General features: G+C 42.7%; 3 protein-coding genes and 1 long non-coding RNA gene across 13 annotated transcripts; 2 read left to right on the top strand and 2 right to left on the bottom strand.

Annotated features, from left to right (window-relative positions):
* Positions 1 to 14,503: 14,503 nt before the first annotated feature.
* On the bottom strand, positions 14,504 to 36,560 carry GCNT4 (glucosaminyl (N-acetyl) transferase 4). 2 transcript variants are annotated; one of them, XM_077347401.1, is made up of 3 exons: positions 36,401 to 36,560; positions 30,555 to 30,762; positions 14,504 to 17,576 (listed from the first exon to the last, which is right to left on the bottom strand). In XM_077347401.1, exon 3 carries the CDS (start codon positions 17,573 to 17,575, stop codon positions 16,169 to 16,171), a length of 1,407 nt encoding a protein of 468 aa, XP_077203516.1. In that variant the 5' UTR covers position 17,576; positions 30,555 to 30,762; positions 36,401 to 36,560; the 3' UTR covers positions 14,504 to 16,168. The 2 variants fall into 2 exon arrangements, with proteins under 2 accessions (XP_077203516.1, XP_077203517.1); XM_077347402.1 differs by lacking the exon at positions 36,401 to 36,560 and adding an exon at positions 36,007 to 36,310.
* Positions 36,561 to 36,836: 276 nt separating this feature from the next.
* Positions 36,837 to 39,567, top strand: LOC143842350 (uncharacterized). Of its 2 annotated transcripts, none has more exons than XR_013233072.1 (2): positions 36,837 to 36,980; positions 37,713 to 39,567. It is a non-coding gene; the product is annotated as an uncharacterized LOC143842350 (long non-coding RNA). The 2 variants fall into 2 exon arrangements; XR_013233071.1 differs by lacking the exon at positions 36,837 to 36,980 and adding an exon at positions 37,098 to 37,238.
* A 12,181-nt stretch (positions 39,568 to 51,748) lies between these two features.
* ANKRD31 (ankyrin repeat domain 31) lies at positions 51,749 to 102,988 on the bottom strand. Of its 5 annotated transcripts, none has more exons than XM_077347395.1 (22): positions 102,762 to 102,988; positions 98,356 to 98,432; positions 97,442 to 97,524; positions 96,084 to 96,127; positions 94,271 to 94,365; positions 92,793 to 92,836; positions 89,289 to 89,855; positions 88,639 to 88,907; positions 88,040 to 88,170; positions 85,918 to 86,100; positions 84,092 to 84,234; positions 73,925 to 74,069; positions 71,887 to 72,075; positions 69,533 to 69,675; positions 69,055 to 69,214; positions 66,488 to 66,600; positions 64,662 to 64,749; positions 59,875 to 59,971; positions 56,805 to 57,789; positions 54,392 to 54,532; positions 53,355 to 53,439; positions 51,749 to 52,327 (listed from the first exon to the last, which is right to left on the bottom strand). In XM_077347395.1, the coding sequence occupies exons 1-22, from the start codon at positions 102,854 to 102,856 to the stop codon at positions 52,179 to 52,181; spliced, it is 4,026 nt and encodes a 1,341-aa protein (XP_077203510.1). In that variant the 5' UTR covers positions 102,857 to 102,988; the 3' UTR covers positions 51,749 to 52,178. The 5 variants fall into 5 exon arrangements, with proteins under 5 accessions (XP_077203510.1, XP_077203512.1, XP_077203511.1 ...); XM_077347397.1 differs by lacking the exon at positions 102,762 to 102,988 and adding an exon at positions 102,634 to 102,741; XM_077347396.1 differs by lacking the exon at positions 102,762 to 102,988 and adding an exon at positions 102,530 to 102,678.
* Positions 102,989 to 107,752: 4,764 nt separating this feature from the next.
* On the top strand, positions 107,753 to 139,141 carry HMGCR (3-hydroxy-3-methylglutaryl-CoA reductase). 4 transcript variants are annotated; one of them, XM_077347394.1, is made up of 21 exons: positions 107,788 to 107,910; positions 109,197 to 109,283; positions 112,845 to 113,037; positions 114,482 to 114,593; positions 115,570 to 115,657; positions 117,019 to 117,103; positions 125,168 to 125,273; positions 126,983 to 127,089; positions 128,138 to 128,254; positions 128,780 to 128,931; positions 129,997 to 130,241; positions 130,350 to 130,516; positions 131,099 to 131,293; positions 132,337 to 132,495; positions 132,604 to 132,761; positions 132,883 to 132,988; positions 134,108 to 134,278; positions 135,158 to 135,298; positions 135,386 to 135,544; positions 136,971 to 137,125; positions 137,239 to 139,141. In XM_077347394.1, exons 3-21 carry the CDS (start codon positions 112,873 to 112,875, stop codon positions 137,291 to 137,293), a joined length of 2,643 nt encoding a protein of 880 aa, XP_077203509.1. In that variant the 5' UTR covers positions 107,788 to 107,910; positions 109,197 to 109,283; positions 112,845 to 112,872; the 3' UTR covers positions 137,294 to 139,141. The 4 variants fall into 4 exon arrangements, with proteins under 4 accessions (XP_077203507.1, XP_077203509.1, XP_077203508.1 ...); XM_077347392.1 differs by lacking the exon at positions 109,197 to 109,283 and having other exon boundaries at positions 107,753 to 107,910; XM_077347393.1 differs by lacking the exons at positions 107,788 to 107,910; positions 109,197 to 109,283 and adding an exon at positions 108,000 to 108,112.
* Positions 139,142 to 144,179: the final 5,038 nt, after the last annotated feature.

Below are 144,179 nucleotides of genomic sequence, written 5' to 3'. Positions count from 1 at the left end.
AATAGTTCTATGAAGTTTCAGTTGGAGATCATAATCACGTAGACATTTCAAAGCGCTTACTTTCATTGCAAAAATGACATACAGAAATTTGAGATTAATTTATTAAAATCAAGTCTGCACATTGTATTTTTTCGGATGCAAGAAAATTAGATCTGTTATTGGGGAAATTTAGGTAGATCATTAAAAAAAACATTGCAATAGCTTTAAAAAGATTATTAGTGATGCACAAATTCCAAAATCCTTTTCTGAAAGCAAACACAGGAGAAAAGTATGAAGAGTTCAATTACATGCCTATGATGTATCTTTTATAAAATTATATGAGTATGCCCTTTATTACTAATAATCTTTTAAAAAACTTGCTGGCTTTTCAGACATGTATTATGGTCCATTTTATCCGAGAAGGAATGTAATTGGTTTTTAACAGCCAGCGCAAATTAGACAGATGAATCAACAGATGAAATTGGTAAGGTAATACTTCTGAAAGATGTGCCTTGCAATTAAACATAAGTGGCATCTTGGTATGGGGAGAAGGAGGGATGTAACTGAAGCATGGGCTTCTTGAGCCACTATCAGGGTGTTTGAGATTCCCAGCTAGTTAAAATATTAGGTCACCGCGCTGTTGAGCAGCTCCCATTCAGTAGGGTATGTGCTGAACAACTTGTCAGAGTGCATGGGGGAGCTTCTGAAAGAAGCAGATATAATTTTAAGCACTGACTGGAAGCAAGATTGTTAGAAGGTCAGAGTAATAAGGAAAGGTATATTTGGATACCTGTGAACTTCCAATTAATGTTTGGTTAAAAATTTATAGGAATAAAGAGGATGCCCAACACAACCACATTTAACATTTAAAGAGATGATTTCTCTCAAATGAGGGGGCTTGTGAAGAAGAAACTGAAGTGAATGACAAGATTGCCTATTGGGAACAACACAAGTTGTTGGAATGCCCAATGGATATACTGGGAGCCAGGAATGCCAACTGACTTGGATGGGCTCCAATGAATGGACTCCACATAAAATTTACAGTAATGCAAAATGGATTCAGAATTACAGTCTCTGATCACAGGTAGTAGGGTCCCACAAGGATCTATACTGGAGCCTGTACTATTTAACTGATTCATAAATAAGCTTGAACTAGCATAGGTGAATAGCATAGTTTGCAGAAGACACAAAATTATTCAGGATGGTGAAAACCAAGGCTGACTATGAAGAGCTCCAAGAGGATCTCTACAAAGTAGAGAATTGGGCAAGTATCTCTACAAAGTAGAGAATTGGGCAAGTAGAGAAAAATGTGACAAATAAAGATCCGTATTTGTAAAGTGTAAGGTAATGTACAGCCCCCCTCAATTCAAGTATAGGCTAATGGGGTCTGAGAATGAGAAGAAAAAAGATATAGGGGTTGTAGTGGATAGCTCATTGGAAGAGTCATCCTAGTGTGTTGCAGCAGTGAAAAAGGCAAACTCTATATTAGGGAATAGGGATTATTAGGAAAAGGATTGAGAATAAAATGGCCAATACTGTAATACTCCTGTGTAGATCTATGGTGCGGCTTCATTTGGCCCTTCTGCTCACCATATCTCAAAAAAGACATTGCAGAGCTGGAAAAAGTACAGAAGAGAACAACCAAGTGGATTAGGGGGTTGGAGGGTCTTCCCTATGAGGAAAGGCTCAAGAGAGTCTCGGACTACAGTTAAGAAAAGGAGTCGACATCTGAGGAAGGCGAGCTGAAATTCAAACTCTTATAATATAATTCAAGTGACTCACTCCAGATAACAACCAGGCGGTCACATGTTGAACCAACTAAACTGTCAAGAACTATTCAAAAACAGCCCATGAAGAGCATGATGCAATAACTGAACCCGGTAGCCATTGGGGCATGCATATTTGGAGTTGGGTCAGGCCTCTCCAGGAAGAGCTAAAGTTGGTAAAAGATATTCCTGCTCACAATCATCCAGGAACACAGCTGGATCCAGGAGGCATAGTTGGCAATCTATATATTCTTTAAAAGATAAATTGTTCAACATGGACTGTGTACAGTTATGAGAAATAATGGGGCTAGCCATCTTCCTAAATCCTTCCAGGAATTTTAATGTGAGGCTCTTATACAACATCAATGGAATAAGGTTTTCATTCATTGGTTGTGAAGCTTCATTACCATTTAATGATTGTTTTTGAACAATGGAACCTTTTGCTAGTGTTTCTCAACCGCTTGCTGATATCACAACTGCATGCCGATATCAATGCCAAACTGAAAGCAAGACAGCCTCACAAACATGGTCTGAATCCATCAGACAATAAATAATCTATTGCTGTTCTTGTTACCAGATATTAGCTTGAAACACAATAAGCTTTTCCAATTTCCAAGTAGAATTCCTAAGACTTTAACAGAGTCCACAGTAAGGTAGCTGGACACAGCTCAGTGGAGAATAGCTGTCAAGAGCTCTTCTAGATTCTCGTTCCACCATCTGGTTATTATTTCCTGCGACCGGCTTGAAAACTCATTGCATCAAGAATAAAACTGTCCTGGAACTCCATAGAAATATTGCATTAATATGTTGTACCAAGTATTATGCGGTTGTTGCAGCTTTGGGTTTTATTCCAGGGCTGATTTTACTGCTGAGGTTGCAATCTACATATGCAAATTAGTAACTTTTAAAGTCCTATACCTGGCTTGGGATTTACAGGTATCTGGGGAAATGCCTTTGCCCATGGAAACTTGCCTAGGCTGAGGCTGACCACTGTTGCCCTGGTCTGCATACCCACGTTGAATCAAATGAGATTGGAACAGGCGATTTTCAACAATGTCCCCAAGCTGTAGAACACTCCACACTGGGAAGTATGTCTTGGTCTTTCTCTTTTATGGAGAGCTAGGAACATTAGGAATTGAATCTAGGAAAGATGAGCACAAGCACACTCAGAGGAGGGGATATTTTCCCTCCTCCAGCACTGAATTGTGATTTATGGGGGGAAAGGGCATAGGGGACTGATGGCGAAGTCACCTTCCCCTTCCTCCATATGAAGCAACCTCCCCATGGATTTTATTCATGAGGTTCTCCCAACTCCCAGGGCCAGATATTAGAAGACACAAAAAGCTTTGGATAACTACCAAGCATACCAGGGAATCAGAATACCTGAGAGACTGGTAGTGATTAGGAGAAAAGAACTGAATACTCACTCTGCCATTGTATCTTGCTGGGTGTCCTTGGGCTAGTCACACACTTTCAGCCTCACCTGCCTCTGTCTGAGACTCAGGGAAAGCCACTGTCAGCCTTGGTGGACAATCAACTTCATTGGACCGATGGCCTGATTCACTGTAAGGCAGATTCTCATGTACCTTGCAGGGTGGCTGTTGTAAGGAGGAGGGGAAATTATGTTGTAAGCCACTTTGGGTCCCCATTTCAGATAAAAGTGAATATATAAATAATTAAAACTGTTTCATCTGCTGTGACTAAGGGTAGTTTAATGTGAGATTGATGCCGAACTCATTTAGATACCCAGAATAGCTCCTTCTGACCATCTAGTCACAAATCCAAAGAACTCAGAGTCCTGGCCTTAAGTCCTGGTTTCCATGCGGCCACCACAAGAACCATGCACTTCTGCTGATAAGACTTCAAGACAGGCTTTTTCCAACTTCTCTTTGGGTTATACAGCAAGGAAATACATAAGTATTCAGCAAAAATCTAAACAAGAACTTTAAAGAACCCTAAAATGCTGAAGAATTGCAGCATGGAAAGCCAGAAGCATTGGTTAGTTCAGGGAGATTTTAAAAACTCTTCTGGGTAATTTATTTTAATTAAAAGTCTTCCTTTCAAAGTACTACGATGTCTTCCTGGCAACCCCTTTGCTTTTTATCATAACATAAGAAGAGCCCTGCTGGATCAGATCAATGGTTCATCTATAGAGATTGGCACAAACCAGCTCAAGAATTAAACTTTGTGATGAATTCTGGTCGGTTTGTGAACTGAAATTCATGGTAGTTCAAACAGCATTAACTTTATGCAAACCTCCAAGCAGTTCACAAATGGATACATTTCCAGATAGACAGTCTCTGGTTAAAATGTCACCAAACTTCAAAGCAGGGGGTGATGGAATTCTCTGACCTTGGAAACATCACTGAAATACATCACAGACAAAAATAATTGTAATGAAAATGTGGAGTGGATTTTTAATTAATGTCTCTAAGCCCAGATAAACTGGTACTTGAATAACAGGCCCCAGAGTGGAATGGCAGTCCCATGGAATAGAATTAGTACTCTGGGACCGGAATGACTGCTCTCCCCCCCACAGTGGAGTGACCACCCTTGGAAGGGCAAAAGTGTCCTGGGAGGGGATTGAATGGCTCCAGAGTGGAATGTTGCCCCTTGGAAGTAGCAGAAGAGTGCTGAGATAATCCTGGGAAGTAGTAGACATGTTCTGGGACAGGACTGACAAAAGTATTCTGAGGCTGGAATGACAGCCCCTAAAGCGGATTGACAAGCCCCAAGGAATAGACAGGAATGACAGAACACAAAGTGGAATGACACCTTGGGGTGTCTTTTGGGACTGGACTGACAGGCCCTAGAGTGGATTGATGGCCTGTGGAACATTGTAGGAGTGTTTACGGATTATAATGACAGCCCCAGAAGTAGAATGACAGACACTGGTAGAAGCAGACCTGTTTTGGGACACTCCCCAACCTAAACTATACTTAAGCTAACCCTAAACCTACATTTAAAACCAGTATGAATCCACATTTTAAAACTTTTGCATGAAAAATAAGAGAAAAAATATTAGTACATCTGATGGCCTTTCCTAAGCATGACTCTGTTCTCTAGCCCTAATGCTCCCTCTTAAACTAACCATTCCCCAACATGAACCATACTTGAGCTAACCCTAACCCTATATTTAAACCCATTATAAAACCTCATTTTAACATGTTATTTACAAGAAAAATAATGTTTACAAAAATTATTCTAACCACAACTTAAACTCTTCCCTAGCCCTAACACTCTAAAATGAACCACTCCCTATCCAGAACCATACTTAAAATAACCCTTATCCTAGCCCTACATTTCTACAAAGTATTAATCCACATTTTCTGATGGTCCTGATGGTCTGAAGAGGAGTTTCCCAGGAAGGGAAACAAAGGCATGATTGCATCAACCAAATTAAAGAAAATGGCAATAGTATCCTGAGACAAGAAGGATAGGAAACCAGTTTGGGTGTGGTGGGTGAGATAATCAAGACAAATGGAGTTCCTTAGGTATGGTGGGAAGGAAGAAATATTCAGAGGGTGATGAGATTAGCAATTCCTCGGTGCGCCATTGACCTGCACATAGCTATTGCCTCTGGGGAAGGGAGAGAAACAGTTTACCTCTGTGGACTGAGAGTGATGTCTCCTGAGGAATCCAGGCAGCTCCTGGAAAACATGGCATCTGACTAGACAGCACATTTCCCCATTTTTGCATGAGTGTAGCCATTGCTGATGAATCTTTGAAACTGACGCATATTAGAACATTTCTAATGCCAAGATGCAATTGTGAAGCAATATCATAATGGGGCGCAAGAAACGTTGACTAAGGGTGTCTACAGGCAAACTGCCCTTCTTAGCATGGAGGGGACTGACCGCTACCAGCTGCAGTATAGAGCACGCTACGGAGAGTAAATTACAGTTTTTGGAGCAGGCCGAATGCAGGAAAATGTACATGGAGTCTGGATTTATTTTGGGAGGCAGACAGCAGGAAGTGCAAGTTTCTTTCTTCCTCGGTTCTCTCCCTTGAATCTTAAGAACCTTGAATCTTAAGGACAGGAGAAAGTACAACAGGGATGTGTTGCCACAGAGTCCACTCTCCAAAACTGACATTTTTTCTGGAGGAACTGGTCTTGGTAGTATGGCGGTCCCTTGAAATATTCGGAGCACTTCGGTCCCTATTCGGCATCCCCTGGCATCCCTACACAAATATATTGTGCACTACTATTTATTTGAAGTGATTCTGACCTTTTCTCCCAAGTATCACAAAGATAAACAAATGATTTGGTTATTTGAAAGCACTATGAAGATTGCTACAAACTGATGCCAGCACTTAGCCAGACCATTACACTCAGCTAGCAATCCAGAGATCCATAGCCTGTGTGGTTGTTGCGCTGGTGTGCTAATGAAACACAGTTGCTCTGCATATGCAAAGTAGGGTGAGTTGTTTGGCCTTGCCCAACATCACACTAACTAGGTCATAGTTTCAGTGGGCTCAAGGGCACATCATTATCTCTTTAAGTTTATTTGCTTAACAGTTGGCCACTACCATTGAATAAACAGTTGCCTGTGGTAACGTGTAGTGTAGTCAATATATAAACCAATATTTGTAAGAGAACCCGTTAAAAGCAACTGGAAGAATGAGCAGAGAGCAATGATTCATATGGTCATTCTATATTAGTCAGTTTCTGTGATTTCAAAATTATTCTAGCAACCTCTGTGGAAGACATTTAATCCAACTAAAATGTACAACCCAGAGTAGTAATATGTATTTAAGCGTTGCACTGGTCTGCTACCATTTGACGCTTTGCAAAGCCTGGAAATTATGCTAAAAACTAGGTACACTGAGTTAAATTTTATTCAGTCCAAGGACCAGGATTCCAAAGGTCACGCAACCAAGATAGTCTGGTTCAAGAATTCAAGGCTTTCAAGATTCAAGCAAAGCTGAATTCAAGATAGCCTAATATTGCATACATACCCAGTAATGTCCCTTGAGAGTTTTTATCATTAAATGCCAATTGCTGAGACTTAGTCCTGCAACAACTCATCGTCATCTCAACAGGTACCTAACATCTAGCCATAAGGTCAGCACTTTTCTTTTTGGCCTGTGCCTTCACATCTCTAATGGTGCAGCTGGCTTTCATCTGACGGATGGGGGATGGAGGTGACTCTGTACAAGTTCTTGGCTGTAAGTCTTGGCATGGCTGTACCTCCTCTTTTTTGTTGGCTTAACTGCCTGTAGTCTGGCTATGCTGGTCCCTTCCTCCTCTGAAGAGTCCTCAGCCTTGTTGAGTTCTGGCTGACCTATGGGAGCACCAAGAGTAACATCAATAGAACTGAGCTGTTTTGCCTGCTGCCGATTTGAGTAGACTGGGGGGCCTGGGGATTGTGGAGACCTAGTGATGCTCCTTGGGAAAAATGCAAGTATAGGAGGGGGCACAATAGGATCAGGACCAAACTATAATGGGCCACGGGAGACATAGTAGTGGGAGGATGTTTGACAATAGGAGGGCTGAGAGATATGGATATGTTTGCAACCCTTCTAACCTCCATCCCATCCCTAGGAATACAGAGGAGGAGGTGAGGGTGGCTCACACAGTGATGCTGTGCAATGGCAGTTTGATTAACAAGTCCTCGACTTTGCAAGACTATTTTGCAGAGCATGAGGTCGACCTAGTGTGCATGACTGAGACCTGGGTGAGAGAGGGGAAGATGGTTACCCTGAAAGATCTTGCTCGCCTAGGTTCTTGGTCCTCCATCAGTCTTCACTCAAACAATCATCCTCCCAAATGACCATTAGCTCTTCTCTGTTTTTTTTACCACAGTACTCAGGGAGGACAAAATCTCCTAGCTGAACCTGAACCCAAATGAGCACTTTGAAGAGTGCTCCAACTATATTTTGAACAAATGTAGTTTTCAGTGTTCCATCTGAAAACAGGCAGAGGAGGAGGAGGGCCTAGGATCTGCAGCACTCAAGCAGACATTGCTTGAGTGGTATGAACTCTGTCCTGTCGTTTGGATTCATTTAAATTGATTCTATACAGAAATATTGCTCATGGAAACATCGCATTTTACTGCCAAGCTGAATGTCCTTGTGCAGAATGCTTTGACAATGAGGCCCAATGCTCCAGGGTCAACATCTGCTTCCTGTTTCTCTCAAGGCATAAATCAAAGATCTGGCTTTCACCAAGAAAGTCTTAAATGATGTGAACACTGCATGTTTTAATGTACTGATTGTTATTTTAAAAATTGTATTCAGGCTTTCCTCTGCTCAAAGCAAATGGCAATTCAATACCAAACCAGACATGCTCTTCTGACAAATACAATCAGATACATTGCTAAGTCAATAAAACCATTATCTCTACCCCTTCAGAACTAGTCCACGAATGGCCTGTAGGGGGGGGACCTTTTGAAAGGTCCTTAAGGTACCATGTGGTTTTAATGGTCAGGACTTAGCCATTACATATGAATTTCAGACTCCTTCCACAACGGGTTTTCTTCCTAAAGCACACAGAGAGGATATAGCATGTCCCTATGCTTTCTGGAATTTCCATACAATATTATACTCACGTAGAGCATGACTTGTGGAACTCCTTTGTCCTGTATCAAAGGGCAAAATGTGGGTTGGCTGCAGACAGGGCATGGCTAATCTGGGGAGCTAATTTGCCTTCAGAATGGCGGAGCTAAAGTCCACATTCTCTTTCCCCTTTCAGTCCTTTATAGCTTTATTTCTATCCCCAGCTGTCCACAGTGTAGCTTTAACAGTGGCTCAGGTGGGAAGGGGTAAAAGGGGCATTGTCAGGCCACAGGGATGGCATGGCACAACTGTTGTCATGTCTCAAGTGGCTCTGAAGAAGCACAACAGAATTTGAGTCCAATAGCACCTTTAAGACCAACATGTATTTGAAAGCTCATGCCTTGAATACATCTTTGTTGGTCTTAAAGTTGCTAGTGGACTCAAATTTTGTTTTCATGTTTGTTTGTTTATTTGAATACTTATATCCTGCCTTTCTTTGTGACAACAGGCAGCTTACAAATTAGCGGTACCACCGTAGTCAAAAGGTTGGAAAAGGCTACTCTGTAACATCCGTCTTCCCAACCCACTTTACTTTTGTTGTGCATGGATTCAGTATTGCCACTTCTGCACTGATCTGAGAGAAGGAAAGGCAGGGACAGCAGGCAGCAGTACGTGGACCTCACTGGCAGAGTGTGAAAGCAGCCACAATTATCTAAGCTTTTAAACGTGATTTTGTTGAAGGTATGTTCCCAGTTTGAGTCTCTGAGTTGAAAATCTAGCTAAATGGATGAAAATGAATTTCACTGGAAATTATCTTTGGGAAATGGGATAATAATACCTCTGTCCTTGGAAATACGAGAAAAACAGCTCTGTCTGCTTTTTGGATATTGCTGGAGAATTAACTGGAATAAAGTATCAAAATTTGCTCATGATTTACTGTTACCATGTCAAGTCAGGACAGGAAACCTTTTGCCCCTAACAAAAGGGGGGAAATGACATACAGTAGGCAAAGCTGTGTCCAGCCCTGTATGAATAGTGTCTCTTTATGTGCATGTTTGCAACCAGAAGACCAAATGGGAGGGATCTCATAATTATTATTTTAAACAAAGAAAGAGTCTCATAGTGACCTTTCATGGGAGAATGCACAGGGACAGCTTTCCCAAGGCTGATGTTCAAAGTGTGGTGCATTACCATAAATTACTGAAGCAAAAGAAACTCTCTGCATCTCAAAACAAACATCCCGTTGGTTGATGCTCCAACATTTGCATTTCATGTGGGGCTTAAGAATGAATCACAATTCTATTCATGGGAAGCTTCAACCTTGGGGGAGGCTGTCACATGTCAATAGGCAAACGGCAGAAAGTATTTTTTTTTAAGCAGATAACATTTTATAATTGCATGAACTTTCTTCACACATGCCACTCAAGATTTCATCACCTGATGACTCAGCACTCAATGACTCAACTGGAGATGTGAACTGACTCTATTGACACTCATTGATATAAGGGATTAGTCACAGAATAAGTTATTAATATAGGTGATGTCACGCAACGCAGCACTTACAATTGTTGTTCCTGAGTGATGCATTTGCTGCTGGGAATCCCATAATGTGTATGGCAGATTACCGGCTGAGTGAAACAAGAGGACCCCGTGGTGAACATCCAGTACCCCAGGGAATCAGGAAGACTTTCTTTTGCATCATTCTTCACAGGACTGCTTAGGTTTTTCTGGGCTTGGTAATGGAACTTCAGTGGTCTGCACTTAGGCGTACCAACCTCAAGGTGGAGCCTGGTTCTTCTGGAATGATAACTGATCTCTGGACTGCAAGGAATCCTCAGGAAGAAATGGAACCTTTGGAGGGTGGGTTCTATAGCACAAGGGTAGTCAACCTGTGGTCCTCCAGAGGTTCATGGACTACAATTCTCATGAGCCCCTGCCAGCGTTTGCTGGCAGGGGCTCATGGGAATTGTAGTCCATGAACCTCTGGAGGACCACAGGTTGACTACCCCTGCTATAGCACACAGTAGTCCTAGAGAGACAATATATCAACTGCTGAACCCCCTCCTTCTCCACATTATTTCATCCCTAGGCACTGCCCCCCAATCTCCAAAGAGTTCCTAAACCGGAGCTGGCATCTCTACCTGCACTGAGCCATGAAGAAAATAGTTCCGGGGGACCAAAGCACCTTGAGAAATTTGACTGCCATTCATTATGCCTCCTACATCTTCGCCTTCTATAGGAAGACAGAGGAACCATTTCCTCCTGTTCATTGCCTAGTTAAGGCAGCAAAGCCAGTGGGCAGTTTCTTATAACCTCTGAAACTGTAAAACTCCTGTGAATGTTTTAATCCAGCTCTGAGGCACAGGCTTGTTAACTTCCTCACAAATAGCTGCAGTTATGCTTCACAGCTGCACAGCAAGCAGAGTTTAGGATGAGATTTCTTTGTTTTCTCGGAAGATTAAAGTGACAGAAAGCGTTTTGCACCTGGTGGGCTCCTGCACAGCTTAGAACTGTAAAAAGCACAGAAAAGAAGCTTGTAAGTAACCCTCATTCTCATCCCATACATTAGCACAGTGAAAACAGCCACTGCAAGAGTTGAGCCAGATCAGCACATTTGTGGCATCTGTGTTGATTCATGGAAAGGCTGAGACTTCGTTTAGGGCTCTCTGTATATTTTATTGCTAGAAACTATTGACCTGGCACCTGGGAGCATATGATGATTCTGAGTTGTTTGTTTTTTTTCCTCTATGCAACAAACACCACATCCACATACTCAGTTAATTAATGAGTACAGACTTTCATATCCAGGTTTCGTACTCACAATAATTTATGTATTGTTTACAGATATATAAACTTGGACATGGCAAGAGGCTCAAGCCAAAAAACAGAAACCAAAAGGAACATGGGCCTTGACTCTTAGCCCGTGACTTGCAGCCCTGTGCAAGCATGGCCAGTAAATCCAGACCCAGCTCAGGATGTAGCTTATTCTTTAAGGAAAGGATTTCTCTGTGTTTATGATAAGAATTATCATATGGCTGTATTTGGATGCTGTGACACCGTTTACTAATGTAACAGGATTAACTTTTGCTTATATATTCCCACTGTCATGATGGTCAGTTCATAGTCTGTGGAAGAGGGCTTGTACTCGAAAGCTCACTCCTTGAATAAATCTTTGTTGGTCTTAAAGGAGCCACTGGACTCTGATTTTGTTTTGTTATATCATAACTTGTACTAGAATGACTTTTTTTCAATGTTCAGCTAGGTGTATTCTGGTAAAAACTGTTGCTTCAATATAAAGATGCCACATGAGTTTCCAATCTGTGCAATGTATTTATATGAAAACTAGTTTGAATAGTTTTTTTGACAGTATGAGGAAATTGACAGCATTTCCAGAGAACAGCCACATAATGGAGAGAGTTTCCTTCCCTGTTCTCTAATCATAAAAACAATAAATAAAAGAAGATTCAGAGAGAAGAGAAACAGGAAAAGGCGTGTTGCAAAAAGGAAGGGCATTTGAGGGAGAAAGGCAGCTGCTAGCTGTGTAGCTGTGGGGAGTGTATGTAGGAGGAGAGTCGCTGCATTGTAATGGCAAATCCTGATGAAGCTGAAGAGCAAGCATGTGGCTCAGTGGCTGACCATCTTGTGGAAGCTCCCAGTTACAATCCCTGGCATCCACTGTCAAGAGTATGTTTCAATCACTCATTGTGTAAATCACTCATTGTTCAGCAGTGGAATAGGCTGCCTAAGGAGGTGGTGAGCTCCCCCTCACTGGCAGTCTTCAAGCAAAGGTTGGATACACACTTTTCTTGGATGCTTTAGGATGCTTTGGGCTGATCCTGCGTTGAACAGGGGATTGGACTAGATGGCCTGTATGGCCCCTTCCAACTCTATGATTCTATGATTCTATTCTAAATAAGTATTTCCTTTTGTGTGTACTGACCTTGACCATGAGCCTTCATATGTGTTTCCCAGAATGTACAACACTTTAGATGAACCAAGACATGGTGACATCTGCCTCCAGAAAGAATAGGCCCTACAGAAAGTCAAGATTAACCAATAACTGCTGGAGAACTTGTCATATATGAGAAATGGGCATGCATTTGTACACACCACCACATCCACATGAGAATTTAACATTTACAGCCATTTTGATGGCATATATGTAGAATCCTGAATAAAGTCCGCATAACAGCAAGCAGTCCCAGTTGGAACTCTAAGGCTGATATTCATCTCTGCCTCAGAGAAAATAAAAACCTTAGAGACAGAACATAGCATGATATTTCATAGCTGTCTCTGTCATCACTATTGCTTAATGGTTCCAACTTCTGCCAAGAATATCTTTCTCCATATCCTGAACAGCTCCACAGGAGCCACTTGGGCAGGGGGAGGGGAAGGTATACTGACTAACTATCTACCTTTCTCATCAGGGCATGCCAATCAGAGCTTCAGGCCCAAAAGAGTAGTATACAGCTGCCTTTTGTTTATAAAATCCCCCATAAGAAAAAGTATGAAGTGCATTTCGAAAATAATTTCTTGGACTCTGGAATATTTACGACAATATCTGAGGACCTGCACTGGAGCAGTATACAATAAATATTAAGTATCTGAAAAAACGTCTACGGACAAGAAAGTGAGAATTAGCTTAGCACCATTATAATCTCTTCCTGTTTCTTATTGTGAGAATTCCATTTAAAATCCATTAATGTAGGACTGCTAACAGAAGATTGTAACCATTAGTGCCTTTTATATTTGTGAAGAGGCACTAAGGGCAGTCTGCTGTGCAGGCACATGTTCAGTGTCTGGACTCTGCTTCTGGCTCAGCAGGCCAATCTGGGTGTGGCTGCTCCAGACATATGCCACACTGGCCGCCTGGCCCCAGCCTTGCCCATGCTGCCAGTGCCAGAGGCACAGAGGTGGCAGGGCCAGCGAGGAAGCGGAGGCTCAGAGCCCTCGTGGATACGGAGGCGCCGGGCCTACACAAGTGGCAGAGTCATGCGGTCCTGTGCTGTCCTGTGCAGCCATCCAAGAGACCAGGACTGTTGTGCCCGACTCTCGCTGCTCTTGTGGCCTACCGGTTGGGACACCTACATGCCGCCTCGCCAACGTGAACATCAGCCCAGGCAAGTAGGGCCAGCCCGTCATGCCTGTAGCCTTCCCCCCACTAGCGACCTGGGTACAACAGGCTTTCTGGCTAGTGGGTTTTTGGGGGGCTCTATTTCTGTCTGGGTGGATTTGTGAGACATTGCACGAGTTAACTGGAGCCCAAAGAGTCATTTTGTGTAAATGGTTGGCTTAAAAACAAACAAATTCACATAGAAGCCCGGATGATCAGAAAGCTGCTTGATCACCCTCCACCCTTTCCCAGATCACTCGCCACCTCCAGAAAACAGAAACGGGACTGTGTTTTGCCTGCCTGTTTTTTGCGAGGCTGAACATGGTAACTGGAGCCCAGAGAGTCATTTTTGTAAATGATTGGCTTAAAAACAAAGGATGCCTAGGTGATCAGAAGAAGGCTGCTTGAGCACTGCCCCCCTCCCATTCCCAGCTTGGTATAGTGGTTAGGAGAGTTCATAAGTAAGATTTTTAATTCAATTAGGATATTAAATAATATAGGAATTTGGGACTGTTTTGTGACTAGCATCACTTCAGACTACCTCCATAAGTGAAAGTCCAATTACAAAAAGGGGCTACTAATATATGGAACTACTTTACAGAGTCAGTTTTCAAAAGGCTGAGCTGCATGTTCAGAAAAATCATATAGCACAGCTGGTCTGAGACTGTACTCCTTCAGAATGCAGCCATGATAACACTTCCTTAAACACTCCCAGACTCCTTGAATATAAGAAAAGGAATACATTAGCAACATCAGTGTGGGTTGCAGCCTCTCCGCACTGCAGAGGAAGGTAAAAGTAGCAAGGCCATGATCGGCACTGACTTCCTACTCCAGCAGTAATGTATGTATACCACACTTCTGTTTTCCACTTTAAAAGGAAACGTTAAAATCAGCATCAGCTATTCAGAAGAGCAATGAAGGGGTCAAAAATGGAAGACAATTTCCCTCAAAAGCAACTCAGCCACGCATTGCTAACCCAACACAAGCGGGTTTAAATGAACGGGTAAATAAATCCTGCTAGCAGACAGTTACAAAAATGGGCCGGTCTGAAATGACAGGAAAAAATCCTTTAGCAACCGGTTACCAACTAGAAGAAGAATAAACTAGCACTCCATATAAAAAATGCAAAAAGAAAGACCACACTACATTTGAAATACATTGGGTTTATAATGGGTTATAAAACACTTGAAGCATTTTCACATTATACATTTTCCCCCCAAAGGGTCCCAAGTTTGGCTACAAAATGCCTTGTATTCCACTGACTTACAAGAAAAAGCTGCCAGTGTTTCAAAATATGGTACTTTCATATGCCCAAACTAGCAGCTGAGTTGAACATGGGACAGCTTTCATGCCATGTATATTCAATAACTAAGAGGCAATTATCCATAAGAAAAAGACTGCCTAGCCCCTTTGCAATCATTCTACGATTTGTGAAGAGCACTTGCCAACAACCATCCAGTTGCTGACCCGTCTAATGGTTGACTAATGGAACAATGAGATGGCATCATGAATGGCATCATGCTCCTGAATGGCATCATGGTAACCAGCTTTGGCCTCAAATAGCTATTCTCTTTTCAGCAGTCCTGGATTTGTACAGATTCTGCATATTTTTCTTGAGGTAGTAGTCTAAGTATTCAATCAACATTATTGAAACTATTTAAGCCTAGCAACACTCTTTTCCTGAGGTTAAAAATATAGTATAGACAAGGCACAGCTTAAGGGAACATCTCCCTCCATGTGGTTCACTTAGATAGGGCATTCCTTCAGTACATTTTTGCTTTTGAGGAACCATAATTTGTAAAAACATTTCTAAGCCAACACAGATCTTTAGAGGCCTTCCTTCCTACAACCTTGCCTCACCTCCTTCAAATAATAGGTTTATAAATAAGTGCATGTACATGTTATATATATATATATATATATATATAATTGACGATCACCCAGACAATATATTTGACGATCACCCATCACCCAGAGTGCTACATTCCCACAAGCCCCTGATCCTGTACTTGTGCTATGACACCTTTGCTTGGTAGCAATGAGAAATAATCCTTTTGGAGGGAAATGTACAATATTGAAATGAATGAGGGATGCATTCTCATAAATGAAATGGAACAGAAAGCTTTCTATAATATTCAGAGCACTCTTTGTATAGATGAAAGAAGCTATGATCAGGTTTATTACCTTTCCCCCCTTTGAAAATGCTACATGAGATACAGCAGTGCCGCAGCCACACTAGAAAGAATTAAAAGGATCAAAGGCTTGGGGAGATTGTATGCCTGGTCAGCAGTAATTTTCAGTGTATTGTCCAAGAATCCCTCACTACAGTAAGCCCTCTAAAACATACCAATGGTGGTAACCAGTAGGGAGACAGAATAATGCAATCTCAACCTAATTTTCTTTTGCAGAAGTTATGTTGTTCTCATTATTGTTATCTATGCATTTGTGGGAGTGAGAAAAATCTACTAATTGTTTCTAATACCAGTGACCACGCTGTTTCACAAATCTTTGCATATAACAAAGGCTGTAGGCAACTTACCAATGTTCATTTGAAAAGGGTTAGAAGAAGTTCAAAAGAAGTTCAGGAATATTGGGAAGCACTAGGTTAAGCCAAACACATTTTCTCTATTACTGGCTTTTTATTGCTGAGGATAGGAGAACTTTACCCACTGCCTCTAGTTTCTTCCACATCTGCTCCATGGGCTCTAAACAGCCCATCTAATACACCTTCCTTTTAGTTACACATACAGAAGGTCAACTGGATTCCACCAAGATAGATAAGAAAAGCATGATGAGCAATGCAACTCATGTTTCAACTTTTTTTCTGAAAAGACCTATCATGGATGGAGTGTACTGTTGAAACATCTGTAAATGTCTTGTGTAGAAAATGTTTTTCTGAAGACAAACTAACCCATTCCTTCTGTCTTTCTGCAAGTTTTTCTGCCAAACATTTTAATAGAACAGGATCTACTTTGGAGGCAAATTTATTGGCAAACCAATGTCCATAGTTGATAAGCCATCTCAGCTCTGCAGCTCCATAAATGCACACACTACGAAGATGTGTACCAGTGCAAGGAGGATACAGGTGATTCTCAAGGTAGTTCCATTTTACCAAACGTGTTTTGCTCTGAAGATCCATGATATCCGGAGCTGCTCTTGAAACCTCTCCAGGTGTGCCAGGTACACGAACAAGGGTTGCCCAAAAATGTTCATCAGGAGAGTAAGTGTCTTTTGACCATTCAAAAAAATCTTGAACAATTGAACTTTCAAGGACAAACTGTACAAACTCTCGACATAAAATGAAATAAGCACTGCCCACAAAAACCTCAATATTGTGGGGTGGTGGGTCCTTAGAGATATTTGTTTTCTTAGGCACCTTTGTGTATTCATAAGGCATTTTCTGAAGCTCATAATGATAAATAAATCGTTCCCTTTTGCTGCTGCTTGGCTTAATCGTTTCCAGCATATTTCCTCCATTTAATTTCTTAAGTGCAGAAACCAGCTCAAAGTTTGACCGTAAAGGAAAGTCTTGGCCACATAAATTGATAACATACTTCCATGGAACGGAAGACTTAAACAAATCAGACAAACAATTAAGATCTGCCTGAAGCCTTGAAATATGGGCATATTCTACCACCTCCAATTTGGATGCTATGAAAATATTGGGAAAACATTTGGCTATATTGTCCAAAGCATGTTTGAAAGTACTAGATGACTTTTGGTCATAATGGATACAGTAAACATTCTGACTGCTGTATATTGCATGAATGAGTCTCTCAACCGTCATGGCATCTTTGTGAACTACCAAAGAATAGGCTAAAGGGAATTTTTCCTCTTCCAGAGAAACAGGCTTCAGGTGATAGTCTCTAATTCTATGGTACACATGACAGTCGCTAGTCATTGCTACAACATCATCATCATCTAAATCAATAATTTCTTTTCTCTGAATTTCTAAAGACTTGCCTATCTCTGCAGGCTCTTCATTGTAAATGGAGGTACAATTAATTTCATACTGCACATGACTTTCAAGGTGGGAGTACTTGTTCTTCACAAATGGCAAGGTGCCCAGAAATGGCTCTACAAAATAAATACCCTTGTAGGAGAACAACAGTCGTTCAACTTTGAGAAGTTTCAGCAGTGAAAGCAGCCATACTGTTAAAATCAAGATCAGGAGACTTTGCCGTGTTGGGTATCTGTAGAACCATTTACGCCTCTTCATTCTGTGGGTGAATAAAGAATCAGTGTCACTATAGAAGAGCACATTAAAAGAAAGGGTTTTTTTAAAAAAATAACATTCCCACATTACAAAGATGGCATATTCAAAACAGTGATAGCAGAAAGGTCAAAATTTTAACATTTTTTTACTATTTGCCCAATCACCCATGAGTTAGCTTCATAAAGTGAATGAGAAACATATCAATCATTTTTTCTTCTGTAGTAGTTATTACTTTGAATGAGTGAAGTGCATGACAATTTGACGGGTCTTCTGAGAGAAGTGGAAGCAATTTCAGCCAGTACGATTTTTCTCATTCCTGCAAGAAAAGCTCCACATGCAAAAATTCCCTTTTCCATTCAAGTATTTATTTATTTATTATTTATTTATTATATTTATATACTGCACTCCCTGAAGGCTCATTAAAGGACAGAATCTCTGATTGATCTTTCATCCTCATAACCTCAAAGAAAAAACAACGACCAAAAACATTAGAAGTGGGTAACATACAAAATCAAAATTGTCATAACAAATCTTCTTAAGATGCTTGGTAACTTAAACACCCACTTCTGAACAGAACTGTATTAAATAGTTTGTCACAATAAAGAGGGAGACAACCTTTTTTTCTAAACGTACTCCTTTGAGTAACAACAGACTAAGAAAGGCTTATCTGTAGCCTAATTAGAGAAAGACTCCCACAACTCAGGACGATCTGCCCTTGAAGGCAATTGTTTACACAACACAGTCTCTTACATTCTTGTGGGGTATTTATTATTATTATTAATCATATAGCAAGTGTGTAATACAGCCAGAAGATTCTATGATTGTCTAGCTGCTAGGCAAGAGACATTCCGAGGTAGTTTACCATGGCCTGCCTCTCATCACAACCCCGGTATCCCTTGGAGGTCACATTTCCACGTGCTAGCTAGGGCCCATCCTGCTTAGTTGTTTTTTTTTTATTGCTTATATTTCAACTTTTTTACCACTCCTCTTGAGTAGCTCTCTTCGGGTGGTGTGTTTCCAAGTTTTGACAGGATCGGACTTGCCTGAGCTATCCAGGTCAGTGTGTGTGTGTGTGTGTGTGTGTGTGTGTGTGTGTGTGTGTTCGTGTGGGTGGGATTTCTCACCATTCAGGTACATGAGCATGCAATCAGTAGTGAGAGAAATAAGCAGGCAGCTGAACTTGCTGTTCATACATTTTGTTGAAACAAACAGTTCAGAAACACACCGTCAGCAGAGTATAGAACAGACAAGAAAACTGTCAGAGTTATGCTTTGTTCAGCAAATACTATACAGAGAGAGCACGGTACTGTCTTCATTATGCAAAATGGTCTGAGAGATTTGAACGCAAATAGATTGAAGAACATGTTAACAAATAAAAAGGATAATTTTTGAACAGGTGTACAATGACTTGGGGTCAAACTAGATGCAATGGGGAGTGATTCATATCAGGGCCATGAAGCTCGAAAAAGCGGATGTTTGATCCTTATTCCTCCCACATAATTTCACCAATCAAAAATAACTAGATTTTTACTACTCTGGAATGGAAGAGGCAGGAAGAGAGAGAGTCTCTCTCTCGGGCTAATAAAAGCTAGAGAGAAGGGATCAGGTTGGTGCAGGGAAATTAAAACCTTCATACTAGACCTCAAATCCATATTAGATCCCAAGCCCAACGAGTTATTTTCCTCTGCAGTGTGGTGTGATACATTCTCAACTGCACAACTGATTCGACATTCTCACATGTTACGCAGGCAAAAACTTGGCCTAGCAGTGCACTCCACCATATCTCTAATTCTGAACATGACACCGGAATGCAGATAAAAACATCTGCACAATGGTGCCAGATACAGAAAGGGAGATGTTTCTATTAACCTGTGGGCAGCAAGAACCCCAAAATACAAAGGTAGATTAAACCTTTGAGAATAGTAAAGCAATGTGTGCACTTGCACACACAATAAAGTGAAATCAAGAAACTTTGATAGCTAGATATAAAATTTTGTCATTCTGCTATTCTGTCTTCCTCCTTTCCTCAGACATCTCAGTCTCACTTTTCTTCCCCACCCCCCATACATAACTTTTTACTAGTGGTTGCCAAAAAAGGACATCTGTGAAGTGCTTTTCACCTCCCACTCCCCCCCTTCTTTTTAGGTTACATAATTGATGGCAAAATCAGTATCATTATCGTAACCTGTGAGTCATACAACTAACTACTATCATAACAGCTCATGCAGAATGCATATGGTTCTGACAAATTTTCCTTGACTGATTAAAGTTATGTCCATGCTACACCAGCAGTGCAATCCTACAAATAGCTACTCCTTTCTAAACCCACTAGTACCAGTTGGTTCAAGTTTGCTTTGCAAGTGTCCCAATCTTGACTCATACAATAGACACATGCTAAGCATTTCCTACACAATAATCATATACGTAGGAACAAAAATGAAACTCATGCAATTTTTGCTTTGGAACTCTTGTTTTAAAGAAAGATTGTAAATAATTACATTGTGCATAATTTACAACACACAAAGATAGATTTGGAGGGTAGCCGTCTCGGTCTGAAGCACTAGAAAAAAATTTGAGTCCAGTGGCATCTTTAAGACCAATAAAGTTTTATTCAAGGTATACGCTTTTGTGTAACTGCACACTTCTTCAGATACATGAAAATGGAAGTTACCAGTTTGAACATATAGGAAGAGGATGAGCAGCAAATTAGCATAATCATAACAAAGATGCAAGGGGCAAACTGAAAACATAGTGAAGGAAATATATCACATTTGCAGATTGGCATGCAAGTGTATCCTTCTAAATTGCACAATGCTCAGATAACCCTGTTCTTATGCTCCATCCATCTCCTCTCAAGCATGGAGGTAACTAACAGCATTCTTTTCTTTAAGGCAAGGTGACTGATTATGCAGTGCTATGTCTCCTCTGTCTCCAGATCTGAGAATCACATTCCAATCACCATTCCAAATTACATTACAGTCTACTACTAATTACATTACAATCACTATTCTAATCCACTATTCCATTCCAAATAAGAAATAAAATAGCCCTTCTTGGTGAGAATACAGAAGTAAGGATCTGCTAAACAATCTTTATTATGCTGATGCCAATTTGCTGCTCACCCTCTACCTGTAGCTATGAACTGATAAGTGCCATTTCAATGTATCTGAAGAGGTGTGTATGCACATAAAAGCTTATATCTTGAATAATACACTGTTGGCCTTAAAGGTGCCACTGGACCCGAAATTTGTTCTGTTAACATTCCATGGTTATGAATATGAATCCTTACTATTGTCTTATAAAACATTCAACTGAAATGTTCAACAACTGAATTGATGCTGAAAGTCATCAATTCCATGTAATGAAATAAAAGCTAAGGACAGAGAATGCAAATGGATGCCAAGATGAAGGTTAATGGAACCGAGAAGCAAGCAAATTTCAGAACTCGGATGCTAAATTTTATTATTATATATGATTATTTATAGAGTTCCATTGGCAAAATGGTCCTTGTCCCGAAGGAGTATCAAGTGTACACAAGAGAATGGAAAAACAAAGACAGAGGAGCTAATTGATATATTTACATGCACTTAAATCTCTGTTACAACCAGGAATTATGATTAAGGGGATAAACCAAAAGTCACAGAGAAACTATGCACTTTGAGGAGGGATATATGAGGAGACAGAGAGGTGGTACCATGTTCAGGGAAGCATGGGAGAATAGGCAAAGACATGACACTAAGCAAGAGAACTTTGATAAGGTAAAAATTAAAGTTCTAGAACAGCAGTAGTCATGAAAGGAACAAAAGTGCCAACATTTAGGGTAGGACAAAGAAATTTAAAGGACATAGAGTTTGGGCTACAGACAAAAGGGTGTCAGGAAGCCTGCAAAAGGACCTAAGGGTAAATATCATATTGTCTGATGAGAGATTCATGCTAACAAAAGTGCATGAGCCATACATGTGAAAACAAAGGATCACAGAATAAGATAGCTGTAATTTATTCAAGAAGTGGAAGATGTTTGCAATCTGTACAGGGAGAGATTATTACAAGGAACAAGGGAGAGGCAAGAATCAAAGCCACAGCTGAGTTGATGAACGGAGAATGGTTATATGGAGGAGGCTTCGGATGAAGGATGAGCAGTTGAGTCTTGGACATCTGGAGTCTGAGACAGCAGTGAGATGCCAAGTTGATGTATCAGGCAGGTGGAGGTGCAGGGGAAGAGCAACAGCTGGGCCATTGGCATATGTGGTGCTGAAAAACATGCAGTTCAAGATTACCTGTGCAGAGCAAGTGTGAACAAACAAATGAAGAGCAGAGACAAATACAGTGGAGAAGCTTGTTAGTGGAAAATATTGACACAGTCCAACTGATATCAACAAAAAAAATGGAGCCACAAAAACCTGAAACCTGGATGGTTAGCTGTATCAATCATGGAAGAGAGGTCCAGATGGACTAAGGCTGACCTCTGGATCTAGCTATAATTTCAATAAGAGTGTGGAGCAGAAATGCTTTAAAATAAGGGAATCTTTGGTTTGAGACTTCAGGGAGAAAGAAACTATGTTGTAGGGAGTCAAGGCTGGACCTTAAAGAGAATATAGTAAGTAACTATATTCGCTAAGCGTTTGGAGGCCAAACGAAAGAGTGAAAAATCAGTCAATAGAGTGTGATTACAGGTGAATGGAATGTGGAGGGTTGGGGATGGTAAGCATGTTTGATCACAGAGAAGCTGTGGCAGAGAGTGGAAAGAGTGGTAATCAGGAAGGAAGAGGCTCGAGGGGTTTCCGGAGCAGTTAGATGAAGAAGCAAAGTAGCATCTCATCTACTGACACTGAGGGGGTAAGACACAGATTGAGAGAGAGAGAGAGGAGGGGTTACTAGGAAGAGGGACAGGTAGAAGGATGGCTAGAGAGAAGCCCACAAGGGATAAGAGGCCAAGCGCATAGCAGGCCAAACAACCTGTTAATGGCAGCAAGAATCTTCAGATTATTATTCGCTGTTGTTTGTTGTTATGTGCGAAGTCGTGTCCAACCCATCGCGACCCCATGGACAATGATCCTCCAGGTTTTCCTGTCCTCTACCATTCCCCGGAGTCCATTTAAGTTTGCACCTACTGCTTCAGTGACTCCATCCAGCCACCTCATTCTCTGTCATCCCCTTCTTCTTTTGCCCTCAATCGCTCCCAGCATTAGGCTCTTCTCCAGGGAGTCCTTCCTTCTCATGAGGTGGCCAAAGTATTTGAGTTTCATCTTCAGGATCTGGCCTTCTAAAGAGCAGTCAGGGTTGATCTCCTCTAGGACTGACCGGTTTGTTCGCCTTGCAGTCCAAGGGACTCGCAAGAGTCTTCCCCAGCACCAGAGTTCAAAAGCCTCAATTCTTTGACGCTTGGCCTTCCTTATGGTCCAACTCTCGCAGCCATACATTGCAACTGGGAAGACCATAGCCTTGACTAAACGCACTTTTGTTGGTAGGGTGATGTCTCTGCTTTTTAGGATGCTGTCTAGATTTGCCATAGCTTTCCTCCCCAGGAGCAAGCGTCTTTTAATTTCTTTGCTGCAGTCCCCATCTGCAGTGATCTTGGAGCCCAGGAAAATAAAATCTGTCACTATCTCCATTTCTTCCCCATCTATTTGCCAGGAATTGAGAGGGCCGGATGTCATGATCTTTGTTTTCTTGATGTTGAGTTTCAAGCCAACTTTTGCACTCTCCTCCTTCACCCGCATCAACAGGCTCTTTAGTTCCTCTTCACTTTCTGCCATTAGAGTAGTATCATCTGCATATCTGAGGTTGTTGATATTTCTCCCTGCAATCTTGATCCCAATTTGTGACTCCTCTAATCCCGCATTTCTCATGATGTGCTCTGCATACAAGTTAAATAGGCAAGGCGACAGTATACAGCCTTGCCGAACTCCTTTCTCAATTTTGAACCAGTCAGTGATTCCATGTTCAGTTCTCACTGTTGCTTCTTGACCTACATATAAATTTCTCAAGAGACAAATAAGATGCTCTGGTATTCCCATCTCTTTAAGAACTTGCCACAATTTGTTGTGCTCCACACAATCAAAGGCTTTAGCATAGTCAATGAAGCAGAAGTAGACATTCTTCTGGTACTCCCTAGCTTTCTCCATGATCCAGCGTATGTTGGCAATTTGATCTCTAGTTCCTCTGCCTCTTCGAAATCCTGCCTGTACTTCTGGAAGTTCTCGGTCCACATATTGCTGGAGCCTAGCTTGTAGGATTTTGAGCATAACTTTGCTAGCATGAGAAATTAGTGCAATGGTGCGGTAGTTTGAACATTCTTTGGCATTGCCCTTCTTTGGGATTGGAATGTAAACTGACCTTTTCCAATCCTGTGGCCATTGTTGAGTTTTCCAAATTTGCTGGCATATTGAGTGTAGCACTTTTACTGCATCGTCCTTTAAGATTTTGAATAGTTCAACTGGAATGCTGTCACCACTACTAGCTTTATTGTTGCTCAGACTACCTAAGGCCCATTTGACTTCACATTCCAGGATGTCTGGCTCCAGGTCAGTAACTACCCCACTGTGGTCATCAGGGATGTTAAGCTCGCTCTTGTATAGTTGTTCTGTATAATTTTGCCACCTTTGTTTAATCTCTTCTGTTTCTGTGAGGTCCCTATTATTCGCTAGGTATATCCAAACCTGGGAACCTTAACAAAATAAAGGGCTGGTTTATTGTTTCTGTGGCAGGGATTTTTTTTTTTTTTTTTTACTTAATTGTGGATGGTCAGATTTTTAAAATACATTTTATGTTGAAATGTTATCCAAAGTCCTAATTTGAATCATGCCACTCATATTATGGCCACCCTTGAGGTAATCAAGATGACTGTCAAATTTGTCTCGCTACAGAACACAAAAGCTAAGAAGTACTGCCACACATTTTCTCTATATTATAAGTAATCTTGGGTGTGTTTTTCACCCTGACTTCAGTGAGCAAATTTTAAAAGTGGCTGAAGTCAATGCCCTAGACTTCTACGGTGCTCTCTCATGCTCATTCACTCTGGCCCTTTTCAGAGAACGTGAAGCAAGAAGAGCCCATTTTTTGTGCCCCATTTTTTACTAACCAATGGAGTCTCAGAGCTGCTTACAATTGCCTATCCTTCCTCTCCCCACAACAGACACTGAGAGAGTTCTGAGAGAACTGTGATTGGCCCAAGGTCACCCAAATGGATGTACATGGAAGAACGGGGAAATTAAACCTGGTTCTCCAGATCATAGGCCACTGCTCATAACCACTACACCAAACTGGCTCTTAAGGGACATATTCTTCAGATCACACATCCACAGTAGAAGTAAGTGGATGGAAAAGCATATCAGGTAATTGTAATAGTAGTGACCATACCATGATAAAAGGTAAGTGGGGCATACCTATTGCCTCCTATTTGTGCTACACTGCACGTAGCTTACAAATTGGTACTTGTGAAACTACAAGCAGCAAATTCCTATTTAGCTTGTGTTAGTTTCTAAGAGCCAGTAATTGCAGGCTGGCATAAAGAGACTATATATTTTAGATGTCAACACACCCGCAGCTACAAGTGTACTAGCCTCTTTTCTGGGTGGTGAGTCACATTGGCTGGGGTTGGTAAAGTTTTATACAGAGCACAAGGAAATGTTGTACCACTCTCGCCACCTCAGATTTCCCCAAACTAACCTAGAAGGTTTCACTTTATAACCAGACAGACGTTCATAGTGTACTCACAGCTACTGAAATTGTACTCACATGGCAAATAGGGGTCCTTCACTTTCTGAAGCAAAAATTTTAAAAAGCCCTGTTCATCAACTGGTGTCCACAAGGCTATTTAATTTATGGATCTTTCTCTCCCATGGGGATCCAAAGTAGCTTGCATAATTCTCTTCTCCATTTTATCCTTAAAACAATCCTGTAGGGAAGGCTAGGCAAAGTATGTGTGACTGGCCTGAAGTCACCCAGCAAGCTTTCATGGCAGTGTAGGGATTCGAACCTGGGTCTAGCAGAGCCTAGTCTCACACTTAACCATTTATTATTTATTTATAACTGGATTTTTATCCTGCCACTCTCAGGAATGACATGTGGCAGGTAACAATAATAAATATAAAAACCCCTCCCCTCCCCTCAACCCCCACCAAAACCAAACACAAGATAGGTGGCAATATTCACCCATGCCCCACCCTGCCTGTCCAAACAAACCATCTGCCTCAGGATACAGGGTTTGCCTGATGTTCTGGCACAGTCTGTGGAGGGGACCCTGATCTACCTGGCTCTGGCGGAAGAGCTCCATTTTACAGGCCCTGTGGAAATATGACAGTTCCATCAGGGCCCTTAGCTCTCCTGAAAACTCATTCCACCAGGTCTGGGCCAGAACCGAAAAGGCCCTGGCCCTTGCCTCGCACACTTCCTTTGGGTGGGGGATCTCCAGCAGATTAGTACCTGAAGACCATGACACCACACTGACTCTGTAATAGTCAAGGTAGCAGACTAAGATTAGGGACACTTCAATACAAATTCCTCCCTAGATAATGCTGGGCTGTTTCCTAGCCTAATCTACCTTAGCACGGTTGTTGTTGTTGTTGTGAAGATAAAAGGGAAGGCATGCTATACATGCCACCATGCAAACCCCAAATGAAGGAGGGGACAAAAAAATCTAATAACAAAAATGCATAAAATATGCTTATTTTAAAAAATATACTTATGCTCATAATAATGCCATAGGAGTGGCCACAGTTACACAGAGTTCAATGGGAATTTGTTTTGGTCACCCAAATTTACATCCAACTTTCTCTATCAGGTCAAGCTGACTCTCACCCTCTGTGTAATTAAATCTGCTATATTTGTTTTTCATGAAGTATTAGAAACACTGCATAATGTAAACAGGCATTTGCACCTTAGTTTTTTGGGTGTTTTCTTTTTCTAGACGGGAGGTTCTAAATGACATTTTAATCACAGTATTACTTCAGCTGAGTCACAGCTCTTTAAATATCCCATCTGGTACCAGGCAATGTTTTTTCTGATTTCTTTCCTCTAGATTAAGATAGAGATTTGTGCACTTATATGAGCACGTATGCTTTTATGTACATGTCTTTCAGCAATGCAAATGTACAAAACGTAACATCCTTATCTATGGTCAGGGAAACAGGCAACATCCAGGAAGACAGAAGTGGGCTCTCTGGGCAGTTCACTCAGTGATCGGGTCGTGCTTTTGCTTCCTGCTGCCCTCTGTGCTCCATGCTATTTTTTAAAAAATGCATTCCCTGTGTGGAAGGGAAGGTCAAAAGGATTTCCAAATCCTTGCTGAATGTTTATATCCTAATGTGTTTATATCTTAATCAAACCCACCACTGTCACATGTTAGGACAGTTGTATCATGCGCGCAAGTGCTCCGTTGTCCATGAATCACTTTCAGTTGTCCATGAATCACCGATTCTGTAAAGGCAAAGGGGTGGCAGGTTACAGTAGATGAGCGATGGGGATGTGAGCGTCCTGCATGGTGTAATGGGTTGGACTAGATGACCCATGAGGTCCCTTCCAACTCTATTGTTCTACTAGATTTAAAGCCCATGTTGCGGGGCTCCCCCCAGACAGCAGAAGGCTCCAGCATGGGCGGGGACGGCTGTGTGAGGCAGACCTCGCGGTGGCTGGTCCTTGTGGTGCGGTGGCGGCGCAGGCGTGTAGCTGGAGCCGGATCGAGTGGGCGGCAGTGTGTCCGTTTGCGGGGCATGTTCGTGGTGGCGGCAAAGTCCGGGGGCAGCCAGGGAAGGCGGTAATCGGTAATCCGGAAGTGGTGGACTGGGGCTTGGGGCGGGAAGGGGCCGGGCGGGGGCAGCCGGGGCTGGGCAATTGTCGGCGGCGTGGGAAGGGCGCGGGAGGGCCTGGGCCGTGTCGAGGCTATAGGGCCAGTATTTGTGGGCCGCAGCGAGGCTGCAGGGCCGGTATTTGTGTGGAGTCCTTGTGGGGAGGGGAGGGCAATGGTTGGCTGGCGGGAAAGGAGCAGGGCGGCCGCGTCTTTGACGCGGCCGCCCTGCCCCTTTCCCTGCAGCGAACCATCTGGGAATGGAGTGTGGGCTCGGAGTCCAGGACAGGCCAAGTGGCCAGTAGGGAGGCGCATGTAGCACACCTCCCAATTGGCCACTTGGCCCCTGAGTGGCACTCGGAGGGGCCCAATCAGGAGCTGCTTCGCGGCTCCTGATTGGCCCTCTCCGAGTTTTTATCCCGGACAGGTCCCGCCCTAACTTCTCCCCAACAGCCCTTACTCTTTTATTTAATCCGCTCTGCAGGATTTAATCCGCTCCGCAGGAGCGGAGTAAAGATGATTCTATGATTCATTCCTTTCAAGACCTAAACACTAGTTCCTAGGGGTGACTATATGAGCAGGAACATCCAGCCATCCTGGATCTAAATTACATGTAACCATGTCATTGGCCGAATACCCCTTCAATTTTCTACTTTGCTGTTTTTTCCATTATAGAAGAAATATATTACTAAAAGTTCTTCCAATAGTTCTAGTTCGTTGGTGAAGGTTTGCAATGTGTTACTCAAGATTTGAGGAAACCTGCCATTTGGCTTAGTTATTATATATCTGTCCACAATATGCACAGAACATGTACTCTCTCTTCCTCTCATCTACGGCTGTCTGGCCATGTGTGCAAGAATTCTAGTGTTCTCACATTACCGTGACCAGGAAACTGTTACATCCATGAGTCAAGAAACACAGAGGCAATGAAATTTTTGGCTCTTTATTAGTGATCAGCTCATGGTTCAAAATGGAACTGAAAATCCTAGAACAACCCCCCCCCCCCAAAATATACAGATCTTCTGGTGATTGCACACAATTGACTGCTGAATAGTTTAAACCAATCAGATTCCCAGTGGATCCTGCCACAAGCCATCCAAACACAAGCCAATAGGCGGCTCAGGATTCTGATCCTTCCCTGGGCCTCAAGCTCGGTCCTCGGCAAATCTGCATACATAACACCACCTGCCATAGAAGAGTCATAATACACCTAACAGTTAAGCTAGACTTAAGACTGTCCTGACACTGGCTGTTTCCACACACGGGTGTTGTTCTACTTTGGCTTCCGAACCAGAGATATCGGGGGGGGGGGGAGTTTCCAATCATCCCTTCCCCATCCTCAGTATGCTCTTTTCCACGCCTGCTTTGTTAAGATTAATTAGAATTTGGACTGCGTTGTTCCTAAAAATATCTTAACACACCATCTGGATGGGCAGGTGTGTACTGCCAAGCAGCATACTGGTGCCATTTTCCTTTTATCAGCCTCCTTGCACTGTTTCCCCAGCCACACCACCAGAGAACTTTGGGTTTTTTAAGAAGTCAGTAGCTGCTATAACAAAACTGCAAGGAAATGATAGATGGAGAAAATCACCCAGAGAATCTATGCATGAATGTTCTGTTGCCAATCCACATGTTTATGTATTTGTTGCATAGATGACTGTGTAGCAGGCAATTCTTATTTATTTATTTATTATTTATTTATATACCACCCTCCCCGAAGGCTCAGGGCGGTTTACAGGGAACAAGAATAGATAGATAACATATGGTAACAGGTGATAACAGTAATAACATTATAACAACAATAACTTAACATGATTATAACAATAACAAAATAGAAAATGGAACTGCAAGAGCCTCAGCTCAACTCTTACAGTCTCCCTGCCTTACCTAACTGAATAACAAAACTGACTTGGAACCTGATAGTGTTTGGCTACTTTCTAGCCCTAATTGCTATTCCCTCATTTTGTAACTTGAAAAGGTTAACCATTTAGCCTCCTTTCTTGTTGCTTCCAAACATCTACAAGTCAATATAAATTGAACTGTTCCTGTTGAAGCAAGTGCTGGAACCCTTGCCGTTCCCAGAGCCTGTCAATACGCAATGCTTGTCGGACAGCTGGGACACCCCACTCCATGTTCCTTCATAAGACCTTTCCCAAATGCCTCAAGAACGAAACTCAGTGCTCTGCTCAGGCATCCCTCACTTTGCCCGAAATATTCCCTTCTCAAGACAGCTATTTAGAAGTAAAATCTGTAGGCAGTTGGATTTGCGTTTTGCCTATTAGCTTTTTTTTTTTTAATGGTGCTATTTTGCAGATTCCGTAAAAGGCAAAACCTATCAGCTCTTCTGCATGTCAGAAACTCTGAATCTGAAAGGCATCCTACTATAGCCTCTTAAGGAAAGCGCTTTTCTTGGTCTCTAAAAATAGGTAAATGCTTACAGTACAATGTTATGCAGAATTATTACAGTCTAAAATATTAACTGAGAAAGGAGCAGCTATGTATAGGACTGCACCATTAATGTCTTTGAAATCAGCATACCCTTCCAAGAAAAAAAAAATTCATTTAATTTTTGCAAAAGATCTTTCCTTTGAAGGGTTTGTGCATGTCTCCCCTCCCCCCATCTTTTAGTATCTGGAGTAATCTTTATTTCTGTTGCCTTTTAGCACACCATTGCCAACCACAAATGTAGCTATATAATCTGTTATAATCCAACCAAAGTCACTTCCTTAGCTCCTTGTGGTTTGTTCTTCTCAGTTATAGCCATTCTGCAATGAATGCATAATTGTTTCCTGTACACTGATTGCCTGCAGTCCACATGTATATTCTTAAACATGAACTTCAGTTTTATAATATTCTGTCATTACATTCAGTGCAATAGATCATAAATGTGGGATGTTGTTGAAAGATCAAAGATACTTATAGGATATTACTGGTGACATAATTAGTATGAGCAACACAGATTGTTATTTACATAATTTTTAGATGCATCTTTCTTTCAACAAGGATAAGAGATGTATCTCTTTTGTTCCTTTTCCCTATAAATATGTTTAACAGTGCAACCCTGTGGATTACCTCCAGTCTAAACCTATTGAAAGCTTAGATTGGGTGACTCTGCACTGTAGGTAAACCAGTCATAACATGCAGGATGCAAAACTCAATGCAACTATCAATTTAGAATTACACAGTATTCAGACCTACCTTTTAGATGTTTCTTTGCCTTTCCTTTCTAATGAAGTATAAAAGAGTTTGAAGTCACCATGTAATTCTATCCCTTGTCACAATAGTTCTTCTCTTCATCTTTAGGAAATCTGTGATAATGTTGCTCCAATTCCATGCTTCTGGTTTATTACGTTTCAGTTAAGTCTGCAACCATATTTAAGTGATGAAGAAGAGAAAACAATTCTTTCTGCAAAGATAAAAGAAAGGGACTAATTTAAGTGTGTGCATGTATATATATATTATATATTCTCCTAAATGGATACAACACTAATTCTCCCTCTGAATTCTGCTTCAACAAATAAAATGCCTTAGGAGTTCATATTCATTTGTATAAGTCATTAGAGACATGTCTCAGGCCTATAATACAACAATTAATGTCTCTGTCATTACATGAAGTCACACATTGGCTGGCCTAGTGACAGAATCAATAGTCAGTTTAAGAATATAACCTGTTCCTTTAACTCTTAATACCTTTCTTTCTCTCGCCCAACTGGCTGGCATAGCTATTTATACCATTCTCGATGAAACAAAACAATTAGCAATGAAAAACAATTTCCAGTAAAAGAAGAAATAAATCCTGTAAAATTAATGTCTTTTTCAGTAAAATGATCAGAAATCAAAATGTACTAATACTATGCTATCATGATTAGTTATGTATTTTTTATATTATGATTAAATGTGCATTTTCATACCACCAGACACAATACTCATCCCTTGTAGCCTGTTGCAGAAGATTAATTGTATGGAAGTTTTATGGGTGCATATGGCACTTTTTACCATTAACAGAAAGTAACACGATTTCCCCTTCTAACAGATGTTATTTAAGCATAGCCTGACTTTCCTGCTAAGACTCAAGGCAGATTACAAAATACATTTTTAAAATGCAATTAGACTGGAATTATACAACTAGAAAACAGCACAGACAACTGTTGGCTCCACTTGTTTTGTGCAGGATCTTCACACAGTACTCTTCAGTCTACTTTTATTACATCAGTTATATGTACCTAAATTTGGTATGGATGATGCTGAGGAGCTATGCCTCAATGGAAGAGCTATACAATGGAAGAGCTATACTTCTATACTTTAACTACATTTAGGCCACCACATGACAGCAATACCCCTCCACCCTGGACAAACAGGCCAGTCTCTATGACAAATGGACACAAGTCTGATAGTATCCAGATCACGCAAAATGAAGAGCTAGTCATACCAATCTCAAGATGGGGCCTAGAAATCACCAGGATTTACAACATACTAAGGCTTGATTATGGCCAGGCATGATTCACTACTTTTTAGTTTAGTCTGGCTTCTTCAACCAGATGGGATGATGTAACAATTTAAGCATCTTATAGCATACTTTTTCCAGCCTTTTGACCATGGCTGAAATATTGTTCAGGCTTCAAGGAACCCCAGAAGTGGTAACATACCCCTTCAGAGAATTGGGAGTGGAAATAAGAGGTGGGAGTCAGCCAATCAATCTATTGATCATTTACCGTTTCTGTTGGGGAGGAAGAGACTAGGCCAGTACAGCAACAGAGGAAGTGGGCTCCAGAGATGTCTAGTGATGTCAGCGGCCACCTCTGGGAAAGGCTGTGTAGCCCATGGAGAGCTCTCATGTAGCCCCAGGGTTCCTGGTAACCTTGATTGGGAATCTTTGTCTTCTAACTTCCCATTTGGAAATATACTTGGTTAGATGGCTAGTGTAACCACTAGTCAATGGTGCTTACAAGGTAGGAGTCATCATAATTGACTGTTTCCTCTGTACTTGCCCTGTGAGTCTCTACCCATGCAATCACTTAACTTCACTCTCATAGTGTGCCCTGTGAGCTTTCCTGATGGGTGCCTGCTCTTTTATATAATAAAGGTAAAGGTAAAGATAAAGGTATCCCCTGTGCAAGCATGTCTGACCCTTGGGGTGATGTCCTCTAGCGTTTTCATGGCAGACTCAATACAGGGTGGCCTTGCCATTGCCTTCCCCAGTCATTACCATTTTACCCCCCAGCAGCAGGCTGGGTACTCATTTTACCAACCTCGGAAGGATGGAAGGCTGAGTCAGCCTTGAGCCGGCTGCTGGGATCGAACTCCCAGCCTCATGGGCAGAGCTTTCAGACAGCATGTCGGCTGCTTTACCACCCTGCGCCAGAAGAGGCTCATTGTTTTATAATAGTTCACTATTAGAGCATCACTTCCTCTCTCCTGAGACAGATCTCCCTGCTCAGAGTACCCTGCAGCACCTCTTCAACAGTTATTTTGCAAGAAGCTGCCTGCAAAAGAAAAAGAGTATTTGATAATGGATGTTTGGGCTTGTTTAATATATCTGCCACATTTCATTTTGCTTACAGTGCAACCCTGAAGAGCTACAGCACTCTATGACAGCTATGGATACAAGTTAGCAGTCTGTACTAAACATCTAATTTTCCTGCACATCTCTGGGTTTTTTGCTACTATGTCACGAGAAAATGGTAATTTCTGTTTTTTAAAATGGCCCATCCCAAGTATTTTATTATACTTTAGAATCATGTCACCTTAAAACTAGAGACACTATAAGGGACCAGCACAAATACAGTATTTTCCTCTCAGAAGAAGGAGGAGGAGGAGGAGGAAGGGAGGGAGGGAGGAGGAAGAAAAGTGGTTCTTATATTCCGCTTTTCTCTACCCGAAAGAGTCTGAAAGCATCTTGCATTCACCTTCCTTTTCCTCTCCATACAACAGAGTCCTCCAGGTATTTACCACACCTCTCTACAAAAAGATCTCTACAAAAAAAACTAATTTCAAACTTATCAAGGTAACATGTCCATTGTATCAATTTCTATATACCAGCAATTTATCACCCATTTTTCTGGACAAGCTTGTCAAGTCTTTCACACAATCGCTGTTCTTTCTCAACCCCAAAACACCTTCCTTTTTGTTTCTCTCCTCTGAATTCCACTCAATGGGATTTCCACTTCCTATCCTATCCTATCCTAAAATATACATAATTGGATATAGCATTCCTCCCAGTAGGACAGACAAAATGTAAGTTTATCAGCCTAATCAAGATTGAAGCATATAATTTATACTATATTATAACCCACAATGAGTCTTTAGAATGTGGCAGGCTAAAAATCTAATAATCTAATAAATAATAATAATACTCTGGCAATTTTCTGCACCAGCATTTTCACCAAGATGTCTTATGGATTGAATCAGTCTAGTAATGTAGTCCACACCCTTGTTTACCTGACTGCATGAGATGTCAGAGCAGAAGCATACCCCTTCATATTCATGAACTGTTTGTGTACAAAAAGAGCTAGAAAGAAGACAAGAACTGTTTGGAATGATTAAAGCCCTGAAAGCTTTATTGCCACAAAGGATATATTAAATCAGAAAAGCTAAGGCAATCCTGTAACAAGAGATTGTCAAGACAACAAGAAGACAGGTTCCCCATTTTTTTCCTTTTCCAGTTTTTGGATAGCTTTTTGGGTGCTTTGATCTCAAACCATCAGTATGAGCTTTAGGGGTCTTCAATCTTCTAGAAAGCGAATACAGGTAGGAGTCATCATGATAAAATGGCTAGCACAGTGAATGGGACCAATCACAAAATGGCTATTCTAGAACAAGGATGCCAAATCAAAATGTTGGGAGGCTCCAAGACTCAGATCTTTCTTTCTTTCTTTCTTTCTTTCTTTCTTTCTTTCTTTCTTTCTTTCTTTCTTTCTTTCTTTCTTTCTTTCTTTCTTTCTTTCTTTCTTTCTTTCTTTCTTTCTTTCTTTCTTTCTTTGCTGCAGACAAGGGGTGTTAGATCAGATGCCAGTGGGCACCATACTGAGGAATCACAGTGTTCGGCTGCAGAGGTGATGAACAAATCTGATTGTTTTTAATGTTATTAGTTGGCTGCATCTTTGTGGATTTACTTGCATATTTCAGAAATATTCTAAGGCATTATTTGCTGGCAACAAACACTGGATATCAAATCAAACCGGATCTCTTAGGGGAAAAAAAAGCTTTGTCCTACACATGCAAGCAACATTTTCTAGAATTCTGATTCGAAATGTCACAATTCAAACCACCTACGCTATCATTAATAACTTCAGCAAAACTTAGCATTTAAAAGTTTCAAACTGCTTCACAAGTAATAACCCTAAAGGATATTGGTTGATTTTCATGTGCAGATGGAAAGATAACAAGTAAGAAATTATGAGTTGCTTAAATTTACCAGGTGAAAAATTTTAAAAGCAGGTGGCCATATAATTACGTAAGAAAAGTCATGCAATCTCCCCCCTAATAATTCCTGGGTTGTGTCTGCAATGATACACCAGGTAAAACTCAACTCAATTGGCCCGGGGAAGGGGGCAGTCTGAGGGATTTGCCTTACAGCCATTGAGCACCCAAAATGCCTTTTTGCTATTGGTGAGAAACACCCCATGCCAGCAGAGGGCCATCTGGCTGCCTGCAGGAGGCTGCATCCCAGCCCAACTGGGGCACCAGCAGTCCAAAGCTGCTGTCTCTGGAGTGGCTGGCCACAGCCCCAGGGAGAGCTGCTGCCACCATGTCAAGGTGGCCAGCAGTACAGCAGCAGTGTCCTCCCAGCTGGGCCAGTCACTCCAGAGTCAGGCCATAGGCAGCAGGGCGCCATTTGGGAGTCCTGCCAAGCTGCAGCAGTGCCCGTTCCAGTGCTACTGAGCACATGGGAACCCACCCCCTCCTCCACCACCCACAGGTATGCACTCCTCCCCAACAAGCCTCGGCCACTGCAGGGGCAGCCCTATAGCTGGCTGCTTCTGTGAGTCCACAGTCCTGGTGGGGGCATTGCCCCAGCTTTCTCCAGCTCATTGCTACAATGGGCCTTGATAATGAAGCTCCAAATGATGCATCCTCCTGGACTGAACTCAGACCTGGGTTCTCTGTCTTATTACCAATGCTTATTTCTCCATGTCTACTCCCTGCATGTCACAGCTAATCCAATCATGCCTGAGATTGTCATTCATCTGCTATTCTCATTCAGCCTCTAGAATCACTCTACCTTCCAACTAGAAGGACAAATGGACTCCCAATCCAGCTGAATCTGGAGTTGCCAGCCATGACTCACCACAAAATGTTAGCCTTTAAAAGAGCTACTGGACTCTTGCTCTTTTCTGCCGCTACAAACTAACATTGCTACCCAGCTTGATCCATCTTAAATACTTAAGCATAACTGTTGTGCTACCTATGCACTGTTGCAACCACAACCCAAAACAGGCAGGAAAAGGACCCGCATGGCCCAAATAAGACCAGAGATTTTGCGCCTTTATCAGCTGTACCAGACTCAGAAAAACAAACCGCTGAAGTTTTACTCCTGGCATGTAGATGCGCCTATGCAGTTCTGGTGGGTGGCCAGTTTACTCTGTAGCTTCTGAAAGGATAGAGGCTCTACTCGCCAAGAGAAAGGGATTTATGTACGCGGTTTTCTTGCCTCAGCGTTCAAATTCCTTGGGGCGGCCCTCTCAAAAGCTACCTCACCACGGCGAGGTTGTGCGGCCTGGAGCAAAACTTTAGAACCGGCAAGCAGCATCCTCTGCCATCGCGGGAAGCGCTCAAGAGCCGACTACACGCTCCAAAAAATAAAACAAACAAAAAAAAGCTCCGAGCCCAAACGGCTTTAGGGGAGAGGACTCTGCAACCCTGCCTCTCCCGCCGGGGTAGGGAAGCTCCGGCTCGACTCCCGACAACAGAGGTGCCAAAGGGCAAGTCCTCCGACCAGGTATGCGCGCTCGCTGGCCGTTGTGGCGCCGAGGAAGTCCCACTCCGCGCCTGCTTAAAACCACTGGGTGCAATGACTCCCAGGCTGCAGCCCCACGCATACTTACGGTCCTTCTCTCGGGAAGCCGCCTTGGGGTCGGGAAGCAGAAGTTGCAGCTGGGAGTTCCGCCCCAGGGCTGCAAAGGTCGAGCTCCTTCTCGGAGAGGCAGCGCGCGTTTTCCCTCCCAGCGATCTCCCCCTCCCCGACGGCCGCGGACAACGAGCAGCAGGGCGGAGGGACTTCTCACGCCCCCCTCCCCCCCGCCGCCCCTCCCGGGTCAGTTCTCCACAGGGCGCCGCGCTGGCTTCTGCTTCGCTCAGGGGCGGCGGGCGGACCAAGTTTCAGGAAAGTGCCGGTGGGCCGGTCGAGTTCGCCCGCGGGACAGGGGAAGGGAGGCGGGTACGGGCGTTTGGAAAGGGCTTGGCCCCGCACCCGCCGCCCTGTGCAGCTCCTGGCTCGGCGGCGTCGCGCTCTGCCTCCTTCCCTCCGCCTCGCAGGTCTGTGGGCGCGGGAGAGGGTGGCTCTGCGGAGGAGAGGACCCCATGACGTGGTGGAAAAAGGAGGGGCGCCCCGTGTCTCCTCCGGAGAGGAGGGAAGCGCGGGGTGGCCGCTTCCCAGAAGCAGCCAGGAACCGAAACTGCACCGACGTGAGAGCTCTCAGTCCGGACCCGCCCGTCACGAGCGCTCGCGCGGCTCCCGGGTTCCCAGCCGCCGTGGGGCTGCGCGGTTGAGGGACGGTGGGCGGCTTCCGTGCTTGGGGAGGGACGGGGGCGTGTTTGTTATGCCCACGCCTCGGCATGCTGGAGTGGAGAGCCTGGCGCTCGGTTTCGCCTCTTCTTGCCCTGCTGCCGCCCGGGGAGCCTCGCGCTCTCAGTCTCCGCCCGCCCCTCCTCACCTCGTTCTTCGTAGGTTTGCCCCCTTCCTCACGAAAGCATCCTGAGAAACAGGAGGGGGGGGGGCAGAACTGGGTGTTTTTAGGGCTTGAAATATGGGCGAGAGTGGATCCAGTTGCCATCTCGGTGGAGAAAGCAGCCTAGTTAACCGGGGCTTCACACAAACTGGTCTAGTGGCTGCACAGCAAAGTTTGGGTTTTTGTGGTTCCTTTAAGACCGACATAGTTTTGTTCGAGATACAAGCTTTTGTGTGCAGGCACCTTTCTTCAGAGCAACACTTTCTGCTACAGGCACTGGTGTTTGGTATCATGGAACTGTAGAAGATAAATTTAGCAGGAGACAGTGAATCCCTTTGTGCCAACTTCTGTTTTGTAGTGGAGAAGTGATTCCCTGAGAGTTTAATAAGTTACACTGACTGAAAATTTGGAAGGTGTCCAATATTCTTTTGACTCTGTTTGCAAAACTAGACTTTCTTTCTTTCCACAGATGGCAAATAAACATTAAGAAACTGAACTGGAGGAGTTTGTCCACACTTTGGCTGTCCTGAGGAGGACCAAACAGGAAGAGTATCTGCTTGGCATGCAGGTTCAATCCCTGGCATCTCCAGTTGAAAGGACCAGGTAGTAGGTGATGTGAAAGACTTCTGCCCAAGAACCTGGAGAGCTACTGCTGGTCTGAGTGGACAATACTGACCTTGTTGGTCTAATGGTCAGATTCAGTGCAATGCAGCTTCACTGTTCATGGGTCCTTTGTAAATATTTCTTAACAACTAAGATGTTATTGCAACATATATTATCTAGGTCAGGGGTGGCCAAACTGGCTCTCCAGATGTTCATGGACGATAATTACCATGTGCATGCTGGCAGCTCATGGTAATTGTAGTCCATGGACATCTGGAGAGCCAGAGTTTGGCCACCTCTGGTCTAAGGCAGGGGTAGTCAACCTGTGGTCCTCCAGATGTCCATGGACTACAATTCCATGGACTACAGCATTTGCTGGCAGGGGCTCATGGGAATTGTAGTCCATGGACATCTGGAGAACCACAGGTTGACTACTCCTGGTCTAAGGTATTGGTTCTTGAACTTTAGCAACTCCAGCTTTCATTTTAAATGTTTGTGGACCTCTAAGCCTTCTCTTCTTCACCAGCACATACAAGACAACTCTTCTCAGGATATGTGTGATAAGCTATCGTTGCTGCATAGAGACTTATGCCGTTATCAACCATACTATAAAAGCACTGTATTGTTGTCTATACATGGCCTACAGGGCCAGGTGTCAGAAGGCAACTGATTCTGTAGGGCCACAACTCCAAAGGGCCTTATCCAAGTTCTGGTTGGAATTTCAAGTGCTGATAGAAGGGTCTTTGCAGCTGAAAAGAAGTTATTCTTTACAGAGTCCAGCTAAATAAGGGTGGAAAGGAATGTACAAAAAGTTTGAGAGCTGCTCACACAAAGCCACCTTGTACTGGAAGGGAAGGTGGGAAAAAAATAATTTTAATAAATAACTAGAAAAATACCAGGGTTACATAAAGCCTTTACAGCCAATATTTGATTGACTACTGTGAGTGGTTATTGTTCAGGGAAGAAAACAAGTTCAGTGTTATACCAGAAGTAAATGACTGTATCTTCTTGGTGCTGCTTGACTGACTAGAGCTCTTAGGACTGAGCTGCTGGATCCAAACAACAAATCAGAGCATCTCTAGCAACGTGCCTGAGGGCAGTGACAGCTCTATGAGGTTCTGCCCTTCAAAACATGGGGAAGGTGATTCCACCATTTGCCCTGAGGTGGAACAGTCTTGCCACACTTCCTAGAAAACTCAGAGGGCTCTTTCTTCCCATTACTCAGATAAACAACTCCCAAAACAAAAGCCTTTTACTGAGAACATTGAAAACACTATATCATGGCTACATGCTTGTATGTGTGTCCTTATAAAGAGCTTGTGTGACCTCTTGATTTCATTTGCAGGTCCTAGTATCAAATGATTACTATTACTACTACTTTGAAAAGCTTATTTTAAATAATAAATTGATTGATATGTATAATAAATACATTTTGGCAGTGTTCTACAAAAAAGAGATAATAGAGACTCGCAGAAAAATGCATATTTGTGTGTGTGAGGGACAATTTGAAATTATAAATATGGTTGCTAGCATGTCTTCCTAGTGAGGTGAGTTTTCAAAGACACTATTGTGCATGAAGCTTGCGAGAACCATCTACTGCAGTTGTTCTCAACCTTCCTAATGCCGCGACTCTTTAATACAGTTCCTCATGTTGTGGTGACCCCCAACCATAAAATTATGCAATGTTCTTTCACAGAAATTAAACCAAAACTGACCAATGACGTGAAGATCCATTGTTCATGATTGTATATAAATTGTTCCCCCCCCCCGGGTTTCTCAGTTCAGCTCTGCCTTTTATCCCACCATGCCGATCTCGCTTTTTTCCACTGCTCCAGACAGATGAACGCTCTTGATTTACCCTGCAAGCCCCCCCTATCAAGCTAATTGCCTTGCCGTGACCCCTGTGAAAGGGTCATTCGACCCCCAAGGGGGTCCTGACTGCCAGGTTGAGAACCCCTGATCTACTGTTCCTTGCACTTGTTCCATCTTAATCAACTACACTGGAATTTATTTCTCAAGGCAGGGCCCCACTAAATATTGCAACACAGGGACATTATGTTAGTCCAACTGTTTCTTCCCCTTTGTGACATGGCTTTGGCCAGGGGGAACTTAGTAGAGGAACTTAGCGGAAGAACTGAAAGAACAGTTCATCACCAGTGGCCCCAAAGCTACTTTCCCCTCTCATATGTAAGATTCCAGCCTCATGTTTACTATACAAGTTCGCCCTCCAGAATTCTCCCTAACTTGCATAGACAAGTAAACAAGTTTTCAGCAACTGTAAAGATAGCTTTCTTGGGGTCAGCAACCAGTATCTTCTAAAGCAATCAATACAGCAATCATTCTACTATTATATGGGGGGTGGGAGTGTTCAGAAGAAACACATTTGTCCTATTTAGAGTTTGCAGTACAACACCAAAAATTATGAGGAAAGCAAATAAGCATCAGGGTGGGAAAATATTTTTTTAAATCTATGTATAGATGTCACGTATTGGTTGTCTTAATGACTTGTATGTTGGAGGAAATTTCAATGGAGAATTTCCCGAGTCTGACTGCACCAAGAAGTGCTGTGCAGTACACTCCCAAAAGCAGAGAGAAGAATCAGGGGGTCTGCTATTTTAGAATTGATTCTCATCAACAGGGAAGAACTGGTGGATGAGGTGGAAGTAGTGGGCACACTTGGCAGTAGCGACCATGTGATTTTGGAATTTTCAATTGTGGGAAAGAGAAAAACTTTACGTAGTCCGAAGTATAAACTGGACTTCAGTCAAGCTGATTTTAACAGACTTAAAGGTATGTTGGGTAGAGTTCCATGGTCAGGAAGCCTTAAAGAGATGGGAGTCCAAGAGGGCTGGGAGTTTCTTAAAAGTGAAATACTGAAGGCTCAATCACAAACAATTCCCTTGAGAAGAAAGGATTGAAGGAGCCTAAGGAAGCTGGCTCCATAAGCAGTTGTCAAATGATTTGAGGAATAAAAAAGAGTCATTTAGGAAATGGAAGGAAAGTGAAATTGTAACAGATGATGATGAAGAGAGGGCTGAACTGCTTAACTCCTATTTCCCCTCAGTCTTCTCTTGTGAGGGAAATAGTACTTAATGTGGCAAAAACATAACACAGCCCAGGATCACTGTGGAGGCAGTCCATAAACACCTAGCTTCCTTAAATGAAGCAAAGTCTTCTGGGCCAGATGAATTGCATCAAAGGGTACTAACAGAACTTGCAGATGTAATCACTGAACCTCTGTCCATTCTTTTTGACACTTTTTGGAGCACAGGTGAGGTGCCAGATTATTGGAGACGGGCAAATGTTGTCCCCATCTTCAAGAAAGGGGAAAAGGAGGATCCGGGTAACTATTGACCTGTCAGCTTGATATACGTAGCTGGCAAAATTTTGGAACATATAATCAGTCGGTCCTTGAGCAGCTGGAACAGAGAGCTGTGATTTCTAAGATTCAGTATGGGTTTTGCAAGAACAAGTCATGTCAGACCAACCTTATCTCTTTTTTTGAGAAAGTGACTACCTTGCTGGATCAGGGGAATGCTGTGGACATAATTTATCTGGATTTCAGTAAAGCTTTTGATAAGGTTCCACATTATATTCTTGTTGACAACTTGGTAAAATGTGGTATGGATCCTAATTCTGTCAGGTGGATCAGTAAACTGGTTGACTGATCATACCCAAAGGATACTTGTTAATGGTTCAGCATCCTCTTGGAGAAGAGTAACGAGTGCCTCAGGGATCTGTCCTGGGGCCTGTGTTGTTCAATATATAAATGATTTGTATAAGGGATTAGAGGGGATACTTTGCAGTATGATACTAAACTGGGAGGGGTAACAAACACAAGACAGAATCAGAATACAGGATGATCTTGATAGGCTCAAGAACTGGTCTAACCTGAATAAAATGAAATTCAATAGGGACAGATGTAAAGTTCTGCATTTAGGTAGGAAAAACCATTTACACCAATATAGGATGGGGGAGATTTGTCTTGGCAGTAATATGTGCAAAAAGGATCTAGGAGTCTTAGTAGACCATACATTGAACATGAGTCAGCAGTGTGACTCAGTGGCTAAAAAGGCAAATGGTATTTTGGGCTGTATCAAATGGAGTATCATGACCAGATCACGGGAGGTGATGGTACCGCTTTACTCTGCTCTAGTTTGGCCTCACTTGGAGTACTGTGTTCAGTTTTGGGCACTGCAGTTGAAGAGGGATGTAGACAAACTGAAGTGTGTCCAGAGGAGGGAAATTAAGATGGTGAGGGGTTTAGAGACCAAGACATGTGATGAAAAGTTGGGGGAGCTTGGTCTGTTTAGCCTGGAGAGGAGACCACTGAGGGGATCTGATAGCCATCTTCAAAAGGGTGCCATATAGAGGGTGGAGCAGAGTTCTCTCTTGCCCAAGGGAGACGGACCAGATCCAATGGGATTAAATTAATCCAAAAGAAATTCCATCTAAACATCTGGAAGAATTTCCTGACAGCGGTTTCTCAGTGGAACAGGCTTCCTCGTGAGGTGGTGGGTTCTCCATCTTTGGAAATTTTTAGACAGAGGCTGGATAGCCATCTGACAGAGAGGCTGAGTCTATGAAGATTCAGGGGGGTGGCAAATTACAGTGGATGAGCAATAAGGTTGTGAGTGCCCTGCATAGTGCAGGGGGTTGGACTAGATGACCCAGGAAGTCCCTTCCAACTCTGTGATTCTATGATTCTATGTATGTGCAGAAGCAGTGAATTTACATACACACAGGGCACCATAACAAGTATAATGCTGTTTCTCTGAAAGCGAAAGATACTTCCTCTGCATCAAATGTACTACTGATTTGTAAATCCACTACTTCATAAGTAGACACAAATCTACTTGTTAATGATATGATGTCGGGGACCCGCTTGCTAACTGAAAAAAACAGGGTGCCCCTTTTGAAGAAAACGTCACGCCAGGCCGGGTGAACGATACAACAGGAACAAGCTTTATTTCAGCAACGTGGAGTCCGCTGGTATGGAGTAAGAGCTTCCACCGAACTCCAGGTGGAAGCTCCCTTTTATACAAAACCCACCTCCTTAGGCTGTATTGCCCCACCCAGTACTTGCGGAGGGAACATGCTGATACAATCATGACTCATGCACATATGCGAGGTTTTCCGGGGTTCCTGATGGCCCATTTTCCTGGAACAAAGGGCCATCTCCGGGCCCTTGTCAAAAGGTGGAGGGGGACATTGAGGTTCTTTAGCGGCCATTGCCACCTCAACGATCGGGTGGGGCGCCCAGCTGCCGGCTTGCCTATGATCACCATGCCCTACCTCCGTGATCGCGGGCGCCTCTGATGGCGGGGTTCGGTCCGGTTCCCCAGCCACCAAGGACCGAACCACGACATTCTGCCCCCCCAAAGGTCCATTCTCCAACCCCCCGGGACGGCCAGGATACCGCTTGTGGAAACGTTCAGTGAGTCGGGGCGCAAGGACGTCCGCTGCCCAGACCCATTCCCGGTCCCCCAAAGCGAAGTCCTTCCATTCCACGAGGTACTGCAACTTCCCCCTGTGGAGTCTAGAGTCCAGGATATCCGCCACCTCGTGGTGCTCCCCCCCCCGGCAGGACCTCGGGCGCTGGCGGGGAAAACACGGGGTGCCAAACGTCACCGTCCGGAGTTTTTTTTAGAAGGCTCACGTGAAAGACGGGATGGATGTGCCGGAGGTTCTTGGGGAGCTTGAGCTTGACCGAAACTTCGTTGATCGGGGCCAAGACCTCGAAAGGCCCCAAAACCCGAGGGCCTAGCTTCTTGCTGGGCAAATTCAACCGTAGGTTCCGGGTGGAAAGGTAAACTCGATCCCCCGGTCGGATCTCCTCAGCTGGTCGTCTCTTCCGGTCGGCGTCCTCTTTCTGCGCTGCCTTGACTTTGTGGAGCTGCTCCTGCAGCGACTTCCAGCAGCTCCCGGCACGCTTCCCCCACTCGCGAAGGTCGGCCGATTCCCGGGCGGGGACCTCTCCAAGCTCCGGGAAGTGTCTCAGGTCTGTCCCGTAGACGACGGCAAAAGGCGACATCTCCGTGCTGCTGTGGTCTGCGTTGTTGTACGCGAACTCGGCCAGGGGGAGCAGGGGCACCCAGGTGTCTTGATGATAGGAACCGAAACACCGCAAGTACTGCTCCAGTACTTGATTAACCCGCTCGGTCTGCCCGTCCGTCTGGGGGTGGTAAGCGGAGCTCAGCCCTTGCTCGATGTCTAACAGGCGCAGGAAAGCTTGCCAGAACCGGGACACGAATTGTGAGCCCCGATCGGAAATCACCTTGTCCGGCAGCCCGTGCAGTCGGAACACGTGATCCAGGAACATCCGAGCCAACTGTGAAGCACTGGGGACACTGGCGCAAGGAATGAAATGGGCCTGTTTGGAAAATAGATCTACCACCACCCAGATCACCGTTTTCCCCTTGCTGGGAGGCAAGTCTGTTATAAAGTCCATGGAGATCACTGACCACGGCCGGGTCGGGACCTCGAGCGGGTGCAGCAGACCTTTCGGCTTGCCAACCCCCGGCTTGCAGGTCAGGCAGACAGGACAACCACTGACGTAAGCTTTTGTGTCCCGCCGCAGACTGGGCCACCAAAACCGCCGCCGGGCCAACTTCCAGGATTTTACGAAACCGAAGTGCCCGGCGGTCTTAGCATCGTGGCAGAGGCTGAGGGCTTCCCGTCGTAGCCCTTCCGGGACGTAGACAGCCTCCCCCCTCCGCCAGAGACCGGAGTCCAAAATCAAAGAGTCCCGGAGCTCAGCCAGCTCCTCGTCTGTCCCGTAGGCTGCCACTAGGCGGTCTCGGAGCGGGGCGGTCGCCGGGTCGGGCTCCCATTCCTCCCTGGCCCGACGCCTAGTGACGACCCCCCGTCCCAGCTGCTCCTCACCAAACACGGACCTGGTGCAGGGAGCGTACCCCTCCCCATAATGCGGCAGACGGGAGAGGGCGTCCGCGAGGAAATTCTCTTTGCCGGGGATGTGACCAAGCTTGAAATTGTACCGCGAAAAGAACTCCGCCCACCTCATCTGCTTGGCGTTCAGGGATCGCGGTTGCCGGAGCGCCTCCAGATTCTTGTGATCTGTCCAGACCTCGAACGGCTCCTCTGTTTCCTCCAGCCAATGCCGCCATTCGGTGAGGGCGAACTTAATCGCAAACGCCTCCTTCTCCCAGGTAGACCAGTTCCGCTCCGTTTCGGCGAATTTTCGTGAGAGGTAGGCCGCCGGCCTCAGCTGTCCCGCCTTGTCTCGCTGCAGGAGAACCGCCCCGGCTGCTGCGTCGCTGGCGTCGACTTGTACCACCATCGGCTGGGTTGGGTCGACGTGCAGTAGCGTGGGCTCAGACGCGAAAGCTTGCTTGAGGGCCAGGAACGCTGCCTCCGATTTCTCATTCCAGCCGAGCGCTGCGCTGGGCCGCGTGGCGCGAGGACCTCTCCCCTTGGTACCTAGCAAGTCCGTGAGGGGAGCCACTACGGAGGAGTATCTGGGGATGAAGCCTCTAAAAAAGTTAGCAAACCCCAGGAAGCTTTGTAGCTGTTTCCGGGTGCGGGGCCTTTCCCAGGCCAGCACCGCCTGCACCTTCTCGGGGTCCATAGCTATGCCCTGGGCTGAGATGCGGTAGCCCAAATAGTCCAGGGAGGGACGGTGGAATTCGCACTTAGCCAGCTTCACGTATAGGTGGTTTGCCAGCAGGCGCTTTAACACCTCCCTCACCAGGGTCACGTGCTCTTGGGGATCTTGGCTGTAGATCAGGACGTCATCCAAATAAACAACCACCCCCTGAAACAGAAGGTCCTGCAACACCTCATTAATTAGACTCATGAAAACCCCAGGTGCCCCGCTTAAACCGAACGGCATCACTTTAAATTCGAATTGTCCCAATTGACAGTTAAACGCTGTTTTCCACTCATCCCCCTCCCGGATGCGTACCCGGTAGTACGCCTCCCTTAGGTCCAGCTTAGTGAACAGAGTCCCTTTGCCCAGCCGGGCCAGCAAATCCGGGATCAGCGGGAGGGGGTAAGCGTTCCCCGCTGCGATGGCGTTGAGGCCCCGGTAGTCCTGGCACAGCCGTCGGGACCCATCCTTTTTCCGGACGAACAAGACTGGAGCTCCCATGGGACTGGAAGCGGGCCGGATGAAACCTCGGGCCAGATTTTTACCCAAAAACTCCCGGAGGTCCTTGAGCTCACCCTCACTCATCTTGTAGATGCGCCCTTTGGGTAGTACCGCCCCCTCTGGGATGTTGATAGCGCAGTCCGTGCGGCGGTGTGGGGGTAGCTCGTCCGCTTCCCGCTCGCTGAAAACGGCTGCGAGGTCTCGGTACTCTGGCGGGACCTCGGGCTCTGGTATCTCCTGCTGCGCCGCCGCCGCTCCCCTGGGACGCGCCGCCGTCCTCTTGTGGCTGGAATTCTCGTGGGGGATCCGATGCCGTGCACCCACCGTCAAGTCGAACTTCAGGGTCCCCGCCCGCCAGTCCACCACGGGGTTGTGTTCCTTCAGCCAATCCAGGCCCAACACCGCCCGATATCCCGCTACGGGGACCTGGATCAGCCACCGCAGCTCTTGGTGGTTCCCTATGTGGATGGCGATAGGACCCACCTCCTCCCCGAAAGGTCCCCCCTGAATCGGGCTGCCGTCCATCTGGACGAAAACCAGGGGAACCTTCCGAATGCGCTTCGGTAGCCCCAAAGCCCGGGCTATCTGGGGGTGGACCATGCTGTGGTCGCATCCAGAGTCCAAAAGAGCCTCCCCCACCCAACTTAGTCCGTTCTCCGGGTTCCGGAGCTCTAAAATTACCACGTTCGGAGGTCGCGCCTCATGCTGTAGGGGTTTTCCCTCGCACCGCGGGACCTGCTGCCCGGCGCCGTCTACAGCAGGTCCTGGCCGTTTCCCGTCGCCTGGGCGCTTCCCGGTTCGTTGCGGAGGTCCTCCGCCCGGCGTGCCTGCTGGGGGCGTGTCGCACCTCCCCCCTGGGAGAGCCCGCGGTCCTCCCCCCCTTGCCGTTGGCACGCTGCTGCGAAATGTCCTGACCCCCCGCATTTCAGGCACAGACCTTCCCGGCGTCTCCTTTCCCGCTCGGGGTTCGGGGGTCGTTTGGGGCGAGAGTTGTCGGGGCCCGGTCTCGGCGCCTCGGCTGACCCGCCTTTGGCCTCCCGGGGGGGTGCGGCGGCCCAACCCAGGCTGGCTTCCAGCTTGGCGACCACAAAACACCACCCCTCCAGTGTAGACAGATCTTCTTCCGTCCCCTTGATCACGGCCCATTCCCTGAGCTTCGGGTTAAGGCCCTCCCGGAAGTACTCGATTTGGGTCTCCTCGTTCCAGGAGAACACCTTGCCTGCTTCCCTCCGGAAAATGTCTATATAGTCCATAACCCCCCTAGTACCCTGTCGAAGTCCCTTGATCCGACTCTTTGCCTTGTCCTCAGCCTGGGGGTCCTGGAATCGTCGGCGGAGCGCGACCACGAAGTCCTGCAGGTCCCGAGTTGCCGGGTCGCCGCGCTCGGCCAACCCTAGGTACCACTGACCCGCCTTGCCCTGGAGACACGAGGCCACCCCCCAGACCAAGTCCTCGGAGTCCTCATACCGGTCTCCATACCTCCGGGCATGCGTCAGCGCGTGGAGGAGGAACTGCGGGAGGTCGTCCGGCGTCCCGTCGAAACGCGCCTTAAGCTCTGGGGGGGAACGTTTTGGAGAGTAGTCCGACCCCCTCCGGATCCGGGATTCTCGGCGTCCGCCGTCTCGTCCTGCTCCGCTCCACCGGCTACCAACTTGCCCAACGACGCCGTGCCGCTCCCTGCCTTGCACGTCGCTCCTGCGTTGGTCCGGCTCTCGCCGCCCCGTCGGCTCACCCGCTCCCCCGAGATCCTCTGCTGTCTCGCCTCTCCGCTGGCCGTCTCGCCTACTCGGGACTGAAAACTGCTCCGGGTCGGGGTCCGGGGCCCGCTCACCAGTGCCGGGCTCGTCCTCGTCGCTGGAGACGTCCTCACTCGACGCGATCCCCTCCGCCGTTGTATTACCAGTCCCTCCGGGCCCGGCCCGAGCTTGCTCACGGGCTTCAGCTGCCTGCAAGCGCCTGGCCAAGTCCGCCATGGCCCGCCGCAGGTCCTCTAGGGATTCCTCAGGTCCTACCGGGCGAAGCGCCTGCCTCAGCTGGGTGTCCCAGGTTGGGGCCAACCCCCCAGACCTCGGCGCGCTCCCCGCCGTGCTTGGGAACCCCATGGCCCGGCGCCTTCCCTTGGCCGCCGCTGCCGAGGGTCTCGGGGTCCCGGACAGCTGCTCCTGGCCCCCCAATTTTCGGAGGAAATCTCCCGGGGACATTAAACTCATGTTCCCGGGGTTCGTGGGGGTCGAGACCGCCCCGTTGCTTGAAAACGCCATCTCTGGATCCGTCCCGATAAGCGCTCGGATGCGATGCCGACCCTGGAGTTCGGTGGAAGCTCTTACGATGTCGGGGACCCGCTTGCTAACTGAAAAAAACAGGGTGCCCCTTTTGAAGAAAACGTCACGCCAGGCCGGGTGAACGATACAACAGGAACAAGCTTTATTTCAGCAACGTGGAGTCCGCTGGTATGGAGTAAGAGCTTCCACCGAACTCCAGGTGGAAGCTCCCTTTTATACAAAACCCACCTCCTTAGGCTGTATTGCCCCACCCAGTACTTGCGGAGGGAACATGCTGATACAATCATGACTCATGCACATATGCGAGGTTTTCCGGGGTTCCTGATGGCCCATTTTCCTGGAACAAAGGGCCATCTCCGGGCCCTTGTCAAAAGGTGGAGGGGGACATTGAGGTTCTTTAGCGGCCATTGCCACCTCAACGATCGGGTGGGGCGCCCAGCTGCCGGCTTGCCTATGATCACCATGCCCTACCTCCGTGATCGCGGGCGCCTCTGATGGCGGGGTTCGGTCCGGTTCCCCAGCCACCAAGGACCGAACCACGACATATGATTGTAAGGCTGCAAATATACCCATCAATTACTGATTGTGAAATAGTTGCAAAGGGGTTGCTGACCTAAGCATACTTCCTTGGAAGTAAGTCACATTCAATCTGAGTGAACATGCATAGATCTGAGCTGCAAATCATTAAAAAACTTTACACTAAATTGCTTTTGACACTACTTTTATATTTTAATTCCTTACCCATTTGCAATTTTTAAGATGCTTTAGTACAAAATGCAAGTTATACAAGAATTTGTTTTACTAGCAGTGCAATCCTAAGCAGTTATTCTTTACTGAAACCAATTGGCTAACTGTTTAGGATCGCACTATAGAATACCTATTGCTTATGTCTAAAGTCCTTCAGGAAACTGGAATTGTTGGAGCAATAACTGAGTTTGGCTCAGTTTGGCTCTTATACCAATTTTCTACTTTGGGTTTACTTCATATTATTTATTCGTTTACTTAATATTCATTAGTTATCTTTTACATACTTACCTAGAAATATGTTCCCAATGTATTTGATAAAATGTATTATCAATGTATTTGATAAAAATTTTCATTTACACACAAGTATATACCCAGAATACCCAGCTTGCTGGGGGGTAAATGGTCATGACTGGGGAAGGCACTGGCAATCCACCCCGTATTGAGTCTGCCATGAAAACGCTGGAGGGCGTCACCCCAAGGGTCAGACATGACTCGGTGCTTGCACAGGGGATACCTTTACCTTTACCTTTATATACCCAGAATTAAATTTTGTTGGTCCTAAAAGTGTCACTAGACAAGCTTTGTTCTGTTGCTTCAGACCAACATAGCTACCTACCTTAAAAATGACAAGTAATTTTTAATTTTGGTTTTCGCTTTCAGATTGCTGTAATAAAACCTGATCTTAGTCCTTGAATTTCACCCCTTGCCTGAGCACATCATGCATATCTTACTATTGTGTTATATCTAGTAAATTTTTTATAAAAATAGTTTTCCTTTATGCTTCCAAAATGGGCAAACTTATGGATACATCCAATTATAAAGAAAAAATTACAAAGACTTGATAATGATTAGTCTTATAGTCAGCACTGCCCCATCGGCAGATACTTAAATATTATTATTATTATTATTATTATTATTATTATTATTATTATTATTATTATTATTTCGATTTATTTCCCGCCACTCCCAAATGGCTCGCGGCGGGTTACAATGTCTTAAAAAACCCATTAAAACACCCATTAAAAGACTTTAAAATGTCACAACATGGCAGCACAATAATAAGATCCCCTTCCTACCCCCATTCCTAAAAAAGGGGGGATGGAGGAGAAGGAGGTCAACGATGTTCAAGAAGCCCGGGGGAGAGCAGTCGATGTACCCCGGCAGCCCCAGCCTCAGCCATAGACCTGGCGGAAGAGCTCCGTCTTGCAGGCCCTGCGGAACGTTAAAGGGTCCCGCAGGGCCCGCATCTCACCCGGGAGCTCATTCCACACGTGGTCCGTCAACTAATTGGAGGTGGACCGCGAAGGACGCCTTCCCCCCCCCGGCCCTTTACTTCATCCCCCCCGGCCCTTTACAACACACTTCGGGTGTCATTGTCTCCCATCACTCCCAGATGGGATTATCTCGTTGCAGAGAAACAAGCTCAGGGTTCCCATTGATTTGCCATTGTCATGAGTTAAAATTTCCATGAAAATAAAATGTTCCTTATATTCATTGTTGTTGCATGTCTGTATCTTATTTTGAAGGGCTGTTTAAACATTACCATAGCGATCAAAAAGCGTTAGGGCAGTGGTTGAGAGTAGAGGAGTAAACTACCCCCCCCCACCGGGCCTCAGTAAAAGGCGTTGAGTGGTCCCCGGTGAATGGTCCCCGGCATTGAGTGGTCCCCGGCAATAAAAAGATTGGGGACCACTGGTTTAGATCACAGAGGAAAGGAAACATGCCCATCCTATTAATCTGGTTAGAGATTTCACTAGTACCACAGTTAATACGAGTTTGCTCACTGTCTCAAAGTGTTTTTTTATATATCTTGGGTAAGAGGAAACCAATGTCACCATAAGCCATGGTTAAGCCAATGGTAGAGTGGAATTCACAGGAATCCAACAGAATGACTGGTAAGGAAAGATGGACTGTGTAATCCCATGGCTAACATTACATTTAAACAACATAATGAAAAAGCAATTGCTTTAAAAATACATCAGCTTTTTGTTTTGCATTAATCTTTGTAGTAGCAAGATTTGAAGCTCCATTGTAAAGCAAACACTATGCTACTAGCAGTGCAGTTCTAACCAGACTTACACCCTGCTAAACCCATCAATTTAGGCAAGTCACTTATACACAGATGATTGTAGTGATCTGGTTCACTTCTTGGATTTTCCCTATCTTTACTGCACTCTCGTCCAAACACACTCTGCTATGATGTTTTGAGAAATGTAGCAGCAAAGCCATGTGGATGGGAAAGTATGGATCTTGCCAACCCCACCCACTTTGGTGCCATTTTCCTGCTTTAGTTCCCATTGTGACTGGAAAGCTTTTTTTAAAAAATGGCAATTGTTACAATATTATGACAATCGGTCCATCAGGTTCTCTGAACCGCCCAGCTTTCATGTTTTTTTTAAAAGCAAGTCACCAGTCCTTATTACTACAAAGGTGTGCTTTCCCCCTTATATTTCTTCAAGAAACGGGCTAGAGAAGTGGGTTTTAATTGAAAGCTGGGGTTCAAAGAGCCTGATACAGGTTGAACCAAGCTTTTGGTATTTGCAGGTTAAAAAATATAGAGGAAAGCCACTGCAGTGGCAGGGAATAGTGACTGCTGCAAGGAGCTGAAGGCCAAACTAGCCATGAAAGCTTCCTCATGATGGCCGTGAGAATGCTGTCATGTCAAGTTTTGCCCTGAGGCAAGAAAAAAGTGGAAAAGCCTGCCATGTATATGCTCTGTTGAGCTGTGCTGTATTGGCAGCTACAGTAGCAGTGGAGAAGCCCCATAAACCACAAAACCACATTTTTAGAAGGGTTTAACTCTGCTTCATATGGCACTATAAGACACTTCAGCTCCTAAAGGAGGAAAACAAACTTAATCATGCACAAACATGAGGAAAATATTATTTTAATTTTATTTATTTATTTATATTTATATACTGCCCTCCCCCGAAGGCTCAGGGCGGTTTACAGGGAACAAGAAACAGGTACAGATAACATAACATTATCTTTGCACACTAGCAGCAAAATGAAATGAGATTTGACATTGCTACCAATTAGTTTCTAACTTAATGGTGATTACAGCTAGAATTTCCCAACCACTTCCACCAATAAAGAGCCCAGTCAAAATTAATCAGAAATAACTAAACCTAATTATGTATTACTTTGGCATTTAACGGATATGGAAGAAAATATTTTTCTTTTAAAAAGTTCTTTAAAACCCAAAATTTTCACAATGGATATACAAGTTCCAGTACTGATCCATTATGTGTTGTGGCAAAAGTTCTTCATCTTCTATTAATACAATTTCATTACATTGAAGAAATCGGAGCTGTTTTGATGAAGTGGGCTGACAAGAAGGTTCTGTTAGAAACATCAAAGACAGTGAAGTATCAAGACCTAATCTATACTTTGCCTGAAGGATGACAAGTTTAAGACAACATATAAGATTAATTCCATAACCTCTGCGAGACCCACTAGCAAATGTTTTAGGTTACACATCACAGGTCATTGGGACTTCCAGGTAAATTCCAATCACAGGTGCCTTTGGAATTCTTGTTACAATTATTAATCACTTTTACTTATCTCCATTAGGTAGCAAGGCTCACCATTCTCAATGAAAGAAGAAAGACTGTTTTGCAAGATTGCAATCTGATTACAGTTAATGTATCATGATTCAGTTAAAGGGATTAAAAGTTAACAAACTATATGTTGTCTGTAGATGCTTTCTCAATAGAAGTTAATTCATAGGAGATGATCTCCTGATAGCTCTTTAGTTCACAACCTGGAGCAAGAAATATTGCTTTTTCCAGCTGATATTGCTTTTTCCAGAAAGAACCAGAAAGACAAAGTTATGGCTTAGCTGAAACGTAGAAAACTGGGATAGAAGTGGTGGATCTGCTACCCCATAGGAATGCTTCTTTGTCGTCTTGTGTTCTATTTGTATATTTCAAAATAAAACAAATACTACAAAAATTCTAGTGTTTTCTCATCCTAGAGGTATCTAGCCCAGGTAGCGCTACCTCCTTAAAATCTCATTGCTTGGATAAGAGGGGAACATCTAACAGTACTGATATGTAAAATAAAAAACACAATTTTTGTTAAAATGCATAATGTGTTAAATTTCAGCACATCCCTCTTGGTATCTTTAAAAATGGGGGGAAATTGCAGTCTTCTAAATTGTAATGCTAGTCTTATAATATTATTTATTAGATTTTTATGGCATATGATTACATTGTTGTTTTATTTTGTAATCTGCCTCAAGTCTCATCAAGAGAGGCAGTTTATAATGAAGCAAATAAAAATAATATGAACAACATGTAGAAACAGTAGACAGGGCAGTATATACTGTTTTCATCTAAACCAAAATCATAGTTAGGTCTAAACATACCACATGGCCTATTTTGTTGCAATGATTCCTTAGGAATATGATCTTCTACAACAATTTTTGATAAGAGAGTTCCACAATACGTGACCTGCAACCAGACATATATATATATATTAGCCACTGAATATTTTATTCATTTATTTAATTGAAATGATAAATCAAAAAATACTAAATCTATCACAATTATAGATCTTATTTGCACATTTATTGCAAATGCAATATATGAAAAAATAAAAGACAAAGTCTTCATGTTTTGTACTTAGAGATTTGATTAGACATGTGGCCTTTATACAACCCTAAGACATTCCACAACTGCTGTGCAAGCCATTTGGAACTGGCTTCACAATTTTGACTGACAGTGGAAATTATGTAGAGACACTCTATATAACTGATTTCAGCTGGAGTCATAACTCTGCATAGGATCCTACTGTAAGCATTTAGGATTTTAAAAAGTTAAAACAGTAGTGCTTATGGCTATGAACTTAATATTGTGTTAGTAATACCTGCTGAAATGTCAGTTCAAAATTTCCAGCAATCTATATTGCTCTCTGCCACCCCTCCCCAGTCACCCTTTACTTTATTTATTTATTTATTTATTTATTTATTTAGATTTATATACCGCCCTCCCCAAAGGCTCAGGGCGGTTTACATTGAACTAATAAACAATACAAGCCATTGCAGACATATTGAAGGTCAAGTCTGACTTTTCCAGAAACAGTGTTTTCTTTAAAAAAGTAGATTGGGTAAAAGTAGCAGTTTACTGAGGGTGTGAGAAGTGGAAGAGAAAGAAATTATTTGCTTTAGTCATTTTAAAGGAATTTTATAATGTCATTATTGTTATTCACCCTAGCGTTTGAAAAAAATATTCTCCACATCACATATTTGCTGGAGAATTATAGTAACTCTTTTTATGTTGCAACATTATTAAAACATTCCAAATTAAAAGATGTTTTAGCATTACTTGTGAAAACCCTAATATTGTGGTTTGCACTGATCATAATGCCATCATAAGAAAATCTAATGAAATACAGCAAGCCCACCTTATTCCACACATATTTCCAGCTTACAGAAATATCATTTCCCAAAAGTGCTTTAATCCACTGAACTGGACTCTGGTAAACTGCATTGTTGCCAGTTTTGATTCTGCCATTTCCCAAAAGGCTAGCTTTGTGTTGGGAATCCTAAATTTAAAACAAACAGAAAAACAGAAAACCTGTCAAAATTAAATCTATATAATTCAACAACAATGTATTATTTTGAACATTTTTACGCTATTCCTTAGGCAGAGGCTTCAAGAAGAAAAGAATATTGTAAGTATAAAGAAAATTCAGTCAACTTGTATTTTCTGCAGTTCATTAATTGAATTACAGAATTCAGATGATCCAAGCCAGTTGTCGAGGGTACAGACCTTATCCCCATGGATTCCCAGAGCAAGTCTGTGCAAATAATAGACTTTTGTAAAAAATATTTACAATTTATTAGAAGAAATTTGGGGATATCAATTTATCTATATCAAGCAGCTCAGAAAATTGCAACTTACTTCCTAACATACTGAAAGTTGCATTAGGCAGTGCAACTGCTTTCTTGCAGTTTCAGGCCACAACATAAGCATTCTTTCTACATCACTGACCATATTCCATAGGTGAAGTCCTTCCAAAATCCAAGCTAACTACCTGTCTCCTAATTCTTAGACCAGTTACAATTTTTGGCCTACCTCAGTCAAATGATGACAATGAACCAATCAGAACACATCATTGTTAGGGCTCTCTGGAAAATTACTTTGAGAGAAGGGATTGGGGTTGCTTTTCCTGACACCAAGTTCTACAAATGCTATGATTCATCAACTGTCAAGAGTTATTGTTAGTGAAATGGAGTCCGCAGTGTTGCTCAGACATGATGGCAAACCACAGATTACTACCACAGGAATGAGTTTTGGACAGCCTCTGGCTTGCATGCTGCCTCTTTCCTTTGCAGGTAACTATCTAATTAGCTGTTGCAACTTTTGCTGCAAATCACAGTTTGAAATCATGTCTGCATTCAGACTAAACTGCTTTTAAACTGCCATTTGCTGTGACAGGCTGCAGACCAGCCTACCAATTTGTCCCTTTTCCCATCATGCATGACGCCTGATAGAAGCTTTCAAGCAAACACTAATTGTGCATGACGTCCAAATATAGGAACCTGGGTGGATTAGTGTTTGTTTATCCCACCCATTCTGGGACTCTGGGTTGGGATCATTCCTTGGTGTATAATCCTGTTTTCTTGTAGAAATAAACAAAATGCAGTTCATTATTATCAGTCTAGTCACCATTGGTAGCAACTACGATGGCTGGGAGAAGAAGGGGTTGCTGTGATGTGCCAGGGCACAGGTCAGTGGTGACAGCTGCTGTTCCTGCTCCTAACTCCGATCACCATTTGGTTGGCTGAGCCTTTGGTGGCAGCAAGGATCAGCAGCCATCACTCATTTCTCCCTTTTTTCCTGGGCAGTGAAAGTTGATCCTAATAGCAATACAGCATACTTTCTAAAATACACAGTGTTTAATCCACAATTCCAAAAGGCAAGTGAGTATGCAATTGGCAGGGGCTACGTTACCCTCCCCTCCTCATTCTAAAAGCAGGCATGTGGCATAACAGCCTCTGGTGCCACCTGGCACAACACTGGCCTGCTACTGCTACCACAGAAACGGAGCCAGCAGCAGTTGCTACTGCACTGTGGCAAACTGGGAGGTAGCAGGGAAGTCCTCCTAGGGTACAGATGGCCTCTTGACAGCTGTCTATGCTATCCCCACCAATGCTCCCGGGAACACTATACAAAAAAATTATCCATGTTGCCCACAAAAAGGACAACAGTTTCTAAGCCATGAAGACTGTTCAATACACTGGGGACTTCTGAAGGACCCACTGAAATCCCCATCTCTTACATTTGTCACCAAATTCCCAGAAACCAAAGACAAAAGGTAGTCAATCAAAATTATAAATGTCTTTCAACTCTTCTCATGTCCAACATCAGCACTCAGATAAAACTGAAACAGGAAGGAAGCCAAGCATTGTCAAGAATTATGTTTGGGACATTTTATATGATCACTTGGAAAAAGATAAAGGCTTAGGGTTTATTGCATCTTCCTATTTGAATGTGTCTGTGGTGAAAAGCTAATTGTGAGCTATCTGAACTTTCCTTCACCACTCATTAAAGGCCATTCTTTCAGAAAATTACTGGAGACTTGGACTGAAAAACCAAATCAAGGGGCTTTCAGCACATGTCACATTCAATGGTATGATCTCTGATGGTCTCATGTAGAAGCTAGAAGTATTTACAAGTAAGGACTGTTTTAACAGAAATGTATAACTAAATTGATATTTACATTTTTAAATAATACAACATCTTCTACACATAATGCAATGGTATTTTATACATGTTGAATTAATTAATTGTTATGCATATAAGCAGTTTACCTGGAGTCTGAATTCTAGAACATCATCTCCTGGCTTAATCTTTCCTTGTTCAATCAAATCTAGCAGTTGATTTTTCTTCCTTCTATTTTGTTTGAGGTTTAATTGATTCTCAGAGTCCTGCTTGGTGGAGCAATTGGAATGATCCTGACTGACTGTGCTTGGTGATGGTGCATCAGGAACCATTTCTGGAAATTCCAGGTTGGCAGTAAGTGAAGTTCTATTGCTTGGGGGAAAAGTTTTCTGAGGAGTGGCAAGACTGCTGTGTATGGATTCTAAGTCTGCTAATGTTTGTGTTTGGTTAGCCTCATTCATGTTTGAATGGTGCTGCAAGATCTCATTGACGCAAACCAATGTAGTTGGCTGACTTACATTAGTAAAAGCAATGTCTGTTGCTTCAGAAATATTTAGTGCACAGGCCACTGTTATTGCAGCTGGAGGTGTGTTTCTTGGTGGGGTCACTGATTCACAATTAGTTTCCTCTAGCTGTGATTCTTTTGTCTGGACAAGGCTAATAGCAGGTTTTGAAGGCAATGTTGTTGGGTCCACAGCACTGGCAAGCTTGAAATTTGATAGTTTACCAATGGCATGTTCCTTTTTTTTGGACACTTCATTATGAGCCTCAACGTTTTGCTTAACTCTTCTACCATTTCCTCTATTCAAAGATTCTTTTGGATGCTGGTGGTGCTCTTGATCTAAAAAGTTACTTTCTGTGACCAAGTTGGATTCTCTGCCTATGGCTACATCAGGGCACTGTAGTGTTTTATCAGATGAACCATCTTTTATGTTGTTTCTTTCACATGAAATGGATGTGCTTGGGATCTGTTTTGCTGAACTTGAAGTCTCTTTTTTCGCGTTCTTGTAATTTTGTATCTTCTGGCCTAGTTCTTTCTGTTTTTGTGCCACAAGCAGAAGGCTCTTTTGTCTGGAAACCAGCTTAACTAGCTGTTCCCTCAGTGCTCCCTGTTTAAAAGATTCCACAGAAGCTCTGAAGTACAAAAAAATCCAAAATTAATGAGAACAAAACCCCTTACTAATCATTTTAAAGGATCCATTCAAGTACATGGCTTGACAACATAATGCAGAACAAAACATTTTTGCACTCTGTAGAAGAATGAAATAAACTGCATAGCTGGTGCACTTGTACAAATACTAATGGGAGAGCTCCAGAAATACACGAGTAATTCCACCTAACCCAATTCAGTGTTGTGAACCACAGGTTAACCAACAAGCAGTAAGGGAGTTAAATTCTCTATGAAATGTACAGTAACATTTTCAAGTGAAAAGCCAAAAAAAATCCATCATGTTGAAGAGGAGTTGTTTTTTTTATACCACACTTTTCACAACTTGAACAAATCTCGAAATGACTTACAATTCCCTTCCCTTCCTCTCCCCACAACAGACACCCTGTGATGTAGATGGGGTTCAGAGAGCTCTGACACGCCTCTTCTGTGATTACTGTCAGGGCTGTGATGAGCCCAAGATCACACAGCTGGCTGCATGTGGAGGAGTGGGAAATCAAACCCAGCTTCTCAGATTATAAGCTGCTGCTCTTAACCACAACACCAAGGGCCATTCCGCACCGGGATCCATGTAGCAAATTGTTTGCTGAACAAAAAATCGCCATTTTAAATAGTGGAATTCGGCGTAACGCATACCTGCCTTCGTAGTGGAATCCAGTTGCGTTTCTATCGTTTCCCACAGGGTTCCGGTCTCTGCAAAAATCGCTAGCCAGGAAGCGCTATTGCTAAGCTGTGTCCCGCCCCTGGCCGTCAAGCAGCCAATGGGCGGCCGTTATCATGCTCCCAAACCTTTAAGGAAGGTTTTTTAAAAAAAACACACACACCCGTTGCAATGAATATGCATTGATTCGTTGCAACGGAGAGACCCATCCAGCTAGCAGGTGGTGTTTGAGCTGCCGTTTCATCGTTGCCACGCTCCCCCCCCCCGAGTGAAAAAAAAATCCCCCCCCCTCACGGGTGCGATTTTTGGCCGAAAACAGTGTGAAAAATAAAGTGAAAATAAACCAGCAAATGAGCCTCTGCGATGCTTGTGCTTGGTGACTTTAAACAGAGGGGCTGTAGCCAGTGAAGCCTCGCTGGGTAAACGAAGGCTCGCGCTGGTACGTTGATCTCCGCTCGCTCGGAGAAAAAAAAATGGCGATCGCTTCGCCGGAAGATCAGAGGAGAGATCCAGGGGGAGGGACTTTGCAGAAACCGCAACAATGGTAACGCACAGAACTTTCCTGCTAGTGTTGCAGACTGGTTGCAGGAGTGTAGCGCTTTCCGGAGGGTGAATCCACTTTTTGGGATTTCCCTGAAAGCGCTACAACGAAGCCCTTTTTGCAGATCGGTTTCAGGAGTGTTGCAGATTGTCAACGAAGTTGTGCATAATGGCAAAACTGTAGCGATTTCAATTAGTAACCATTGTGCTATTTTGGACGAATGCGGAACGGCCCCAAGTGTTCACTATTTCTCAAAGTAGGTAGTAAGTTAGTAAAAAGAAAACCCCTCCTTATACACGCACCATATCTTACCTCTTAAGAAGCTACAAGTTTTTTTTTACTCCCTTATTTACTTAATCTTGATCCTTCCGGACTTCCACCCCCCCCCCCACACACACAAATTGTACTGAAGACTCCCTCCCTCCATCACAGTGTCCTTTCCACTCATCTTTTAAAGGTGTAGATGTTATATGAGGGGGTAGGAACTCTGAGCCTTACTGAAGCACTAAGAAAAAGGTTTTAGAAGTAGAGCTATGGTAGTGGGGGAAGCAACAAGCTACCCTTTTCCTGAATATAATTCTTTTTTTAAGGCTTATTAAAATATATGCAGAAATAAAATGAATTTTAAAACTTTGTTACTATGGTTCCATTTGCATCACAACTCAACTCTTTGACAGAATTCATCTACCCATGTGGAGTTCTGATCTTGCTACCTTTCGTAGCACTAAGATTGATAAAAGCCAATGAGGAAATATATAAGTTTTAGAATGGATGCAAGACATCGCGATTTCAGCTGCATATTACAACAGCCTTTCTAGCAGGTCAATGAAAAATTTTTATTCTACCTACCTGTACTTTTTAGCAAGGTCATCCCTTTCTGACTTCTGTTTGGCAAGCACCTCATTCAGAACACTCTGCATCTGAGACAAGTCTTGAATGTACAGATCTGTTCAAGGCAGTGTAAAAACCAGTACTCTAATATGGTATCTCACATAGATAAATTTTTGTACAATACTATGTTGGGATATCAAAAACTATGTTGGGATATTAAAACAGTGTGACCAGAAAAAACACATCAATATTGTACACTCTAATTTCCCCCCTAGTAAATAGCAGTCTACAAGTTGCTTTACTGCTCTTTCTAGCAATACTTTATATCACCAATATTAAAAACCCTTACTATCAATTTCATAGGTTAAGCATGAATGAATTGCACACAAGGAGTAGTGAAAAGGGATGTTCTTCTTTGCAAGTACTTCTGCTGTTTCCCATACAGGGACCAGGTTGTGTGGTTTCCTCATTTTTGCTGCAGCTTCTGAAACTTTGCAGCAGCAACTTTTCCATAGGGCAGATTTCCCTACCATGTTCCCTGCCCAAGTCCTCCAGCAGTGCTGACTCCCCCCCCCCAGAGGGAGCTTTTTTAGGTTTAAAAAAAAAGTCAATTGAATGTGATGGTAACATTATAGCAATCTGTGTATCAGATTACTGATTTCGTATTTATCATTTTAAAAATTAAGTCTTTCCCCACTTTTGTTACAGATATATGCCTTTCCCATTACTATAAGAAAGGGTTTAGATACTCACTTTGTGTTTAAAATGAAAACTGGGAATTCAGATAACTTGATACGCAGTTTGTTATATAACAATATAGCAATATTCCATTGCTGATTTTAAAAAGCCCACTAGAAGCAGAGTTGGTGGGTGCCCAGGACTGAATTGCTATAGGATATAATTAAAGTTGCTTGAAAATGTACCTCTCAAAAATGAATTAGAACTAAGCATTATAATAATAACAAAGTAAGCAGCTTTGAAGCACATAACTATCCTGTTACCCTGTGCAAATCAAACCGTGACCCAATTCCACAAGCAACTATGCTGATGCTGAAATATTAGCTCATGAGACCAGGTGAATGGATCATATTGTTGAAACAATGTTCAGCTCATCCTCAGCTCTGGAATGTAAGAGCAGTTTCAGCTACTGCAACTGCAATCATATAATTATGAAGGGCACAGAAGAACTAAATGAAGAAGCCTTTACACCACTCTGCAAGAGGAATGTAGAGGACAGCAGTGGTCTGTCAAGTGACCTGATGGACTATTTCATATATATCTACTTCCTGATTTATATATATCAACTTCCTGATTTCCTCCCACTAAAAATAATGAAAAAGATGCAACTTTGTGTCAGTGATTTGGTAAGTAGGGGTACTAGAATGCCTGACAGTTTGGGTGTTTTCAACAGCCATCATTTTTGCTACTGGCCCTACACCCTGTGGTGAAATTATTATTTACTCATGTATACATGGAATGCCTTTATACTGAGTCAAGTCACTGGTCTTTCAAAGTCAGCATTATCTACTGTGACTGGCAATATCTCTCCAAGGTCTTAGTGAATTCTCACACAACACCCACTACCTGATCTTTCTAAAAGCCAGCTTGGTGTAGTGGTTAGGAGCGCGGACTTCTAATCCGGCAAGCTGGGTTTGATTCCATGCTCCCCCACATGCAACCAGCTGGGTGACCTTGGGCTCACCACAGCACTGATAAAGCTGTCCTGACTGAGCAGTAATATCAGGGCTATCTCAGCCTCACCTCCCTCACGGGATGTCTGTTGTGGGGAGAGGAAAGGGAAGCTGCTTTGAGACTCCTTCAGGTAGAGAAAAGCAGAATATAAAAAAACAACTCTTCTTCTTCCAACTGGAGATGCCAGGAATTGAATCTGAAGCCAGCTGTATGCATAACAGACACAATGCCAATGAGTCATTGTTTTTATTTTTTGAGTGTTCTCTGGCTGTGGAAAGGAAAGCCATATGACTTAGCAGAAGAGACAAGCATACTTCAAGACTCACCTGAACAAAACAAGCATAAACGCTGAAAATTGTCCGGTCCCTTGACTTAAGAGGTCTTACACACAGTATGTTCAACCCAACTTGAATTTTGTTGGGAAGAGTTTTTTCCCCAACGACTTCATAGAATTGTAGAACTGTGGTGTCCTCCCAGGGCCTTTTCGCACAGGGATCTTTGTTGCAAATTGTTTGCGGAATGAAAAATCGCCATTTAAAATAGTGGAATTCGTCGTTATGCATACCTGCCTTTGTAGTGGAATCAGTTGCGTTTTTTAGCGTTTCCCACAGGCTTCCGGTCTCGGCAGAAATCGCTAGAAAGGAAGCGCTATTGCCAAGCTCGTCCCGCCCCTGGCCGTCAAGCAGCCAATGGGCAGCAGTTAGCATGCTCCCAAACAGCCCCTTTCCCTTTAAGAAAGGTTTAAAAAAAAAAAAAACGACCCATAGCAACGAATCTAGGTAGATTCGTTGCTACGGAGAGACCCATCCAGCTGCCTAATGTGAGCTGTCGTTTGATTGTATGATCGTTTGCACGCTGCCTCGAGTGATAAAAAAAAAATCCCCCCCCCTCTCACGGTCCCGATTTTCGGCTGAATTTATTTGTAAAAAATAAAGGGACTTTATTTCAGCAAACGGGCTTTTCAGTGGTTTGTGCTTAGTGACTAAAGGTGAAGGACTGAAGCCAGGGAAGCCTCTAAACAGAAAGAGGCTCGCCGGTGCGTTTATCCCCGCTCGCTCGGAGAAAAAAAAATGGCGATCGCTTCGCCGGAAGTTTGGAGGAGAGAGCCAGGGGGAGGGACTTTGAAGAACCAGCAACAATGGTAACGCACAGGTCTTTAGCGCTACTGTTGCAGATTGGTTGCAGGAGTGTATCGCTATCCGGAGGGTGAATCCACTTTTCTGGATTCCCCTGAAAGCGCCACAACGAAGCGCTTTTTGCTGATTGGTTTCAGGATTGTTGCAGATTGTCTACGACGTCGTGGGTTATGGCAAATTAGTAGCGTTTCCAAATAGCAACCATTCTGCTACTTTGAAGCCGTGCGAAATGGCCCCCAGATTTCCCCAAGCTTTTCTACATTCTTTCCAAAACCTGCTTTACTCTGCTATGTTTGGAAAGATGGCAACAAAATGGGAAGCTACCACAAGGACAGAAGTCTGAGTCTTTCTCAGTGTCACCTACACTGGTATCATTTTCCCTGCCCTAACCTATCCCCCACCAGCTGTAATTTCCCCCCTCATACTCAAGGGCTTTTTTAAAATCAAGTATTGCTAGATCACTATAGCATTACCACATGGTAACATTCTACTACAAAAATGCATTAGATCAGAACTTTCATGTAAAAAAATAAAAGAAGGCAAAATGTGGTTACAGACAAAATGTGGGGGAATACATTATGTGGAAGTCTCATTGCTACTACACTGAACTGAGCTGCAATAGCAAGAGGAAAACTACAGTAAATCACCCCTGTGCACAAAACCCCATAAAACAGCCCCAGAAATGTCAAAATTTAACAACAACCTATTCTTAGGGAAAAACACATACAAGTATTTAAAAAAGAAGTAGCAGCCTAGAGTAGATTTTTACCACTTACTGCACAGAACACAGAAGGGGCTAATTTTTATATAGATAATAATATCAGTCAGGATTGACTTTTGCATGGTTTATACTAGCGATCCCCAACCTGTGGGCCGTGGACCACATGTGGTCCATCGACTAATTGGAGGTGGGCGCGAAGGACGCCTTCTCCCCTCCCGGCCCATTACTTCATCCCCCCCCCCCGGCCCTTTACAACACACTTTGGGTGTCCTTGTCTCTCATCACTCGCAGATGGGACTATCTCATTGCAGAGAAACAAGCTCAGGGTTCCCATTGATTTGTCATTGTCATGAGTTAAAATTTCCATGAAAATAAAATGTTCCTTATGTTCATTGTTGTGGCGTGTCTGTATCTTATTTTGAAGGGATGTTTAAACATTACCATAGCGATCAGAGAGCGTTAGGGCAGTGGTTGAGAGTAGAGGAGTAAACTACCCCCCCCCCACCGGGCCTCAGTAAAATTGTGAAGCGTTGAGTGGTCCCCGGTGATAAAAAGGTTGGGGACCACTGGTCTATACCATGGATGAGACAACAGTGCAATCCTAAACAGAGTTATATTTTAAGACCAACAAGGGTATAACTCTGTTTAGGATTGCAGTCCCAAACTGGTAACTTTAAAGATTTTTCAGCCACTATCTTAATTACCATGAAAAAGGGAGATATTTTAGGCCAAAGGAAAGTTTTCATTTATATTTTGTTTTCATCTGATTTTATTTTTACTCAGTAGTTGTTAGATATCCTTTCCAAACAACATATTTTTCCTTTTTGTAATCCATGGTTTTAATTACAACATAATATTTTTCTTCTTCATTAAATTGTCTCTTATTGTGGTAAGTGTGCTGTATATAAAAAGTCTAAACTTCAGACCAAGAAATACGGCAAGGATGGCTCGTGGAATAGGGTTCTCCTCCTTGCAATTCTGCCCTCTATTGTTGTCTAAGCAAAACTGGAGTTCCACTCACATTTATTTATTTATTTAGATTTATATACTGCCCTCCCCGAAGGCTCAGGGCGGTTTACATTGAACTAATAACAATACATGAGATATTAATTCCATGATTCTATTATTCTAACTTGGAATCAAACCCTTCTATTGGCTGTGTTTTCTTGAAGCAGAAATCAAATATAGCCATCCATCATATCAAAGAATCACCTACATAACCAACTTTTTACTGAGCAATTATGAATCATACTTACCTGCATCTTTTTGGTTTCTTAATTCAAAGAGTAAAAGTTTATTCTGCTTCTCTTCTATATCCTGCAATATTTCACTGATAGATTCATGCTGTCAAAAAAATGAACTTTTTATTAAAGGACAGAAGTCAAATTGAAGATGAACTGAGAACAAAGAACCTATCAGATATATGACCAGAAGTAGAAAATATTATCTACTGCACTTGAACTGAAAATTTACCCTCAGTCTTCTAAATAGAAAGAAAATATAAATTGTACTTCAAGACTCTGTTTGATCTTACTTATATTTAAATCTAATCAATTCATTAATAACAGACTGACAACTTATGATGCGTTGAATAAGATTTCTTTATTCAGATAGATCATAAATACAAGTAATCCAACATATAAATAAATTGTATAAGATTGTTAACATTTAGAGCAGTCTTTCCCAATCAGGGTTACTAGTAATCCAAGGGTTTCTCTAGAGCCAAAATTGTATAAGAACGACTCATAGTCTACCTGATTGGCTGCCACCCGTCCCACAAACGGCCAATCAGGTAGGCTGTCTCGCCTCTGCCTGCCTTCCCCTCCAACTTCTCCCATCCAGAAGGTAAGCTGACTGGAGATCAGGGGCTGGGAGGAATGAAAAGCTTAAGGAGCGGCTCACCGTCACCAGGATGGGGGTAGCCAGGAAGGGCCTGAAAATGGTACACGCTGCCCCTGTTGGGGTAGCTGTTTGTCCTGTGCATGCCAGCGGCACCTTGGTCAGGTTGGGGCAGCGTGCAGCATTTGCAAAGCCTCTGACAGTCGCCGGCCCTCTGAGTGTGCATGTAGGCTCCACCTCGTACAGGGCAGCGTGCAGCGTTTGACGGGCCTCCGAGGGCTGCTGTGCCTACAGCTGTGTACACCGGTGCCATCTCAGTCAGGGCAATGTGCAGCATGTGTACAGCCTCCGAGGGCTGCCAGGCCTCCAAGTGTGCATGCCAGTGCTACCTTGGTCGGGGCAGCATGCAGCATTTGCTGGCCCTCCAAGGGGCGTCAAGCTCCCAACTGGCCACACTGGTGCTGCCTCAGTGTTTGCAGGGCCTCTGATGGCTGCTGGCCTTTGGAGAGGCCTCTGAACGCTGCTGCTACTAGACCCATTGTATTCCTCGATATATAATAAATATATATAAATTCTAAGGATGACACACAAAGCTATAAATATAGGAGGGGTGAATTAATCTTTCCCTTCATCTATCTATAATCTTTCACAACAGAGTAATTGTCTGCAAGCCTCTGCTAGAAACAGGCATGAATACACTGTTCACTCAGACGAGCAGACTACAATCTTTTTGTATCTTATCAACCCTATTAATATATTCTTCATTTATAATTTATTTGTGCAGGCAGAAATATGCACACAATTTACTACCAGTTTATTAACAAAAATGTAGAGATAAAATATAATACAAACATATGCTGCTGCTGTCAGTATTAGTTTATCCAGATACGGGATCTGAGCCAAAGAACCATGAGTAGAAATATAATAATAACTAGTCCTGGACTGCAAGCACTTGCACAAATACTAACAGAACCGTTTACTCAGTCTCACAGCACATCAGTTTTATAGTTTCATTCTTCCATTGGCACAAAAGTTTGTGTAAGTATGGAAGAATATCATTGGGTTTTGTTTCAGTCTTTTAAAAAAATGTTCCATCATTTGGTGTAGAACAGTTCTTTAAAGAGCAGAAGTTACTTGCTGAATGCAGAAGAGCACCTTTGCACCCATGGTTCAGTAGTAGTATTTAGGCAATACTTGACACTAAGGCACTGCAAACAAAAATTGTCCAACTATTTGTACTCACTGTCCTACTTTCTTGTCTAGCTGTACTGAAGCATGCAGACAGGTTATCCTTTCCATAGCAATCATAACAATGACGGGTTTTTCTAGACTGAGAAGGGCGTAACTCTCTTCCACCTAAGCCAAAGAAATTATATTTAGAATTTTAAAATGAGTAGTATTGCATTACCAATATAATATTGCTTATGTGAACATTTGATAAAACCTAAAGCAATGATAAAACTGTAAAGGAAAATGTATTCTAATTATACACTGATATTGTCAGACACTGCCAGCCTTGGACTGAAAGGCCTAAGGATCAGACACCGACTCCCTATGCCACTAGGCTGCTGATCAGAGACATGAATTACGGACCGCTGCAGTTGGTCCATTCAGACCACAACCTATAATCTTCCTGGTCTATGAATCCAAGTACCACCAGGGAGCCAATCCAATGTCCCTGGCTCAGCCCAGGAATCTGAGCAAAGGATCAAGATACCCCTTTAACTTAAACCATTGAAATAGTACTCAAGGCTTTTAAATGTTCAGAAAAATAACCAAAAAAATTATTCAACGTAGAGGGAAAAGGTAAGGTGAAATCAGGGGTCATATTTCTGAGGTCAATCAGTATAGACACAGACTATAATTTATATGTTTATATGTTGACTTGAAACTTTAAAATGAAAGGCTTTTGTTTCAGTGTTTCCAAAACATTCTAGTATTTTGAATGCATTTGGCTCTTTTGGTTTCCAGAAGGCAGGGATACTGGTATCCAAACTCCTTCACTAAACACATCAGTAGTCTTCTTGAGTTTTACTGTCTCTTCAAGATTTTTAAAGGAAATTTCAAAACATATCAAGACCAGAGATCTCTCCACTCTTCAGAGTTATCTCCATTTTAACTGGGTAGGGAAATTCTTCTCTCACTAGAAGACTTTCCCCTTTTTGACCCATTATGCACGGGGGTTTTAGCGTGCATTCGGGGTGGAATGGCGGCAACTAAAATCACCAATAACACACGGAGTCGGCTGCAACTGGCCGCAGATTCGGTGCACGCCGCCGAAAAAGCCGCGTTAGCGGAATGCGGAAGAAAGCGCAGCTTCCCGGGCGACCAGGGCGCAACCGGAGGAGGCGGTGAATTGACCGCGTGCATAATCGGGGAGGCTGGAGGGTCGGAGGCGGCGCGACCACTCAAGCGGCTGTCGGAACAAACAGCGGCGCAGGCTGGGGGGAACCCAAGGGAACACGGATGGAAAGGCAGCTGGAGAGCTCACAGTGGAGGGGGGCGAGGGGATCGCCGTGGCTAAGGACGGCAGAGAGGCCAGCCACCCACCTCCCACCCATTCCCAAACACACACCCCAATCACAAATGAGAATGGAGACAAGATCTCTAAGAAAATACAAAAACTTTATAAAACAGTGTGAATGAACACAGTACACATATACAATACAATACAAAGCTTACAGTAGGGGAAACAATATAAAGGGAAAACCTATGGGGCAGAGGAACCGGGGAAGCAAAGAAGGGGAGAGGCGAACTGGGAGTGAACTAAGGGGAAGGGGAAACATGCTCCCTCCACCTCCGACAAACCCGGCAGGGCTGCGCCTGCGCAGGCTGCTTCCGCCCTTCCTGGCCTCCACCTCCGATGCTCGCCAACACAGTGGCGCGCTCGCCTCCCTTCCCCTTGGCTTCGAATCGATGCCTTGACACCTGCCGCTCCGGGTTTTGCCGCCGTCACACCCCGTCCCATGCATAACCGGTTTGCTTCGTGTCTTCCCCTTCCGCGTTTTCCTTGTGACCCGAAATCGCCGTTTCGGCGGCCATGCATAATGGGCCTTTCTGGCCTTAATGGAAGTCTTCACCTTCTCCTGCAACTTTCACAGTACTCCATCTGTGTTAAACTGCCCTCAGGCAGAAACCCTTCTCTGTCAGGCTACACTCAGACTGATTACTACTAGCCTCTTCTAAGTCTGGACTGGAATATATATATTCCAGTTTTCCTTGCCATTGAATGCAATCTTCTAACAACCAAGCACATGTAAAATTCATTGAAATCCATGTGACAATATGTGGTTAACTCCAAAAGTGATGGAATCAGTGGGTTGGATCTAACCAGTTTTTCTGTTGGAGAAAAAAGTGATCCCCTCTGACCACTTAAAAAGGATCATGGAACATGTATGTACAAAAGCCACATGGGCTGAAGTAAGAAAGGAGAAAAAAATTAGCAAGATTGAGACTTGGATCCAGACTTGACATTTTCATGGGTAGAAGATTTTTTCTGCACAAAAAAGCCATTTTATGGCCTACACTTCCTGTGGCAACCTAAAACGACCCCTGAAATCCTATTGAAGAGAATCCCCAGAAACAAGGTTGGAGACTGCATTTTAGGTTGCTATGGGAGAGGCAGACAAGAAAACTGCAGTCTGTGAGCAGAAATCCTTGTGCCTTCAAAAACATTAGTTTGGTTACAGCCTTCTTTATGAAACTGGCTGGATCCAATCCAATCCCAACATCACCAAATAAACAAATATTGCAACAGTTCTTGGTAAATGGATTTATTAAATTGCAGCTAATATGAAGCGGGCAACATACCAGCAACATCATTCATCTTAGAAGACTTTTTGGTTTCAGTAGCTTCATAAGACTTAAGAAGTTCTTTCATTTTATCACAGATGGCTTTATCCATGGCATTTTCCCCATAGTTATCTGTCTCATTAGGGTTTGCTCCATGATCCAGTAAAAACTGCACTGCCTGCAACACATTTCTTAATGACTAAATGTAAAATGCTTTAGCATTACATTACATGACTATCTTTTTGTGACATTATATCACTTATAATATTCCAGACTGAATACCTCAGTCTATCCAGGGAGAAATCACCTCTCCTGGGCCTCTGGTATCAGAATACAAAACAACATTTCTAGGCTATGTTCCAAAATGACAGCATTTGTATGACACTTACAGTAATTATCCATTATTGCAAAAATATGTGAGGGGTCTTTTTTAATCAGAGTATGACACTGATTAACTAACCCTAACTAAAAGAAGCCCTAGTTCATCACTAATTACCTCAAAGTAGTTGCCTGAAACAGCATCATGAATTGGCAATACACCATCCAGACCCTTGCTGTTCACCTCAGCACCTGCTTTTAGCAGTTCTGAGATGATCTCAACAAATCCACCATTGGAAGCTTCATGAATTGCCATCCAGCCTGATAAAATCAAAGTCAGACATTTATTTATTTAAAACTCTGCCACCTTTCTTCTTGGACACAAAGAAGCAGCCAAGTTACAAAGACATGAATAATAACTAATAAACCATTTACAATACAGAAACATTAAAATATACTTGTTGTTGTTGTTATGTGCGAAGTCGTGTCCGACCCATCGCGACCCCATGGACAATGATCCTCCAGGCCTTCCTGTCCTCTACCATTCCCCGGAGTCCATTTAAGTTTGCACCTACTGCTTCAGTGACTCCATCCAGCCACCTCATTCTCTGTCGTCCCCTTCTTCTTTTGCCCTCGATTGCTCCCAGCATTAGGCTCTTCTCCAGGGAATCCTTCCTTCTCATGAGGTGGCCAAAGTATTTGAGTTTCATCTTCAGGATCTGGCCTTCTAAAGAGCATTCAGGGTTGATCTCCTCCAGGACTGACCGGTTTGTTCGCCTTGCAGTCCAAGGGATTCGCAAGAGTCTTCTCCAGCACCAGAGTTCAAAAGCCTCAATTCTTTGACGCTCGGCCTTCCTTATGGTCCAACTTTCGCAGCCATACATTGCAACTGGGAAGACCATAGCCTTGACTAAACGCACTTTTGTTGGCAGGGTGATGTCTCTGCTTTTTAGGATGCTGTCTAGATTTGCCATAGCTTTCCTCCCCAGGAGCAAGCGTCTTTTAATTTCTTTGCTGCAGTCCCCATCTGAAGTGATATTAGAGCCCAGGAAAATAAAATCTGTCACTATCTCCATTTCTTCCCCATCTATTTGCCAGGAATTGAGAGGGCCGGATGCCATGATCTTTGTTTTCTTGATGTTGAGTTTAAAATATACTAGTTATCCATTTTAAAACATTGAGATTAAAAACACATAAAAATAAAAAAAAACCCAGGACCAATAAACGCACAGCCAAATGTACTGGAAAAATTTACCCGCCATCAAATACCTTCTGGAAAAAGACTGCCTTACATACGTTCCTAACACAAAAAGGGATGGTACCCTACACTGGCAGAACATTTCAAAGGACTGGGCCTATCACATAAAAGGCCTGTGCTCTCACTGTAGACATTCCTAAAGGAAGACATCTTAAGGAGGAGTCTATCTGAACAGTATAACTGGCATACAGATGATATCCAAGCAGCTGACCTGCATGTCTCTAAGCTTAGTACATGAACTCACATGTACATGGGTTGTGAATGTGAGATGTATAATCCTTTATTTCACACATAAATGTGTGAAAATATGTATATATTTTAAAGTCATATAATAAATTCACTGGCCTAGCTCCAAAGAACTCCCTAACTACTTCTATGTGTGCAAGGGACCTTTGACCATGCATTTCTAAATCAACTGTCCCAATGTCATACAGCTAATGTCTTCCGAAAGGCCCATTATGCATGGCCGCCGAAACGGTGATTTCGGGTCACATGGAAAATGCAGAGGGGGAAGACACACTGGTTATGCACGGGATGGGGCACGACGGCGGCAAAACCCAGAGTAACCGATTATGTACGCGGCGATCCCGGCGCCGCCTCTGGTAGCGCCCCGGTCACCCGGAAGCTGCGTTTTCTTCCGCGTTTCGCTAACGCGGCTTTTTCGGCGGTATACACCGAAGCTGCGGCCGGTTGCAGCCGGCACCGTGCGTTATCGGTCATTTTAGTCGCCGCCATTCCACCCCGAATGTGCGTTATTCCCCCCGTGCATAATAGGTCAAAGAGATGAGTTTCAAAAGTACCGTAATTGTCATGAGGCATATTCAAAGTTCACACTTCACAGTTTCAAGGCCTCTGGTACACCTGGAGCATATACATATAGGGTTTCATTACATATTATTTCCTAAATATATTTATCTAACAAATATAACCATCCTTAACACTATTTCGCTCTCTTATATTTGGGAAACAGCCTCCTGGGAGGAGACTGTCCGGGGCCCTGTCCATTCAGGTCCACCCTGATTGGCCCTTCTCCTCCAGCTCCCTCCCTCCCTCCTTGCCTGCTAGAAGCCTTGTGGCTGTGGCCTCCATTGTCGCCCATGAGGAGAGAGGCAGCGACAGGGCTTTGTGGCCTGCAGGTAGGCTCCTGCTGGGAGGGAGCGGGGGGGGGGAGTTTGGAGCCTCCCTGAGGGTCTTTCAACAGTAGTACTGTTGGTAGTACTGGTTGGTAGCAGTATAACACAGTACTTTAAAATTGTGAGCAAGAAATATCAAACCTGCATTATCTTTTTGGTTTACGCGTGCTCCAGATGCTATTAAAGACTTCACTAAATTTAAATTTCCTTTTTTGGCTGCCAAATGCAAGCATGTTTCTCCTTTAGCATTGCTTTTGTTTATTCTTGCTGCTTTAGTAGACAATTGCTGACTGGAAGAAGTGATCTCCTTTTCCTTAGATTGCAAGCAGTCTAAAGTCAAACACATTTTTACACATCAGCAACTATGTGAAATAGTTAATTGAACAAATTCTAGATTCCACTCATGCCTGTATGACTGGTCTGACCTAGGAACAGCTTACTTTGTTCAGGATACATTGTATCCGAAAAACTTTCAGTGCACACAAAACTGTATACTTTGAATAAAACTTTGTTGGTCTTAGATACCAATGTACTCAAACTTTGTTCTGTTCAGGATTATGCTCCTTCGGTCTTAAATTGTTATTGCTATCCTGAAACATCACAAAAGCATTTTTTCACTACATGTCTATTATGCTACCACTGCCCTAAAGATGACACCTTGAGTCATGAGGAAAATCAGAATATAGTTTAATAAATAAAATATATAAATACACATATTATAAAACTAAGTTACTGTTAGTGAAGTCATAAACAGTTACACATTTCTAACCTCACTGACTTCAAAGGACTTAGAAGGGTGTAACTCTATTAAGGATTACACTGTAAATAAGGCATCTCTAAATTTCTTTTCTTTACTATATGTTCTTTCTTTAGGTTCACTTATTTAGTTTCACTATATTACCCTACATTTTATGTTAATAATATCAATTACATTATTTTGCACCTCAAATATTAAAATATTACTTTCTATTTTTCTTCTATTTCAGCTTGGATATTTTTCATCATTTTAAAAATCAATATTGCGAAGACAGAAATTCTAATTATTATTTTTTCTTTTTTCTTTACAATGGCTTGAAATGCCACTGGCTGAAACATGCTTTTAGATACACAGGCTGGCATGCTGGAAGGACAGTCCAGAAATCTAATAAATAAATTAAATTAAATTAAGTACATTTGGGCAATTTTCATTCAAATTAGTTTTCACTGATATTCGAGGTGGTTTCTGATTCATCTAACTACAGTGGTACATCTATCATATTATTTGAACTTTATTTTCCATTTGTCTCACAGTAACATCTTCTATCTTTTTCCTTTCCAGTGATCACAGTTTCTGGTGCTTTACCTATTTGCTTATTTTTTTTTTAAAGATGTAGACTTACTGTTTTATTTTTACTGTTTACATATTTCTTCAACAGAGACTCTTGTATTAGGTGTGTTCAATAAAATCTACTTTATAAATAGCAATATCTCATATAAAATTATATATTATATTGCCTTATGCCAGTACAATGGAATCTTCCAAATCCATCAAAATAAATACATTTCTGGTGAGGGACAGCAAATATAACCTGGCAGTTCTTCCTGTTTCATATTCTTTTAGGTAAAAAAAAACAAACTCGGGTAACAAATTTCAATATACTTTTACTGATATTTCTAAGGAACTAGAACAGCACAATGTAACACTAGAACAAAGTAAGGAAAATAGGAATCTAATATGCAAAAGAATTACAGAACATTAAAAGGGATGTTCTTTTTAACAGTAAAGACAAAGTACTCAGAAAGAGAAACAGGAAGTATAGTATTCAAACCTAGAGGAAATCATTGGTATGCATGAGATGCACATTTGAGTGGTGGCTTGATGTTACAATGTTTACCTTATCATAAAAAGGAGAAAAGCAAAATTACTAGAACGTAAGCTTTAACATACTATATTCTGAAAAACATTGTTTTAGTAGCGGACTGCAAGAATTTATGTCTCATATACAAGAAGTGTCACAGAACTGCATAACAGAGATTCCTGCTTTATTGATCTAAATGCAAATGTACACATGTGCTTGTCACTTTTAGCTGAGCAGAATCCATGAGACTGACATAAAGATTCTTTGATATGTATAGAGAAAAACAGGAAAATAAAGAAATTATTTTTTGTAATTAACTGATAAAATTGTTTTTTCCCTACCTGATGTTGAACTTCTCGCAGACTTAGCTATGTAATTTTCCAGTAGTTTCTTCATCTGTTTATCAGTCGCTTCCTCTAAGGCACACTTCCCTTTCTCATGCTTGAATAATGGATCAGCCCCATACCAAAGCAGCAATTCTGCCACCTGGAGGTAAAGATGATTCTGACATTTTAGACAGCTTCACAGAGATGTGAATTCCCCCCTTATCATCTGTCCTACACCTCTGACAGCAAATAAATGCCAAAACATGTCCATTAGACTGCAATTTTCTAATTATGAAAACTGCATATTTTCCAATTTCCTTCAAGTAATGAACAATCTTGTTTAATTTGAGAGAAGTTGATTGTTGAATTATTTGTTAATATTCTAGCATTTTCAGGGGGCAGTGGCATTCCCTCACTGATCAGCCCTTCTTGACCAATGTGTTAAATTTTATACCTTTGTTAGTTTTATGTCTTTGTATGTACTTTATCTCTGGTTTTAATTGCTGTAATGATGTGTGATAGTATATATTATATATGTCAGAAAGGCAGATATAAATCTTGTATGATCTCTTACCTCAAGCATTCATTATGTAAATCCAGTGTAGTAAAGAGCAGAGTAACATAAGAGTAACTGAAAGTTAATGATTCTTGTTCAAAACCCAGCATCCTGTTTGAGCCATTACAGGCTGGGAAGACAAGTGATTAATCATTTCCAAGCATCTACTATTTTGAGCATCACAATAGGAGAAGTCTGATATTTGTGGGACTGTATCTCTGTTTATGTAAGCATTTGATAGAGACTAATTAGGAAACAGGGATTTGCTATGAGAATACATTTCTAGATCCCCTGTTGTTCTTACTACATAGTAATCTGAGGATTGCTACTAGAATTGCTATACTGAGGATACATTATAACCATATGGAATCCCTTGTGCTGAAATAAGAGACTGAAGAAAGTATGTCTAGCGTGCTAGGTGTAAATAATATGACAAAACTAATTTGTAAGCACCAGGGCTCATCAGGAAATGCCTGTCCACAATGTGGTCTTCCTCCTTTAGAGGGGACATGTGAGGTGGCACTGATATACAGAAACTCAGGGTGTGGAGCAAGACAGTAGAGAGAACAGTAACAGTGCCTGTTAGGCCTATCTCAGAAGGAAAGAGACAGAACCAAATCTGGACATCCCTTGAAAGACAAATGTACATCTAAGAGAAAAAACAGTTTTGCTATATGAAACATATAGAAACACAGAAAGTGAGGCTGCGGCTGTAGCCGAAGAGAGGTGATGTCCAAGCAAAATATAGTAAGGATTAACAAAATCACAGTAAATCTAAGTCATATTTTCCCAGGAAGATCAGCCATTATCCATCAGATGCATAGGAAGACAATATAGTAGCCTCATGTGGGCTTGGGTACATTGTAAAAACAGCCAAACTATGATCCCAAAGAAGGGAGATATGGGTACTACTGTGAGTTGCCATTTGTGACTGCAGGGGATCTGACCACAGGAACTACAAGTTGTTAATGAAATAAGCTACTCAAAGCAAGGATTTGACTATAGATATTGTAGGTTAGTGCCTGATCAAAGGTGTAAATATGGTGTAAATATGGATCCTCCTGGATCACAATTTCTTTCTGTCTTAAGTAGTATCAAGTAATTCAGTTAATGAAGCAAGGCAACCTCCCCTGGAAGAGAGATGAGAGGCAAAAAGGATCTTAGCCCCTGAATTATCAAAGGTATCAATAAGAGGATGTTTGAGTACTAAAGACTGTCTAGTAGCAGTCACCAAGAAAGGGATCAGGAATACAGAACTCCAAAAACGCATGTGTACAATCCTAATACAACATGATAAATGAGGCAGAAAAAGAAGACAGAGTTGCTTACTTGTAACTGTTGTTCATTGACATCTTGTGTGCAGACACACATTGGGACTGCACACGCGCAGGCCTGCCACTTGGAACTTTCTTAGCTAAAAAACTCCAAAGAGGGCACTCGCACACAGGACAATAAACCAGGAATTAAGAGACAAGGACTCAATGACGGACACTAAGGAGACCATTCTGAACTTAGAAATATGTAAACATTTACTAAGATTATGCAAATCAAGTATAGGGCATACACCCCGATCCTTCTTATAGAAAAAAAATCTAAAGAAGAAGTCCCTAGATTCAAGACCATTAGAGAGAGGTTCCACTGCTCCTTTGGCCAACAGTTCTGTAAGTTGCACAGTCAATTCAGGGAAGTGGTTATCTGGAGCAGAAGCCCTTTTGAATGAGGCTGAACTCTAACCTATAACCTTCAAAAATAATGGAACGCACCCAAGAGTCACAAGCAATCCAGAACCAGGCATAAAGCCAATAGGTCCTGGAAAAACAATCGTGCTGGAGTACAGGAACGAACTAGTCAGAATTTCTGGGTCTGGGTAGAATGCTCCTGCTCAAATGAATGCTGGTTGAGGCGCTGACACCAAGGTATTTTCTTCCTCTGATAATGGAACTGAGTTCCACCAGGATACTAGGTCGATGCTGCTGCTGGGCACTGGAAGCCATAGTACAGAGTTGGGTAAGACGGTTGTTGTTAATTAAAACGGTTGTAATGAAACTGGCGGAGGAGGTATCTGGCTGACTGTCTATTCTTCTTCAATGAGGAAAGAAAGTCATCAGTGGACCATGCAAAGAGGCATGACATCTCAAACGGCATATCCTCAACCTTAATTTGAATCTCCAATGGGAGCAAAGTGTTTCTGAGCTAAGAGTGCTAATGTAGAAGAACTACAGAGGCCATAAATTTGGCTGCAACATCAGCTGCATGCTTACCTATGCTGATCCCTTGTTTAGAAGTCCGTACGGCTTCATTCTGGATCATCCGCACCAGGCCCTTCTGTTCTTCGGGTATTCTTCAAGGTATTTCTTCAAGGTATTTTGAAAGGCTTTCCCAAAGGCAAACCTGGTACGCTCTGAAAACAGCCTGGTAACTGGCTATTCTAAATAAGTGAGGAAGATGAATATATCTCTCTACCGGGGATGTCAAGCCTCCTGCTCTCCCTGTCAACAGGAGAAGAATGCTGGCCAGGCTTTCTCTTAAGCTGCATGTCATCAATGATGGAAGAGTCAGCAGAAGAGTGAATTGAGAGATACTCAGAAGAATTCTGTTTGATGCGATACAAGGATTCTCTTAGGAACAGGCTGAACTGAAGCTGGTTTATTCCAAATGGGGACAGTCAAGTCATCAGATCCCTGTATAACAGGCAGAGCTATAGCTGTGGGGGGAACTGGAATATAAACGGCTGAGGATCTTGTCCTTGAGCCTGCTATCTGAAGTTGAGACGTCCACTATCCGAAGTTGAGACGTCCAGCTGCAAAGTTTTTACCATATGCAAAAGCTACTCTCCATACATCCTGTAATCCTCCCCTTGAGAGGTGGACGTAAGATCTGCCATCACATTGTCAGTTTAGAAACTGTCTCAGGGCTGTTCTGTGGCTGAATGGTTGCATCAGCTACAACACTAATGAATGACGCCCTGACGGCTGAAGTGCTATCCAGGAAATCCAAGGTGGGGTCAATTTCTCCCTCTTCTATAGGGCAGTCCCACTGGCCAACATATGTCAGTGAATAATTTGCAGGGGCATGACCAGACGGTCTCCAGACAGGTGGAACTGGATGATGCTGCCCTGGGGAAAAACTGGAACTATCCTCCTCAAAGCACAATCCTGAAGAAAGGGCACAATCTACATATATGTTAATATACTTCCTTGTTATAGAAAGAAAACTATGTTTGCACAGAGGCTTAAAGTTAAAGCAAGAAACTACAATGGGTACATATTAGGGCCTTACAGATATGATGTATGCAAAATGGAATAGTACAACTATTGGAATGCAAAATGGAATAGTACAACAGATAGTACTCATGCTATTGAATGAAATGCTTGTGAAGCTTTCATTAGAATGAGAAATTATTGCATTTGAAACAGCTTACAGAAATGACAGAAGTAATTTTGAAAGATATTGAAATATCTGTTGTCAATTTGCTGTATTTCCTACACCAGATCTTTTTCAGGAACCATAAAAGTTTAAAAATGAACTAAATAATATACTATCAGTGAATGCAAAATACGCTTTCACATGTATGAGGCAGTCGTATTGGGAAAATGATGAGAGACCAGGTACAATTTTAGCACATTGTTTAAAACAGCAAAATCTATTATTTATTTATAACACTTCTATAGCACCCTCCTCTGAGGCTCGTAAAATGAATAGGAACTATATTTATTTGATCAAAAATTAGAATACAATACATACTGCCTCTATTAAAATAAACTTCATTTTATAAGTTCTAGTATGAACTGTACAGTAAAGGAAGAGATTTTTTTTTAAAATTGGAAATGTTCCTCACTTTGAGTTTCCATGTTTAGAAGTGAATAGTAATTAACACAGCAACAGTGAACAACCTGATAAAAGTGCAGATGGTTTATTTAGGAATTAACATACGATAAAAAAGAGGAGAGACAGAAATAGGTACCTAACTACATCTCTAGCTGAGAGAGGGCAAGGTAGAGTATGGCAATTCCAAGAAGGGGTAAATTGCCCTAAGAGTAGCAATCTGTAGACAGACAAGCAAGGACATTTAGCAGAAGAAAAAATGCTGCTGACTCCACTATCCTAATTAACTTATTGCCATCTGAAAATTCTTCTTTTGTTTGTCAGTACACCAGACATTGCGTTTTCCAACAATACCATGCTGCATTTTTTTAAAGTCTTTAGGGTTCTACTGGACTCTTGCTCTTTTCTACTGCTACAGATGAATATGGCTTCCCATCTAGATATTATTATGTAACAGATTGTTGCTGAACCTTTGTGCACAGGTTTTAAAAGACAATGAATAATTAATAATAACAAATCTCAAGGACCAGATGGGTTGTCTACTGAATGGTATGAAACCTTTTCAGTTTATTTAAAATTCCAAAGCTCTACCAATTTCATAATGAGATGTTTGAGTCTGGCTCATTGTTGTTATATGATGCCTATTATTATGGTGATAGCAAAACCTGGCAAAGATGGCACATGTCATGAACCAGCCTCAGACCAGCATGGACTACTCAGAGGGTGAACTGAGCTGTGGGGGAAATGAGACAGGCAAAGCTCATCTGTCTCACACCCATCCATTTCACTTCCCCCCACTTCAAAGTAGGGAGCAGAACCAATGGCTTTAATGGCTTTCAGCCATTTAAACCTAGCAGCTGATTGGCAGACCCACCCCACTGTTAGGTCTAAATGTCTGGCATTCAGTTTCAGCCCCCCCCCCTTCAAAGCACAGGGAAATGGGCAGATTAAAAGGCTACCAGCAATTTTAACCTAGTAAATCACAGTTAAAAAAAGGTAACGAGGAACCTGCATAGGCAGCAGGAAAGCAAATCTTCACAGCAGATGAAAGAACAAAGTAGCTTTAATCATCAGCTTGCACAAAAACAGAAATCAAAATAGAAGTCAAAGTCAGTAAAACTTGCACTAGTTACAGGCTGATGTTTTGTGACTCTTTAAAGGTAAAGGTAAAGGTATCCCCTGTGCAAGCACCGAGTCTCTTTACTCAATGACAATTAACAATTAAGCTTACAGTTGAACAATGGTCCCATCACTCGGAGCTCTTCAGGAACATACTTGAGGCAGCCAATTAACCCATTTCACTCTCCCCTCCTTTGAAGCGGGGAGGGGGGAAGCAAAACAGACTGGTAAAATGGCTTACAGGGATTTCAACCTTACTGTGGAGGTGGCCTGACCATCAGTTGTTAGGTTTACAGCTAGAAACCATTAAAACCTTACAGCTCAGCTACAGGCCCCACACCACTCAGCTGTTAGGTTTAATCAGCCCTGAACAGCCTAATTGAACCAGACAGGTCTGGTAAATGTTAAGGGAAGATGCCTTCCCAGAACATTGTTTGCGAGCTCATTTGTGCCCATCCTTAAATGGGATTTTTACACTGGTTTATGAGTTTTGCCATTTTCACAGCTGAGGCCTAGGTATGACTTCTCAACATCTGCTGAATGGCAATATTTATAACTGCAACTTCTGTTGGTATCTAAATATGGACCTGTGGCATGAATAAGTCCCCCTTGCTCCTGGAAATTCTAATTGAATTGATGCAAAAAACAAAATCTACAGTATCTTTCTATAAATATTTCATGTGGCTTACTTATAATATGCAGACACTCAGGAATGAATGGAATAAGGAACTAGATTGCCCTATTTTGCCAAAGCAATAGGATAAAGCCTTAAAGTTTAAACCTATTCTTTCCATGGATCATAAATTGTGACTTATTGAGCAAAAAATTATGTTTAGGATATTCTGAACAACACAGCAACCCTTTAGCAAAGGACTGTCTAACTGTTGGTGTTGTAACTCACAGGATGTTCCTTAAATGTATGATTTGGGAGTATCCAGTCATTCAATTTTTCCGGAAGGAAGTTATTACTCATATTATATTGCAATGTTAGTTGATTTTATTTATTTATGTATTTAATGTCTATACCACTCCTTAGGGCGGTTTACAATAATAACAGCACAGTTAAAACCAGTACCCCTCCTCCCACTCCCTTAAATATCCTCCACCAGGCTAACTGGACTGGGGAGGGTCCAAATAAGGGGGGCAGAGCGCCAAGGAGAAGGAAGGAGGCCTATATAATTTTCAAACAGCCATAGCATCAACCATAAGACTGATGCAAAAGTGCTTGTTTTGCAGGCCCTGCAGAATTTTGATAGTCTCCATTCCAATGGTTCTGGACCTCTGAGCCTGACCAACTGGGCTGCAACTGTCAGATTGTGAATCATCACTTGGCAGGGTAAGTAGTATCCTCTTGCAGCAGACTATCCATAGCTGATTGTGACCTATGCCCTCCTTTGTCTGTCTGTTTTTCTTCCCCAGAGCCCTCTGCCTCTTCCAGGTCATCTCTGCTTGTCTGATCCATGACACCAACTGCTTGTGCTGAAAAACAAGTTCTGAGGCTACATCCAATATCCAGATTGGCCCTGGAGATCTGCTGACTAGATACTGCAGCCTAGATTCACTAGGTAGAGCCACTGCATATTTTGGTAGTAGCATATATTCAAACAAGAATTTTGAAGACTGAAGTGACGGGTTCCATGTGAATTGCAATTTAAAATGGATCAGCCAATCCTTAAGAGAGACAGACAAGCAATATTCTGAAGGAATGGTGTCTAATCAGTACTAGTACCACCTGCCTAGATGGCACTCTTGTAACAAAGATTCTAGTATGCTACGTTTGTGTGGCTAAAGAGTATAAGAGGTACACATGGACCTGTAATGGCTGCTGGTATCTCTGGTTGAAGGCCATCTTTAGTGCCTTATTCTTTTCAGTCTCATTTTTCATAACAGTCTGTTAATTACAGGTGGACAAGGTAAGAGAGACTGTTCTTCCAAAGAACCTGGATGGCATTACCTAATCATTAGGGATTAGGCACTAATGATAGATTGTACTATCACTTAGCAAAAATCATAATACTTGTCGTGGAAACAGGTTGCAAATAGGGTTGAATTTAGGAACCCCAGTTTTGGAACAATCTTTAAACCGCTCTGCAGGAGCGGTATAAATAAAACAGTAAGTCTTGTAGGGGTGCACATTGTCCGCGATGGGGGAGCCAACGATTGGCCCATTGCCCCAGGACTGACCAGTTGGAAGGCCCAACCCGCCCACCCCCCAAACTTGGGCCACCTTTGCCCCACGGTGGCCATTCCTGTGCTGGCCGCCAAGAGGCAAGGTAGGCCCAGAGGCCCCGGGAAGCTGGACCGGGAGGGGGGGAGAGGGCGCTTCGCAGCCAGGGCAGGAGCTGGGCCGGAATGTCATAGACACAAAGCCAGGAAGCTGGCCCGGGGGGGGGGGGAGGGCTTTGCAGCCGCAACAGGGCTATGAGACCGCGGGAGAGGATTTTGAGGGCTCTTAGCTACAATAGCTCGTGGGGTTTTTCCAGCTATGCCGGAGCAAGCTACTAATACCCTATATGTTTTCGGAACACCTGGCCATAGTGATCCACTTGACGGCCATCTCCAGGCTGTATCTATGGGGCCTTCCCTGGGCTATGACTCAGAAGCTTCAGATGATGCAAAATGCAGCAAAATGGGGTGGGATTGTAAATCGTAATCTGGGTTGTAAATCTGGAAGGGTTGTAAATCGTAAATTCTGTGTGATTTTTTTTGTGCTTAATTGATGATAGCCACTACAAGACAGCAAGACGGGAGTGGCAGCCTTAAAATATAATAAATATAGATATAATATAAAATAAATTGGGGATGTGAAAGGGGGAATGTCAACTCTGCCATTTGGAAACATTGAACTGACTACCTGAAAACAAAGCTTACCATTTGCGTGATTAACCTGCAGCAACAATGTACAATTGGGGGCCATTACGCACAGAAAAATAAAAAGCCTTTCACCAGCGCAATGGTGTAATGCTAAATAAATACGCGCTTCCCAGAATTTCCCACCTGCTGGCTCCTCTGCTCCCGTCTTGCACTTCCTGGAATTCTGCACAACTGCTTGAAATGTCAGAAGAGGGGAACGTGCTATACACGTTCTTCTCTTCCCCCTGTCTATCAAGACAGGCATCCAATCATCTTTCTCCCTCATTTAAAGGGACCATGATATCAGTTATTTAAAAAAAAAAAGATCTCAGTTTAAATGCCTATGCATCTATTCAAAGATGCATATGGCTTTTTTTCTGCCACCCCTCTTGGAATCCTGAGCCTTAAAGCTGTTAACTTTTTTTTCCCCCAATTTTTTTTTTGGGGGGGGAGAGGCATACTTTTATTGTAAACTGGTGGGGAAATTTTTTCTCTCTCTCTCTGCCTGGGCGATTGTGTGCCTATTCTTTGCCACAGGCAATTTTTTCTTTAAAAAAATAGAAAGCCCCATTCTGGGTGAAGATAGAGGGAGGCAGGCTCAAGGATGGGCATTGGAGCTCTCACTGCTTTGGTGACGCACGTTATCTTTTGCTCCTAGCTTGCTGGCAGCTCTCATTCTGCTAGTGCTACTTTGCATGGGTAATCCAGTTTTCTGACCCAGTGGGTTAAACTGATTAGTGTTGGTCGAAGGGGGGGAGCTTGGGGGCCAACTGGAAGTGGTGGTTTGGGTCGACCTCAACCAAATGTCTGGTGGAGGAGCTCCCTTTTGCAGGCCCCGTGGAACTGTTTAGGTTCTGTAAGTTCATGATGTAGTGCAAAACGCCAAAAAAAAATAGAAGACCAGGGCTACTTATATGCAGGAATTTTGTTCCACATGGAAAGCAGAAAGCCCCCAGATTAAAGAGGAGCATCCACATGTTCATTCCAAACAAAAGTGATGGCATTCACAGAGATTTCACCTTTAAGTAGTGGGAAAACACAAACCCTTTTTACAATTTAACAAGAAGCCAGTGTGGATACTTTATCCATCATCACTACAGGTGAGGAAATGAACCAAACTCAAAAGCCCCCATCCAAACTGAGCCCATTACCTTCTTGTTCTACACTCTTGGCCCCTTCCCTTCTTGAGTAATAAAATATGCTCATACATATTGTGTATTTCAATATGAGCATTCTAGTGCTGCATATTACTGATGTATTTGTATTACTCTGCCTACTTAAGTTGAATTTTCTTCAACAAACTCTCATACTTCTTTCAAACATGCACCAAGAGCCTCAGCACCTTGTCAATAATCCTTTTAACAATTTGCATATGTCACTGCCCAAATTGAAAGCATTTCTAATGTAAAATGAAAGGCTAGGAGTTGTAAGATATTTTCCTTACATTCACAAGTAGTAAGCTAAAGTGGAAAATGGGCCACCTACATAGAAACATGAACATGTAGCTTTCTGACCAAACAAGGTAAGAACATGAATAAGTTGCAGACTTTGAGCACTGGTGAGGAATAGTAACTGATAATGTCTCAAAACCCCTCTTACTGACATTACTGACAAAAAGGTAACTTATCAGAAGGGCTGGGGAATGGTCCCTATGTTCTACAGGAAAAATAGCTTAACATGAAGGAGTGAATTTTAAATCAATACAGAATGTTCAATTGGGTCTATGTCACTAATCATGGCAATTGTAATTCATGCAGTTCCCTGAATACACTGACAAACACTTTTGTACAATGCAAATGGCACTTCATTTTCAAATACAGAAATGTTACCTTGTAATGACCCTCTTTAACTGCATCATGTAGTGGTGTTACTTGTTCATATCCTTTACAGTTAACATCAGCACCAGCTTTTAAAAGTTCATTTGTTGCTTCAAAAAACCCAGCTAAACTGGCTTCATGTAAAGCAGTCCACCCTAAAGAACACATGGGGGGAAAAAAACTTTTTCTCAAATGGTATAGCTAACCTATACCCCCATTAGTACAGAAGAATGTTTGCACAATATCATCATCTTAGGATCTCATTTAAGAATTGCACAAACAACTCAAGTCATCAGCACAATGGACCGAAGCAGCAGCCAGGAAGGAGGATGAGGAGGAGCTGCAGCCTGGTACCGACTGATCCACAGACCGGTCCCGGTCTCCGGACCGGGGGTTGGAGACCACTGGGCTAAAGTGTTGCACTAAAACCTAAGAAACCTAGGTTCAAATCCCCCCTTTGCATGAAGTTTACAGGGCAAACCTAGAGTTAACTATGCTTCACAGCCTAGCCTACTGTTAGTGGTCAGACCCCTTCTCATTTTGAGGGGACGTTTGCCCGCAAACATTCTTTGTCAGTGTTGCCTCCACCTAACTATTATATTGCTCTCTAGCATTTTTGTGCTAGAAATGGATGAATGTGTGCCTGTTTGACTGAAGGCTCACCAGCAATTATCTGCACACATGCAGAACACAGGAAATGTATTCTCCAGCCAGATGCCATTCTTGCCAGTAGCTGCCTGGATTCCTCAAGTGATCTCATTATGGCTCCTCCAGGGTACTCAGCTGCTGCCTTTTTTCTCCTCTGTCTAGAAATAATCTGAAGGTAAATGGCACCCCTAAGAATAGTACTAGTCTTATCATCCCTTAAGTGCTTCTTTCTTCCTGCTACACAGAATTTCACTAGTCATTATTAACATACCTACCACATTTAAACCCAGATCTGGTGGGACCTCCACAGAAGTCACTCACTACCAATTCTATGACATCACTGGTGGCGATCAGTTATTGCATTACTGATGCCTCTAGGCAGGCGTACCACCATAGGATGAGGTTATTTTTACCACCGTGATGCTATTATGTTGTGTATTTTAACTGGGTTTCAATAGAGTTTTTATTGGGGAGGGGGTTGTATTAAATCTATTTTGTAACCCGCCACAAGCTGGTTTGCCAAGAATGGCGGGCAATAAGTCCAATAATAAATAAATAAATAAAATTATCTACATTTGGGGCTGTTGTTCTTAGTTTTTTCATGTATATTAAATTAATAAGAAGCCAAGAAGCCAAAGGATCCGCTGACTCGACATGATCAAAGCCAATACAGGGATGACCATGAACCAATTAAAAGAAGCAGTCAGAAACAGGGACGCATGGCAAAGACTTTCCTATAGAATCGCCAAGGCTCGGACATGACTGAACGGATATCATCATCATCAATAAGAATTTTACCAAATCCTAAATTAACAAAGGCTAGTTCCACTTGGGAATTTCCCCCTGTACTTACAGAAAGCAGAAATCTCCCATATATATATATATATGTGACATTGTGCTCATTTTGAGCACATAAGGTTCCAGTTTCCCAAAGTTTCACCACTGAAACCACGGGGGAAAAAATAAACCCATATTTCTATATTTTATAGGAAAATCTGAAGAATGGCTAGGGGTAGGGTAGGAGTCCATGTGGACACACTTCATACCACTTTGTACAATAACCACAAACCATTCTGGCAAAATTGAATTCATGCCAAATAAACTTGCTCAGGATTGGACAGTACAAATCTTTTGCGCACACACACACACATATTATGTTTTTTAACCCTTACATTAAAGGGAGAGCTTACCTGCATAGTCTTTAGCGTTTACAATTGCACCAGCATTTATCACTGTACATATACGATCTAGATCATCTTGTATAACAGCTCTATGTAATAGTGTTTGACCAAAAATGTCTCTTCTGTTAATACTTGAAAGTGGCATGTAATTAAACGATGAATCATTCAAATTCTTAAAAGTGGTTTGCTTCCCTGAGACACATACACAAAAATTCAGTAAGAAACAAATATAGTTATTTGCTTAACTGGTAAAGTTTGCTTTAAAAGATCTGAAATAGAAAAACTTGGTCTATCCTTGCCACATGTGAAGCATTCGTATAGTTCCAATAGCTACAACTGACATTACAAAAACAATCTTCAATAAAAATTGAGTCCAATAGCACCTTTAAGACCAACAAAGATTTATTCAAGGAGTGCAGGCACGCTTCCTCAGACAAAATTGAACAAGAATAATGAGAGCGTGTATATATAAAGAAAAGGTAAATTAGTGGCAAATTAGTAAACTGTGTCATAGTATCCAAATTATGCCATATTATGCCATATGACAATTCTTTGCTAAAACAGCTAATCAGTCCTTTTGAGTTCAGTTGTAGTTCACAAACACATTGGAGAAATAAAATTGTTCATGTTAATGGCAGGCACTTTCCCAGTTGTGAAAAGAAATAATTAAAAGAGAATAGTTGCTTGCCCCATCCGTCTCCACCCGAGAATGGAAGCATCCCTGCAAGTAACAAGCTGTGCTGGCAAGTTATCTTGTCCAGAGACCAGAGAGTTAGATTCAAAATTTGAAAGAAACTTGCACAGGTACAGACTGACTGTTCCTTTTTTACTAAATGCAAATGCCTGGATATTATGCCCAAAGGACTAAGAATCTGCTGCAATCCACTTATCCTACAGACTATGCAGAAAAGCTTTTTGTCACATTCTCCAAGAAAATATTCAAGCATCTGGTCAGTGTTTTGTACTACAAACAGAAGCTGATCAAACTTTCTGAACTGGATATTTTTAAAAGGAATCGACCCACATGGCAAAATTACCACAAAAATAGACAAGCCATTTACAACTCAATTGGATTTACTGAAACAACAAAAGCTTATTTCTCCAATGTTTTTGTGAACTCAAAAGGACTGATTAGCTGTTTTAGCAAAGAATTATCATATGGCACAATTTGGATACTATGACACAGTTTACTAATTTGCCACTAATTTATCTTTTCTATATAGCTGCACTCTCATAATTCTTGTTCCATTTTGTCTGAGGAAGTGTGCCTGCATACGAAAGCTCATGCCTTGAATAAATCTTTATTGGTCTTAAAGGTGTTATTGGACAATTTTTGTTGTGCTCCTTCAGACCAACATGACTACCCACTTGAAAATAATGTGGTTCACACTGTCTCTTTAAAGTAGTTCAGCAGACATAGAAATTGAGGAATACGGTCAATCCAAATAGGAAGCATATACTGGGATTCAACTTCAAGAACTACTAGTTTGGTTTTTGGGTGTGAGGGGGACATATCAAGATAGTATTGTAAATTACGGTAGTAAAAACATATCCTTTGCATCTGTCTTCAGTTTATAACAGGTCTAAGCTTTTTCTTGCCTTTGTGACTCTTATGGTTGCAATAATTTCCTACAGAACAGTAGCAAGTCCTAGGCCCATTATACATGGGGGGGATAGCATACATTCGGGGTGGAATGGCAGCAACTAAAATCACCGATAACGCACGGAGCCGGCTGCAACTGGCCGCAGATTCGGTGCATGCTGCCAAAAAAGCCACGTTAGCGAAACGCAGAAGAAAGCGCAGCTTCCGGGTGACCGGGGCGCAACCAGAAGCGCCGCCGGGGTCGCCGCGTGCATAATCGGTTACTCTGGGTTTTGCCGCCGTTACATCCCATCCCGTGCATAACCGGTTTGCTTCGCATCTTCCCCCTCCGCATTTTCCATGTAACCCGAAATCACTGTTTCGGTGGACGTGCATAATGGGCCCTAGAGGCTCAATAAAACTCATTAAAGTTGGAAATGATCACAGGAATGGGAGGCACTCTGCCAAAGTGATATGTTAAGATAAAATTTATAGATGTCTGGTAATAAATTTCAGAGATCAAGGATAAATTATAAAAGCATCACTTACGACTTTTCTTGGCAATCCTCTGGCTTTTCCTCATCTGCCCAACTCTGCCATTCATATCTGTCAATGAGCCATGGGAGGATGCTATTCTTTGTTGTGAACACCAATCCCCTTTATCTTTAAGTTCACATGTTCTGCAGACAGAGTGTTGTAAATTATCAAAAAAAAATTTCCACATAAAAACACCACAATTATGTTTCTATAGTTTAACATATCAAATAAAAACTAAGTCTATTTATAGTGTATTCCTAAACAGAGCTATACTCTTCTACAGCCATTGACGTCAGTGGGTATGACTCTGCTCAGAACTGCCCTGTTCATATTCTGCAAACTATTATTTTATTTACTTGAAAGATATTTTATTTTATTTATTGAAACTTGCAAGAAATTCTCAACTGTTTATGAGATTTAAAGTAAACAACAATTATTAAAACAGAACAACAAATAATAATCAGTGAAGACAACAAAAATAACAGCCAGCTGTTGATTTTGTTTAAGTTTCTTTAGGAATTGTAGTTTTTAGAAAATTAGTTAGATATATGACAAATTATCTTCAGTGTTGTCTTCATTTCAATTAACTATAATCAAATTACATATCATACTCAGAATTCTTAGCAGGGAGTCTTTTTTGAGCCTTATAACTTTGTTTCTTCTGATGTGATCCTTCTAGAAATCTGTGATCATTCAAAGCATATACACCATCATGAGTAAAGTATCTTCTTTTCCTTGTTGATTTCCTTAATGTATGCAAAGTTTCTTGGATAGTTTGTTCTGATGAACTGGTTTCACTTAAAACAACTGGACCGCCATAAGACATGATGCTTTGATGATCTGAAAGGACTAATTTGTAGGTATGCTGATTACTGTCAAGCTATCAGAAAGCAATTACAAAAGGAAAAGGTTAAAATTGTAATTATGCAGTTCTACATTATACATCTAGCTCCTATTTTTAAAAATATAAACAAAATATAAACAAAATATACACAATATAAACAATATAAACAAAATATAAACAATATAAACAATATCCCCCTGAAGCCAGGGAATTGGGCAGGAGGGGGGCGGGTGGAGAGGCTTCAGGGCGGGCAAAGGAGCTGGGCTGCCACGAGACGAGGCGGCTTGCCTCCTTTACCTGCTCCTTTACCTAAGAATATAATAAACCAACCAATATGGCTGAGGGAAAAGTTGGCCAATTAGACAGTTTATGAGAAACATTAAAATGTCATACATTTAAAATTCAAATCACACCCACCTCTGAATGACATGGTAACTTGGTTATCGTTGAAATTTCTGTTGTTTCATGCTGTTCCAAATGTAATTTAGGCTTGAAATTTATGTCCATTTGCATGCAATCATCTATTTGTTTCTTTCTAGTGCTGTGCACTCTTTCCTTTTCCACTGCTTGGTCACTGAAACCTGCTAAAGATCCTGACATACAGTTCAGCGCTGTGAGAAGCTCTACTGGAAGGGCATTGTTTTCCTCATTTGCAGAAGCATCCATATAATGAGCATCATTGTGGTATTCCAGCATGTCAACCATAGGGCTTAACATTTGGGAGTCAAAATCACTGAGTACCTCTTCCACACCTTTAACTTCAGAAGGATCAGTTATTATTCTGCTTTTAGTTATATCAGATGCTATTATTTCAAGAGATCTATCTTTTCCAATCATATCTTCCTTGCTGGTTGTTGTGGTACTTTGAAACATGCATGATATCTCTGTACATCTTAACACTGAATCTCCTCCCACTTCTACTGTATCTATACCAGAACACAGATACGTTTCTGAAGAGACATGGCCAGTTAATATCTGTGGAACCTAAAAATATATATATGATATAATGCTAATATAAATGTATATACAATTATGCTCAATTAGCTGGCATTTAAGGTAGCACTTACACTAGGTCTTTAAGTCTAATTACAAACATTAACAATGGCATCCTGCTTTATCCAAAATATAAAGATATTCATTTAGGATACTTATTTGTCACATTGCCCATTAAAATGTTTGGCTTGCAGCAAGAGCATAAAAATACATTATAGAATCATAACATTGCCTTTTCTTTTATAAAAGAAATGCAGAAAAATTAAGCATCATAAGAAGAATTATAATACAATCCAGCAAAGTTATTCAGTAACAGGATTTGCGAAAACTAGATAAGAGCACAAGTAATGCTGCACCATCTGAAAAGCTCTGGGAGAATCTGGATAAAGAAGAGGATGGGAGGAAGTGGTAGCTGCATGGAGCATCAGGTACTGAAATAAGAGAAAGTAAAATGGTGTATTCCACCTGTCCGGAAGTGCACCTGTTACTTTAGCAGTGTAGGAGGTGTCTTGAGGAGGAACCAAACATAAAACCTGGCTAGAACTTTATCCTGTTTCCTGCCTAAGGGTGGGAGTTTAACAGAGACCAGTCTAACAGATGAGAACATTTGCTTGTTGGTGTAGCAGTTTCCGGGTTGTTAGGTCAGTTCTGGGTCCTCATTGTCAGTCATATCCAAAAGCCTGGTGGAAGAGCTCCATTTTGCCACCATGTAATGAGAGCATCATGTGTTGTTGGATCTGAAGCATGTCATGTCAAGCCCTAGTTGGTAGTAAAGGGAAGAGACAAAGAATGGAAAAGTGGGGCTTTTCTCATAAGAGATGTGCTGCCCTAGCCGGGCACACGCAGGATTAGTACAAGGGCAAGCACGGTTACCAAGTCAAGCATGTTCAAGTGCATACCAAAGAGCAGTCAAAAGTCCAGTCCGGGTCTTATCAGGAATTGTTAGCTGACAAAGTCCAAAGGAGAACCGAAAGAGTTGTCATTTATCTTTACCAAGGTCAAGCCGTGAATCTGTGGAGCATTCAATCAAAGCATAATCTAGTCGGGTGAAGCAAGGATCAAACAGAGCTTCACCGAAGCATCGGTGAGCAGGAACCCAGTCAAGACACAAGGTTATACCCACACTAAGAAGCACTTCTGCTGTGCATAAGAACAAGCTGAGCTGTCACACCAAGTGGCTGCACCAGACACTCAGCCTTCATCCGATGAATGAGCCCCTCCTGAGCCCAACCTAGCCTGTTGCTTTAGTCTAAGCCGAGCATTTTGCCTGTGTGTTGCTAACGTTGTCCTCCTGCATTCCCTCCTGTGCTCTGGAGATGAGTCTGGGCTGTTCAGGGGTGTTGCTGCAGGCTGAGGTAATGCTGGTGCAGAGGGCATGGTGCTTGTCTGGCTGGGACCTTTAAGTAGTTGAAAGGTGTTTGCAGATGACACCAAATTGGGAGGACTGGCAAATACTCCGGAAGATAAGAGACAGAGTTCAACGAGATCTGAACACAATGGAAAAATGGGCAAATGAGAACAAGATGCAATTTAATAAAGATAAGTGTAAAGTTCTGCATCTGGGTCAGAAAAATGAAAAGCATGCCTACTGGATGGGGGATATACTTCTAGGTAACACTGTGTGTGAATGAGACCTTGGGGTACTTGTGGATTGTAAACTAAACATGAGCAGGCAGTGTGATGCAGCGGTAAAAAAGGTGAATGCCATTTTGGGCTGTATTAACAGGGGCATCACATCAAAATCACAAGATGTCATAGTCCCATTGTATACAGCACTGGTCAGACCACACCTGGAGTACTGTGTGCAGTTCTGGAGGCCTCACTTCAAGAAGGATGTAGATAAAATTGAAAGGGTACAGAGGAGAGCGACAAAGATGATCTGGGGCCAAGGGCCAAGCCCTATGAAGATAGGTTGAGGGACTTGGGAATGTTCAGCCTGGAGAAAAGGAGGTTGAGAGGGGACATGATAGCCCTCTTTAAGTATTTGAAAGATTTTCACTTGGAAGAGGGCAGGATGCTGTTTCTGTTAGCTGCTGAGGAGAGGACACACAGTAATGGGTTTAAACTACAAGTACATCGATATAGGCTAGCTATCAGGAAAAAAATTTTCACAGTCAGAGTAGTTCAGCAGTGGAATCGGCTGCCTAAGGAGGTGGTGAGCTCCCCCTCACTGGCAGTCTTCAAGCAAAGGTTGGATACACACTTTTCTTGGATGCTTTAGGAAGCTTAGGGCTGATCCTGCGTTGAGCAGGGGGTTGGGCTAGATCGCCTGTATGGCCCCTTCCAACTCTATGATACTATGATTCTATGACCTGGTTGTGGCTCCCTATCGGGACTTGCCTCTCTAAGCAGCACCCTGCTGCTTTGCTCCAGCTCCTCCACTTCTTCCTCTGAGGGAGCTGGTGCAAAGGCGCCCTCTGGAGAAGGGGCCATGACAAGGTATCTTATAATTCACAGCCGATTGATTCGAAGGGAGAACGGCTGGATGGATTTCAATCCATTGAACAAAGACAGGATGGAAGCAGCAGCCTGTTCCTCCTGTTTGGGCAGGGCTCTGACTCAAGCTAGAGAATCCTGTGACAAGTCTCCACTAAAGTTTCATCTGATGTTACCAGCAAGTTTGAAAAAAAAAACATTTCTCTTCTTAGAAGTGTGCATTTGGAATCATTTGGAATAATCAACTTGGGAAAGGACTCAGAGACAACTTTGGGGAGAGTTCTTTACTTATAGAACCTTCATCCAAGTAGAGAACTGCTTCTCATGTTTGATTAATTACAGAAGGACTATAGAGTCACTACAGCTGACATTTCATCAGAAGCAATGACGTCAAGAAAAAAATGTGTTTATATCTTTCAAGAGGAAAAATGGTTTCACAATATGTAATTAAAGTGAAGCATTTTACAATGAGAAAAAGAATAGCTAGCCTACTTTTTCTGATGCCTCCAGAAATCCAGTCACCTTGGAATCTAAACCTGTAACGACAGTAAAAAGAATCTAACTTCTTCCAAGTCACATTATTTTACCCATCTTTTAGTCCCTTTATGCACAGCGCCAGATTCCGCACGCTGGCGCCATGCCGTTGAGGAGGGGCACAATGCCCCGCCGTTTCCCATGAACGCACGGGAGCGGGGCATGCGTGCGCTTTACACCAGGGCTAAGAGGCCCGGCCAAGGTAAGTGCAGCGCCGTGGGCAGAGGAGGTGGAGAGGGGCTGGGGGAGTGGGGGGTGGCAGGGGGTCGCCCCTGCCAGCTCAGTGCTGCCACGGAGCCTGCAGGGGCGAGCGGTGTCCCTTAAGGCAGTGGTCCCCGACCTTTTTATCACCAGGGACCACTCAACGCTGGGGACCACTCACCGGGGATCACTCAACGCCTTTTACTGAGGCCCAGTGGGGGGGGGTAGTTTACTCCTCTACTCTCAACCACTGCCCTAACACTCTTTGATCACTATGGTAATGTTTAAACATCCCTTCAAAATAAGATACCGACACGCCACAACAATGAAAATAAGGAACATTTTATTTTCATGGAAATTTTAACTCAGTGACACCCGAAGTGTGTTGTAAAGGGCCGGGGGAGGGGGAGTCCTTCGGGGCCCACCTCCAATTAGTCAAAGGACCACATGTGGTCCGCAGCCCACAGGTTGGGGATCGCTACCTTAAGGGACACCGCAGGTCGAGGCTGGGCGGCCCAACAAGCCCGGCGCTGCCAATTATGCACAGTGCTGGGCCACCGCAGCCCCGGCTTACGCAGGAAGCTCCGGAAGAGTCTTCTGGAGCCGGGGCCGGGAGGCCCACACTCGTGGCAGCAGCGCTTCGGTTAAAATCACAGAGAACGCACGCTGCCACGAGTGCGGGCCTTATGGCCCGTGCATAATGGGCTCTAATGAAGCATCCTTTACTGAGAATGTCAACAAGTTATTGACTAAGAATTCAGGGAAGTAATCTTTTTGCAGATAAATATAAAACATGTTTTGTGATGATATGCTAGACTACCTATAGGCAACCAGTATCATGAGTGCTTGTTTTGTGTTTCCTCCTGATTCAGTGCAGTCATTCTCAAAACAAATTTGGTAAGATTTTTATTTTAGGATTGCAGCCTTTGAGTATTGTGAGGGCAGGAAGGTATGCATTAGTGCAGACCTAGCCACAACAGCGCCATTTCCTTGTCTCAGTTCCCAAAGATCACCCCCCCACAGCCACTAGATGGCTATTTTCATAGTTAAAAAAATGGTAATTGACTTATTGTAATAACATTCTAGCGATCTACTACCATGATCTACAAGTTTCCAGCTTTCATTTTTAAAAGCCCCTTTTGCTGTAGAGATGGTACAGAGCATAACATGAACTATTCATGTTCTTTTAAAATATATGTATAGAATTACTATTACTGTATATTAAATAAACATACAATTAAAATGGCTGTCCCCTCCATATACAACATCAACTGATGGACAATCAGACTGGCAAATATGTGTAGAGATGACTGGATAGGCTATCTTGACTCTGAAACGAGCAAAAGGAAGAGTGATCAAAGGGTTTTCAAATTTTAAAAAATCTGAATTTTGGGCAATTTGGGCATGATTTTAATCACTTTCTTATTAAGACACTTTGACATGCATTCATATAGGTTGGCTCACAAGGAAACATGAAAATAAAGGGACATAGACATTGGCTAGTTATCAAAGAAAATTACAATGTGGAAAATATAGTAAAATGAGTTTGTCTACTGAGACTTTTAATTTAAAAAATCTACTGAGCCAATGCAATCTAAAGTGAATAGATTGAAATGAATAATCAAATCATTTTCCCCACCAAAAAGGGAATAAAAAATTATCACTGTCAATATTTAATATTTTTAAATTGTTTATTTTAAATAGTCGTAAGTGCACTTCTCTCCCAACTGTCAGAAGAAAATGGGACAAAACAACTTAAAATATCAACTTCTATATTACCTGCTTGCAGTTTACCCAGGAACATCTGGCTGCTCTTTGTTAGAAACAGACTACCAAAACAGATGAGCCATTTATCTCGTCCCTTAAGGCTATTATTTATATGTGCTATGATATTAGATTTTTGTGCCCATGGAGTTGTCACAATTCTCCATGCATTTTATTATCTAAAGATAGTTTATAAGGTGAGCAGGACAACAACTTTAATGCCGGCATCTAACTCCAAACCAGCTGAACAAAATACAATAACGATAGGTGTTGGTGATGTTATAATGCGGCTTGGGGGGGGGACGGGGACACTGCTGGATGTAATTAGTCATATATGTACACGACTGGTGAATCTTTCATAATGGTCATTATGAAGTTGCAGATCTTAAATATCCTAATGATCCCTCCGTAAAGAATGAAAGGTTGTTGAGATGGCAAAGGTAACCATAAGAAGTTACAAAATGAAACTTTTCAAACAATTTGGCAACCTTAGCTATATGACCTTTAAGTATAATAATGGATATTTATTTTATTTCATTTTTATTATAGTGCATATTTGCAGACTGTCAAGATGTTGTCTAGAAATATATTTCTGGGATTCAATCTTAACATACATAAATCAGTTGTGAATTCTGGCTTCATACATAACTGAAAAGGGTTAGATTTCATTATGTATATTATGAGCATTTGTAAATCTCAAGCACCCCTTGGCAGAATATACCAAGCAGAAGTAAAAAGCATGGGATCCCAGATGAAAGCTGTCACAAGCAAATTTGTTCTTCAACAAGACGAGGAGAAATGACAGCAATGGGACAGTGTGAAAGAACAAATTACTAGCATTCGATTGGATGCCATTCCAGAACCCCAGTTATAAAAATGAATTAACAGTGCTGGGAATTTGCAAGGAGTTCTTTCTTTTTAATTCAGCTAAATTTTCCAGATGGCAACAGGCCAGCGCTGAAGTGAATACCGTATGCAGCTAATAATGTATATAGAAATTTACATTGCAATCCTCAATAGATTTTTCACGGTATAAACTTTCAAGAGTCAAAGCTACCTTTATCAGAGCTTTGTCAAACCTTTTACTGTGAAAATGTAGGTATCTAAGCTGCTACTGGACTCAAATCTAATTGTTCTACTGCAGACCATCATGGCTACATTCTAAAGCTATTCTAAACACAGTTAGACCCTTCTAAGTCCAGTACAGTCAATGGGCTTAGAAGGTGTCATTCTGCTTAGCTTTAAAATTATAACTTATGTTTTTCAGGATTTCGTTACACTTACTGTAGCAGAGACTGAGATTCTTCCTTTTCACCCTCTGAATATTGCTGGAAAGAAATGTTTATTATCATCAATGGATTGGGATTTGTCCAATGGAATGCCATACGGTTCCATTCTTTTCAATACTTATATGCTGAATGATATCATCCAGAGCTTTGTAAATGAACATCAACAGTATATACATGACCCACTTCCCTCCTTCCCTCTTCATACAGGGTTGTTACCTGCCATCATATTTGCCCTCTCCTGCATTTAGCACACTGGGCACTGACATGCTCTAGCTACTACACACTGCCCTCAACACTCACACAAACAGCCCCTATTCTCCTTATGTGCAATCACACAATGCAGAGAAAGAAGTCAGAAGCACTCACCACTCAGTAGGTCAGTAGCTCACTCCTGGCCCAACTGTCTCTGTCTGTGCCTCCAGCGAGCAGAAGCCTTTCATTGGGGCTTCCCCCTACTATCCTTTGCACTCGGCCTAACCTCTAGCTGGTTTCTGCGTCACAATGATAGCTTGTCCCCACCCAGCTCTCCTAAGCAGAGGGAGCTTGCGGAGTTATGCTTACAGGTAAGTGTCCTGGATGTGAGGCTGCCTCTGCAGAGTCTGAGACTCTGAGGGCCATTCTGCACATTACAAAAATCAGCATTAGGCCAGCGCAATGGTATAACGCAAAAAAAACCCTGTGCCTCCCGGAATTCCTCACCTGCTGTCTCCTCTGCTGCTGTCTAGCATTTCCTGCCATTTCGCACGCCTGCTTGAAATGGAGGAAGAGGAGAACGTGCTAGACATGCTCCTCTCTTCCGCCTGTCAATCAAGATAGGCAGCCAATCACCTTTCTCGCTGTTTTAAAGGGACCGCAATGCCTGCTAATATTTTTTTAATGAGACTTATTCGTTTAAATGCATATGAGTTTATTCATGGATGCATAGGACTCCTTCCACTGCAATCCCTCTTGCAATCCGGAGTCTTGAAGCTTTAAAAAATTGGGGGGGGGAGACAATTTGTTTGTTTTTTGTGGGGAAGAGGCATGCTTTATGGGCAAACTGGTGGGGAAAAGTTTATTTTGTGCTCTGCCTGGGCGATTGTGTGTCTATTTGTTGTGGCTGTGCATGGCGCAAACGCGCATCTGCTGCGCATGCATGTTTGCGCATGGGCTGCCGTGCATGCTCAGCAGCCGGATCGTCCTTCCCCCCACCTGTCTACAGCCTAAAAAAGTTTTTAGAATACTAATAAAGACCAAAGTCATTATGACAAAGAAATACTAGTTGAGATTTCCAGAAACTGCAAACCAAAAACTCCTCATCAGAAGATATTATTTACAGTTAAATCACTTGGAATACTGAAGACATGTACCTACCGGAATAATTTGCTCTGAATGTTTCAGCATATCTGTGCTAGCGCTGTTTTTATAAATAAGCTGAATCTCTGGAGATAGTTGTTCTATAACAACAGACAAAGGTAATTAATGAGAGAGACTACAAAGATGGTCAAAGTACTAAAAGCATCACATGAATGATGTCCATCCATTAAAAATGATTTTTTAAAAGTATAAATTTGCTCAGAAATGTGATTCTTGGTAACATCATCAGAGGAGAATGAAATACCATGCACAGTCAATTCTGTTCAAACTTGCAAAATGATATTTTTCAGAGCTCAACTCTCCAAAGGCAAGATTCAAATGGGTAGCCATGTTGACCTGAAGTAGCACAATAAAATCAGATTCCAGTAGCACCTTTAAGACCAATGAAGATTTATTCAGGGCGTGAGCTTTCGAGTGTGACAAAGAGTGCTTGCACTCGAAAGCTCACACCCTGAATAAATCCTTGTTGGTCTTAAAGGTGCTACTGTACTCTGATTTTATTCTCCAAAGGCAAGTTTGACTGAATGTAATAGTTGTTCCAAAGAAATCTTCATTCAAGCAAAAAGTCATACAACTGTTTTTTGTTAAGTTCATATTTAACAGATTCTCCTCCCAAACAAACAAACCTGAGTCAGCGAACCCCCCTCATCACTACTTCCCCATGGAAGCACACTCCTGGTTTTGGGGTGGGGGGAGGATATAAGCTTTCCATTGGAAGTGGAAGCCTTTTTTAAAAATTAAGGAATGGAAAAATTATTTTGTTAGTTAGCCAGGTGAAGTTCTGGGAGTGCTAGACCACACACAATTCAGTTCTAAGATGTAATCAACATTAAAAAAAATTTTAATCATAGAACATCGAATTTCATATTCATAAAACAAAAGATGCCATCTGATGGGAGAAAAACTCTTACCTCCACTTACAACCTTCATTTCTGTAGTAATGTTATTGTGTGCTGTTGATACCACATCCTTAGCAACTAAAGATAACCTAGAAGTATAAGCCACAAAACCCTATTACTGTGTTGAATTATCAGCTCAAGTATTTAATGTGAAACCAATTGAAAAGATATTTATGCCCTAGTTATAGCTGCACATACCTTCGCAACATCCAATTAAAGCTACTGTAATAGACAGTTCATGGGAACTTAAAGATAGCTCAAAAGCTTCAGAATGTGATAGCTAGTGTATTTTTATTTTTATTTATTGGATTTGTTTCTTGCCACCCTTGGCAAGCAGCGGGTTACACAATAAAGCCAGTTTGGTGTAGTGATTAGGAGTGCGGACTTCTAATCTGCCATGCCAGGTTCGATTCTCCGCTCCCCCACATGCAACCAGCTGGGTGACCTAGGGCTCGACACGGCTCTGATAAAGCTGTTCTGACTGAGCAGTAATATCAGGGCTCTCTCAGCCTCACCCACCCCACAGGGTGTCTGTTGTGGGGAGAGGAAAGGGAAGGCGATTGTAAGCCGCTTTGAGCCTCCTTCAGGTAGGGAAAAGCAGCATATAAGAACCAACTCTTCTTCTTCTTCTAAAACCCTCACATGAAACATAACTATAATCCCCATTAAAATGATGTACCCTGGTGGAAAAATCACTACCCCCCCCCCAGCCTCAACAGGCTGTGCCTCAGTGTGCCATAGGGTGTGCCATGCATGCTGGCAGTTCACCAGCAGCGGTGGTTTGGCCTGGTGGCACTCTCTTCTAGGGGGCCCATCTGATTTATGCCCTGGTCTCAACTGTAGACCTGGTGGAAGATCTCCATCTTGCAAGTCCTGTGGAATGCTGGAAGCTGTCACAGGGCTCTCAGCTCTTCCGGGAGCTCAATCCACCAGGTTGAGACCAGGACTGAAAAGGTCCAGCCCTGATCGAGGCCAGGCAAACTTCCTGGAGGCCAGGGACCACCAAGAAGTTAGTACCAAGAAGGACATAGGGCAACAGGCAGTCCCTCAGATATATGCGTTCCAGACCGCAAAGGGCCTTAAGGGTCAAAACCAAAACCTTGAACCTGATCCGGGCTGCAACTGGCAACCAATGCAGCTGCCTCAGCACTGGCTGGATGTGGGCCCTCCAAGGTGTTTACAGGAACTGTATGCAGCAAGCATATTACACTGGTTGTCATGGTGTTTATGGGCCCAACACAAGGTGCTAAAAGATCTAAGCTGCTTGTGGTTTTCCTCCATCAGTGCTTATTAGCTCACCAGCAGGAAAGCACAGAGGTCTTTCTAGACAATCAACTCTGCTCTTTGTAACTTGCTTCCCATTACATTATAAATAGTTCTTTACAGTAGCGATCCCCAACCTGTGGGCCGCAGACCACATGTGGTCCTTCGACTAATTGGAGGTGGGCCCCGAAGGACGCCTTCTCCCCCCCCCCGGCCCTTTACTTCATTCCCCCCAGCCCTTTACAACACACTTCATTGTTGTGGCATGTCTGTATCTTATTTCGAAGGGATGTTTAAACATTACCATAGCGATCAGAGAGCGCTAGGGCAGTGGTTGAGAGTAGAGGAGTAAACTACCCCCCCCCACCGGGCCTCAGTAAAAGGCGTTGAGTGGTCCCCAGTGAGTGGTCCCCGGTGATAAAAAGGTTGGGGACCACTGCTTTACAGCATCCCCTGAAAACTTGTTTATTCTGGAATGCTTTTTTCTACTAGCCTATCTCTGGTCCTTGTGAATGTTTAATGACTACTATTTATTTTAAAATGTTTTATATGGGTTTTAATACTGTAAGCCACAGTCTATTTTATTTTGTAAATGGAAAATACAATATGAAAGATTACAATAAATTAAAATCTATTACTATATTTATATCTGCTTACTCCAACGACAACTCAAACCTGTCACCCAAAAACAAAGCAAGGCATAGTGAATAGATTAAACATACATTAATCTTAATTGCATTGGGAAGGATGGCCATTTTATGTAGGATGTTATGTAGGATGATGTAGGATGTAGAAGCAAAAGGGGGCAGAAAATCCGTACTTTTTAGTCAGGTAGTTTTAGGAAGTACAATTATTCTCCTTTGCACCTATACCCTATATCAGCCTTTTTCAACATTTTGACCACAGTAGAGCCCCTGGAATAATTTTCAGGTTTCAAGGAGCCCTGAAAATTATGTCAGCTGGCCATGCCTCCCTACCATGCCTCAATAAGTTGCATGTCACTGTGTTAACAGATAGTTTTGAGGAAGGCTGAGGGGAGATAAGACGTGGTTTAAGGAGGGAATAGATATGCAAGCTCCACCCCCTCCCTGGCACAGAAACCACAAGAGAACTAGCAAAGTGATCAGTTCTCTAGTTTGTGGCTGAGTCCATTATGTCAGGAGAGGAAATGCCGCAGAACCACTTTGGAGCTCCCGCAAATCCCTGGGAGTCCTGAGACCCCTGGCTGGGAATCCTGGCCCTAAATTCATCTCAAGGACTTAAGTCTACATTTGTATTTTTCATACATAAATTCGTAATCCTCCTACTTACAAGTATTGCTACAGAATGTAAAACCTTTTTCATGTGATGGTGTTATCTGCTTCAGAATCTCAGTGATTAAAAATTCATAGTTGCATTTGAAGTGAGCAATGTAAAAGTCACCTCTAGACTAGACTTCTGCAATTCACTCCACGCAGGCCTGCCTTTAACCTTGATCCGGAAACCTCAACTGGTCCAAAATGCTGTGGCCAGGTGTTCTGGGGCCAAGTAGGGCACTAGTAACTTAGCTTGGCATAGGTGGTAAAAGGTCTGCCACACGACCTGTGCCTCCATGGAGAGGGAGGCATCAAGAATCACACCTAATGTTTCTTGTGGAGTGAGCTACTGACAACTGCGCTCCATCCAGGTTGGGTAGGTCTCTTCTTACCCAGCCATAGGACCTCCCTGCTGCGTGGAAGCTGCCCTGCCAATGAGTTCCTTAACAGCTGCCTGCAGGGGAAAGAGGAGGCTGTCCACGGAGTTCTTCCACCCCCACTCCCACCCCCAATCTAATGCCCGTTGTATTCCTGAATGCAACAGGCTTGGCCCCTAGTAGAACATAAATAACAGAGTCTTTACAACCTTGGTTGCAAAGGCACAATTTATTAGGGTGCAGGATTTTAAGAAATCCACCTGTTATCATTGCAGAAGGCAAAACGTTGGACCTGGCAAGCACATAGGCTTGTCCAAGTTCAACGTGAACAAGTTTTCTTAGCAGCACTAATAAGATCTTGATATTTTTATATCCAGGATTGTGTACTTTATAATTGTATAAGCAGAAGTTTCATATTCCTGGGTCAACTCTTCTAATGCTATTCCAATGAATCTAATTTTCTGCTAAATAATATTCATCCAATTTTTTAATGAAAATATATATATGATAATAAATATATTCCCCAAATGGTTTCAGGAAAGTAATGAAAATTGAAAGGGTTTTTTTGCGTGCATCTATGTATATTTATTATTTCATAGTAGGGGATGGTATATAAATCAAATAAATAAATAAATATTTTTATATCTATCTATTGATGTATATGTGTTGAGCGTATGGTTGTTATGAAATAATAATTTTCAAAACATCAGCCTCTTGTCAAAAGTACAATGTTAGTTTTCTCTCCATCAGCCTTTTCCAAAATTAATTCCCCATAATTTCTCCCCACAACCAAGTTCCTTTTACCTTTTTAATTTGTTTTAATGTAGATTAACCCCTTATAATGCCAAAAAATATTACTATTGCCCTCTAGCTGTTCACGTACAGAAAATAAAAAAAAACATGTCACTCAACCATAAGAACAAAAAAAAAGATGTCTCAAGAAACAACTAATTCCATTAACAAATATTCCAGAAATATTCTAGGGTTTTTTTCTAGGGAAAAGGTAGTATTCATCTAGTATTTCTTTAATGGGAGTACTGCATTTTTCCAGACACCCAAATAGATTTGCATACCAAAAAACATACAATTCCCCCTCCCCACAAGCGCAACTATTAAAAAGTAGGGCTGCTGGATACGTTCCTGTGAAAGCAACAGCTATGAATGACACATTCCCAGCTTCCCCAACCTTTGTCATTTTTAATTGTTTTTACAAATGTCTTTAGAGGCACCGTTATTCCTTGCTGCTCTTACCCGCCCTGAGCCAATCGGGAAGCGCAAGCTATGAAAACAAAGTTATTCTTATATTGTTGTAAATATAATCATTTATCCAGAAATTTAACGCTTTAAATGCCAACAAGGCATGTATATCTCCGTAGCCCGGAGTCACGAAAGACACTAATTTGCCTCTTTCAAGAGCTTAAAGGCAGGGAGTCGATCCTTCATGCTTTCTCTGGAGCGGGCCTGCCTGCCTCTATTTTGTCACCTCTTGACGTGGAGCTCCTCTTCGTCCAGGTCGCTTTCAGCCACTGAACCCTCAATTATTGTCTCATCACTATCGCTATCGGAAGTATCGGCCATCTCTCCAATGGAGGGTTTATTTATTTATTTTTTTGAGGGGGGAAGTTGTTTTTCCCCTCCCCTCAGGAATATCTATTATAAGGTGAGTTTTATCCCTCACGAACCTAACGGGAAAAACATCCCCTCAGACAACATTTCCCGCCCTAAAGAGGCAGCCTAAGCACGAACCCACTGCACTCTGGGAATCGTAGTCCTTCAGGGCTGTAAAGGTGATCGGTATTAAAATACCGTATTCAAAAACCAGAAGGCAAAGTAATTACTATCTCTGTCAATCAGCTGGAGAGAAGAGGAAGAAAATCGTGCCAAGGAAGCCAGGAAACATTAAGAGCTATATTGGATTACAGTGGTTGCAACATCTCTAAAAATAAACCACATTAACAGGCATGCAGATAGATACTGTGTCTACTGAGTGACATAGGATGTATCCCCAGGCAAATGTGTATAGGATTTGTAACTTTAATTTATTTCATACACGTTTGCATTTGAACAGGCAGAACATACCATTAAAAAAAAAAAAAGCTCCAAAGGAAATTTAGGTTGGTTTGCTTAGGTTGTCAGACTTTATTAGCAGAACAGTGATTGTGGTACCCTAAATTGGGAAATTTTAGTAAAGCCTAAGAGGGTCAGTTCAAGAGGGGAGGGCTGAGGTTTATGATCAACTGTTTCCAACCTTAGTGCACCAAAAAAGAGATGGGACTTAATTGTCCTGGGAGGGCTGATTGTCTTCTCCCTGATCCTCTTTTTTTGAGGCTGGGCCCAACTTTAACATATGGCATAGCCTCAACTGCCTTAGCATCGTGGAGGGGGGGGGTGTTTTGTTTTTTGTTTTTGGGTGGGGAGTGAGGAATCAGCTGTCTACCATATCTCTTGGGAAGCCTACAGGTAGACACCATTGTCTGAAACAAGCAGGGTTGCCAACTTCCAAGTGGAGGCTGGAGCTCTCCTGGGATTACAACGGATCTTTAGGTAACAGAGATCAATCCATCTGGAGGACATGTATGCTTCAAAAGGTAGAATTTAATATATTTAAGCACACGGACAGATATATTCTGTCCGTTTCTCAGTTGTAGGGTTGCTACCTATGAGTTGAAAAATACCTGGAGATTTGGGGGATGGAGTATGGGATTGGGGGAGAGGAGGAGAGGGACCTCAACCTGGTATAATGCCATACAGCCCACCCTCCAAAGCAGCCATTTCCTCTAGGGGAACTGGTCTTAGTTGTCTGGAGATTAACTGTAAGAGTGGGAGATCTCCAGGTGCCACCTGGGGAATGGTAGCCCTATTCAACTGTGTAGATGTGCTTTGGAATCTCAGAGTGAAGAGACTTAAATTGTTAAATCTGCAATCCCCGGGGTAGCACCATTGGTTGTTGTTTCCCACTGCTCTGTTTCATGGTTCCCTACACACTCATTCCTTATCTCTTCCAGTTCCATTCTTCTTCATACTCCTTTGATCTGCTCATGTTTCTTCAGCTCTTTTCACATTCTTTCTCCCCACCCAACCAAAAACAGCTGTTGGTAAGTAAGGACAACCACCACATTTTATTTCAACTGGATGGATAAATATTAGTATACTCAGGCAATTACACTATTATCTAGTATTGCCAATCTTCAAGCGAGATCTGAAAATCTGGAATTACAACTGCTCTGTATATCACAGAGATCAATTCCCCTGAAAAAAAATGACTGCTTTGAGGGGTAGACTTTATGGCATCATACTCTGCCTGGGCCCCTCCCTCCCTTCCCCAGCTTGATCTCCCCAGGCTTCATTCCCAAATCTCAAGGAATTTCCCACCCAAGAGTTGGCAACCCTACTATCACCTGAAATGTTCATAAATCCCTACCAAACTGAAATTATATATCACTACCAAATACCAAATGTGTCATTACATCTATATTTTAAAAAATGTATGTGGAAGGTTATGGTTAGAAACCCCCATGGCTGCTATTTTTAAATGAGAAAAATTGTAAAAAAGAAAAACCCAAATTTTCAACACATCAAATACTTATTCAATAAACTTATTTCACAAGAAATTATTGGTAGAGAGAATTTTACATTCCTTCTAGAATTTATGTTGCTCCATTGTATTATAAAGTTCATAAAGTTCAGACTGAGAGGTCGAACCTACCAAGGGAGTGTCAAAGTTATTGTTGTTGAAATACTATTCTAGTTCTAGTTGGTTTGTTGTTATATTGTTATATTGATACTGATACTATTCCATGTAAATCTTTCCCTACCGCCTAGAGCCGTAGGGAAGGGCGGTATAAAAATCTAAATAAATAAATAATATAAACAATTGTGAACATTGTAAGAACATGTAATTAAAGCAGACTTGCTTTCCCCAGATTAATTTAAACCTTTGCACATTATCTGTCAAGATTACAAACCCAATCTATGTAGCTATTCATAATTTTGTTTTTGGTACCAGTTGTTTTCAAATTCATGCTAGCAAAAGCTTTACTGCTATAGAATTTTAATACAATATTTATGCTCTATATCAGGTTTTCTCAACCAGGGTGGGAGTTAATTAATTTTTTATATTTGTAAATTAAACTGATGTTTGTTAAACATTTATTGTGTTTAACACCCCCCAATGGCCAATAATGGGCCAACAGGGGGTGGGAAGGGGAGGAGCCCAGGTGGGTGTGTACACAGCTATGCTTCCAACCCAATTATATCCAACTGCACCACTTCTGAGGTTTCTCAAAGCCTGGAGAATGTTTCAGGGGTTTCTCAACAATAAAAAAGTTGAAAGTCTGCTGTATCTTCTAGGGCAACTATAAAAGCCAGAAGATCCACTGAAAGGATCTCTGATTTACAATGCCCAAGTATACTGCTTATCCTGTTATAGATCTCAGTCAAATAAACCCACACATTCAGACACTCCCATCACATGTGTAGGAGGATTTTTACCTGTTTATCAACATTTCCAACATACAGGGGAAATGGAATCATAATTAATTGTATATGATACTGTGAGAAGAATATCATCTGTACATTTTGTTAAAAAGCTTCCCATTATCTCAACATTCACTAGGGACTTATGAACTTCTACATAAACATTTATCAAAATTCTAAAAGTGCCCCCAAATTAAATAAGATTAGGGATTCCCTTGTTAAATGATGTAGCCATGGTATATAAAGGGAATGTCTATATTCAGAGGCAGTCACCCATGCCAGGAAGCAACATTAATGGAAGGCCTCAGGCTCTATGCCCTTCTTTTGGTTCTCCAGAGGAACTCACTGTGTGAGACAGGATTCTGGACTAGACATACCATGGGTCTGATCCAGCAGGGCTCTTCTTCTGTTCTTAAGTCAAGCATAGGAACACACTGTGAGTCTATCCTGTCACCCTGTTCCTTGATTGGAGACTCCTTTTTATGTTCTGGCAAGGAACAACAGCACCATTTCCTTGAATGGACTTGGAATGGTGTAGTTCTGTTTAGGCCTACACTAGTACAGTGACTCTAGGACCTTAAACAGTTCAGGAGGACCTGTAAGACAGAGTTGTTCCAACAGATCTACGGTTCAGGCCAGGAAATAAAAAACAAGAAAACACTCACCTCTCTATCCACAAAAACAACAATACACATCCACAAGAACACCAACTAGCCCAGTAGAATTAGGCTTCTGCTGCATGGTTTTGAAGTAGGCAGTTTAAGAATATAAGTTAATATAGTTAATTAATATATCTGTTGAAATATCTGGAAATGATTTATCAATGTAAAAGTAAATTGTATGTCTCATTGTTACCCAATCTGAGTCAACTGGGAAGGATGGGCTACAGAAATCAAGTTAATATATTATTATTATTATATTATTATTATTAAATGGTGTGTTATTTTATAAAACATTTATCATATGGCTATATTCAGATTGCAAACATAAATAAAGGAGAAATAACCTGTTTAATTAAATCAGAGTGGATGGAAATGAAGCTGGCATCACACTGTCATAAGAGCTGCCATTAAACGGATTCAACTGAATTGTGTGCATATACTTTCCCTGTAGTCTAAGAACCCTGACATCAAGTTAAAAACACAGTAGCCAGAATTCCACCTTGTGGCTTCCTAGAACCTGAAAGGCCTAAAAGGTTGAGTAAGATTGATAACAATAGCAACAATATCAACAGCAGTGTAGTATGTGTGTTAATTTTAAGTTTACAGCCTTTAGAATCATGGGGTTTGAAGTGAACTGCAGGGTCACCTAGTCCAACCCCTGCAGAATGCAGAAAACTCGCAACTCCCTGTCCACCCACAATGACCCGCAATTTCATGCCGAGATCATGCCCCCTCCCCAAGAAAACCAGAATCCCTGGCTCGTCTGGCCCGGAAGATATTCACCATCAGACCCCGAAGAGGCCATTTCCCCGGACATGCCAGAAAGGGCCGCAAGAGCCAAGCATTGACACAACCCTTCCTGTCCACCTACTCATAATCTGGCACTGTTTATGTGATTTCAAATGGCACATGGGAGGCAGAAATCCAGTATACTGTGCTGCATTTCTGTTCGCCTTGCATCCTCAAAAGGACTAAAATTGTGCTTGCTACACAAAAGCTGGCAGCCTACTCAACCGGACAAGCGCGCGGAGCCACACTGCAAAGCGTAGGGAGAATCGCGGCTTTACAAATGGAAATAAAGTCTCCGGAGCTTTCTTCTCTCCCGCTGCCAAGCACGCAGCCGATTGGACAGCGGACGCCCAAATGCAAATAAGCCAAGAGGCTTCGGACCAGTGAGGAGGCACAAGCTGATCTGCCGGGCGATTCATTGGCGGGTGTCCCCGTGGCGAGATGGCGCGTGGCCCCCTTCTGATCAGGCTGGCGCGGCGCAGCTGTCCTCACCGGTTACTACGGCGACGGAGGCGATGACGTACCCCAAGCAGGGCGTGCCGGGCGCTTGCAATTGGTTGCGCGATCGGGCGATGGCACCGGCGGTGGAGTCGCGAGCCGGGTGTCGTTGCGGCAGCGCGAGCGCCTGCTTCAGTCTGCGGCAGGCGAGGGAGACGGACAGGAGGGGGCTGCTGGGTCGCCGGCCGCAGGTGGGCGCTGAACGAGGTAGGTGGCGGGGCCCTCGGGGGCGGCCCTGGGGCAAAGGCTCGCGGTTTCCTGCGGGCTGGTTTGTCAGGCGCGCTGTAGGCAGCCCTTTCGACGGCAGGAAGGGGCCTTTGGAGGGGACGGCCGCTTCCTCTTTTCGTTTCTGAGGGAGGAGAGGCCGGCCGGGGCCTCGGCGTTCCCGTAGCGCGCTCGCCGGACGATGGTAAGGCGTGAGGGTGCCGGTTCCTGGGTTGCGCCGCCGCTCCCTCCGGGGAACCTTGCCTGGGATCCGGGGAAGGCGGGTGGAGGCCAACCCGCCCCTCGGAGTCCGTCCCCTTCCTCCCTCGCCGGCGCTTTCGAAGGAGGGCAGCGCGTCCTTGACGGCTCGCCGGGCCCGGGGGGCCAGGGTCCCATGGGACGGGTTGGAAGGCCTTCGTCTACTCCACACCGCAGGGAGAAGGCTATCCGCAGCGCTGGGCCAGGTTTCCCCGTGAAATGGAAGACTCTCGCGGACCTTTCAGACCAACGCAGTTTTATGCAAGGTATATGCGCTTTCGTGAGCACGCATCACTCCTCGGATCCCGTGTCATTGAAGAAGTGTGCGCGCACAGGAAAGTTCATTCCTTGCACGCAGCTTGGCTGGTCTCAGAATTAGTTCTGCTGCTCCAGACCAACTTGGCTACGCGCTTGGATCTGTCTTGTTCTGGGCATCGGCGATTGCTGCGTACCAGCCCTGGATTGCGTTTGTGTTTGGAAATTGTGGCGTGTGCCGCAAAGATGCTGTTGGGGTGTGAATGGCCGGAAAGCAGGATTTGGGCAGCAGAGGTTCTCTTACTTTATTAGATTCAAGAGTGCTTGCACTCGAAAGCTCACGCCTTGAATAAATCTTTGTTGGTGTTCAAGGTGCTGCTGGACTCCTATTTTATTGACTTTTAGAATTTTGCATCCATCAGGAGTGAACCATATAACTGCTTTGGTTTTTGAGGACTGATTGGAATTGCCTTGGTATTGAAGTAATTCACCTCTGTGCTTGTAGCATTTTCTGATCAGTTATAGATTCATTTACTACCAGTATTGCTGTAATATAATACATATAAATGTGTTTAAATACAAATAAATGAATTCATAAAGGTGTACTATAATCTGCTCCGTTCTGCAGAATAATTTGACTCTGATTTGAATCTGTAGAATGCAGAATGAACATAAAGGGCTATAGACTTGGGAGACTTAGTTCAATATACAGCTGTTCGTCCTTTTATTCAGTGCAGTAATCAGTAGTGTATTAATGTCATGTGTTTTGTTCCCAGCCTAGGGTGATCTGTTGGCGCTGAGTTTAACAATGAGAAGCTTTTGCTGTACAAAAAGCCACTTTGCTTTGAAGTTGACTGAACTGAGTAAGAAAGAGTTTGGTTTTAAGCATAAGTAAAAAAAATCATAATAATGGCAGTCTTCAAAGTGATCTGTATTGATCTTGCTAGAACCTTCTCTTAAGGATGCTACAGCAGCTTTTCCAAAGGAAATGAGCTGCTTGAAAGTCTCCCATAGGGACCCATACAATACATTATGGCACTGAGAGCACAAGTCTTCAGAATCCTGTTCAGATCTGTTCAATGGGTCTGAATCCCAGTCAAGTGTTTTTTAGAATTGCATTGTAAAAGCAATTTTTTCCTGGACTTCCACCTTGTAGTTTCAAAGATCACTACAAAATATACTAACATGAGTGTAGAATAAATCATGCCTATTATTTTCCCCGCATAGTTCAAAAAAAGGCTAGTGCCACTTACATTTAGAAGGGATTAAATTAACTAATCACATTTATTAGATAAGTAAAACTACTTTTTAAAATATCGGTGCATTTCTGAACGTACTCTTTTGAGATATTAGTGTATGATTCCACCTAATTTATGGATGATACTAACGAAAGAGCTTATCGTAGTCAGCCTAGCTAATGGAAAAGTTTCCAAACGACTTCTTAATTATTGATTCTCTCATTAAAGGATTAAAAAATCCTGTTTCAAGAAAATAATTTTGTATATGTTGCTCTAAATAGGCACTTTAAAGTACCTCACAAGTATTCTATGTATACTTCATCATGTTGAAATACAGCATGCACATATGCTAGCCCATGCACTTACCAACAGCACACCCCTCTGGGTTGCTGATCTCTGGTGAGTTCACACTGTGTTATGTGTGTGCAGTAGTTGGAGGATCACAGTAGGATCTGGGAGACCCAGGTTAGTCTGTCATTGAAATTTGTTAGGTAACCATGGGCCAGTGGCTTACTTTCAACTAACCCTACCTCACAGGGTTGTGAGATAATTGAAGAAGAGAACAGTGTAAGCTGCTTTGGGTCTCCAGTGAGGAGAAAGGTGGGGTATTAAGTAAATAATCAAAGAAATATTGTAAACACTATGCAATGAAATACAACAACTTCTTATATGGGAACGTGGTCTGTATCATGTGTTTCCAATGGTGAGTGTGGACAAAAAGTTTCTATAACTTATTTTTGTCCGAAAGCCTAACTTTTTTCATACCTACCAGAACACTATTTTAGAATATTCTATGACAGTATAAATCATTTTAATCCATATTTATTTGTTACTCATAACTTTAGCAAACATTTTTATAGTAATTCAGTTTTCTAAATATAATCTCTAAACTTGCTGATCAATGCAGCCTATATTTATTTTTTATGATCTTAAAGGACGTAATACATTTTTGTAAATCCTTCCTATCTATTCTCCTGAAGGCAATTCCTACCTAATAAGCTGGGACAAGTCCTGTAATTGTTTTCAAGCCTATATTAAACTACACTTAATATTGAAAATAAGTGTTTTTCATATTAAGATACAGTTCTAAGCGCTTAAATAAAGCAAAGTAAATTTTTTATATCTTTGATAGCACTCGTACTATGTTTGGCATTTGGAATTCTATATGGAAGTTAATTTCATTAGAAATAATTCAATCAAGCTTAATTGGAAAGCTTATATATTTAGGGTAAGGACTAGCAACATCTGAATTACCTTACTGCCATTATTTTATGAAGATGAATTAATTGAATATAGCTGATTTGCTTTAATGCAGAAACAGGGTAACTTAAAACGGAGTCAAAATAAATACATCATACATCTGTTCCTGCTCATATCAGCCTTGCAAACATCCACAAAATGGATTATTTTTCCTGTCAGATACTTGCTGTGCTTTGTATGCATTTCTTGCTTTAAATTTAGGACAATGTGAAGAGAGAATACGTTACATAGTTCTCCTAGAAGTGCAGACCTAGGGATACACACAAATCAGATCAGAAAAATTCTGACATGGAATGTTACCTGTAACGTATACTCTCATAGTATGGATGAACAAATAAGGAAAGTACAGTGCAATACAATATAATTTTTTAAAAAAATGTACTGTTAGCATAAGAACCTCAAAGAAATAAACAGTAATATCAAGAGGTCGGTTGCTATAGTCTTTTATTCTTCAACCCATCCAATTCTGTCTTTCTACAGTAATGTTATTTTCTTCCAACATTCAGCATAAATTGTCACCATCTTCAGGCTAATTTTCCTTCAAGTTGTATTTACATAGAAGATCTTCAGAAACCAATTTCTCTAAATTATAAATTATAACAACCATCAATTACTGTATAGGATTGTTTTAAAGACATATAGTCAAAACAACGTAGAAGCAGAATGCATATTTATCTTTTAACGTCAACACTCTCCTCCAGTTGGATTACTGAATTCATATCAGTTCTCCTTGGGTAAATGGTTGCTTCAACAATTTAACATAGTATATATACAATGTACAATGACATATACAGTGTAAGAAGGTGAGCAAATACAGGAGCCTGGATGGTGTAATTGATATTGTTAGGTCGAATGATTGTGTTGGCTGGGTGTATGTGGCAGCAAAGTTGGCATCCGGGTTTATTGCAAGCTTTGATACATCTTGTACTGTTGTTAGTGAGGAGTTGTTTGAGATTGGGGGGGCCGTCTGTACACAAGAAAAGGTTTGCTCCTAGTACTTGTGAAAGAGAATTCTCTTTAGGTTGTAAGCTTCTGGTAATGCATTGAACAGTTTCGAACTTAAAGCTGTATATGACCACTAGTGGTGTTCTGTTACTATCTTTAGTGGGTGTGTCTTGCAACAGGTTTTCTTTGGATAGCATTCTAGTTTTCTCAGTCTGTTTTTTCATCAGGTGGGCACTTTAGTTCCCAAGAGGTTTATTGTAGATCCTTCAGGTGAGAATCTCTGTAATTGGAGCAGATGCAGCTATAGCATAAAGTTTGGCTGTATGCAGTAGATAAGTTGGTATGTTTAGGATGGTAGCTAGAGGCATGCAAGTATGTTTGTTGGTCAGTAGGTTTCCGGTGTAAGTTGGTGTCTATGCATCCATTGTGTAGATTTACAGTAACATCCAGAAAATGTATTTTTTGTATAGTTTGGTTCATTGTCAGGTTGCTGGTGGGATGAAAGTCATTGAATGCCTGATTGACTGTGTCCAAGGCTTCTTTACCATGTGTCCAAACAATTAAAATATCATTAGTGAATCACAGATATAAGAGACGTGAGAGTTTAGGAAGCATTGCTCTAAGTCAGCCATAAAGATGTAAGCATACTATGAAGCCCTGTAAGTACCCGTGGCTGTACCGTTGATTAGAAGGAATAAGTTGTTACCAAATCTGAAGTGGTTAAGAGGCAGCATAAATCACATCTTGCTGTGTGAAGGAAAAGCTGTGTGATATGACTAGGTACCCTATAAAGTCTGTGGAATCTCTTCTTAGTTTTATTGTCACAAATCAATTATTTAAGCATTACTATCTGACCAATAATTGCAGGATTCTTTTTAAAGAGATCAAATACTAATCTTGTGAAAATTCTTTCAATTTTAATCTACTTCTGCTTGAGTATGTTTACTGAATTAAAGTATCTTATGTTCTCTTTTTTTTTAGTCTTAGATTTGCAGATACAAGTTCGAAGATGCTGTCCAGTCTCTTCCGAATGCATGGGCTTTTTGTGGCCTCTCATCCATGGGAGGTCATTGTGGGAACTGTTACTCTTACGATCTGCATGATGTCCATGAAGATGTTCACTGGTAATGATAAGATCTGCGGCTGGAATTATGAATGCCCCAAACTTGAAGAAGTAAGAAGTTACTGAAATTTCTTATTTACTTAATTGTGCTATCTGAAATTAATTTTCAAGAGTGAGTGTGATAGTAGTATATTAATTGTGGCAAAATAAGTCACATTCAAGCAATTAGCATGTGCTTGAAAATTAATGGTACATCTACAGATTGTCATTCCACACCCCTATCATGAAAAAACTTGAAATCCTTAGAAATGAACGTCACATATTTAGTCAAAATTAAATGTTCTTGAGATTTTTTTAGGCCTGAGCTAATAGACATGTCCCTCATTCTTGGTAAGGTTTGTCATCATCTTTCTCAGCAGTAAACACTTGCAGATTCTTCATGGTCCACCTCCTGTTAGGAGGAGGAAGATAACTAGGAGAAAGATCTTAGAATTATCAGTGTGTAGCCTTTGATTTTTTCCTCTGAAGGCATACCATGACAGCTTAGAAGCTGGCTTATATGAACAAACAGAGGATTTCCTGTGCTCATTGATGAGAGAGGCTAGTCTTGGCAGCTAGTTTCTTCGGTGTATTGCTAAGTCCTGCCTCTTTCTAACCTCTGCTTCTTTTCCCTTATGTGGCTTTGGACACTCCTCTGCATTGCCCCATGGTTTAGTCTACTGGAAGGCAATGAATAAGAACAACATAGAATTTGCTTACCTGGTGAATTTTTGTTTTCCTGACACTAGTGCAGTACTCACTCTGTTTGCCTAGACTTTAAGAGCAGCCTTTTTCAACCTTTTGACTGTGGAGAACCCCCTCAAATAATTTTTCAGACTTGGAGGAGCCCCGGAAGGGATGTCATCTAGCCATGCCCCAGAAGTGACATCACTACCAGACCCTTAGCCTTCCTTTTGTTTCCTCCCCCCATCTTTACTACTCCTATGGCGGCTCTGCCTCTTGTAGGCCAGAAAGAAGACTAGGAGCTGAGAAGACAGCCCAGACCAACCACATACTATGCCACTTCAGAGTTCTCATGGACCATTTTGGAACTGCCATGGACCCCTGTTTGGGAATCACTACTTTAGAAGAATAACTAGGATTTGTTGGTTTTATCAGACTAATTTTCTCTCAGGATAGATGCACTTGGTAGTCATGATTGTTCTTACAGTGAAAAGGGGAGGGCATTTGTAGTCCAGTCCTGGTCAGTTTTTCTTCAGAGAGCTTACCTCATGGTGGAAAGAAAAGAGAGCAGCTCACAGCTTGGATCACTGTCAGGTGAACAAGTAAAAGGAAAATGCAGCAAATAAGCAAATTTATTTGATTGATTGGGGAATAAACTTTCATGGCCCTTTCATCAAATCCAATGGGCTGAAGTTCACAAAAACTTATGCCACAGTAATTCTTTTATTCGTTATGGTGCTGCAAGATTCCTTTTTTATTTTGTTAGAATGGACTTAACACCACTTTTGTTAGAATGGAGTAACACCACTGAAATTACATTTATTTCTTGCAGGATGTTTTGAGCAGTGATATCATAATTCTGACAATCACACGCTGTATAGCAATCCTGTATATATATTTCCAGTTTCAAAATCTGCGACAGCTTGGATCAAAGTATATCTTGGGTAAAGTATTATTATTATTATTATTATTATTATTATTATTATTATTATTATTATTATTATTATTAGATTTATAGATACCAGTGTATCTTGATTTTATAAAGGGATTTTTACATTACCTGTAAGAATCAGTCAATGAAGACATTAATTGGTATTCAAACATGTTTTGAGTCAGCAGTAATGAACCATGCAGGAAAATAACTTTTTGCCTGTGAACCATTAAAACTTGAGTCCCACACATACAAAAGATTGCTGAATTGGGTCTGTTACTATATTGCTAAACAGAATCCATCAGCAGTCACAGAATTGCCCATCTGTTTCGAAAGGGGTTGATTTTTAGATATTCACATGCCAAAAAAAGTGATCAGTGTAGTACGTTTTTGGAGATGTGTGCTCAGCCCTGATCAAGTAGGCAGCAGTACCCCATAGATCTTTGACTTGAAGCCATAGTTCCAGTAAATTTTTTTAAAGAAATGGTTTAGAGAATGTCGAAATATCTGGGAATGCTGCATTTCACCTCATGAGTTCTAAGTACAGTCTAATGAGGAAATGGTACAAGTGCTGTTCTACAACATGTACTATGATGATGCAGCGTCTTACATTATGGAACTCAAGAATTTCCAGGAAGCCTCCCATAAAAGCATTGCCAGAACCCATGCCTACTTCTGTAGGGCTTATTGCATCATGGGCTTTTCAGCCATACACTCAAGTTATTTTTATTGTTCAGTACTACAGAAGGAAGCAAGTGTACATAATAGATGTTAAGTGATGAGTACTTGGACCAAAAGTACATGTATCTACAATAGTAAGTTAATGTTAGGAAATATGCCCACTGGCCACAAGTAGATGAATGTTGAGGGTTGTGATTTTTTCATAATCAACATGATGGGTAACAATGTATCTCTCTCAGCTCTGGGGGATTGTGTTCTCTTTAGAAAGCATTCAATTTAATGCCTTTCTCTTCCATATCATTTCATAGGTATTGCTGGACTCTTCACAATCTTCTCAAGTTTTGTCTTCAGTACAGTGGTGATTCATTTCCTTGATAAGGAATTGACAGGTTTGAAGTACGTACTTATTCTTATGATATAGACAGTAGGGCTTAAATTGCTTAGAGCAGCCTTTCTCAACTATTTTACCCTTGAGAACTCCCCTGAAACATTCAAGAAACCCCAGAAGTGGGGTGATCATGAAGAAAATATTTTGGAAACATAACTGTGTACTTGCCCAACTAAGACCCCTCCGTTTCCCACCCCTCCCTTTTGGGAGGAGAGGCAAGTTGACATTACCACATATGGTCATATCAGCCAATAAATGTTTAACATTTTAGAAAATATATAAAGAATTAATTAACTTGTAGCTATTCAGGAAACCCAGGGCTGTCATGAAACCTTAGATGAGAATGCCTGGCTTAGGGGTAGTTCAGTAGGCTGGGTACGGTTGAACCCACTATTCCAGTTCTGGATGGAATGCAACAAAGTAAGGGCGCACCCACAAAGCCACTTGGAAATAATTTTGCTTTCATATATGACATATTTTTAAACTGCCTATCCACCTGAAGATACTCAGGGCAGTTCATAACAAAGTTAAAACACAAACAATATAGAATTACATAATTATCTAAACAGCAGAGGAGAATAAACCTCAGTAAGCAATATCCCGATACCAGTCTGATTCAGAAGTCTTTTAGCAAAGAAAGGTCTGTAGTTTAATCTGGAGGCATGCATGGACAGTAGCAATCTCACTTGGAAGATGGAGTTCCACAACAGAAGGATGGTGGCTGAAAAGTCTCTGAGCTTCCAGTGGGTCACATCCACAGTAACCTCAGGTACCTTCAGGAGGGCACCATTTGTGGATCTCTGAGGCAGGCTAATATCAGGTAGTTCTGTAATTGAAAGTTAATGAATGAGCCACTCATCCCACTTTGAAACTGATGCCCCTCCATGTGCTTTCACTTCATGTTTCTTACTGTGATCAGGTACCCTAGCCCAGGGGTAGTCAACCTGTGTTCCTCCAGATGTCCATGGACTACAATTCCCATGAACCCCTGCCAACGTTTGCTGGCAGGGGCTCATGGGAATTGTAGTCCATGAACATCTGGAGGAACACAGGTTGACTACTCCTGCCCTAGCCTACACCTGCAAAATCTTATTTGTGTACTAGAATCGTTGGAAGAGTCGCTCATTCCCTTCAAAACGGTAATTGTCCATCGTCTCTGTGGTTTACACTGACTTCCAGACAGATCGGAGATCAGTGTGCCAAATGAATATATCTAGTCCACAGAAGCTTCCCAGAGCTGTGTTCTATATGTGTTTGAAGTCTAAAAGCTAAGTCTAGTGTAAATGATTTGGTCCTAAACAATAGTCTCCCAGTATGCAATTTCTAGTTTTGTAGGTGTATCTTAAAGTACTTCTAAATTTTTTTTCAGTGAAGCTTTGCCGTTTTTCCTGCTTCTTATTGACCTTTCCAGAGCCAGTGCATTAGCCAAATTTGCACTCAGTTCCAATTCACAGGTAAGTCTCTCATTTCATTTCTGCAACACAAAAAATGAATTTTAGAGCATAGGATTGGAAGGACTTTTTTAAATGTACAAATAAAGTATTTTATTTTTATTTGATTTGATTTCTGTACCACCCTTCCATATGGTTCAGAGCGGTTTACATACAACATCATAGGGGATACATGGAACGAGTCAACATACAACATAGTCAATATACAACAATAACAACCTAACAGAGGTTCTAAACAACAACTTCAGTGGTCACAACAATAACAACATGCAAGCTAAAATCCCTAGAGAGGTCAGGCTGCTTCAGGCCCTGGGGGGGATGTCTGAGGTGGGGGGGCCTGTGGTCAGTCTCAGGCAAATGCCTGGTGGAGGAGCTCCCTTTTTCAGGCCCTGTGGAACTGTGGGAGTTCAGGCAGGGCCCTGATCTCTTCAGGGAGCTCATTCCACCAGGTGGGGGCCAGGAGGGAAAAAGCTCTGGGCCTCATTGGGGACCGATGTGCTTGTTTGGGGTCAGGGATCACCAGCCAGTTGGCAGTGGCAGAGCGTAATACTCTTTGGGGGTATAAGTAGATTTATATCTTGCTCCTTTTTTCCAAGAAAAGTTAAAAGATTTGAGGTGTTTTAGTAACACCTGGATTTGGAGTTGTTCAGTCAAATTAACTGCAGATGGTTTCATTCATTCTGTTCTTATCCTGCCTTATCTTCAAGCAGTTAATTATTCACCCACTTAATCTTACTACATTTCTGGCTGAGTGTAAATTTCAGTGCCCATCTTCCTCAGTCCAACACTGTACTTGCTCTCAGACCGACAAAAATACTGTCCACAGTTAACATATTGAATTTGCTACCTTCTAGCCAGGGCAACTGACCTAAGTGACTCTAAAGGGATTAATTGAATTTACGATGGAAAGGCCTGTCCTTTGTAATTGTGCATGGGACTACAGCATTAACCTTCAGTATTCTGTTTATGCAAATGGAAATACATTTATCTCCCTTTGATTCCTGTTACCTCTACACAGAAGTTGACTGAAACTCAACCGCCCCCCAAAAGAAAGGTCCTGTGGTTGGGCAGAAAGGCAGTGGGACAGGAAGCACACCTCCCCACCTTGGCCGGGATGCAACTTAACATCTCTCCCTTGGCCAGGAACATGGGGGGTGACCTTTAATGCCTCCTTATCAGTGGAGGCCCAGGTCTCTAGAGCAGCCCGTACAGCATTTTTCCATCTGCGCCAGGCTCAGCTGCTAGTGCCCTGTCTACAGTGGGACTGCTTAGCCACAGTGATCCGCAGTGGTCACTTCTGGCCTGGACTTCTGTAACTCACTAATTCTGAATTGGAAAAGACATGTAGGCTGACTGATGGAAGATCTTGAAATATAGTCATAAGTAACTCAGAGGTATTGTTTAAACGTGACTTACTCATTGCCAGTCGATTTGAATGCAGATCTTCAAGCATGTGAATTAGATGCTGGAAAATTTGATTCAGATTCTTCGTTGGTAAGGAGTGTCAGTCACATTCCCTCCAAGAGGGCGGCTGGAGCAGTCATGAAATCAGACTGCTCCTGAAACTAAACAGGCCCAGCCCAAAAACAGCCGCCAAAAAGCACCCAGAATTGATCACTCTAAAAAAAGAAACAAAAACAAAAAGAACCCCACCAATTTAACTACAGATATCTGAAGAAACGCAAAAGAATCGAAACAACAAAACCACTACAAATAGAAACAAGAACAGATAAGAAGAACCAAAGAAAGAAAAACAGAAACGGTAAGAAAACCAACCAAAACAAAACAAACGAAAACAACAACGGCTGGCTAACAACAAAGCCCTCCGGGATTGCCATCAAGGACTGTGCTGGGGCTGCCCACTGACCATCTACCAAGCCTGAACAGCCCCACGGCCGGAGGAACCTGGAGCTTGCTGAGAACAGCCAGGGAGAGCCGACCAGCAGATCCACTGGAGCGGCCTGTCAGCGTCGCTGCGGGAAACGGCCTGCTGCAGAGGGACCCTCCTGCAGCCGCCCAAGCGGAGCCGGACTTCAGCCACAGCTGACCGCTGCTACTGTGCCACGCCCACCATCAGCACCGCGGCCACCACGTGAACGGGGCCGGACCCTCTGCTGCGGCTGTTCCACCGCCGAAGGTCGACAGGACGCCATTACCACGCTTCGCCTTCCATTCAAGCCCACAGCTGCCGCCCGATCAGAGCCAGGACCCCGCAGGAACGGAGCCTGGACCTCTACTGATTCCGCCTCGCCATAGCTGCGCCGTGTCCACCACCCGTGCCCAACCATCACCAAACAAAGCCTGACCCTCTGCTGCTGCTGCCTGCCCATCGCCGACCCTGCACTACAGCCGAGCGACAAGGAAAAGAAGCAAACAGAAAAGAAAGAAGAAGGAAAGGAAAAGGAACACTCACCTGCAGAACAATAAAGAAAGAGAAGTACCAAGCCCTGGGGGGGGGGGGACGGGACTTGCCATAACTATCCCATCTGTAGGGGGGAGAGAAGAAGGTACAAACGGACCATTTATTTATTCTCAGAAGGGGGAAGGGAAATCAAACGGACTAACAAACTGAATAAGATTGATACCAAATCCTGGGGGGGGGGGGGGGATTGCCATAAATATCCCATCTGCAGGGGGGAGGGAAGAAGGCACAAACAGACATTCTCAGAAGGGGGAAGGGAAATCAAACGGACTAACCGAGCTGACTAAGGTTGATGCCTATTTCAAAGGGGAGGGAAATTAGAAATTAAGCAGGAAGAATTTAGGCGGGAAGAAAAAAAGCGGGAAGAATTTAGGCGGGAAAAACTGTACAGACAGAAAACGGAGGGGAGGGGGAGAATAAGAGGAAAACTTCAAACAAACTAAGAGAAGAATCAAGTGGAAACATTGTGGTGTGCACAGAAAAGGGGAGGGGAAAAAAGAGGGGGGGGAGGGAAAGAGCAGGAGTGGTGGGGGGGAATAGAAAAAGGAGAAAAAAATTTTTAAAAGGGAGGGAAAGAGACAACAATCTATGCACAGGAATTATAAAAAAAGGGAGAAGAATTAACCCCCAACCCTCAACCTAACGACAACCCATCTGACCATTGACTGACCCCAAATTAAATTAACACCTTACCCATCTACCCATCCGAACAATTATCATCAACTGATCTACCACAACCCCACCATCAATTTAACTATCCCAAACCCACCCAAAACAATTAATTCCACCAATTAATCAACCACATCCTAAAATTGAACCACCCAAACCCACCCCAAAACAATCAATTCTACCAAACAATCAATTCTATCAACTAATTGAACTACCCAACTATCGCCTGAACTACCCAAGCCACCCCAAATCAATCAACTCCACCAACCAATTGAACTACCCAACTACCAACTGAACCACCCAAACCCACCCCAATCAACCAATTCTAACAACTAATTAATTCAGACCATACCTAACAACCCACCCTCCACTTGCCAAACAACGCTAACTGTCCAACCCAATTCCACCCAACCCACAAACATCCAGTCCCAAATCACAACATGAAATAACACAGAGGCCACACATACACCACACACCCTGGACTGGGCAACCCTGAGGTGCCGCAACAGGCGATCGGGGCTACCCCTCCAGATACACATCCTACACATAGCACATAACTGTCACAATTGGAACTGGGAAGTCCTGAGAGGCTATAAATAGCGATTGGGACCAACCTTCCACAGATACACAAAACCCTACACCTACATTAGAAACCAGCAATAAGCACAGAACCAGGGTGGGCAACAACCCTAGCTAAACCGCAAAACCAAGAACTAAAACCAACAGTGTCCATGGAGCCCATCATATTTGAAAGAACGGAGGAAGGGGAGAAAGCGGGGGCCCTGAAAGGGTCAGGGATCCCAACAATAAGGGGCAGAGGCAGAGACAGCGGATGGCGGCGACCATGGGGCCCGGAAATCAACCATACACGGGCCCCCTCCAGACTCCGCCCCATCCCTCGCGACACTAGGGTGGAGGCAAAGGTGAATAACCCGCCTCTGACACTGGTGCTGTGCAACGCCAGGTCAATAAACAACAAAACCTCTACCCTGCAAAACTATTTTGCAGAGCAAAGAGTGGACCTGGCGTTCGTGACAGAAACCTGGACCAGGAAAGGCGAAACAGTCGCCCTCAAAGATCTAGCCCCTGCCGGGTTTTCTGTCCTCCACCAGTCCCGGACAGCGGGGCGGGGAGGAGGGGTGGCAATCCTGATCCGAGAGGCTTTCTCCTTCAGGGCCCTTCCTGCGCCATCAATACCAGGCATTGAATGTGTTGGCCTCGGATGGGGATCAACCGAGAGCGTGGCCATTTGGTTAGTGTACCGCGCGCCCAATGCACCACCAGATGCCCTGCCTGCCCTGCTAGAGGCGGTGGCGGCCTGGACGCTACAGTTTCCCAGTCTATTAGTCCTGGGGGACTTTAACGTCCATGCTGAGCTGCCGTCTTCTAGAACTGGGCAGGACCTAGTGTCAACCATGGCGACACTAGGGCTCTCGCAGTTTGTTGTTGGCCCCACCCACCAAGCAGGTCACACCCTGGATCTTATTTTCGGCGTAGGTCTGAATGTGGATCTGGTCACGGCAACTGCCGTGCCATGGTCAGACCACTATGCCCTGAAGGCTCGGCTATGGCTACCACTCCCACCTCAGTTGGGCGCCGAGCAAATTTTAGCTCGCCCGCGGAGACTTATGGATCCAATTGGATTCCTGAATGCTCTGCGGGAGCCAATGCCTCCTGGCACTTCTCTCAATGGCCTGGTCAGCGACTGGCATGACAGACTGCTGACTGCCATTGATGAGATAGCCCCCCGACGCCCTCTCCGGCCCCGTCTCAAGCGGGCCCCCTGGTACACCGAGGAGCTTCGCAACAAGAAACGGGAACTGAGACGGCTAGAGCGAGTTTGGAGGAAGACTCGTGACGAAGCCTCGAGAACATCTTATAGAATGCAGATGAAGGCCTATGAGATGGCGGTGAAGTCAGTGAAACGCAATTTTTACTCGGCTACCATCGCATCCGCAGACTCACGCCCGGCTCAATTGTTTAAGGTAGTTCGGTCTCTTACTGCCCTGGCTGAAGGGCAACAAAACAGTAGCAAATTGGATATCAGCTGTGAGGCATTTGCGAGTCATTTTGCGGATAAAATCTCGACACTCCGCCATGACCTCCCTCCAACCTTAGATACAGAAAGTGAACTAGAGGCCCCTTGGCCGTCTTTGGAGAATACCTTGAGTAACTTCAGACGACTCACGCTGACCGAAGTGGACAGGATACTAGCAACAGCGAGGCCAACCACATGCCCACTAGACCCTTGCCCATCCTGGCTCCTAAGAACAGCGGACATAAGGATAAAGGGCCCCCTCCGGGAGATAATCAATCTATCTCTCACAACGGGAGAATTCCCGGAGGGACTGAAAGAGGCTGTGGTACGCCCACTGCTGAAAAAAACATCCTTAGACCCGCGAGAGCCCAACAACTATCGACCCGTCTCGCATTTAGCGTTTCTGGGGAAGATGATTGAAAGGGCTGTCGCAAACCAACTAACAGAGTACCTGGAAGAAGCTTCGGTCCTAGACCCATCCCAGTCAGGCTTCCGGCCTGGCCATGGGGTAGAGACAGCGCTAGTCGCCCTGACGGATGACCTCCGTCGCCAGTTGGACCGAGGCGGGTCGGCACTGCTGATATTACTAGACCTCTCAGCAGCGTTCGACACAGTCGATCATGAGCTTCTAGCTCGCCGCCTCACCGATGCCGGAATACGAGAGACAGCCCTCCAATGGCTGATCTCCTTCCTCCGGGATCGTGGACAGAGGGTTGCAATTGGAGACAAAACATCAGACCGTCGTCAACTTACTTGTGGAGTCCCACAAGGAGCGGTCCTCTCTCCTATCCTATTCAATATCTTTATGCGCCCTCTCGCACAACTGGTACGGAGGTTTGGGCTGGGTTGTCATCAATATGCCGATGACACCCAGCTCTTCCTCCTGATGGATGGCCGCCCTGACTCCCCCCCAGAAGCATTAGCCAGCTGCCTGGAAGCAGTGACGAGATGGCTGAAGCAGAGTCGTCTGAAGCTCAATCCTTCAAAGACGGAGGTCCTGTGGCTGGGTAGGAAGGGCCCATGCGAGGAAGCGTGCCTGCCTGCCCTGGATGGAGTACAGCTCTCTACGGCTCACTCCGCCAGGAACCTAGGCGTGATTCTGGATACTTCCCTTACAATGGAAGCCCAGATCACAAAGGTAGCGCGGCTGGCATTTTACCATCTCCGCCAAGCCAAACTACTAGCGCCCTACCTGGCCCCGGAACACCTAGCCACAGTGATCCATGCGACGGTCACCTCTAGACTGGACTTCTGTAACTCGCTCTACGCAGGCCTGCCCTTAGCCTTGACCCGGAAACTACAGCTGGTCCAAAACGCAGCGGCCAGGATCCTCACAGCAACACCGTGGAGGTCCCACATCCGGCCCATTCTCCACCAACTGCAGTGGTTGCCAGTTGAATTCCGGATCAGACTAAAGGTTCTGGTAATTACCTTCAAGGCCATTCACGGTCAGGGCCCAGTGTACCTGAGGGACCGCCTCCCTGCCTATGCCCCTAAAAGAGCTCTGCGCTCCACCGCCACCAACCGGCTAATGGTCCCTGGCCCTAAAGAAGTCCGCCTGGTCTCGACCAGGGCCAGAGCATTCTCTGTACTGGCCCCCACCTGGTGGAATGAGCTCCCGGAGGAGATCAGGGCCCTGACGGAGCTTAAACAGTTCCGCAGGGCCTGCAAAAAGGAGCTCCTCCGCCAGGCATTTGGTTGAGACCAGGCACAACCAACAGCGAATGAAGGGCCCCCGCTCCCCCCCCTCCCCCCCTCTCCCCCCTTCCTCCCAGAACTCCACCAGAGCGCTCTGGACCTGTTGTGGTATTGCACCGTTCCATCGTTATATTATTTTATTATACTGTTATACTGTTATATTATTCTGTTATATGGTTACAACCACTGTTATTATTTACTGTATATTTTAACGAAGACTGTTTTATGTATCGTTGATTAGTTTTAATGTAAACCGCCCTGAGCCTTCGGGGAGGGCGGTATATAAATCTAAATAAATAAATAAATAAATAAATAAATATGTTTTTAATGGCCATGATTTAATCAATCTATTTAGTTGAAGATTGCCTTTTATATAAAAAATGACATATTGTGAATTACAGTCATTCTGCTTTAGCTTTAACAACAGCAACATTAGTAATGCCAACTAGAAACAATTAATTTTAACTTATTTCTAAAGGTAAAGGTATCCCCTGTGCAAGCACCGAGTCATGTCTGGCCCTTGGGGTGACGCCCTCTAGCGTTTTCATGGCAGACTCAATACGGGGTGGTTTGCCAGTGCCTTCCCCAGTCATTACCGTTTACCCCCCAGCAAGCTGGGTACTCATTTTACTGACCTCGGAAGGATGGAAGGCTGAGTCAACCTTGAGCCGGCTGCTGGGATTGAACTCCCAGCCTTATGGGCAAAGCTTTCAGATGGCTGCCTTACCACTCTGCGCCACAAGAGGCTCTTATTTCTAGGTGTTTACAAAAGTGTAAACCATAACAAGCTAAAAGTGGTTAAATTCAGAAATCAGAATCCAGGAAGACCTCAAACTCGCACTCTTCCTCTTCCATGTGAAATCTTCAGTCTCGATTTCATAGTTGAAAAGAGAATGCAATTTTTGACATCTGATTCACTTAAACAAATTGTGGCTTGTTTCTGTACTCTAAAATTGAATTTTAAATTAATGCTCAAACCAGGTTTGGCGAGCCCCTTGAAAGAGTAGAGCTTGAATGTTGCTTCACTGGTTTAGCATTTGTTGGGCTGGTTATTTCAGCTGCAACAATAATTATTGCATTAGAACAAGGGATGATTAAAGAATAAAGCCTTAGGATAATCAAGAAAAGAAACTTAATGTCTGTTTTGAACAGAGCTTTGTATGTTAAATAGCTATCAGATTTAATAGCTCTGTTTTGCCTCTTCATCTGAATATATTTTTATTCCTTTATGAATTGGTAGGATGAAGTGAGAGACAATATTTCACGTGGAATGGCAATTTTGGGCCCTACATTTACACTTGATGCTCTTGTTGAGTGTCTTGTCATTGGTGTTGGTACAATGTCTGGTAAGTTTTGGGTGTGTTTGGTTCTTTATGCAGGAATTCAGCATCTTGACAGTGCATACTGCTGCTTGACAATAAATTCTGACATTTTTGTAATTTAATTGGACTGGAAAGCCTTTTTGGGGGATGTTGTTTTTTTAAGCACTGCTTGTAGTGCCAGGGTTTTGCTGCTCTTTGAGGACCCTAAAGGGGTTCATGATTTTTACTCCAACCTGTCATGGATGGAGGAGATTATGGAGTGCTGCTTTCTTGTAGTCTTCTGCCTTCAGTCTATAATAAATAGCTAATATGTGAAGGGCATCAAGACAAGGTTTTCCTAACCTGTCAATACAGCATGTATTCTCATGCTTCACTTAGTGCCTTGATCTCTTAGTCTAGTCACAAAAAGAAATGGAACTGTATCCAAATCTCCAGATTGCTACTAATAGAGATTCAAAAATACCTTTTAAGTACTAGTTTCTCACTCCTGCTTTAAACACACTGTTCCTTTCCTGTTGATCTGTTATGTTCCATGCCAGCAGTAGCCTTCATCTGCCAAAGTACCTTCATTTTATCTAAAGAGATATAGGTTCATCCATTAGACATTCATCAAGATCATTTGCTTTAAAATGAGCAAGGAGAGAAGATCCTGGTTTATTGAGCATGAAGATAGCTCTGATTACCAATTACAGAGGCAGGTCTTGATGCCTCGCTTTTAACTTCTACAGCCATTTTTGTCTTATTTTTTAATTTATAAATTGATTTCTAGATCACTGCTCCCAGCAAACCCGCTTGCAGCAGTTTACAACATATATATAACATCTTACAACAATAAAATCCCCAAATGGAGTGGCTAGGGGTATGGACTACAACAGGGTAGTTCTATATAGTCTTGTACCCAAGAACCGGGGGTGGGGGGAGCTCGAATTTCCCCACTACTCATTGCACCCAGCCTCGACAAAACACCTGGCGGAGGAGCTCCGTTTTGCAGGCCCTTTGGAACCTTGAGAGCTCCAACAGGGCCCACAGCTCTTCAGGGAGCTCATTCCACCAGGTAGGGGTCAGGACTGAAAAGGCCCTGGCTCTGGTCAAGGCTAGGTGCGCTCATACCAGGCTTTCCTTACTCTCTTGTATTTCCATAAGTAAAGTAGTGAGGCTATCTTAAAAAAAAAAAAAAACCTGCCTAGCCTTTCTTGTGATTTACATACACATTCAGATGATATATATGCAAAATGTCTTGCATAGTTAAGACCTTGTACTTGTCATGAAACAAATTATATGCTCTGCTATGGATGTGCAATTATAGTGTTTATTAAGCCAGTTTTATCTGATGAAATTGATGGTATAAAGGATTATTAATTCAATTGCAAAAGCTTTTTCCCTTTTCATTACACATTTTAAAGTGATGGGTATCTGTGTGCTGTAAGTTATGTATTCATTCATATTTAGTTCCCAGTCAGTCAGAGTCAAAGTAATGCACTATTCTTTCCTGCCTATGTTTGTCCCTTTGCATTGTTGGTTGGAAAAAAGTTCTTTCTAATATGGGGAGGAGAGGCCCAGTGAGTGCTTTTTATCCATATTGTATTATGTGATTGTGTTATAGCACAGTATTTACATCCATTTAACATGGGGAGGAGGGAGACAGTATTTCTAAAAGCAGAGCGTGCTGGGATGGGCAGTTGCAGTGGCACACGTCTGTAATTCTAATGATACCATATTTGTTTCCCTAACAGGAGTGAGGCAGCTTGAAATCATGTGCTGTTTTGGTTGCTTGTCTGTTCTTGCCAACTACTTCGTTTTTATGACCTTCTTTCCTGCTTGTGTGTCGTTGGTGCTGGAGGTGAGATAATTTAATTTGCAGTGTATGTGTAGTCTAGTGGGAAATGATTCTTGGAGGCCCAGTTAAAATGAATGGAAGCTGTGTATGACATACTTGGGTACCACTCTTATTTGTTCCAGTACTGCTTGTGTGGAAGAACTTCCACTGGCTTGTTGTTTCCTATCTTAGTTAATGCATTATGAAATCCCAAATCAGACTCAACCATTCTGCAAATGGATTAAGTTGTTGGAACAGAACTTTGACATTTTTCCTTTCTCAGTTCAATTTTGCACACATCCACCTCCTGGCTGCCGCCGCCACTGCAGTCCTTGAGGATTAAGAGATCCTCAGCAATAGTATGGGATGCAGCATGGTAGGACCGCAGCTGAAAGGGTGAATCAGAAGTTTCCCCCAGCCTTTGTGGAAGCTTCTACTTCATCTTATGCTGTCTCGGGTGACTTTTGGGGTGACTCGGGTGACCTTTGGGAGGTTTGTGTGATTTCACTGAGGAAGTGAAGGTGTCAAAGGTCCCCAGATAAGGTGATCTGTTGAAGTGTTGGATTTACCTGTATACTAGTTATCTTAGCTATCATTATAGCCACTCTATCCAATAGTGAACTGAGATGGGTTGTGTGAATATTGAAAGCAATTCAGTAAGAAAAAGGTGACTACATTCTTGTGGGACTTTCTAAGTATGCAGCAAAATATGACTTTGTAAATAACCAAAATGAAAAGCCTAATTTGAGCTAAGTATATTCCAGTCAGTGTGGATTGTTGAAAGTAGCAGAGTGCCAATTAAAGCGCAAGACAAAAACAAGAGGGGAAGGGAGAATTGGTCACCTTAAGCCTATGAGCTTATAAAATCACCTTTTGAGTACGTTTTCCTATATAAAAATCATCATTGTAGAACATTCAAGAGAGTTAAAAACGAGGTGCTTTAGAATGTTACTTAGTTTTAATTTTAAAATATTAACCTAGAATTCTACATAATGCCATTTAGCTTAAAATATGATGATGGAGCAGGAAAATCTTGGGAAATGTTGAATAAATCTACTTTGTGTTTCTGCAGCTTTCACGGGAAAGTCGTGAAGGTCGTCCCATATGGCAGCTTAGTCACTTTGCTCGTGTTCTAGAAGAGGAAGAAAACAAACCGAATCCTGTAACTCAGAGAGTCAAAATGATTATGGTAAGGTTTGGGATTTTCTTTTTCTTTTCTTTTTGTTACAATAAAAATGACAGCTGCAATCAGAGTGTAGCAAATTCCCCTTCTAGATCAGGGGTAGTCAGCATTTGCAAATGCTGGCAGGGGCTCATGGGAATTGCAGTCTGTGGACATCTGGAGGGCCGCAGTTTGACTTACCTCTGTTCTGGATCATCAAAAAGAACAGTAACAGTACCACTGAGTTCAAAGCCTGACATGTTTTTAAAAACTACTGAACCACCCCCACCATTCTCTCTGTTCTTAGCATATACTGTTAATAACAGAATGTTTCTGTTGCTGTAAGAAGAGAGTTGATTAATAGCCTACAAATTTTAGTTGTGTGTAAATTGCAGGAAAAAAAGAGAATTACTGAACACTGATAGTAATCATGAAGGGGCATCTACTCTTGTTTAGTGTTGTGCTTAGCTTCAGTTTGATATTGATACAGTACTAGAGATACTGAGTCACACTACTGGATGAGTAAACTGATTGGAATGTCTAAAATTTAAGTCTCTAGGTTTGGTTCTTGTGCATGCTCACAGTCGCTGGATCGCAGAACCATCTGCTCAGAACAGCACATCAGAAATTTCAGTGGGACTAGATGAAACCGCACACAAGAGAATTGAACCTAATGTTTCTCTTTGGCAGTTCTACCTTTCCAGGTATGTTTACAAGTTGTTGCTAGTACACTGCATGTCATTTATCATAAAGAATTTCTGTTCGATTTCACTATATTTTTGCAAAATTATGTAATTTGATGGTATAGTAACACATGTTTATCATTTCATCAAAATGTCAATATTTCTGCTTCAAAATGAGAACAAATACTAATTAGTCATTACAGCTAGTTATTTTTGTATTGTGGATGCTTTTGATCAGGTAACTGTATTGTGGCACAACTGATCTTTTTAAGTGAGTATACACTCTTGGATAAGGGGAAGCATCCTGCTGGTTCAGAACAAGAGTCCCCCTGTCCCCCGTTCTTTGAAAGGAACCCAACATACAGCAAGGTGCTGAGTGTTCCATCAGAAACAGATTCCTATTAGGGGTTGTGCATTTTAGCTAAATAAACCCTACAAAAATACCTTACTGGTATTTTCTGATCATTGTTTCAACCACATATTGATAGTTGATATTCATTTGGCTATCAAAACAAAATAGCCAAGCCTGGAAAATCCCAAAAATATTCGGGATTTTTTGGGACCACCAGATAACCACCATTAAAGTATATTTAAAGGATTCTCAGTCCCTTTAAGTGACTTCAGAGTGAAGTCCCAACTTGGAGAAGGCATTTAAAGGGACTGCAAGCCCTTTAAATACCTTTGGAGTTGGCTCACAGCTTTCAGAAGGCAGGAGAAGTCAAGTGGCTACATTGCTCCCTGTGGTGCAGCAGCTCGGTTCTCCTATAGCCCAGTTTAAACCAGACTGCGGGAGAAGTGAATCCATCAGGATCTGTTTCAAGAGAAGCCGCAAGCCCTCAGGATCCTTTACATTCATTCTTCTGTGTCGTTTTTATAACTTTTTACCCTGTCTATTGAAAATAACAAAATTTAGGATGACACAGTACTGTAATAATTCTGATATTTTGCACAGCATTGTGGTAAGCAAAGTACTTGTAGTAAAATGGGGATGGGGTGTGTGTTTTTCCTTGATTTAACTAGATCTTCTTAAGGCAATGTAAGAAAGTACTGTAATGAATGATTTTCCTCTAACTTTACTCTTTTTAGAATGGCCAGCATGGACATTGAGCAAGTAATTACACTTGGCTTGGCTCTTCTGCTTGCTGTCAAATACATCTTCTTTGAGCAGACTGAAATGGAATCCACACTGTCGTTGAAGAACCCTATAACATCTCCTGTAGTGATCCAGAAAAATATTCCTGAAAACTGCTGCAGAAAACTGTCTTTACCTTTAAAACATGATCCTAAACCCAGACAAATAGATGAGCTTCCAGTTTCCAAAGAGCGAAAAGGTAACAACTCTGTGATGTTTTCAGTAATAACTTTTTTAAAGTTCTGGAGTCTAGGGAGAAAGAAAAAAAAGGCTGTATTTTTCATATTCTTACTTTGATCTTACACAGATAAATCCGTAAACCCTCTCCTACCAGAGTCACCAACTAAGGCCACATTTCTGGTTGGCAATTGTACCCCCACAGAAGCATCCTCAGTTATCAAGAGGCTAGAACCTGAGCTGCCTAAAGAGCCACGCTCTGTTGAAGAATGTCTCTACATACTTCAGAATAGTGAGGTAAGACCAGACCCTTGCAGGCATTGTTTAGAATATTTATGCATTTGCTTCAATCAGAGTCCAGTGGCACTTTTAAAACCAACAAAGATTTATTCAAGACAGCTTCCGAGTGCAAGCACTCTTCTGAAGAGTACCTGCACTTGAAAGCTCATGCCTCGAATAATCTTTATTGGTCTTAAAGGTGCCACTGGACTCTGAATATTTTAATTTTCAATGGGCTTAGCTTGAAAATGTAAATATATATTAATTTGATTTTTATACCACCCTTCTAGCAAGCTGGCTCAGGGTGATTCACAACATTCTATATAAAACAATAATTAAAATCCACTAACCAAAAGGAGGTGAAAGTAAATTAATTTAAAATTAGTTTAAGACAGTCCAGGCAGTGTCAAGGGCAGCAACCCATTTTCAGGTGATTACAGATTATATCATTGCAGATGTTAGTGGGCCTGTAGCTTTAATGTTTTTTTGTTTTGCTTCATTTTAGTGTTGGTTTATTGTTTTGAATCACTTCAAACTGCCATTTGTGTAGAGCAGCAACCTCACAAGAAATAATAAAGCAAGACATTTATTTTCTTATAGATGGGCGCAAAGTTCCTTACTGATGCTGAAGTTATTAGCTTAGTCAATGCAAAGCATATTCCTGCATACAAATTGGAAACTCTTATGGAAACTCAGGAACGGGGAGTCTCCATTCGTAGGCAAATGTTATCACAGAAGCTTCCTGAACCCTCTTCTCTACAGTATCTTCCTTACAAGCACTACAATTATTCTTTGGTGAGTTCAATCTTTGAGACCTTTTTGATCACAGGGTTCCTGAAGTCATAGGGGAAGTGGGATCTTGAACATTAATTGAGCTCACTCACCCACAATAGTTAATAGGTTTGCATCAGATCTAGTTTATTATGAGCATTTAGTGCATTTAGGGTTTTGGATGCTCTTTAGAGTTTCAGCGGACACTGGTGTTTCTTTTCTTATTCTTGTTTTTATCATATGCCCATATAAACTTTAAGAAATGTAATTGAATTTATTGTTGTTGTGCCTGCTGCTATCAGCAAAGCTGTCTCATGGCAGGTTACATAATGATAAAACCCCACATAAGATTAAAGGTTAAAAATTAAAATCTTACTCAACCCCCAAATACAAGAATAACCCGGCAGTGAAAAAAGATCCCACCCCCACACCCAAGTTCAAATATCCCCCACTCTGTGCCTCAGGGGACTAATCTAACCTGGAAGGGGGTGTGCCTCTGATCTTTTGCGCCCTGGCCTCAACCAAGAACCTGGTGGAAGAGCTCCTTCTTACAGGCCCTGCGGAACCATGAGAGCTCCTGCAGGGCCCTCAGCTCTTCCGGAAGCTCATTCCACCAGGTCGGAGCCAGGAACAAAAAGGCGACAAAATGTATAAGGCCTCAGGTGGTCCCTCAGATATGTGGGTTCTATCTCCTTCAGTTTTATCTCCACCACAACCCTGTAAGGTAGGTTAGAGTGAGTTCACCCAACTAATTTCCATGACACGCGTGTTCGCTTTGAACCTAGGCCTCCCAGATCTTAGTCCAACATTCTAACACATGTCTTAAGTCTTCTTGGCACATTCTGGAATGGGTGGAGTAAAAATTTAAGGAATAAATAAATAATTTGGTAATTGAGATGAATAAGAAGCAGGTGAATTAATTGTTCATACCAAGTTATATTAAACCAGGATTATTTTCTGATATATTAAGGTAAAGGTTCTGACTCAGCTGTCATGGAGACAACTCTCTTAGTATAAAAGAGTGGTGAGGCTGTTCCTTCTAATAGTTACATGCTTGCTTTGTTAAGGTAATGGGTTCCTGCTGTGAAAATGTGATTGGGTACATGCCAGTCCCTGTTGGCGTAGCAGGGCCCCTTCTTCTGGACAGGAAAGAGTTTCAAGTTCCAATGGCCACAACAGAGGGCTGTCTGGTGGCAAGCACAAACAGAGGGTGCAGAGCAATATGTGTAAGTATTGGAGGCTGGGTTGGTAGCACTCTGTTTAAACAGTTACTGCTTGACTCTGTGTTTATTTTGGTTGTCCATTCCAACATCTTGTTTGTTTTCTGAGTGCAGCTCGGTGGAGGTGCCAGTAGTTGTATTCTGGCAGATGGAATGACGCGAGGGCCAGTAGTTCGACTGCCCACCGCCTGCCAGTCTGCAGAAGTAAAAGCGTGGCTTGAAACGCCAGAGGGGTTTAAGATAGTCAAAGATGCATTTGATAGCACAAGCAGGTTAGTAGTGATGGTAGTACTTCTGTTTCAGGGTTTGTTTGCTAACATTTTGACTGAAAAGTTGTACACAAAAATAAATTAAATGAGCCTAATTTAATCCAATTAAAATCTTTCTTCACAGGTTTGCTCGTCTACAGAGACTACTTACCAGTGTGGCTGGCCGCAACCTTTATATTCGCTTTCAGGCTAGAACTGGTGATGCAATGGGAATGAACATGATATCAAAAGTAAGCTCTGGAATTTCCTATGGGCATTTAAATACATATTGGTTTTAAAATGAGATTAGGAGCCCTGAACTGGAAAGCACAGACTAGCCTGATCTCTTCAGACTTCAATAGCTAAGCAGGGTCAGCTCTAGCTAGTGTTTGGGTGGGAGACCTCCAGTGAATAGAAGGGCCATGACACAGCCAGACAATGGCAAACCACCTCCAAACATCTCTTGCCTTGAAAACCCTGTGGGGTTGCCATAAGTCAGCTGTCGTATTTGTGTGACTTAATTGTATATGCAAACTGTATACAAACTTTGAATCCAGTTTCATAGGATGCCTATGAGATAAATATATGATAGACCCAGAGTTCTTTGAAGCAAAGTATTTCACGTTTTGTTACATCCCCCATTTTAAAAATGGGGCAAGACTGTTCTTGTAAGAAAATTAAGTGGGTCCTGTTTGTATACTTGCCCTTTCTAGGTAGGTGTTTGAAAGAAGATTTTTATATATTGCCTATAAAATAAATTAGTCCTCTCCCTGCCCCCATTTTATTTTCACCAGAGACCGATATGGGTCAGTAGTCACCATAAAATTCATCAGAATTCAGTCTTGTTGGGTAGGGAGCTACTGGCTGTGAATTACATGAAGTATTTCATGTAATTCACATGAAACATTCCATCCACAAATGTCTTATCGGCAAATGTTGTCACAACTTGATGATAAATTCAGGTGTTTAGCTATGTTGGTTTGAAGCAACAGAACAAAGTTTGAGTCTACTGGCTCCTTTAAGACCAACTAAGTTTTATAAACTTTTGTGTTTATGGTGTCTGACAAAGTGTGCATGCTCACAAAAGTTTTATACCTTACTTGGTTGGTCTTAAAGTAGTGCCACTAGACTGTTCTGTTAGAAAATGATGTTATTGGATAATGCAGTTCTGGAAAAAGTTAACACTTTTTGTCATAATCCCTCTGTAGTTTAAAAGCTAAGAATTTAGTGGATTATAATATAAAAACCTGTCTTTCTCTTGTGCGCATTTCCTGCTGCCTGCATTCTTTTAGAAAGAGACCAGTCACTAGAGTAAGATTCTGTAACTGGAGCTGTATTATTCTTTTAAAAAAACTTATCTTCTCAACCAGGGTACTGAGAAAGCACTTGCAAGGCTGCAAGAAGTGTTTCCTGACCTCCATATCATAGCTATTAGTGGTAACTACTGCACAGATAAAAAGCCAGCTGCTGTTAACTGGATAGAGGGAAGAGGGAAATCTGTTGTGTGTGAGGCTGTCATTCCCGCAAAGGTGGTTCGAGAGGTAAGTGTCTGAAATGTGGACAGCTATTTGTTGATAAGTGACACTGAATTCACTTCTTACATGGTTCCCCTTTTATTTATTGTACATTTTTATGCATGCTTTCTATTGTCAGAGAGGTTCACTCACAGAGAAGTTCACTCTAGGGTATGGGACACTCCCAGTGTAGTACAAGACTATCTCCTAACATCAAATTCTGCAATAACAGATAGTGGCTAGGATATCAGTTAACAGATCTTTCCCCTGCCTGCTTTTGTAGGCTAGAATTCTATTTGATACAGCCATCACTGCCTATATTCCAGCTGCAGGACCTTCCTCTTTATCTTCATACTTATTTGAAATGGGAATGGAGTTCTTCAACAATATAGAATTACTGCCTCAACTCAATATGAGGGACTGCTTGTCTGCTTATGCCCCCCACAGGGCCCTTCACTCTGTGGGCACTAATCTGTTGGTGGTTCTTGGCCTCAGAGAGATGCCTGGCCTCAACTTGGGCCAGGGCCTTTCTGGTCTTGGCCCCAAGCTGTGGTGGAATGAGCTCCTGGGAGAACTGAGCGCCCTGACAGACTGATCCTGTAGGGCCTGTCAAACAGAGTTCTTCTGCCAGGTCTTTAGTTGAGGCTGGGTTCATAAGATCAATCCCCACCCCTCACCCCATCTGTGCTGTACCAACGTGCGAACCCCCCTGGTAGATGACTGTGGGGAGGTAGTGTTCTTTTAGTCATCTGATACTTTTGATAATTATGAGATTTTAAAATTTGTATTAGGGATTGGGGTTTTATGGGGGTTAGACTGCTATTGCAATCCGCCTTGAATTCCAGGAGGAAGGTGGACTATACATTTAATAAGTAAATAAATATCAAAATCTTATTTGTGTTGTAGGTACTGAAGACCACTACGAAAGCCTTGGTTGAGGTCAATATAAACAAGAATTTGATTGGCTCTGCAATGGCTGGTAGCATAGGTGGCTATAATGCTCATGCAGCAAACATTGTCACAGCTATCTATATTGCGTGTGGACAGGTATGTTCTTTTGGGGATGGGGGAAGTGCGTAATATAGAAACAGTTTATTTGATAGTTATTACAACAGATATCCTCACTGTTTCTAGGATGCAGCACAGAATGTTGGCAGTTCAAACTGCATCACACTGATGGAAGCTACTGGTCCTACCAATGAAGACCTGTATATCAGCTGTACAATGCCTTCTATAGAAATTGGAACTGTGGGTGGAGGCACCAACTTGCTACCACAGCAGGCGTGTTTGCAGGTATGAAGCATCCAGGGAAACATCATAACACTGCTTCTGTAATACGTTGAGAATCGGGATAATTTTCTGTTTATGGGCCCATTCATTGATAGCTGGCTTTATTCTGTACTGCTTATCTCTCTTCCATTGTTTTCCATTGTTTTCTGATACTATTTATCTGATGCATATAATAAAAGCAAATTTTGATGCGCCCTTGTAGGGATAAACAACTAATGTCTACCTGTCTTTATCATTTTCTCCTCAATGTTTCTTCTTTCCTGAAGAACGTGGAGGGGACACGTCAGTTTCCTCTGTACCACCCACACTCCTTCCTTTTTCCCTCCTTTTGGTGTCCCCCATAACTTCTCTCCTTTCCCTGCTTCCTTCTTCCCACCCACCAACCAACCTACCTTTATTGGCTCCCCATTTCTAGCTATATTTATTCATTATTTTGTATTTCCCCACCTTTCTCAGTGGGCACCCAAAGCAGCTTACATCTTTGTTCTCATAACAAACCTCTGCAGTAGTAGTGGCTGATCCAAAGTCACCAAGTGAGCTCCATGTCTGAGTGGGGATTTGAAGCTGCGTCCTGGTTTGGACCTCTAACCACTACACCGCACTGGCTTTTATGGGGTGGCTGCTGTTGAAAGGGAACAAGCGGCTGTGCCTAGCTGAGTCATGCATGTCACCCAGGGGTTGCTGTCAGGCCCGACCCCAGTGAAACGTCCCTCAGAGGCTAAAGCAGACCTTGTGAAAGGTTCCTGTCCTCCCCCCCCCCTTTGCCTTTACTGTCAAGGGTTGTCGGTTGCTTAACCCCCACAAAGGCCACTACTGGGATCATTTATTTCTTAAAGGTATAGGTGCTGCTTCTATTATTTGGAATGAGCTAATCCCTGAATGTGTGTTTTTTCCCTTAGATTTGGCTTTTTATCAGGGCTGAAGATCTGTCTGTCAGTCCATGACTTCAGTCTCTCAGTAACCACAGATGAGATTTAGATAGGCTAATGTGAAGAATGCTTGCCACTTCCCACCAGGACCGAAAGCATTGAGTCTTTCTGATGGTCTAACAGATACCATGCAAACATTCATTGTCTAAAACTGAAGTTCTGTATCCATGGTGATATGAAGCTGCCTTTATAGGTGGTGCTGACCATTGGCCCACTGAGCCCAGTGTTCTGATTAGCAGCATTTCTCCATGCTTCTCATGCAGAAGTTTTTCCCAGTCCTGTTACTTGATCTTCTCCCTGAAGATACCAGGAAACCTGAGACTACATATGTATAAAACTGTAACTTTATAACTGAGCTGTCAAAGCCTTTACATTACACTGCTTATTTTTCTCATTTTGAAAGGTTTGTTCATTGTGAGATGGCGGATAGTGCATCATTTTTGCATGGAACACATTTGTTCCTGTTGCTAAAAGTGCAATGTTGTTTCCTCTTCCTACAGATGCTTGGTGTCCAAGGAGCCAGTGCAGACAACCCTGGGGAAAATGCTCGTCAGCTGGCCAAAATTGTGTGTGCTACAGTAATGGCAGGGGAATTATCTCTAATGGCTGCCTTAGCTGCAGGGCATTTGGTCCAAAGCCACATGATCCACAATAGGTAAGACACGAACAGCCTTCTCTTGTCTTGATGGCAGCCTTTTAGCTATCAGCCAACAGGACATAAAATTCCAACAGAAAACGACCTTTTCTTTCTGATTCTTTTTTATATAGATCAAAAATAAATCTACAGGATCTTCAAGGAACATGCACCAAGAAAGCCGTTTAAAGATTAACGGGAACTTGAAGCAAAGTATTGCTGTGACAAACTGACAACAGAAACAATGTATGATCTGTGAATTTGAAGAGAAAGATAATCTTCAATGAATTGTTGGGAAGATACTTGAGAGGATCAGTGTCCATGTTGTTGTTACACGCTGACTTGCATCCATTTCCTCTGCCATAAAGGGATATTTCTGTGGAAAATACTTCAGATGGTCTTAATTTTAACATGAAAATCTAGCTCTCCTGAGCCCTATTTTTTATAGGGTGGGATTTCACTTAGTCCATCAAATTATTCAAAAGGCTAAGCCTCTGTCCTTTTGGGTTGAAAATAATTTGGCTAGCAAATTGCTGAGAAGAAATAGAAGTTCCGTTACTTTAAAAAAAATTCTCTTTAGTTTCTTCTCTGCTTTCAGCTGAACGTAGTTTGTTTGGTGTGCACATTGGCAGCAGTAACCAGTGTAGGTGTAAGATGCAGGTTACAGTTCCTTTGGGTCAAAGAAATCACCAAGCTTGCAGTTTCACCTGCCATGTGACTGACACAAGCTCATTAGAGCAGGGTGGCAGACCTTTGGACAGGGTGATCCCATCACTTCTGGAGTTGTCATTTTAACTTAGTTCAGACTTTTAAGCCCAAGAGTTTGGTAACATAATCACAATAATATGTAGAAATCTCTTTCAGAGTGCTTAACTTAATATATCCAGCTTTTGTGTTGATTCATTAATTGAGATAAACTCCCATTTTAAAAGAAATATGCATTACTGCAGCACAGAGTTGCTTGATAGAGGCCGTGTTTCAGGGCGTAAAACCACGGAGCCCAAATGCTCAGGTGATTTGTTCAGATACTCCTTGTCTCTTTTGCACTGGAGAGAATAGTGTTTTAAAATCTAATCTACTAGGGAGCCTTCTTGACCTACCCCTTTGGAAATGGCAGCTGTACAAGAGCACAATGGTTTCCATTCACCTTCCTGGGGTTTTCCTGGGAAAGTTTCCTGGTAGACAGCACCCTTGGTAAAGCTTGAAGGAATAGAGTTATTTAATGGGAATGATTTCAGATAACCAAGTCATAAATATGTTTACACAGTTTCTTAATCATAAATCTAGTGTGCACTTCTGCAGTAATAGATAATATGGCTAGAGAGAGCTGACAAATTCACATTTCTTTATTAATGATACTTCTATTGCCCAAACAAGTTATTTTGGAGCTAGTTCTGATTACAGTCTTTGTTACAATGAAGTTAAGGGCAAATCTCGTGCAACAAAAGAAGCTGCACTTCGGAGCAAGTTGGCACAGGAGAACCAGGTGCTGCTTTAGTGATGCAGAAGGGAAGCCAACAGCACAGATACACTCCTCGGGGGTTGTCACATGCAGTGATGTCTCATGGTTCCAGATTGCTAGAAAGAGGATTTCAGGACTTGGGGTTCTTAGCATTCTCACTGGAATGCAACGTGAGTGTCCCCTTTTTTGTGCAAATTCAGTATAAATGGTGGTCCTCTTTTAGTTTGTAATACATAAAGTCTAATTCTTATGTATTGGGCTTGTCAAGCTAATGCAAGTCAATACCTACTACTTTAGGTATATGTTGTAGCTACTTGTAAATAGCATCATGAATGTCCATCTCCCCTACGGTGTTGTTGTCCAGCAGTTACCATTTCCTTATTTATGCAGCATTTGAACTGCTTCATTTTATTATTTAATGCAGCACTGAACTAGCAATAAATGGTTTGTTCAGTGTTCATTTTGTTGAATGTAACTGATATTTTGTCTTTAAAAAACCATTTTGTACTATTTCAAAATTATGTACATTTTGGTACAGATACTTTTTCAGTTTCAGTAAAACAATGCAAAAAGCACCTTGGCTGAGCTGTGATACTTTAAAATGTAATTATGAAACTTGAGCAGGTCTTGAAATATATGGATGTGATTGTAAATAGGCAGATGCATACTGGAGGAAGTACTGAGGGGCCAAGGCGGCGCAAATGTGCACGCGTGGCAGCTTCACGCAAACGCACATGTGCAGAGCTGCCACATATGCGCATTTGGATTGTGCCTGTCTTCCCTTCCTTCCCCCCCCCCCCGCAGAAAGAAGCTAGCAGTGTTTTGCTCGGGGGGGGGGGGAGACAGGTGCGGCCACCGGCAGCCCAGTACTGAGGCCTTTGCGGCCTGGCTGCAGCCTGGGGGTTGGGGACCACAGCCTTTGACTGCAAGGCGAACAAACTGGTCAGTCTTAGAGGAGATCAGCCCTGCCTGCTCCTTAGAAGGCCAGATCCTGAAGATGAAACTCAAATACTTTGGCCACCTCATGAGAAGGAAGGACTCCCTGGAGAAGAGCCTAATGCTGGGAGCGATTGAGGGCAAAAGAAGAAGGGGATGACAGATAATGAGGTGGCTGGATGGAGTCACTGAAGCAGTAGGTGCAAACTTGAATGGACTCCGGGGAATGGTAGAGGACGAAGGCCTTGGAGGATCATTGTCCATGGGGTCGCAATGGGTCGGACATGACTTTGCACCTAACAAAAACAAATATTGACTTGTATACAAAATAATATTTGGTATGAAATGGAGAAAATGAAGGCATTCTTTTTACAAGCAAATTGCAAATATACCCAATACACTGAAAGGGACAGAAACAGTTAACTGCTGTACTAGGCATATTAGTTGTGCTTCAAAATGTGTATATATCAGCACTATAAGAACATCAGAAGAGCCCTGCTGGACCAAGCAGGGTTCCATCTAGTCCAGCAACCTGTCTCAAAATGGCCAACTAGTTCCTTTGGGGGACCAATAACAGGGCATAGAGGCCAAGGCCTTCCTCTGATGCTGACTCCAGGATCAAGAAGTTTCGTGCCTCTGCATGTGAAAGTACCCCTCATGGCATGGATCTTATCTAATCCCCTTTTAAAGCTGTTCAGTCCCGTGGTTATTACTGCATCTGCTAGCTGTGAATTCCACATTTTAATCACTCTTTGTAAAGAAGTATTTCCTTTTGTCTGTTCTGAACCTATTGCCCAGCTGCTTCATTGGATGTCAAGTTCTAGTGTTCTGAGGAGGAAGAATCTAAATTGAGCATTCCCAGGCTCTCCAGCTTTTCCTGATAGGGGTAGTCCAACACCCTAATAATCTTGGCTGCCCTCATCTACACTGTATCTAGCTCTGCTGTCCTTTTGGAGGTAAAATGACCAGAACTGTACATGGTTTTCCAAAGGAAGGGGCATTACAATATTGGCTATTTTATTCTCAATCCTTTTCCTAATCAACCCTAACAGTAACTATTGCTGAACAATGTTTGAGATCAGAGGCATCTTTAAGAGCAACAAAATGTTATTCTACTTGTATCCAGAATGAAACTGATTAAAGGTAACACTGGACTCAAACTTTGTTCTGCTGTTTCAGATAAACATGGCTATGCACCTGAATCTACCTGTTGCTGTTTTTCTCACATGGAAACGTCTTTCATCTTCAAAAAAGAAAATATAGGAAACTTTTAATGCTTCTAAATTGGAAAAACATCTGGGACAGGAGAGTTTTTCTGTGCTTTCTGCTCATGTAGCTTCTCTTTTTGAAATCTTGGCCGAGGTGAACTTTCACTCAAGCAATGAAGCTTTGGGTAAAGTATTTGATAGTGCTAACCTGCATTTAGCTCTCAGAACTGCATGTAGTCGCTGCCAATGGAGGACCACTAATGCAGTTCTCTGGTAGTGGCTGTCTTTAAAGACAGTGGCTGTCTTTAAGCCAAGTACTGTTCCTGGGTGCAGTTTTGGACAAGGGCACCCATAATTGGCCAGGTTCAGTAGAGAAAATCTAGGAAGATCCGGTCTCATTTTGGTTCTACTTGCTCCTCAGTGCTTTTGAGCTGTACTCTAGAACTGGAACTTTTTACTACCCGAAGAAGTCACGGCTTACAATTGTAAGCCGTGACTTCTTCGGGTAGCTGTACTCTAGTTTCGCTACGTTGGACAAACAAACCTAACTTGTTCTTCCTGCTAACAGTACATATTACTTAGCCACATTGCCATCTGAAGGGAGCTGATCAAGTTTTCTGTACTCTACATTTCCATCATGGAGTACAGCTACCCATCTAGATTTGTCATGAAGTTTACATACAGGATTTAAGAGAATCCTTTGGATTAGTTGGATATAGTTTAGTTATTTCCTTCAAAGCTGTCTTTCTGGGCGCTATAATCAGCCAGGCCAATTGCTGAATTAGGAGTCTTTTGACCAGGGCTGATTCTGCACTTATTTTGTTTTTCCCATTGTCAATCCTGATGAATTCAGATCAATTTGAACCTGGGTCTCCCCCCACATTGCAACAGTGTTCTGCACTTGATTGGGGAAGCTCAGAACAGGGAGGGGAGCCAAGGGGAGCAGGAGGCTCTTTCTTTTCCTGAACAAGGGGGTGGGTGGAAGAGGATTGGAGTCAGCAGCTTTGCAGACAACAAGGAGGGGGAAATAAATCCAAGAGGCAAATCTAATGGCTTCTGGAGATCCCAAAATTAAGGGCAAAAATAAATTTTGGGAGGGAAAGCTTGCAACCAGGAAGTCTTTGAATTGACATCCTGGCCAGTCAGGGAAGACTGCTTTACTACATCAGCATTGGAGGCACAGGACAGGAAGTTAATCCACAAAATATCTACACATACTGGGGGCTTTAAAAGCTTGGGTCTTCAAATACAGCAACTTACATTCGTTCCTGGATATCATAAGGTCACCACAGATCAATCATGGATGTTGCAGAGGGAAAATGTAAAGTGCCCCAAATCAAAATGGAAATTGAATACAGTGCAGAGGGGAGGGGTTTATTTGAGCTGGGAGAAGATAAAAAGCAAAGTGCAGACTTGACCCAGGAAGGAATTGTGTACTTTTCATGGCAATATGGATGGTCTGCAGTCCTGACCTTTCCTTTGTTAAAGAGGCCATTGTTTTACCATCCTTTGGAATAATATCAGCATCCAAAGGACTCTAGTCTTCATACTATTATTTTCACTAATGTTGAAATAAGACATTTGATAGGAGCTTTTTGGGTTTTTTAGTATTTTGTACTATTCTCTAAAAATTCTAATTTTTATACAGGGAAAATGGGCGGGTTTGGGGACAAAGTAAGAAACAGAGTTCTTAATTGTTCTGATTTGTTTCTGGACCTTTACATTTGTAGGCTGTTTATATGAAAGCAGTTCTACTGCATCTACTTCTATATGACCACATGTCTGGTTTGTTTTCATGCCAGCAATTCCATCATTAAAAAGACTTAGTCTCTTCTGTGTCCACCTTGCCATAATCATGTCTACTTTAGACATTAATATTTATCCTAGATTCTTAAGTATGATAGGCTGGAGTGGAACCATCTTAGATCCATTTTTGTTTAGATCCATTTTAGATGGCTGCATACAGCTTAAGCAACCTAAATTCAGCACACATGCAGAGCAGAATCTATCAGGTGATATGCTGAAGACTAAAAGCTACCGTTCTGTGTTAGACAAGACATACTCAAGGCTGCAACAACATCTGCCAGAACAATGTGCAGCTTTAGTAGACAGCGTTTAGTAAATGTGGAAGATAAGGTGTGCCAGAACATAACTGATAAAAGGGTAAAGGTGAAATGTGAATAAGGCACTGTGCAGCAGTAGGCAGGCCAGCCTTGCATAGTGGCCAATGATTCTTTTTACAGTTGAGCTATCATGCATACTACGTAACACACGTACATAGAAGTTGTATAGCCAAAAGGTAATTGCAAGGTCTTGAGAAGTTGTTACTAGATATTAGAAAAGCTAACACCATAGTGCCAGGCATGTATTGTGTCCCTCAATCAAACCAGAGAGACTCATCAGCCAAATATCCAGGGAAAGAAATTGACAGGCTGACAATGGTAAATGATAGATTCAAATGAGTAGCCGTGTTGGACTGAAGTAGCACAATAAAATCAGAGTCCAGTGGCTATAAACCACTTGAATCCCCATTTCCAAAGACTGATGAACCTGTTTAGTCAAGATGATGTGCAAAAGAGTTATACATCCTTTTAAAAATACAAAATATATCTGAGTTTAACATAGAAATATCAGAGTCACCAAGGAAGACTCTGGTGTTGAAAACGAGTGTTATATGCTCAGGACTCATTTTGGCCCTGGTTTATGGAAGAATAAATATTGAACTCATTTACCATTGTTACCTTGTCAATTTCTTTCCATGTATTGTGTCTCTCACCTAGACAAAGTAGGCGGGATTTGTCATCATTGTTCTGGGCCATCTCGGAAAGAGTGCTCACCTTGCCCCCATCATGTGACTTTTTGGGAATGAGATACACTGGGTGCAGGGAGGAGCACTTTTGGGTCTAGAACGATCTCTGTGAAGCTTGTTAGCTCTTCTGCAGCTGGCCTGCAACTGCTCAATCCCATGTGATTAACTGACTCCTTCCTAGCACCAAGTTCCTGTTGGCTATTGCTCTCATTGCCTCCTATGCTTGATTAGTCAGTTTGGTGTCGGGGTTAGGAGTGCGGACTTCTAATCTGGCATGCCGGGTTTGATTCTCCGCTCCCCCACATGCAACCAGCTGGGTGACCTTGGGCTCGCCACGGCACTGATAAAACTATTCTGACCGGGCAGTGATATCAGGGCTCTCTCAGCCTCACCCACCCCACAGGGTGTCTGTTGTGGGGAGAGGAAAGGGAAGGCAACTGTAAGCCGCTTTGAGCCTCCTTTGGGTAGGGAAAAGCGGCATATAAGAACCAACTCTTCTCCTCTTCTTCTTCTAGTCTGCCCACCACAGCTTCTGAAGGAGGCACTTGCCTTTTGACTAACTTCCCACTGATCTCCTTCAGTATTTAGATAAATATCTGCTTAGGTTGTGCACAGTCAGATGCTCACCACTTCATTAGTAGATCCTTACTGTGAAAACAA

The sequence above is a fragment of the Paroedura picta genome, chromosome 7, assembly GCF_049243985.1.
Source record: "Paroedura picta isolate Pp20150507F chromosome 7, Ppicta_v3.0, whole genome shotgun sequence".
NCBI lineage: Eukaryota > Metazoa > Chordata > Lepidosauria > Squamata > Gekkonidae > Paroedura > Paroedura picta.
This window is presented reverse-complemented; position numbering and strand designations above follow the sequence as displayed.

Bases quoted from the DNA above. Each gene is read 5' to 3' on its own strand.
- GCNT4 (XM_077347401.1), bottom strand. From the start codon at position 17,575: ATGAAGAGGCGTAAATGGTTCTACAGATACCCAACACGGCAAAGTCTC.
- ANKRD31 (XM_077347395.1), bottom strand. From the start codon at position 102,856: ATGGCCGATACTTCCGATAGCGATAGTGATGAGACAATAATTGAGGGT. The intron at 66,601-69,054 runs GTATGTTGCCCG...TCTTTGGCTTAG, and splicing joins TAAGATGAATGATGTTGCTG to GTGGAAGAGAGTTACGCCCT. The intron at 52,328-53,354 runs GTATGTTTAGAC...TGTTTCTAACAG, and splicing joins GCAACAAAATAGGCCATGTG to AACCTTCTTGTCAGCCCACT.
- HMGCR (XM_077347391.1), top strand. From the start codon at position 108,385: ATGGAAGACTCTCGCGGACCTTTCAGACCAACGCAGTTTTATGCAAG. The intron at 125,274-126,982 runs GTAAGTTTTGGG...TTTCCCTAACAG, and splicing joins TGGTGTTGGTACAATGTCTG to GAGTGAGGCAGCTTGAAATC. The intron at 128,255-128,779 runs GTAAGGTTTGGG...CTAAAATTTAAG, and splicing joins AGAGAGTCAAAATGATTATG to TCTCTAGGTTTGGTTCTTGT.